The sequence below is a fragment of the Schistocerca piceifrons genome, chromosome 7 (assembly GCF_021461385.2).
Source record: "Schistocerca piceifrons isolate TAMUIC-IGC-003096 chromosome 7, iqSchPice1.1, whole genome shotgun sequence".
NCBI lineage: Eukaryota > Metazoa > Arthropoda > Insecta > Orthoptera > Acrididae > Schistocerca > Schistocerca piceifrons.
The window spans coordinates 441,903,772-442,047,950 of record NC_060144.1 but is presented as its reverse complement, the minus strand read 5'-3'; positions in this window follow the sequence as shown (position 1 = coordinate 442,047,950).

Genomic DNA, 144,179 nt, shown 5'->3' with positions numbered 1-144,179 from the left:
TATTTACAATTTGTACAGAAACAGAAGGCAGTTATAAGAGACGAGGGGCATGAAAGGGAAACAGTATTCGGAAAGGGAGTGAGACAGGGCTGTAGCCTATCCCCGATGTTATTCAATCTGTATATTGAGCAAGGAGTAAAGTAAACAAAAGAAAAATTCGGAGTAGGTATTAAAATCCATGGAGAAGAAATAAAAACTTTGGGGTTCGCCGATGACATTGTAATTCTGGCGAGACAGCAAAGGACTGTGAAGAGTAGTTGAATTGATGATGGTCGAAGTAGAGAGGATATAAAATGTAAATTGGCAACGGCAAGAAAAGCGTTCCTGAAGAAGAGAAATTTGTTATCATCCAGTATAGATTTAAGTGTCAGGAAGGCGTTTCTGAAAGTATTTGTATGGGGTGTAGCCATGTATGGAAGTGAAACATGGACGATAAATAGTTTGGACGAGAAGAGAATAGAATCTTTCGAAATGTGGTGCTACAGAAGAATGCTGAAGATTAGATGGTTAGATCACATAACTAGTGAGGAGGTATTGTTAGAGCTGGGGAGAAGAGAAATTTGTGGCACAACTTGACTAGAAGAAGGGATCGGTTGGTAGGACATGTTCTGAGGCATCAAGGGATCACCAATTTAGTACTGGAGGGCAGCGTGGAGGGTAAAAGTCGTAGAGGGAGACCAAGAGACGAATACACTAAGCAGATTCAGAAGGATGTAGGTTGCAGTAGGTACTGGAAGATGAAGAAGCTTGCACAGGATAGAGTAGCATGGAGATCTGCATCAAACCAGTCTCTGGACTGAAGAGCACAACATCAACAAAGACGAACAATGATTCCTTTCATGGTATGCCGGCCGAAGTGGCCGTGCGGTTAAAGGCGCTGCAGTCTGGAACCGCAAGACCGCTACGGTCGCAGGTTCGAATCCTGCCTCGGGCATGGATGTTTGTGATGTCCTTAGGTTAGCTAGGTTTAAGTAGTTCTAAGTTCTAGGGAACTAATGACCTCAGCAGTTGAGTCCCATAGTGCTCAGAGCCATTTGAACCATTTTTTCATGGTATTTAGCCACGGAAATCTTCAAAGCAATTTTAGCCTATATATCAAATACAGAAATTTTCTGTTAAACAAACAAAACATAAAAGATACAATGCAAAATCTTTAAAAACACTTACGATTACAATTTAACCTGTAAGTTTTTGCCAAAATATTTTTCCGGAATACTACGGCATAAGAAAGCCGACGGTCATATGAATGAGAAAATCTGACATTAAGGTTAAGGACCGAATTTAGTCTTTCATACGGCATATAGCCAACACAAATATACTACAATGAAGCTCTCAGCGGCACACAGAAATCCCAAATAATCTGAAGCAACATACCTTACCTCAGATAATTACACTCAGTCAAATATTTCAGTAAGCCGCTAAGCGCAGGCAACAGATGCAGGATGACAAATACTGACCATAAACATGCGATTTGGCAAGTCTGATGATTCAGGAAATATGAAGTGCGGTTCCCAGCACCCAGTCCCACAGAGTATGGAATATCAAAGCCGGACAGATCAGTGAACGCGGACAGTAGGGCGCTGCACTCACCTCAGTATCGTAGCTCTGACCTCATCAGTCTTTACATAGATAGAGCTAACAGCCGACTGATCCACTATTTCTGGCACTAGGCCCATGATCCCTCTAGTCCGCTGTCACCCACTGTCTCGCTCTTACTGCTCCACCAATGCTGCTCAAGGCCTGCTCTACGACTCGGTGTGCCACAGACAATCAGCTGCAAGCTGTAATCGATTCGTGCTACCAGTAGCACCAACAGTGGATGATGCCCAAAATGAAGGCATGCGAAATCGATTGCGAACACCCTCGTGGTTCATGAGCATCATTAGATAACCATAAGCTGTCAAACTGTATGCAATGTGAAGTAAAACTGTTCAGTTGTAAGTTCAGTAGACCTAATGTAATGATAATGACAATGAAAAGAATTTGAAAGCTAGAGATTATTAAATCTAACACGGCAAGAGCTCTGTGAGGCATTTATCCAAGATTCAAAAATTTTCTGAATATCTGGCGTTGCCCAGGCACGTATTTATTCCAGTTCTATCAGTCCATCCTCTCCTTCAGCCCTCTCTGACTTCTTCTTCATCCTGCTCTGTCCACCTCATGCTCCCCACTTTCTCCGTTTACCTTCTCCATACTCCACTCACTGACCCTTTTCTCCTGTGTCTTCCTCTACCCATCTGCTCCTCCCCACACTCTCTGCTACCTACTCCTTCCCCCTCTGTCCACCTGCTCCTTCCCCTCTGTCTGTCTTATCTTTCTCCCTCTAAGTCCATGTCCTCCAGTGCCATTCATGTCCTACTCCTCTAAAAAAATGGTTCAAATGGCTCTGAGCACTATGGGACTTAACATCTATGGTCATCAGTTCCCTAGAACTAAGAACTACTTAAACCTAACTAACCTAAGGACATCACACACATCCATGCCCGAGGCAGGATTCGAACCTGCAACCGTAGCAGTCGCGCGGCTCCGGACTGAGCGCCTAGAACCGCTAGACCACCACAGCCGGCTCCTACTCCTCTGCTCCACCCTCTTTACCCCTTACCAACATCTCCAACTACCCGCTCTCTCTCTGTCCCTCTTCCGTTTCTCTGTCAATTTCTTTCCTCCCATTTGTCTGTCCATCTCGTCCTCCGACTCTAACATTGTGTCTCCCACTCCAACCTCTCTTTGCTCATATCCTCCTCTTTCCTTTGTCAGTCAGTCTCCTCCTCGCCCATCTCTCTATCCATCTCCACATTTTCCCTTCCTCTGTCCATTTCCGTCTCCTATACCACATCTGCATCTACCTCCTCCTCTTTGCCATCTGTGTGTCCATTACATTCTTCCTGGGTTCTCTCTCCATGTTATCACCCCTACCCCAATCGTAGGTTGCCGGTTTTTACCCCCACAAGATGTCGTCCCATACAGTAATACGTGTATTAAGTTTGGCTGAAATTCGTCCAGGAGTTTAGCAGGAGTTTTTATCCACTGCTTTGCCCCTATACTTACATGTAACTTATATTTCACATGCCTTTAACATGCTCCACACACACACACACACACACACACACACACACACACAGATATATATATATATATATATATATATATATATATATATAAGTACCAGTTGTATCTCTAACACTAACAAATTTCACCCTGCAGTTTAGTAATCTATGCGTCGTACAACGATAAGGGCGTATATGGGTACTGTCTCTGGGCAGTGGTAGTACAGTACTACGGCGGTAACGTCGTGTCCTTACAGCCAAATAACGGTCCACTCTTTCTGAGACGATGCCCAAGATGAAGGCATCCGAAATCGATTGCGAACCCCCTCGTGGTTCATGAGCATCGTTAAATAATCGTAATCTGTCAAACTGTATGCAATGTGAAGTAAAACTACCCCACTGTGTTAGGCATAGAGAGTTAGTGGAAAAGACATAACAAATTCAAATGTCATGGACAATGAGGCAGCTTTACTAAACTACGGCGAAAATGCGGTTAATGAAATCTTTTCTCCTTTCATAAAGGTTTCAAACTTATAGGTAAAGTTTTTTGCTAGTAACTAAGACAGCTAATTCGTAAATAATAGATAAATAGAGTCTGTGAATTCACATGTTGTGTACTTCGTTTTCATCCCGACTCCAGCCCCTTTCACAGATAGGCGGTTTTTGCCGCCACACCCTTTCCTTCACCTGTAGGTAAGATGCGTATCAAGTTCAGTAAAAATTGGTCCAGTGGTTTTGGAGGAGATGTGAAACATACACGGATACATAGATACATACATCCATTTTGTACTGCATATGGATTTCGCCGTGATAAGCTAAGATCTTCTATTGACATTGTAAGTTCTCTGTGCAGAGTGTTGAGTGTATCTGTTGTGTGGCAAGGCGTAGAGTTGTTCATCAACAGTATTTGAACTGTACAAAGGAGTTGTCTGTTCTCTGGTTTCCGCAGTTTTCGAACTTTATACTCGCAATCACAATACAAGAACAGCATTTTAAACCTGGAATGCACAAGCCTTGCTCTATGCTGATTCATCTACACAGCTTCATGAAGAGGTGTTCGAGTGGTCAACATAATCCATGCCCACACCATTAGGGATCCTCCTCGATATCGGTCTCTATCCACAATGTTTGGATTCCGAAATCGTGTTTCACGTGTCATCCAGATGCCAAACCTTTGGAAATCGCTCTACAGACTTAATCGGGACTCATCTGTGAACAGATCACTGGCCCCCTGTTCGATTGTCCTGGTGGCATGTTGACGGATCCACTCTAGATGTTCCCGTCTATCAACACACCCCAGAGGCAAAAAGACAACAGGTCTCGAACGATAATGGCGCATCTGCTGAAGCCTTCTGCAGACCGTTTGCCTCGATGCAACATGTACAGGGGATGCTGCGAGGTCAGATACCAGTGGTAGTGCAATACTAAAGCGGTAACGTCGTGCCCTTATTGTCAAATAACGGTCCACTCTTTCTGATGTCTCGGTCGGTCGGTCCTGTCCTGGTATTCAGGACACAGTTTAGGTCCCTATAAACTGTCGCCTCATCCGAGAAACAACAGAACGAGTGACATTAAGCCATCGGGCCACATTGGTTTGCGACTCTCATGCTTCCACTCTTCCTTTGGCCCTCCACAGCAGAGAGTCTGTAGCCGTCTTCTGTGTCCCATACTGCACCGTCTGTGACTGTTTGCACAGCAGTTGTGATATGGAAGTATCCTGCAAACACTACCCCGCTTGACAGGTGCCCTGATGTCATTACTGGCGTGGTTGTTCGTTGATCGGAATGCCGTCTCCCGTGCAGAACACAGTCCTAACGACATGTGTTGACTGTATGATTATACAGGGTGGTCCACTGATCGTCAAACAAAAAAACTATAAAGAACGAAACTTGTTTGGCTTGAAGGGGGAAACCAGACGGCGCTATGGTTGGCCCGCTAGATGGCGCTGCCATAGGTCAAACGGATATCGACTGCGTTTTTTTAAATAGGAACCCCCATTTTTTATTACATATTCGTGAACTACGTAAAGAAATATGAATGTTTTAGTTGGACCACTTCTTTCGTTTTGTGATAGATGGCGCTGTAATAGTCACAAACATCTGGCTCACAATTTTACATGAACAGTTGGTAACAGGTAGTTTATTTAAAATTAAAATACAGAACGTAGGTACGTTTGAACATTTTATTTCGGTTGTTCCACTGTGATACCTGTACCTTTGTGAAGTTATCATTTCTGAGAACGAATGCTGTTACAGCGTGATTACATGTAAATACCACATTAATCCAATATATGCTCAAAATGATGTCCGTCAACCTCAATGCATTTGGCAATACGTGTAACGACATTCCTGTTACCAGCGAGTAGCTCGCCGTTCGTAACGTTGGCACATGCATTGACAATGCGCTGACGCATGTTATCAGGCGTTGTCGGTGGATCACGATGGCAAATATCCTTTAACCTTCCCCAGAGAAAGAAATTCGGGAAAGTCAGATGTGGTGAACGTGCGGACCAATCCACCTGTCATGAAATATGTTATTTAATACCGCTTCAACCGCACGCGAGCTATGTGCCGGACATCCATCGTGTTGGAAGTACATCGCCGTTCTGTCATGCAGTGAAACATCTTGTAGTAACATCGGTAGAACATTACACAGGAAATCAGCATACATCGCACAATTTAGATTGCCATCGATAAAATGGGGGCCAATTATCCTTCCTCCCATAATGCCGCACCATGCATTAGCCCTCCAAGGTCGCTTATGTTCCACTTGTCGCAGCCATCGTGGGTCTTCCGTTGCCTAGTAGTGTATATTACGCCGGTTTACGTTACCGCTGTTGGTGAATGACGCTTCGTCGCTAAATAGAACGCGTGCAAAAGAACTGTCATCGTCCCGTAATTTCTCCTGTGCCCAGTGGCAGAACTGTACACGAGAACTGTACACGACGTCCAAAGTCGTCGCCATGCAACTCCTGGTGCATAGAAATATGGTACGGGTGCAACCGATGTTGATGTAGCATTCCCAACCCCGACGTTTTTGATTCCCGATTCTCGCGCAATTTGTCTGCTACTGATGTGCGGATTAGCCGCGACAGCAGCTAAAACACCTACTTGGGCATCATCATTTGTTGCAGGTCGTGGTTGACGTTTCACATGTGGCTGAATACTTCCTTAAATAAAGCAACTATCCGGCGAACGGTCCGGACACTTGGATGATGTCGTCCAGGATACCGAGCAGCATACATAGCACACGCCCGTTGGGCATTTTGATCACAATAGCCATACATCAACACGATATCGACCTTTTCCGCAAATGGTAAATGGTCAATTTTAAGACGGGTAATGTATCACGAAGCAAAAACCGTCAGCACTGGCCGAATGTTACATGATACCACGTACTTATACGTTTGTGACTATTACAGCGCCATCTATCACAAAGCGAAAAAAGTGGTCCATCTAAAACATTCATATTTCTTTACGTACTATAGGAATATGTAATAAAAATGAGGGTTCCTATTTTAAAAAACCGAGTTGATATCCGTTTGACCCATGGCAACGCCATCTAGCGGGTCAACCATAGCGCCATCTGGTTTCCCCTTCAAGCTAGACGAGTTTCGTTCTTTGAAGTTTTTTGTTTGATGCTTATTTGGTGACATATTTCTACATCTACATCTACATTTATACTCCGCAAGCCACCTAACGGTGTGTGGGAAGCAATGTATTCGATACCTCATCCAGAAACGCACCCTCTCGAAACCTGGACAGGAAGCTACACCGCGATGCAGAGCGCCTCTCTTCCAGATTCTGCCACTTGAGTGTGCTAAACATCTCCTTAACGCTATCACGCTTGCCAAATAACCCTGTGAGGAAACGCGCCGCTCTTCTTAGGATCTTCTCTATCTCCTCCGTCAACCCGATCTGGTACGGATCCCACACTGATGAGCAATACTCAAGTAAAGGTCGAACGAGTGTTTTGTAAGCCACCTGCTTTGTTGATGGACTAAATTTTCTAAGGACACTCCCAATGAATCTCAACCTGGTACCCGCCTTACCAACTAATAGTTTTGTATGAGCATTCCACTTCAAATCGTTCCGCACGCATACTCCCAGATATTTTACGGAAGTAACTGCTACCAGTGTTTGTTCCGCTATCATGTAATCATACAATAAAGTATTTTTCTTTCTATGTACTCGCATATTCGCAATACATTACATCTGTCTAACAAGGGGAGGCCGCCAATTGTGAAATTCAGATTCGATTCATACTGCGCATAATAAAAGCTCATGGCAAGAGGTGTAATGTGGCAAAGCACCAAGATGCACTTCTCAGCCGTTGTCGAGAAAATCGACATATAAAAGAAACCGTTGCCGTGAAATACTCTCTACGATTAATAGCGTTCTACAGCGTCGTGGTGCAGCGGTAAGCGCTCGGGTTCGTAATCCTAAGGTCGCCGGATCGAATTTCGCGCCATGCAACCTTTTTTTTTTAGTATTTGTTTTTTTTAATTCAAATATATATATATATATATATATATATATATATATATATATATAATTCCTGGCAATCAGTTACAACAATTCTGCAGATAATAAGTTGTTGAAAGTCGTTTGTCGTGGAAAATCTGGCGACTTCGAACGTCATTATGTTTTCCGTAAACAAAGTTGTATTTCACAAATGTTATTAATTGTCTTCATAATGTGAATAGAGACCCCACGAACACAAATTTGCTGTGGCAGGTGTGAAACATAAACTCCGTTACTCGCTCGTTACACTTGAAGAACAGACGTTGAATGGGCCGAAACGAGCCGCCGGATAACCAGCGTAGTTGCCTGCCAACTTCGAAAGAAGGTAGATTCGGTCCCTAGCGCAACTTATAATATCGTCGAAAATCAGTGCGGACGGGAGAGCTTCGGTACACCCTGTTAAACAAACGGAAAAATGGAGGCGGTACAATTGGAGAGCCGTCCGCCTTCACCAACATGCATAAGCAATTCATTAATAGTATATATATATATATATATATATATATATATATATATATATATTTGAATTACAAAAAACTAATTATAAAAAAAATTGCATGGCGCGAGATTCGATCCGGCGACTTTAGGATTACGAACCCGAGCGCTTACCGCTGCACGACGACGCTGTAGGAAGTTATTACTCCTAGAGAGGATTTCACCGCAACGGTTTCATTTAACTGTCGATTTTCTCGACAACGGCTGAGAAGTGCATCTTGGTGTTTTGCCACATTACACCTCTGGCCATGAGCTTTTATTATGCGCAGTATGAATTGAATCTGAATTTCACAATTGGCGGCCTCCCCTTGTAAGTTAAGAGTCAGTTGCCACTCCCTGCAGCAAGTGACTATCCGCTGCAGATCTTCCTGCATTTCGCTACAATTTCCTAATGCTGCAACTTCTCTGTATACTACAGCGTCATCCGCGAAAAGCCGCATGGAACTTCCCACACTATCTACTATCCTGCCCGGTCACTATCAATGGACCATCCTGTATAGTGAATTAGACAGAGCATGGGGAAATAGCAGTCTGTTGTTTTGAATTTGGATACCAGTGAATGCGAGGGCAAAACTGAGCCGTGTAGCGCACCACGCTTCATTGCAGAGTGGAACATGTGTTGCCAGACGAATGAAATGTAACAGAAACACTCAACTACGCCAGGTCATATCGTTAGTTACTCTCGACACGTATTTCGGGGCTGCGAAGCGCTGCGGTGTGGAGCTGTTTGCTCGACGTGTCAGCAGTGCGGAGAGAGGAGGAGGGGTCGCTTCCGCAGGTGCGTTGCGTCGTCCCTAGTTTACATCTCGGGCCCGCAGCCACAGTTCGGCCGGGGCTGCTCTTCCGCCGTCCGGTGGTGGCCACCTGCCCCGCCTGCCGTGTTTGCTCGCTCTCTATTTATACCTGGCGCAGAGCAGCGGCCAGGACGCGGCGCGATCCCCCACCAAGTCTGGAGGTCACGCACACCGCTGCCGCCGCCGCCTCGCCACCGCCTGCGGTTTCTGGCGCTAGTAAATTGGCTTGCCTGCAATGACGGCGCCGCTCAGGGTATTGTTACCGCCGGCAGGAAGGGAGGGGGGCGGGCGTGGTCCTGACAGCGGCCGACCGCGCCACCACCGCAAAATGAAGTCCGTGCGCCGCGCGATACGACCGCCGCATTTTGGGAAGTAACTGCGACCACAGAATTCCCTTTGCGTGCGACCTGGCAACCTAGGTTCCCCTAAAGGGAAACTGTTGCAGTACCAGTGACCACCGCACGAAGCCTTAAGGAAACGGAAAGAACGATGACCTCTGCTCTTGTTTTAACCGTCTTCTGGGCAAATATGTTTGTCAAAAAAAATGGTTAAATGGCTCTGAGCACTTTGGGACTTAACTTCTGACGTCATCAGTACCCTAGAGCTTAGAACTACTTAAACCCAACTAACCTATGGACATCACACACATCCATCCCCGAAGCAAGATTCGAACCTGCGACCGTAGCGGTCACGCGGTTCCAGACTATAGCACCTAGAACCGCTCGGCCACCCTGGCCGGCGATCCTGTGAGGTCAGATACCAGTGGTAGTGCAGTACTAAAGCGGTAACGTTGTGCCCTTACAGTCAAATAACGTCCACTGTTTCTGATGTCACAAGCGGTCGGTCCTTTGTGCTGAAAATGGTGTTTATTTTTAAGTTACAGACAGGAGGATGAGACTGTAGAACAAAAATGTTCTGCAGGTTGCGTGACTTCACTCAAAAGGGGAGGCCACGACGTTTGGAACGCCGATTTACTGCAAACATTGAATATTCATCGTACTCCATGAGGACAACAAAATGTGTAAGCAGTGGCGCGTACTTCTCAAGCGTTGTTGAGAAAATCGCAAGATAATTGCGCTCGTCAAATATATACCTCTACGTGGCCATTTTTACCAGGAAGCGTTCAAGCCCCGTAGTCGCTGGATCGAGTCCTGTTCGTCAGATTTTCTTTTTTTTTTTTTTATTCCCAACACAGTTATTTTCTGTACTATTTATATTGCAGTTGATATAATGGGAAAAATACGTGTAATCGGATTAAATTTTATTAAATTTACAATGTTATTTGGCGGTCTACAAATTTTTATTATCACAAGTAGTATAATATTCATAATTATCGACTAGTAACCGACCAAACGCATAAAGTGATACTGAAAATGTATGCTTGTCCGTGATTTGAGAAATCCCTTATACCTGGAAGGAGGCCGAAACGACTTGTTACCTCAAGGATTTGACCGCCACAGACGGCTTTCGAAAGATGTACAATCAATCGTCGCTTTCGACATTACGAGTACATGTTGCAGGATGGTATTTCTCGTAAATACATGGAAAACATAAATTTAAATGGCACCAGCTGCAGTGAATAAATGCTGTTTCCGCATACGCAAGGTCTTTTGAGGTTTTCCGTGGAAAAAACAAACCTCGTTAACATTTTCAAAAAAAACCCCTTTCAGCTGATAATTTGGAAGCAGACGATGCATAACGCAGCATTTCCTTAAATATCGGAGCTGATAATTGGTCATACAGTTTCGAGTGTATTTTAATAGCGTCTTCACGAGAAGCAATTTCTCGTTCTCTTTCGATTAAATACGAACAATTTTGAATACACGGACAAGCACACATTTTCAGTATCACTTTATGCGTTTGGTCGTTTACTAGTCGATAGTTATTAATATTATGTTATTTGTGCTAATAAAAATTTGTAGACCGCCAAATAACATTGTAAATTTAATAAAATTTGATCCGATTACATGTATTTTTCCCATTATATCAACTGTAATATAAATAGTAAAGAAAATGACTGTGTTAGAAATAAAAAAAACTGACGAACGAGACTCGATCCAGAAATTACTGGGCTTGAACGCTAACCACTTTATTTTTATTTTATTTTATTTTTTTTGAGTGAGGGTTTTTTTATTTATTTATATGAAGGAAGGTAGGAGAAACAGAAACCTTTATTATTCACAAAATAAACATAGTACGTCCTGTCACATGATAACTGTTCTGGAAGGATCCTTGCTGCCGTCCTACCATGCAGCATGAAATAACAACAAAATCGAAGTGGGGCCACCTCCGGCACCCTAAAGAAAAGTATTTTGGATATGAAAACAAAATTTGAAATACATCCATTCGATAACTGTTCAAGCGCGAGTTTTTCGCAAGTCGCATACTCGCATAGTGTTCTTAGTCGATCACTTTAACTTGGTCGGTTTCACAAGACAGCACCGCCGCTCATCTTTGCGCACCCGGCACACCCCAGGTATATGGCGGGTCCGCAAAAACCATTACTAGGAAATTGGCATACCAATCCTTGTACTTTTGTAGCCGTAATAGTTTTGTGTGTCCATCTTGCAAGTATTGCCAGTAATCCAGGACGTTCAGTAAGTTCGTACGTGTGTCTCTATAGATGTAATGGACCGTCATACCTGTGATCCACGCCACCGCGTTCGTCTTATGACGCGGAAAATACGTTTCCTCTGGAAAAAATACTATGTCAGAAGAGACTGCTGTATAGATAGTGCGCCGCATGAACGCTATTATCTTTCTTGCGAGAGTCCAGACAGCCAATGCCTCGCCGCAGACCAGCCGATGGTCGTCCGTATCCAGCACGCCGCATTGCTGACACAAGGGCGAATCCGCCAAATGTATTTCGTTCTTTTTATCATTTGTAGGGTATTTTCGGTTGACGACAAGGTACCATGTTGATCTGACTGATGTAGGTAGATGGGGGTGGTGGACCGTGCGCCACACCACGTGCCAATTAACAGCTGGATGTTTGCGTTCCACCCTATTCCGGGTGATCTGTCGAAGGAGCAGATGGTACACGTCCTTCGATGTCGACTGTCGGGTCGTCGGTAAACGCTCTCGAACGTAACTGTGTTCCACGATGAACGTGCGCACATACGTTAAAGGGGGCGATATATGGCTGACACTGACTGGAGGAAGATGCGATGTTGGTACGAGTTCTTCGATGATCGTCCCCGTAAGCGAGTGGTTCCTGTTGCGCCACCGTTTGATCATAGTATTAATAAACATGGCACGCGCCTTCTCGTGCACGTTCACTAAACCAACGCCCCCCTCTCGCGCTGGGAGGGTAAGCGTGTTGTACTGTACCTTAAAGAGTTGTCCCAGGCACACATAGTACCCAAAAGCCGTCTGAATCCTCATAGCCATCGTACGCGTCAAGGGGAGAAGGTGTGTCAGGTGGCACATCATGGGCGCGAGATAAAGGTTGACGAGTAACACTCGCTGCCGCATATCCATCGACCGTAGGGCGTTTAGTCGTACTGCCGTGCGGACTCTGAGTAACAATCTTCGGTAGTTGTCCGCAGCCGTTCCCGCTGTCTCTTTATGAAAGGTGATACCCAAACAGCGAAGGGTTTCCGCCGCAGGTAAGGGTCGTTCCGTTCCTGGTTCTAGGCCACGCCCCACATGCATGAATTGTGATTTTCGGTAGTTGACCACACTTCCAGCTGCCATCCCATACGTCTGTAGCCAATCCAGTGCTGTTTGAGTCTCCCTCTCATTCCGTACGAGGAACACAATATCATCCGCATATGCTCTGCATTTGAATGATAAATGCCGTAGGGAGATCCCGGTAAGACGGCGGCGAAGGCCTGCGAGGCACGGTTCTAAGGCAATCGCACAAAGGAGGATCGACGAGGGGCAACCCTGTCTCACTGATCTTAAGATCTTAAAATACTCTGTTCTCCCTCCGTTGACCACCATCGCTGATCTGGCGCCGTGCAACAGCCGCATCACAGCATTGGTCAATAATGGCGAGACACCCATCCTGTTCATCACCGCCGCGAGGTACACATGATCCACGCGATCAAAAGCATGATCGAAATCTACAGCAACCATCGCCCCCCGGATGCGGCATGCAGCCGCGAGGGCGACGACGTCACGATAGTCTCCCAAGGCTGTGTGGATATTACTGATGCCGCCAAGACAAGTCTGATCGGCATGTATTCGATGCTCCAGCGACTTTTTGATACGACTTCCCAGGATGCGCATGAAGATCTTGTAGTCACTATTAAGGAGGGTCAAGGGGCGATAATCACAAGGCCGTTTGCCACCACGGGGCTTCGGTATCGGTATCATGAGTCCTTCCGTGAACTGAATGTGAACCGGTACTTCTTGCCGCAGAAGCTCATTAAACATACATAGCCACATCGGTGTCATAATGGTCACGAAGGCACGGTAAAATTCCAACGGGAATCCATCTGGACCTGGGGACTTGTTGCAAGCACCTCGTGTAATCGCTTCTTCCAGCTCTTCACACGTAATTTCGGATAACCCGTCTGCTTCCCCGTTCACAGTCGTCGCGTCAGGGATCTCTTCCAGGACGTTCCCCAGCTCCCTCTGACCCTCCCCGTTGCTCGCATAGAATCTGCTAAAATGATCCGTGAACGCCTGTGCTATGCCCCTTTGGGTGGTATAACGACGTCCATCGCCGAGATCGATCTCATGTATTAAATTCCTGCGTCTTCTTCGTCTTTGCTTTATCACGTAATGCATCGAGGGAACCTCGTTGAGCAGGAAATCCTGCGACCTCGCGCGTATCATCGTACCTGCCATCCTCTGCGTCGCAAGTTGTACCAGCTTCGCCTTAACTCGGTGGACGGCCGTCTGGCGTTCTGGTGTAGGTGGTTGAATTAACAGTTCCCGGAGAGCCGTAAAGTAAAACTCAGGGGTCGTGCGCTGCCATTGAGAAACCTCCTTCCCATAACCTATTAACGTCCTCCGTAAAGCTGGCTTCGCGCACTCGACCCACCACTGCAGCATAGAACCGAAAGAATTTCGTCTACGGAGGCAGCCATGCCACGCGTCCTCCACCATGCGTCGGTATTCTGCATCTCGCAGGTGGGAGACGTTCATCTTCCAATTACCCCTCCGTCTCCAAACCTGCTGTCTATCAAGGTTAACCGTACAAATATATGCCTCGTGGTCTGTAAACGCTGTCGGCCATATTTCTGCGTCCACCGTCGACACTGCTAACGCCCTTGAAACGTAGATTCGATCCAAACGGACCGCGGAGTGGCTAGTAAAAAATGTATATCCTGGTTGGTTGCGATACTTCAGGTCCCATGTATCGACTAATTCCATCCCGTTGACCAGCTCCCTAAGTTCTTGGCTAGTAGTATAGTTAGGTTGTTGGTCCTTTCTGTCAAGCACACAATTAAAATCTCCGCCGAGTATGCAACCATCATATCGTCCCTGGAACAACGGTGCAACCTCATGGGCGTAAAAATCTGCTCTGTCCCTTCTCTTATCCGAACCTGACGGTGCGTATATGTTGATCAAACGTATTCCTCCTATGGTCACGGCCGTACCACGGGCAGAAGGCAAATACTCTACTTCGTCTGCACGTATCCCTTCCTTTAATAGTATAGCTGTACCAACGCCTCTCTCGTCACACGGGGAACAGTAAATGTCGTAACCGTAAAAGTCCGAAGGGGGAAGTACCCGAACTTCTTGTAATAGTGCGATGTCTAAATCCGCAGCCTTTATCATGTCACTGAGCATCTTGATTTTCACCGGCGTCCCAATGCGACTGATGTTAACAGACCCTATCCGATAAGCTTGGTGCATGGCGGTCAACGTAGATAGGGTACCGTACGGTCGCTAATTTTGACGTACATAGGCTGCTGTCGGACTAACGTCCCCCGCCGTCCCCTCATATAGTCTGCCATTATTCCGTGCACCCTGCCGGTCTTACACCGGCTGTTCCCCAAGGGAGTGGCTCTTCTGACCAGTCCCCTAGTGTCCCATTGTTGTCGTGCGATGCAGGCGCCGTAGCCTCCTCAGTATCCTGTTGCCGTCTATCGAGCTCCTTCGCTGTGTCTGGAGCATCGTCAGCAGTAGGTCGTGCCGCCGTCCCGCTGGCCACCGTTGCATCCACGCGAGGTAGTTCTTCTGTATCCATGGTCGTCTGTTCTGTACCCGTAAACTTCTCAGAATTATCTACTAGATCAGAGTGATCGTTCCCCACCGTGAGGCGGCGCTTCTTCCGGCGTTTTGGTGAGCGCTGTTTACGTTGCCGGGCCTCGGAATCAGAGGTCAGCATGGTCTCCAGTTGTTCGTGGGGGACGTCAGAATCGTGCGCCGTCGTATTTTCGACGTCTCCAAGTGCCTTATCTGAAGGGGCCTCAAGCGGAACCGAAGAGAGGGCGTCCTGTGACTGCTGCAGGCGGTCCAGCGCAACGTCGTCTTTCTGTGGCTCGCCACGATCCGCCGCTGTCTGTGTGTTCTGGTACGCGTCTGTCTCGCGGCCCACGTCATCGCGTAATGCGGCGACGTAAGCCATGGGGAGCACAGTCGGATGCGGCGTGAGGGGTGGATCAACCCGTGGCAGCTGTAATAACCTTCGTTGAGCACACTCAGAACGTATGTGTCCCTCCTTCCCACATCCAGAGCACGTCCTTGGTTGTCCGTCGTAAATGACAATCGCCCTACAACCGGCGATGTACAAGTATGACGGGACGTGTTTTCGGAGTTCAATCCGTATTTGTCTGACGCCATTGAGGACAGGATACGTCTTGAAGCTCGCCCATTTTTCAGCCACGTGGGATAGGACCGTTCCGTAAGGAAGCAGGGCGTCTGTCACCAATTCTTCTGGCACTTCGAATGGAAGCTCAAAGACGCGGATCGTTCTGAGTCCCATGCCGGCGTGTTCAACTGTTACCGCTACAACATTCCCGTCCGAATGACAGAAACGAAGTCCTTGTCTGTGTCGAAGTAGTAGTTCGTCACATGCCGCTTCATTTATAAGCTTGACATAAACCACGCTGCTGACTATAGATAAGTGGATTCCAACTAGAACGTCAGGTTCGATTTTCACCTCGTCCCGTAAATAACGTTCGATCTCGTAAGCCTTCGGTCGAGCATATTCGTTAACAAAACTAAATTTCAGTGTCGATTTGCGGAAGGACAAGGCCATGATTCGTTCTATGTATTACCGCGACACACCGCTACACATGTAACGTAAACAACTCTCGCGCAGACGTGCGGCAGGGACGTAAACACCGTCCGAACCGCTGCGCCGCCGAAAGCTGACTGCCACTCGGCTAACGCCGCTTCCTGGTGAAAATGGCCACGCACAGGTGTATGTTTGATGACCGAAATTATCTTGCGATTTTCTCAATAACGCTTGAGAAGTACGCACTACTGCTTACACATTTTGTTGTCCTCATGGAATACTACGAGTGTACGAAATCTGCAGTAGATCTGCGTTCCAAACGTCGTGGCCTCCCCTTTTGAGTGAAGTCACGTAACGTGCAGAAAATTTTTGTTCTACAGTCTTATCCTCTTGTCTGTAACTTAAAAATAAACAGCATTTTCACCAAAATTGAACTTTTCAGTATCTAATTTAGGTTTTGTTGGAAAATCGTTGATTTGTAACATTAAACGGACGGATGTTGCAGTAAAAATAAAGAAACCAACGATACATATTTATCTTACAGCGCTAGAAAACGCGTTTCCCACAACACAAAGGTAAAATTAAAATAAAACAAATGGAAAACATAAATATATCAAGTATTGCTTCAATACTTTGTCGAACTTATATAAAACATGTTTCTGTTATTCACAAACAACTTTCGCATTTGTCAATAATAAAAGGAAACTGTAGCCTCTGATCATGATGAAGAACATTGTGTTACGTCAAAAGTAGTTGCTTTGGTTATATACAAGCGCAGAAGTTATTCGATGAACTAATCTTTATCACTTGCAAAATGCAGCTTGTGTGCTGTAAAGATATAAGGTACACAATTGGCAAACACTGGATGATGTGCAGCTCTAATTATGTGCAAAGAAAAATAGAATAAAACAAAATAAAATAAAAAGAAGAGTCGTCGGCTTCCAGGTTCTCTCTTACACATTGATTTGTGTTTCTTTCCCTATCAATGCTACCGGTTATCCTATCACTTACTACTAGTGCCAGCGCATCTGAAATCACTGCACGTAGCTCACAATGAACTTCATTAGTGCTCCGCCAGAAGGCACATTTTCACAGGCAAGTCTCGATTCTCTAGTGCCTTCTGGCACTCTCTTCAGGTCCGTGTAATTACGTCGTCTGTCCTCTTGTATCTCTTCTTTCCTCTAAAACTCCTCCCTCAAACTAGACCTTCCAAAGTCTCTGTTAGCAAGTACTCCCCCTCAACGAATACCCATCCAGTTCGTCTTTCTTTATCTTGCGTATAATGCGCAGCAGTCTCCTCTTCTCACCAAACCTTTCCAACATTCTTTGTTGCTCACGGTTTCCATCCAGATTATCGATTCTCGTTCATAGCTACATCTCAAATACTAGTCTTTTATAAACCTGCTTCAGTGTCCTATAGTGAACCACACTCCAGACAAAGCACTTGCTAAGCTTTTCCTCAGAGCTTTACCTAATTTCAAATTTTAAGAGCTACAACAATAAGTCGGAAATAAACTACATATACACCTACATAGATACTCTGGCAGCTACCGTATGGTGCTTGGCGGAGGGTATCCTGTACCACTACTGGGCATTTACTTTCCTGTTCCATTCGTAAATACAGCGCTCGAAAAACGACTGTCTGTATGCCACCGTATGAGCTCTGGCTTCTCGCATCTTCGCGATCCTCATGCGCAATCTACAACGGCGACAGTAGAATCGTTTGTCAGTCAGCTTTAAATGCCGGTTCGCAAATTATCTCACAAGGGGAGGCCGCCAATTGTGAAATTCAGATTCGATTCATACTGCGCATAATAAAAGCTCATGGCCAGAGGTGTAATGTGGCAAAACACCAAAATGCACTTCTCAGCCGTTGTCGAGAAAATCGACAGTTAAAAGAAACCGTTGCGGTGAAATACTCTCTACGATTAATGGTTTTCCTACAGCGTCATAGCGCAGCGGTAAGCGCTTGGATTCGTAATCCGCAAGGCGCCGGATCGAATCTCGCGCCATGCAACATTTTTTTATTATTAGTTTTTTGCAGTTTTTATATATATATATATATATATATATATATATATATATATATATATATATAGACTATTAATGAATTGCTTATGCATGTTGGTGAAGGCGGATCGCTCTCCAATTGTACCGCCTCCATTTTTCCGTTTGTTTCACAGGGTGTACCAAAGCTGTCCCATCCGCACTGATTTTCGACGATGTTATAAGTTGCGCTAGGGACCGCATCTACCTTCTTTCGAAGTTAGCAGGCAACTACGCTGTTATGGGGCGGCTCATTTCGGCCCATTCAACATCTGTCCTTCAAGTGTAACGAGCGAGTAACGGAGTTTATATTTCATACCTGCCACAGCAAGTTTGTGTTCGTGGGGTCTCTATTCTAATTCGAACGTTTGACTTACGCCATACGTATTCGTTTCTACGTCTACCGCTAACTATACGTGGTTAACATTATGAAGACAATTAATAACATTTGTGAAATACAACTTTGTTTGCGGAAAACATAATGATGTTCGAAGTCGCCAGTTATTCCACGACAAGCGACTTTCAACAACTTATTATATGCATAATTGTTGCAACTGATTGCCGGGAATTTTATATATATATATGAATTACAAAAAAAATACTAAAAAAAAAAAGTTGCATGGAGCGAGATTCGATCCGGCGACCTTCGGATTACGAACCCGAGCGCTTACCGCTGCACCACCGCGCTGTAGAAAATTACTAATCGTAGAGAGTGTTTCACCGCAACGGTTTCTTTTAACTGTCGATTTTCTCGACTACGGCTGAGAAGTGCATCTTGGTGCTTTGCCACATTACACCTCTGGCCATGAGCTTTTATTATGCGCAGTATCAATCGAATCTGAATTTCACAATTGGCGGCCTCCCCTTGTCAGTAGTGTTCCTCGAAAAGAACGATTTCCCTCCAGGGATTTCCATTTGAGTTCCAGAAGCATCTCCGTAACACTTACGTGTTGTCCGAACCTACCAGAAAAAATTTTGCAGCCCGCGTCTGAATTGCTTCAACGTCTTGTTTTAATGTGACTTGGTGCGGATCCTAACCAATCGAGCAATACTCAAAAATAGGTCACACCGGCGTCCTATATGCGGTCACCTTTACAGGTGAACCACTTTCTCGTAAGATTGTCCCAATAAACCGAATTGGACCATTCGCCTTCCCTACCACAGTTCTCACATGCCTGTTCTGTTTCATATAGTTTTGTAACGTTACGCCCAGATATTTAAATGAGTCGACTGTGTCATTCGAGACACTAGTAACACTATATCAAAAAATTACAGGTTTATTCTTTCTACTCATCCGCATTAACCTATGTTTTTTTCAAAATTTAGAGCTAGCTGCCATTCATCACACCAACCAGAAATTTTGTCTAAGTCGTTTTGTATCTTCCTGCAATCACTCAATTTCGACACCTTACCGTTCACTACAGCATAATCAGGAAACAAACGCGGATTGCTGTTCACCCTGTCCGCCAAATCGTTTATACACTCCTGGAAATTGAAATAAGAACACCGTGAATTCATTGTCCCAGGAAGGGGAAACTTTATTGACACATTCCTGGGGTCAGATACATCACATGATCACACTGACAGAGCCACAGGCACATAGACACAGGCAACAGAGCATGCACAATGTCGGCACTAGTACAGTGTATATCCACCTTTCGCAGCAATGCAGGCTGCTATTCTCCCATGGAGACGATCGTAGAGATGCTGGATGTAGTCCTGTGGAACGGCTTGCCATGCCATTTCCACCTGGCGCTTCAGTTGGACCAGCGTTCGTGCTGGACGTGCAGACCGCGTGAGACGACGCTTCATCCAGTCCCAAACATGCTCAATGGGGGACAGATCCAGAGATCTTGCTGGCCAGGGTAGTTGACTTACACCTTCTAGAGCACGTTGGGTGGCACGAGATACATGCGGACGTGCATTGTCCTGTTGGAACAGCAAGTTCCCTTGCCGGTGTAGGAATGGCAGAACGATGGGTTCGATGACGGTTTGGATGTACCGTGCACTATTCAGTGCCCCTCGACGATACCAGTGGTGTACGGCCAGTGTAGGAGATCGCTCCCCACACCATGATGCCGGGTGTTGGCCCTGTGTGCCTCGGTCGTATGCAGTCCTGATTGTGGCACTCACCTGCACGGCGCCAAACACGCATACGACCATCATTGGCACCAAGGCAGAAGCGACTCTCATCGCTGAAGACGACACGTCTCCATTCGTCCCTCCATTCACGCCTGTCGCGACACCACTGGAGGCGGGCTGCACGATGTTGGGGCGTGAGCGGAAGATGGCCTAACGGTGTGCGGGACCGTAGCCCAGCTTCATGGAGACGGTTGCGAATGGTCCTCGCCGATACCCCAGGAGCAACAGTGTCCCTAATTTGCTGGGAAGTGGCGGTGCGGTCCCCTACGGCACTGCGTAGGATCCTACGGTCTTGGCGTGCATCCGTGCGTCGCTGCGGTCCGGTCCCAGGTCGACGGGCACGTGCACCTTCCGCCGACCACTGGCGACAACATCGATGTACTGTGGAGACCTCACGCCCCACGTGTTGAGCAATTCGGCGGTACGTCCACCCGGTCTCCCGCATGCCCACTATACGCCCTCGCTCAAAGTCCGTCAACTGCACATACGGTTCACGTCCACGCTGTCGCGGCATGCTACCGGTGTTAAAGACTGCGATGGAGCTCCGTATGCCACGGCAAACTGGCTGACACTGACGGCGGCGGTGCACAAATACTGCGCAGCTAGCGCCATTCGACCGCCAACACCGCGGTTTCTGGTGTGTCCGCTGAGCCGTGCGTGTGATCATTGCTTGTACAGCCCTCTCGCAGTGTCCGGAGCAGGTATGGTGGGTCTGACACACCGGTGTCAATGTGTTCTTTTTTCCATTTCCAGGAGTGTATATATAGAGAACAACTGCGGTCTTATCACACTTTCCTGGAACACTCCTGACGATACCCTTGTCACTGACCGACACTCGCCGTCGAGGACAACATGTTAGATTCTATTACTTAAGAAGTCTTCGAGTCACTCACCCTTATGTGAACTTATTCCGTACGCGCGTACCTTCGCGAACAGCCTGCAATGGGGCTTTCCGGAAATTTGTAAATATGGACCTGTTAGATATGGAATCTGCCTGTTGCTCTTCATACATAATTCGCAGTATATTATGTGAGAAAACGGCAAGCTGAGTTCCGAGCGAGCGATGCTTTCTAAACCCATGCTGATTCGTGGACATAAGCTTCTCAGTCTCAGAGGAAGTTAATATATTCCAACTGAGGATATGTTAAAGGATTCTGCAGCAAACCGAAGTTAGGGATATTGGTTTGTAATTTTGCAGTTCCGTTCTTTTACACTTCTTACACACTGGAGCCACCTACGCTTTTTTTCAGTCGCTTGGAACTATGTGCTGAGTGAGAGATTCACAGTAAATGTTGGCTAGTTAAGGAGCCAGTGGCGTAGAGTACTCATTGTAAAACCGAAATGGGGTTTCATCTGGACCTGGTGATTTATTTGCTTATAAATCTTTCGGTTGTTTCTGTACACTAGCGAATTTTATTACTATATCATCCGTACGGGAGGCAGCCGATGGTCAGATGACAGTATGTTTGCACGATTCTCTTGTGTGGACGATTTCTTGAACGTGATATTTAAATCCTCGGGTTTCATTTTGCTATCTTCAACTGCCACACCAGACTGGTCAACAAGGGACTGAATGGAAGCCTTAGACCCGCTTAGCGATAATGTTTATGGCATATCCAGATTTCGGTCAGTATGTGGCCAAGCGCAGTCTGTGTTCAGTGAAAAACATAAAGAGAACCAGCTACAATAAGTTGACAGGTATGTCATATAAAATTACCAGTTTTATAAGCTTTGAACATGAGTCAGTCATAATATACTTGAAGATAGCACTAAAAGTAAGTTAAAACATTACAATCACTTATCCACAAACATAGTCCCAGCTGGACTATTTATGTCGGAGGTTGAGTTCACAATGCCGCTGTCTGCATTTCCAACGCAGCTGGCTTCAGTACACGTCATACCAATCTACGCTGGCCGGGGTGGCCAAGCGGTTCTAGGCGCTACAGTCTGGAACCGCGCGACCGCTGCGGTCGCAGGTTCGAATCCTGCCTCGGGCATGGATGTGTGTGATGTTCTTAGGTTAGTTAGGTTTAAGTACTTCTTAGTTCTAGACGACTGATGACCTCAGAAGTTAAGTCCCATAGTGCTCAGAGCCATTTGATTTTGAAACCAATCTACAGCGTCATGTTTATGTTGACACCTTGTTATAACTTTCTTTTACTGTTCGTATGTTTTATCATTTTATTTGTCATTTTATGCTGTTTTGAGAACTTTTGAACGTAAAAAGATGAACTGGTTCTAACTAAAAATAGTGGCTATTGTTTTATAATTATACATGGCAATAACTGTGTGAATTAACCAGTGACATCGGTTATTGGTGCACGCTATACAACCAAACACCGTTTAAAATAAAAAACAGATGTCTTGTTCAAAGTACTTACGTCAATATTTCTTTTCATGAAAACCGTGTTACATACTAAGCACAGTGGAAGGAATTCGAAGAGTCAAGAGGGGTGTTATAAGTTACTGCACCAGAAGCAGTGTGCCAAGAGTTTGAAATCTTTCTGCTTTAATTAGTTCCTCACATGCTACTCTCATTTTCATTGAACGCCTCCTTCGTTATGACAGTGAGAGATTCTCCTCTTCATGATGCTTCTTGTCTTCGGTTATCGTACTTCCTAGTTATTTAAATATCCTTATTTGGCTAATAGTGAGTTGCCCTATCTTAATATCTGCCAGTCTCCTTCCTGTGCCGCCGTCCTTGCTCATTGTTTTTGCTGTACTGATTCTCTTCCTATGTTCCACTCAAGCTTCAGATATTTCAGCAATTTACTTACAGATCGTTCACTTTCTGCCACTAATAAGGATGTCATCAGCAAACCTTATAAATTCTATTTGTTAGCTTCTCACCTATACATAACTCTCTTTTTCCATCTAGGCCTATCGCAATAATCTCTTCCTGGCATAAATTGGACAACAAAGGGGAGAGAAAACAACTTTGTCTAACGCCTCTTCCAATGCTACTTGTTGCCGACATTTCATTTCCAGTCTTTTTTCTTACCTTCTGTTGTCAACATAAATGCTCTACTAATCGTCTCTCTTTCAAATTTAATTCATTCGTCTTCCAAACACCCATTAGATTCTAATTAGATTGGGATCCATATAATCCCATTGTGCGTAGCGGTCCTTGAAAGAACGGCGGTCAATCGCGAAATCAGTCGTTTCGTTACAGGTGATTTTTATTACAGCAGATCTAGACTTTAACCGTAACGCAGTTGCCTCCTGTGCTAAAAATTACAAAACAGGAGAATCCGGAATAAATGTAAGACTAGTTATTAACAAATAGTAAGTGCAAACATAAGCACTCACACCCACAGTTACATTCAATATAACAAGAGGTGACGTTAGTCCAAAGTGCCATGTAATAAACAATACTGGACAATGTAGAACATACAAGAGTGGAACATGACCTGAGACAGTGGCTTACATGGTTGAACAGGAAGAAAATATGACGTCAAAGGTGTGTGGCATGAAAGCAGATCTGTGTGGCTCTACCCTATGGGTACATCGAGCGACTATTTTTAAAGAGAGCCATCCATAGCCCAAATACCTGAAGTACAAGTAACTGCAGTTAAATACACAATAAGTTTGCTCTTGTCAATAGCATCCCTTGTACTTTTTCCAATCTATCTATAAAACTTTCTGTATAACATTTTATTCAGAACTGTCATTATATAACTCCAGAAATGTGTAAAATGAGATAATACCACTCCCTTATAGGGGGTAGTGGCAACTTTATTTGAGAGAAAGGGTGACACATTATTTCGAATGCTGTAGCCAGGATGCATTTGTGAATATGGGGTTAGCATGCTTAGATGCAAATAACCTTCATGCAGATGGCTGTAAGCGCATTACGCCCCCTCATATATTCGTTTTCAAATGTGGACAGTAGGGCACAGGCCTACATATCCTCTTCTGTAAGATCTGAGATAACAATGTTTCAAAGCGTCTTATGATTATCCCTATCCACAACATTCGGTGTTTCACAGTTTGTTGATGTCATTGTTGACTTCATTGTTGTATTCACCAGCCACAACAATTCAGGGCCCATAGAGCCATGTGGCATTGAATTATTCTTGGGTTACAGAGATGCTTATTGGAAGTAGAGACCTACTGTTAGTGAAATCATCGTGAAGGTGTTCTTGATAGTGGTTTTACTTGAGTAAATCCAGTACATTATTCATCAGTACCGTAAGTGAATTAAAGATGATTATGATTAGTGAAATGGCTCACAGGAGAGTTTCTTTGTTCATAAAGGATGGTGACAACTTGGAAGAGGCAGAAACAAGGAAAGTCGGTTCAAGAGATAAGGTTTAATGGAACTTCTTTTCTCCTCTCTCTCTCTCTCTCTCTCTCTCTCTCTCTCTCTCTCTCTCTGCCCTCCACTCCCAAAACCGTGGACCTTGGCGTTGGAACTGTTGGTGGGGAAGCTTGCACGCCTCAGTGATACAGATAGCCGTACCGTAGGTGCTACCACAAGAGAATGGTCTCTCTTGAGAGGCCAGATAAATGTGTGGTTCCTGAAGAGGGGCAGCAGCCTTTTCAGTAGTTGCAGGGGCAACAGTCTCGATGATTTACTGACCTGGCCTTGTACATCAACCAAAGCGGCCTTGCTGTGTTGGTATTGTGAACAGCTGAAAGGAAGAGAAACGACAGTCATAACTGTTCCCGAGAACTTGCAGCCCTACTATATAGTTAATTGATGATAACATCCTCTTAGGTAAAATATTGCGGAGGTAAAATAGTCCCCCATTCGGATCTCCAGGCAGGGAATACTCAGAAGGACCTTGTTACCAGGAGAAAAAAAAACTGGCTTTCTACTGACCGGGGCGTGGAATGTCAGATCCTTTAATCGGGCAGGTAGGTTAGCAAATTTAAAGACGGAAATGGATAAGTGAAAGTTAGATATAGTACGAATTAGTGAAGTTCTATGGCAGTATGAACAAGACTTCTAGCCAGGTAAATACAGGGCTATAAATACAAAATCAAATAGGGGTAATGCTGGAGTAGGTTTAATAACGAGTAAAAAAATAAGAACATGGATAAGCTGCTATGAACAGCATAGTGAACGCATTATTGCAGTCAAGAATGACACAAAGCCCACATCCACCACAGTAGTACAAGTTTATATGCCAGCTCACCACACAGATGCGATGGAGACAGAGGAAATGTATGACTATACAACAGAAATTATTCGGATGGTTAAGGGAGCCGAAAATTTAGTAGTCATGTGAAACTGGAATTCGATAGTAGGAAAAGAAAGAGAAAAAAACTTGTAGGTGAATACTGACTGGGGCAAAGGAATGAAAGAGGAGGTCACCTCGTAGAACTTTGCACAGAGCATAATTTAATCATAGCTAAAACTTGTTTTAATAATTATGAGAGATAAAATTATAAACAGCCGACCAGTTGCAATGGATAAAGAATTCTTTGCCTAGGTTTCGACAAATATAAATTTGTCTTCTTCAGAAGGTGGCCTAAGGACAATGAACATCATAGCTTACATTAGAAAAGTATGAAACTTATGCCAAGAACAAATTTTAACACAAATTAGAGAGCTCTTGCATTACAGAAATATGAGAACGACGACTGGTACTTACAATTTTACATTAGTAAGGACTAATGTACCATTGCCGTTTTTACAAATGTCGGCTTAGATCCATTTCTCAAAAATGAAATATAGCCCTAGAATTAGGGTTTGTCACGTAAATATAAATTAGTACATGGATCTTGCTGAGCTCACAACCGACTGAGTGTAATCGGCGAGCGTAGTTACTGTGAGACCAGGGCAGGTGGTGCTCGTGGCGAGAACCATGTGCCAATTGGCGTACAAAGGCAACGTGTGAATTATAACGTCCTTAGATAAAGTAAGAATAAAAAAGAAGGAAGGCGTTTAACACTCCCGTTATAACAGTATGGCAGCATTAGTACGAATAATGTTATACATCAAAGAAGCAGGTGGCGCTTACGCCGAGAGAATTACGCATAGTAGCATGTACAGCCAAAATATACAAAATTACATTACTATATTAGTGAAGCCCACAAACGGTATGTATGTCTGAACTTTAAAATTGACAATAATCGCTCTTGTCAAGACACAATTACGAACACTGGTACACAATCCAGTTAATACACATTCGCAGGGAACCAAAGTTTTAGAGCCAGACAAAATCACATAAGGGCCGATGTAGTGGCAAACATACATCGTGAGAAAATCACATTACATAAAGGGTAGTGAGCTTAAAGCATTGAACGTGCATCATAGCTTCCTGAGGAAATAGACCACTAAGGTTACCAGCATTAATGTTATACCATAAACAGTACAGGTTTAAAGCCTTCGAAAAATTGTCTACAAGCAAGGTTCAACCGGTCGTTCAGTATATTACCGTCCTTGAGCTCTAGATGTTTGAAAATTTGTAGCTCTTCCCACAGATCTAATCTACGCCCTTTGACTTCACTGTGTAGGATAACAGTGTCTTCTAAATGTTTAGGCGTATGAACGGCTATCAAGAGGTGTTCAGCAAAAGTAGAGCTGTGTATATTCGCACCTTTTTTACCTAATAGGTGTTCTTTATATCTTGTTTTCACAGCTCTGCCTGTTTGACCAATATAATATGCAGGGCAGTTATTGTAGGTTAGTTTGTAAACCCCTGAATTGGAAAACCAATCGCTGGCAATCTCTACTGAATGTACAAGTTTTCTTTTTAAACTGTTATCTGTAGAGAAGGAGGTTACAGTTATATTTTTTCATTAGAAGACGTTTAATCCTATACGATATATTACCCAAGAAAGGAATAGAAATAAATTTTTTAGCTTCTTTGCTATCAGTGGGGAGGTTGTTGCTCAAAGTCGAGCAGTTTTGGGAAGTTTTCTTACCGAACAAGTAATCAATCATATTCTGATTGTACCCATTAGTAACCGTAATCGCTTTGATGACATTCAATTACTTTTTGTTGATCGGCAGGTGATAAAGGAGTAGTTACCATACGGTGAATGGCAGAATGAAAAAACGCCTGTTTATGAGTTTTTGGATGAGCTGAGTCAGCAGGGATGACATTATCTGAATACGTTTCCTTACGGAAGATATTGAAATTAATGGAACTATTCTGTATAGAAATTGTTAAATCGAGGAAATTAAGTTCACATTTTTCATTCTGAAGTTCTTTTGTGAAGGAAATCTTTTCATGTAAACCATTGAAAGTATTGAAGAGAAGCTCTAACTCATGATCAGTACCGTTAAAAGCAATGATAATGTCGTCAACATAACATGCATAATAGCGGATTTTGTTGCGTAATTCTGAACTTGAATTGAAGAACGTTATTTCCAGGGCGTTGATGAAAACATCTGCCAAATACCAGCGAGGGGGCTACCCATTGCTAAACCATCTGGTTGCACATACATTTTCCCATTGAACGTGAAATAATTGTATTTCAGAACGACGTTAAGCAAACTAATCAGTTCCGCAATCTGAATTTCACTTAGTTTTTTATGTTTTAATAGATTCTTTTTTACAAGGGCTATGGTTTCATCGACCGGGACATTTGTATAAAGGCTGACAATGTCAAAGGAAACCAGTCTAGTGTCAGGTGTACATCTTACAGTTTGAATATTGTTGATTAATTCCTTGCTATTTTTAACCGAAAAACTATTTTCAAATATGAAAGCATCTTTAATTTTGAAATGGAGGCGCCTAGCGAGTGTGTGATGTGGACTACCTATTCCATTCACTACAGGGCGAATCGGGTGATTTTGTTTGTGTAGTTTAAACCGACTTCTAAGCACGGGTGGTTTCGGGTTCATATTTATAAGCCCGTTCTTTTGGAAGTTATTGAACAAGCTGACAGAACTAGCTAAAGTACGCCGGATTTCTTTTTGCAATTCCGTGGTTGGATCTACGGTAACCTCAATGATATTTTCCTCAAAAAACTTTACAGTCTTTTCTATGTATTCATTTTCATTTTTATGAGCCACGACAGCAGTGTTCCCTTTGTCACTCTTAGTGATTAAGGCGTTTTGCAATCAAGTGGATGTTGCAATTGGAATGATGGGAGAAGTGCATTGTTTGGCCAAAGCTAAAACAATTTGCTCACTGCTGAGTGACGGGCCTGTTGCCAGTTATTATTAACACAAAATGCATTACGACGCTCCATCTGATACTCACCGCAAAGTAAGATTCTTCCTTTTAGCAGCATACTTTGGTATAAGACTGGTCAGTGTCGTCGACTCAGTCAGAGCCAACATACCGATATTTTGCCAACTGCTGAGTAGCTTCAGTGTTGCTAATTTATCCGCGTCATCAACCGTAGTAAGGTGATTCCCTATTATCATCATTAAAACTGAGTGTCAGTTTATTGAAAGAAATGCTATTCAATCTAAAAGAGAAATATACTTGCCATTGAAAAATAAAATATAGCTACTTCCAAGGCTGGAGGCAATAGTAATTAAGTGATATTTAGTGTATATTGCAGCACATCTTTTGCTATCAGAGAACCCAGTGCAGAATGAGAAAGTAACTTCCAATTACTGGCAAAGGGTAATTAATCTTAGTATTTAAAAATAGTCATTAAATTCTCTGTAAAGAGTACGTGTATTATGTAATCTCGTCTGTCCTGATTGCGTCATTGTTTACAGTTTTTGATACTATTTGTCCAACCTAGTTGAGAGTAAGTGCTAGGAACTTTATTACGGATTATTAATTAGTATTGCTGACGACAAACAACATTACTAACATTATAGCGCTACTTGTTGCTGGACACGAATCAGTTTGGTTTTGGTGATCATAAGATTCGTGTTACAGCTGTAAAATTTTAGTTTTAATTTTTCCGCAAATTCGAATTGGGTCAACATTTGTAAAACTCTAATTCCTCTCTCTCAGACCCCACCCTATGGGGAGAGAGGGACTGTTTTAGTTTTAGCGAATCAAAATTTACGAAGTAAATAAGTATTTTTCATTTATCCGTAACCATTTTAGATGTAATAATGAGAACATGAATTTTCTTGAATTACAGCACCAACTACCAAGAATCAAAATAAATGTTTAAGACAAAATGTACATAGTGTTTATGTAGAATCTGATTCTGCAATAAAATATGTGGGTTCCCATTTGAAATTTTAAAGTTGCCTCCCACGCCACCTCCAAGGGCCCAGGGTGGAGGGCTAATTTTAACACCAGCAGATGTCCTCCTCGAAAACAATCAACTTCGGATTCTACACATTTTTTCGTGTGAAGCTCATTTTTCGAGTTATTCTGGTTTGTCAACTTAAAATTTACACCCTGTATAAAGCTCCCCGCGAGGATACGGGAAACAGTGCAGTTGTTGTCGTAACGCGGAAACGGACCTATTTATCTGACGTCGAAAAGGGCATGATCATTGGCTTTCGAGCCAAGGATGGAAGCATTTCCTATACGACTAGGTCCATAAAGTGCTCAGATGTCACGTTAGTTAAAGTATACTGTGCATGGAAAAATGGTGCTGCCTAAAACTATCGCTGCGGAAATTGTACTTCACAGGCCATAGAGCACAGGGTTGAACAATGGCTACGGTCGAATAGATGTACAACCGTTGAGCAGCTGGCCATCCATGTGATCCTCCGCTGCAGGTAGCTGGTTCATGCACCCATACTGACTGTTACCCAACGGCGATGTAGGCTGGAATTTGCATGCTGTACCATCACTGCACGTCCACAGAATGCCGACAGGAGGCCTTTCCGGATGTCCACACCTACGTGCTGTTTGTTTTTCGTTGGCACGACGGCATTTTCCAGCAGGACAATGCAATGTGTCAAACTACGTGCGGTGTACGTCCGTGGTTCCAAGAGCATAAAGTTTCCGTACACCCCTGGCCACCAGAGGCTCGGATTTAAAGCCAGTCAAGAATTTGTGGGACTACCTCGATTGGTTTATTTGCGCCGTGGCTCCTCAGCCGAGAAACCTAGCACACAACACTGGAGCCGGGACGGCTCCACAACCCTGTCAGCACCTTCTAGAACCTCATTGATTCTCTTCCTGCACTTCTCGCAGCGGTTTGCGCTGGAAATGTGATTATTAAGGCTTTTGACGAATCGTTAGATTAATGTGATTGCACTGTCTATAATGGAACGAACTCGGATGAATTTTTGCAACGTCTTTTCTCTACAGATGTAGAACACAGATTACTGCACTAAATTAATGGGCTGCACCATTTCATTTTGTATCCTCTAGTAACGTGCTATGGTTGTGTCTCGTGGTGACTTAGATCTGTAACAGGACGGCAGACTGGTACCCGTAAACAAACAAGAAATACTTAATTATTTGGAGCAACAATCTCTATTTTATGAGTTGACCGCGTACATAGTGTTTTTTATATTAAACTTCCTTCACAAAAATCTTTTGACAGTAGTATATTTTTATGAGCAGCAGCGTGCGTAAAGGAGGTAGGAACTGTAAAATACTGGTGAGACGAGACACCCAGCCGGTAGTTAATAACAGACGAGATGGGATTCCGGAAGGTAGTAGGCGCCAGAAGGTCATTTAGAGAGACGAACTGCCACCTCATAACAGAGGGGGCTGTAAGCGCTTGGAACCAGTAATCTACAGGTGGACAATGAAACCCACAGACTGGAAGGCCGAGACGGTCGCCAAGCCAGAGGTGAGCCTCCTAATGACATTGTTCGACAGAAGGCGACAGTTCTGTGCCTGGACCACATTAGGCCATTTGCAAGCACCAAGAAATACAAGGTTTCTAGACTACTTCATTTACACAACTCCATGTCCATAACTCGTCGGAGAACAAGCAAACTGGAGAAAGAATGAATGAATGCCTTCAAGGTAAACTTTCCTTAATAATAAATGAACGCAGCAGCCGCCGTGAGATTTATTGACCTATTGGTTCACAACTAGTTTCTTGACTATAATGACCCATCCTTAAGTGTTCAACAATTAAATTAATGAAGGTGCAAATATAAAAGGAAAAATCTTTTATTATTTGCGAGTGTTAGTTTTTTAATTTTTTAATTTGGCGGTATTTCGTAAAGCTTCGTCTCCACTACACTGTTGTAGTAGTTTTCTGCGGGAACATATACCAATACTGCAGTCGATTGCAAAGCGGCCGTCTTCGATGTTCGTATTAGAGAGCATTCTGTGATAGAATTCTTGAATGCAAAAAGTGGAAGGCGGATTCGGATTCATGAACAACTGAGAAATATGGACGGACATGCAGTAGAGGATATCAGTACTGTTAGACGGTGCGTTTGTACCTGTAACGAAGTTGAAGGGCAAACCCCTTTTTGACGAAACACAGAACTCCAGGTCGTTGGTTGCAGCGATTCCACACAGCATCCAGCGAATCGATGACGTCATTCGTGGTGGTCGCTGGGAGATGGTAAATTGTCTGTGCCGCATTACTTCCCTCAGGAAAGGCAGTATGGCGACGATAACTCAACAACTAGAACACTTAAAAGTTTCTATCACTTCGGTGCCATGTTTGTTAACTGACGAAGAAAGAGACAAGAAAAGCAAATGCCTTCCAAAGCTTGCAGCCCTTCTGTTTGAAGGGAGAGGAGTTTCTGGCAAAAACTGTGATTTTAGAAGAGACTTGGGCTCATTTTTTGAACCAAAATCAAAGAGGCAGTCAGTAGAACAGTACCCCAGAAACACGTTGTGCTATCGGCGGGGAAACCTGTGGCTACAGTGTTCTGGGATACAGAGGGTGTGATTGTAGTTCATTTTTTGGAGCAGGTATGGACAGTAAATTCTGTCAAACACGTCAGAACCCTCAGCTACTTCACCCAACAAAACCTATGGCAGATTTTCTTCTTTTGCATGACCACTGGAAAGATAGTGAAAATTGTATGAGAAATCTTGCCTCATCCCCCATGCGGCTGTGACCTGGCACTACCAGACTCCCATCTCTTCAGGCCGCTAAAAGAAGCTCATCGTGGAATTCATTTTGAAACTTATGGAACAGTATCATCCATTTTGTTGCACTGGAATACGTGACCATACTAAAAGATGGATCAAAACTGTGGAAATGGACGGAAATTATGTTGAAAAGTCATAAATTAATCGTCAATATTGTGATTTTAAGTCTGTGTAGTTTACTTTGAAATTCCTGACAGATAAAAAAAATAGGACCATTACTTTTTTATGTCGTCTCTTTGTCTATATAGAGCTGTACCATGGGAAGCAAAAACAGGATGTTGTTTGCTGGCTGGGATCCTCTTTCTACAGTAAAAACTGCATTTATATATTAACTGGCTTCTTTATTCAAAAGAATGGAAAGGTCACTTAATATAATCGTTGGGGTACAAGCTCTTCTGTATAGTCCACATAAGTATCACTGCTGCTGAAGTAAAGTCCGCTATGCTCACAATTATGGTTGCTATGTCTGTCTCTGAGTTAATGATGGAACTATTGCTACTGCGATTCCCACTGGGCTGCGACTGATGACACTGGAACTTATTCGGCGTGACAGTCTGTGACAGACTCGAATTAACTAGCCCTTCAGTCAGTGGCGGCTATCTAAATAACGACGGCGTTGGCGGCGCGTTTCCTGCGAGTCTGTTTTTGGCCTCTTTCAATCTTCACACAACCTCTGTGCCGAATGGTGTGCTGGCATCAGCTTCCACCATACCATTGATGTTTAGTGAGGCTGTGACTGACAACATGGAGGGAGGCAAGACACTGGACATAGAGATGGGCCAATTAGCCATGGCTATGGAGGACGGTGTACTCCTGACCGTGCCTTGAGAGGCAACAGGAACATCCTCTGGTAAACTGTTACCAGGGCGTGGATGCCCACATTAAACAGATGATATCATAGTGTCGTGCATATGTGGAAAACTAATCTGCTCTGCCACAGACATTCTCAGCTTGGCCTAAGACTTAATCGTTGTGGCAACGAGTGCACACTGACTTTCCAGGACCATTTTGGAACACTCGTTGGCTCATAGTGGATTCAATTACATAGACTGAAAACCACAACATTAACGATTAATTTATGACCTCCATTGGACTGGAAGTGAAACAGAACTCTTGTTAGATGACGAATCCCATTGCATTCACAAAAGTGTTCAAAGTCACGTGAAGTGAAGTGTGGTCTGTTGTCCGACACGAGGACTTCTTGTAAACCTTCGATGAAAAATATAGAGGACAACACTTTCATGGTGTTATGTGATGTAGTAGAGTTCATCACTTGCTTAAAGGGTCTACCACTACGAGCCAACATGTGTTCCAAAATGGTCCTGCCAAGTCATTTTGCACTCGTTGCCATGGCGATTGAGCCTTAGTCCAAGCTGAGAATGTCTGGGGTGGAGCGGATTTGGTTTTCCGCGCATGCGTGACACTGTGACGTCATCTGTTGAAAGTTGGTGTCTATGCTCTGCCAAATACAATGCCGTCTCGCTAACTGTTTAGTTCGAAGATATCTGCAATATCCTTCGTGGAGCAATCGCCACACATCCTTTTGCAACCATTTGGGAAGAAGCACACGTGATTGTCCCCTGTCATTCTGACCTGGAATCATAGACTGTTGAACTGAAAGGCTATATTGACGTGCATAATATAGGAGCACAACTGAGTTCTGGATACTGTTCCATGAACGAAGCCAAGCTGTGCGAATGTAATGAAATAAAATCTTGAGGTCTAGGTCTGCTTCCGTGCCCTGTGCAATTTTTCTGTAGTGCAAGGGAAAAGTTTTTCAGCAATTCAGAGTCCTGCACATCGAATTGGCAACAAAATGGAACAGAAGCATCAAAATCAGAGTCTTCGCCACTCGGAAGGCGAGATACGGCGTCTGCATTGCCATACTCTGCTGTAGGCCCGTACACAATTTCGTACTCATACTGCGAAAGCAACAAATCCCAGCGTTGCAGTTCGTGAGGAGTGTTTGTAGGAACCGGCTTTGACGGCTGAAGCAAGAACTGCAAAGGTTTATGATCTGTCACTAAATAGAGTTCACGACCATATAAATAGTGATGAAATTTTGTCACATCATATACAGTTGCGAGAACCTATTTTACGATTTGCGAACAATTGCGCCGAGTTGCAGTCAACAACTTTGAGGTAAAAGGAATAGTTCTGTCTCGTACACCAATTCGGTGCGAAAGCGATTCCGTAAGAAGAAGCGTCGACTTGCAAAAACACTCGTTTGGCAGGATCAAAATGCACTAAACATCTGTCACTAAGCAAAGCATTTTCGGGTTTCTGAAATGAGTCTCGACAATCTTTAGTCCACGTAAAGGGTACATTTTTGCGATGCAAAGCGATGCAATGGAGCCGCGATCTATGCGGCCTTCGATATGAACCGAATGTAGTATGACATCTTGCCTAGCACTGACTGCAGTTCATACACATTGCGAGGAACAGGCAGGTCACGGATTGCAAGCAAATGAGATTGGAGGGGGTGTACATCCTGACCGTTTATCGCATGACCTAAGTACTGTAGCTCATTTGAAAAAAAGTCATACTTTGGGAGACGACACTTGGGCCCTGCTTCTGACAACACTCGAAAAAGAGTACGCACAATTGGCAATATGTTCCCCTTGTGTACGACCGGAGACAACAGTATCGTCAAGATTGTTTGAATAAACTGGCACTTTTGCAGTCAGCTGTTCCAAGTAACGTTGAAAAATGGCGGGTGCGGTAGTACTGCTGATGGGCAAACTCTAATACTTGAAGAGTCCTTACAACAGAATCATTCTGCGATTCTTCATCCATTGAAATTTGCAAACAGGCATCACGAAAGTCTGTCTTAGAAAAGAACCGTCCTGCACCAAACCATGAGTTCTTCAGGGCGAGGTAACGCATAAGTGGCGACTACTATCTGTGGATTGACTGTAGACTTGAAGTCAACACAAGTCCGAATGCGACCAGAAGGCTTAGGCAACAAAACTAATGGACTTGCCCATTGACTAGCTTGAATGGGAACAATTACACCATTATCTTGCAAATCTTTCAATTCACTGGTTACTTTCTCTTTAAAGCAATTGGAATAGGGCGGTCCTGGAGAAACTTAGGCTGTTCATTGTCTTTCAATGTAACATGCACTACAAAGTTATTAGCTTTCCCCATTCCTTCTGAAAATAGTTTCGGAAATTCTTTAAGCAAGGTATCTACACTGTCTTGTAGTAAAAATGTACAGACCGAGAGTACATTGTCGTAGATGCGTAGATGCTAAGGCCAAACAGATGAAAGGCATCTAAATGGAAGAAACTGTCTCTTGACTTTAATACAGTAAAATTTACTGTCCTAGTATGGGATTTGTGAGTGGCAGGCAAATTATACTGGCCGAGCCCTGATATTTCCTGTCCGTTGTAAGCAATGAGGTGCTTGCTAGGTTTAGAAAGGTTTGGTTAGACTAATTGTTTTTACGTCGCACGATTAAGCAAAGTGACTGATGCACCTGCGTCTAACTGAAAATTCACAAAACGGCCAGCTATTCGTAATGACACAAGTAGTTTGTTAGAACGTCGTTGCACAGCACTAGTGCGGGAAGGAGGCACAACTTCAATCTTACTTTCGTCAAACCCTGTTGTAGGTTTGGAAAACACAATGTTCACTGTATGTGTACGAGCCTGTTTTTGTTCTGGGAGCGGAAAAATTGGTGTTTTTGTGCCGTTGCAAACAAACTGCTTGGACATGGCCTTTTCTTCCGCACCTGTAACACGTTGCTTTACGTGAGGGGCGATCTTGTCTTTTATGGCGAGCAAAAAATCTAGGGCAGGACTTCACTAAATTCATACGTCTGTTTACATGTTTATTTGGCTGTTCGTGCGGCTGTGTACGCGCTCGCTGTTGTGGCTGCTTGGGGCGGTCGTCAGCAAGGGGCGACTGGTCCAACTTATCGGCCGCTACGGCATACAAACCTAATTGGTAAGATTTGCAACACTTGAGTTAGTGAAGAATCAGAGTACTATAGTATCTGTTCTCATATTTTACTTTCGGGGACATTGAAAATTACAGCATGCATAATTATTAAGTCACTATAAAACAGCCGCAACCACAGTTAAATATACACTTCCTAGCCACGCCCAATAATTCTGTATACCAATGACAGTACATCTGTTCCGGCGTTTTCTGCAAACGAAAAAACTTGATATCTGGCTGCAGCTACTTGAACTTGCTGATCATAGTACTGAGTTAATATAGCGATTGCTTCATCATAACTGAGTTGTGACACACAGTTGAGAAGAGTTTTTGTATCAACCTTTAGCAATCGAAAGAAATTATTGTATCTTGTACGCTATGAACTGCACAATGAGCTTGGAACTGTGTCTGGTTCCTGCTGGAACTTACTCTGCGCGACAGACTGCGACGGACTCGAACTAACTGGCCCTCTGGTCCATGGCGTCTGTCTAAATACCGGCGGCCGAGAGGGTGTTGGCGGCGTGTTTCCTGCGAGTCTTTTTTTGGCCTCTGTCGATCTTCATGCAACCTCTACGCCACATTGTATGCTGCCGGCAGCTTACGCCAGCACAACTTTCTGACTGATCATCGCACATGAGCTAAGTATATGACAATATTTTAGTTGTTTTGTAAATAAAAAAAGAAATATGCATCTTTTTTAAGACATGGAAGATGTACCTCAATAATTCATAGAGGTCCCCTACCCTCATGCTAATCATAGCATGAAAACGCAGTTGTCAACAACCTTACAGTGGACTATGGACAGTGGATATGTAAACTGGACAAATGGGGTTAAGAACCCAATAGTGATTGCTCTAGGGAAGATGAGAATCCAGTTTAAAAACTCCACTTATAAACAGTGCTTACACAAGTGGCAGTGAGAGGACATGTGTGGAGCAACCCAGCTCAAAGCACAGCATGTTGTGACAGTTCATGAGTAATTTACGGAAATACCGTCTGTCGCACATGTGCAGAAAGGTGCACCAGGCTCAGCCAAGTCTTAGCCACGACAGTCATCGGATGCAGTGGAGAGCCAATCTAATCCAAATTAAAATTAGAAGTGTCTGTCAGCAAAGAAGGTAGGCGAACATCTGTACAATAAAACACTGAAACACAAAACATTAGTAAAATCCATGTACTGTATCTTCCCCTAACAGAGATGGTCCAATGTGTGGAGAGACAAATATTTACAGTGATGTATCTCCTGGTGGAAAAGTAAATACGTTTTACCAGTGAAGACGTATAATAACAAAGAGTTATCTCGTAATAAAATGAAAACAAATATAAAATAATGAGATTGTGTCCTGCCCAAGTGTTCATAAATGACAAAATTCCAGTGGAGTTAACCAGAGGTATTATTGCAATATATACAGGAACCAAATGACAATAGTTTAAATGTGGCTGTGACACACAAAAAATCAGTTACATAAATTTCAAAAATTACTGATTAACAATGGTTAGCAAAATACCAGTGCAGTAAAATTTATAAAAGTCGGGAGAAAAGTTTTTGGTAGTCAGTTAGCAACAAGATCGGGGACAGTCATCGCTAAGATGGAAAATCAAGCTACAGGTACCTGGGCACAAATAGTAATTGTGTTTAGAGAAAGAAACACAGTTAAAATGGATATATTGTCTAACATGAGAATCATGACCATGGGTCTTAATATCCCTATTTGTTCTAAGCTACAGCTCTCTCGTAGTCCACCGGCAAGTTGTTCACGATTGAATTTAATCGGTATGATCAGCATCAGGAGAAGGGTCCATCTATGTCTAAAAACTGGTCCGTAGTCTTTCAATAATTATTTATAAGGTAATGAAAACTTTTTCATATACAGGGTGTTACAAAAAGGTACGGCCAAACTTTCAGGAAACATTCCTCACACACAAATAAAGAAAAGATGTTATGTGGACATGCGTCCGGAAACGCTTAATTTCCATGTTAGAGCTCATTTTAGTTTCGTCAGTATGTACTGTAAATTTTCACAATCAACATGTGTGGGCTGACGAGAATCCGCACGCAATTGTGCAATCACGTCATCAACACAGATTCTCTGTGAACGTTTGGGCAGGCATTGTTCGTGATGTCTTGATTTGGCCCCATGTTCTTCCACCAACGCTCAATGGAGCACGTTATCATGATTTAATACGGGATATTCTACCTGTGCTGCTAGAACATGTGCCTTTACAAGTGCGACACAACATGTGGTTCATGCACGATGGAGCTCCTGCACATTTCAGTCGAAGTGTTCGTACGCTTCTCAACAACAGATTCTGTGAGCGATGGAATGGTAGAGGCGGACCAGTTCCATGGCCTCCACGCTCTCCTGACCTCAACCCTCTTGACTTTCATTTATGGAGGCATTTGAAAGCTCTTGTCTACGCAACCCCGGTACCAAATGTAGAGACTCTTCGTGCTCGTATTGTGGACGGCTGTGATACAATACGCCATTCTCCAGGGCTGCATCAGCGCATCAGGGATTCCATGCGACGGAGGGTGGATGCATGTATCCTCGCTAACGGAGGACATTTTGAACATTTCCTGTAACAAAGTGTTTGAAGTCACACTGGTATGTTCTGTTGCTGTGTGTTTCCATTCCATGATTAATGTGATTTGAAGACAAGTAATAAAATGAGCTCTAACATGGAAAGTAAGCATTTCCGGACACATCTCCACATAACATACTTTCTTTCTTTGTGTGTGAGGAATGTTTCCTGAAAGTTTGGCCGTACCTTTTTGTAATACCCTGTATAGTTGATCTGTGTAGGTCAACAAAGGATTTGTACATGTCTTCTTTAGGTCAATTGTTTGGCATATGTGGACATGATTTCGTAGTCAGACTATTTGTGAACCGATAGGAGATTATTAATTCTTTTCGCGGCCGCTGTTGCGATTATTTATTATTCAAATGGATGTCCACAGCCGTAGCTGCCCCACTCACCAACTGAACTGTTCCATGTGTGTTTATGATCTTTTTACTACGGGAATGAGAACTCAAGGTAGCAACTATGAAGGTAATATTAAAATAATTTTAATACCGAGAAAAATAACTTATGTAAACCAAACAGATGCACGGTCACTCCCAGACGGGTCTCGTGTTTTTCCTTACCAAGGAAGCCCATGGTCTGCTCCCAATGCAGTCTAATTCTCGACGCTATTTCATTAGTCTTTAGACTACTTTGATGTGGCTTCGCTAAGAATTACTCTCCTCCGCCAGCAGCTTCGTCTCAGCATAGTATTTCCACTGAAGTTCTTCATTTATCTGTTAGATATATTCCAATTTCTGGCTTCACATACAGTTTATTTCCTACTACTCTGCCTCAGCTACAATGGAGGTTACTCCTTGACTTCTCAAAAGATTTCATGCATTCTTATCGCTTCTTGTTATCACTGTATTCCACATGTTCCTCATCTCGCCAATTCTGCGGACGCCTTACTAATTTATTATCTGTCTACCTAATCTTCAACACGCTACTAAATCACGGCATTGCAAATGCCTTCTCTTCTTTCTATGATTTTTTATACCGCAGGAATCCCTTCCATATAAAGATGTACTCCAAACGTGCATTCTAAAAATTTTCTCTTGAAATTAAGGCCGATGTGTCATGATACGAGGGTGACTCTGAAAATTTTTTATGTAAAAACTCTTAAACCTTTTTAAATAAAATAAGATTTATTAACATTCTACATGTTTATTCATCATGTCCGCGCATTTATTTCTTTACATAGCCATCCTGGCGACGAACACATTTCTCTCAACGGGAGACCAGTTTGTTGATACCGTCACAGTTTTATGTTTGACTTTGTTGACGGAGCCGCAAACTCCCTCTGCGTCCACTGCTTCATCACTATTAAAGTGAGTTCCCCGAAGGGTACTTTAAGTATTTTCTGGAACATTGTTCGAGGCAAACAGTGATCTCAGGTAAATCGATAGAATTTGCTAAAAACAGTCCTGATCGCATCAATATTTTATTTAAACAGATGACAGGTTTCGATCTATCTGCTTAGATCATCTTCAAGACCTTGTACTCCATGATGGTGACAGCAGCTAGGCTAGCTGAGCAAGGCCCGCTAGAGAGATGTAATCGAGTGCATCTCTCTAGAGCAGCTAGCCTAACTGCTGTCACCATCATGGAGTACAAGCTCTGAAGATGATGTAAGTACAATAAATCGAAACCCATTTCAATAAAATATTTCTGCGATCAAGGCTGTTTTTAATAATTTTTACTGTGCCTTAAGTTTTGAAAGAGATGAAAATCGAATGGGACCAGGTCGGGTCTATTTGCAGGATAGTGAACCCATGGCGTCGGATTATTACATGTGTCTCAGCGCTCGTGTGTGGTGTGGCATTGTTGTAGTGAGGTCACCGTCTTAACACATCAAGAACACCTCACTATAATTTCTGGAAACAAATTGAACGTATCGTAAAACTATAAAACTCTAACCACATACGTTTGAATGAAACTCAAAGTAGTGGGCAGAATTGTCAGCAAATATGCCGCTACCCTCTGGTCTGAAGATAAAGCACATCCTAGCAAAATGTGTGCTCTACATTTTACTAGACAGTGTTTTATTTTCAGACCAAAGATCAGTGGCAGATTTTCTGACGGATCAGTCCACTATTTTGAGTGTCATTCAATCGAATGGAGCTACAATTTTAAGGTTTTATGTTATGCCCAAATTTTTTCCTAACATTTTATGGAGATGGTTTCTAACGTGTTTTATAAGTGGTCAATCAGTAACATTCCCTTAGATTGCTATTTTCGCACTTCTCTCGTATTTCTACCTTTACTTTCAGTTCTAAAACTTTAATGTATTTTACAGACTTGCTCTCCCCTGTTCTTGTGCGTGCTCACTCAGTCACATTTCCCTGTGCTGTTATTTTAGACCGTCTGTCGCTTATGTTTTAATATCGGGTATACCACCTTTCACATTTCTCGGTTGTATTATGACATGTGACATAGAGTGATCCTGTGGGTCAGCGCGTGTGAGTTGGGAATGAGCGAGTAACCGTCAGTCTGTAGGTTTATTCATCATAGTGTAACAACGTTTTTAGCTCTTACACAAATTCGTTTCTTTTAATATTTGTAAGAGAGCTGATAACATCGCCGTTGAGCGCCCTCCAAACACTAACACACACACACACACACAAACGGACACGAACACACACACATTTGCACTTTGAAGGGGAGGGTGCTCCATACGTCGACGATCTCTTAGAATTTGAAACTCGATTACAGCACACTGTTTCTCATTTACCAACATAGTTACCTTACACACTGCCATGTTATATGCTACAATTCAGAGCTCTCTACCGGCAGAGAGTTGCAAATATGGACATGAATTACAAAGTGGAATATTAATAACGTTTCTTTTGTTTAAAAAGCTTTAAGAGTTTTCAGATAATGAATTCGGCGGCATTACTTTTTAGCAAGCCTTCGTAATAACTTCTGTTGCTTAGGAACCTTTGTGTGTGCTAGTCTGCATTTTAATCCTACTTCTTTTTCTTACCACATTGGTTATTGTTATTGCTTTAGTTCGCGTTATTCATGCTCGTCGCTTATTATGTTAACTTTATTGGTAATCTCAATTATACTACTTCTCATTACTTTCGTGATTCTTAGGTTTACACCCAGTCGATAGTGTATGCTCATTACACCACTCCATTGAAGAGGTCTCTCTCTTCTTCCTCACTTTCCCTGAAAATTGCTATGTCTAGCGAAACTTGCCACTGACATAATATCATTCTCAATTTTATTCCCTCTACAGCTTCTTTCTTTTATTTCCATATTTTATCATCGGCGTACAGATTTAATAATAGGAGACAAAGACTGCTTCCCTGTCTTACACTTACTCTGATTGGAGCTTTTGTCACTTAGTCTTCCAGTCTCGTTGTATTGATTTCTGTATGTATTGCACATTACCCGTCCTTCCCTATAGCTTTCCTGTCTTACACTTATTCTAATTGGCGTTCTTCTCTTTTGGTTTTCAGTCTTATTATTCTCTCTAGGTTCTTGTACATATTGTTTATTACCCATCTTTCCCTGCAACTTATTTATGCTTATTTTCCTGAGAGTTGAGAACGACTTCTAACGTTTTATATTGCCCAACGATTTTTCTAAATCGACAAATCTTATGAACGTTTGACGTTTCGATAGGCACATTTGTTTCGCCTGTGGCCAGAATTACGCTTTGTAGACGTGTCGTGCTAGTGCCACAAGGGGGCGGGCTGCCCATGCACGTGATCGAGGCAGGGACCGCTCGGGCGGAGGCGGAAGGACCTGTGAAGTAAAGCCGTCAATTGGTGGAGAGCCAAGAACAGGAAGCCTGGTACGCCAAGGAGCTGTCTACGGGACGTCTCTTATCATCAGCGTGCGGTGTGACCACTGTGTGGACACAAATCACCAAGTTGCGCGATTGGTATTTTTGTCGGGCGAGAGGAAAGCGATTCTACTGAAGACACAGAGAGAAGCCCTCAGATTACAAGCACATACTGGGTGCTTTAGTGACCGACAGCAGTATTTTTATCGGTCTGGTGATACATACTGAGTGTATTACATGATCAGTAATATTACACACGGAAGGCCAGTAGGTACAGAGCGGCGGTTATGGTTATATGTGGTGGCACAGTGGGCGTATGGATGTTTTCAATAAGGGACACTAAGTTTGCTTTTGCTATTTGTATCGTGTGAATGTGATTGATTTTAAATGTGTCATTGTACAGGATAAAATCTTGTTACCATTACGCTGTGAGCATGAATGAATGCCTTTGCTTAAGGAAGCGTTAATAGGTCTACATTTAGTTAAGTGCTAATGTATATACCATTAATTAAATGAGAGAGCTGTTGTCCCGGGGTCAATTGATGACGGCGTAGCCTTTGCCCGTGCACAGTAACCAGATACAGTGAGCTCTTATTGTGAAATATTATTCATCCGATTCTATGTTCTGGTGCGAGGCCTATTTGAATTTTGTATGCATTGTGTTAAACGGATTTTATCTTGTTATTCTCTTGTTGAACCCTGCCTTCAAGAACTATACTTAGCTGTATATTAAGTTTTCTTTTGTTGTCATTCATCTGCTATCAAGAAGAATATTATATGTTTAGAAAATCGTTAGTAAAATTTAGCCCATACCTGCACAACCGCCTAGCTTCAACTATGTTTCAAGTACTGTTATCAGTACAGTCTAATGTACCCACTGGGAAAACACTCAAAATGCATCTCAAGTAAAAGGAAAACGGTATTTGCAATTAACCAAGCAAAGGTAGTTAGGTCACAAGGTACGTTGTTGTTGTTGTTCTTTTCAGTCCTGCGACTGGTTTGATGCAGCTATCCATGCTACTCTATCCTGTGCAAACTGCTTCATCTTCCAGTACGTACTGCAGCCTACATCCTTCTGAATCTACTTAGTGTATTCGTCTCTTGGTCTCCCTCTACGATTTTTACCCTCCACGCTGTCCTCCAGTGCTAAATTGGTGATCCATTGATGCCTCAGAACATGTCCTACCAACCGATCTCCTTCTTCTAGTCAAGCTGTGCCACAAACTTCTCTTATTCCCAGTTCTGTTCAATACCTCCTCATTCGTTTTGTGATCTACCCATGTAATCTTCAGCAATCTTCTGTAGCACCACATTTCGAAAGCTTTTATTCTCTTCTTGTCCGAACTATTTATCGTCCATGTTTCACTTCAAAATGGTTCAAATGGCTCTGAGCACTATGGGACTTAACATCTGTGGTCATCAGTCCCCTAGGACTTAGAACTACTTAAACCTAACTAACCTAAGGACATCACACACATCCATGCCCGAGGCAGGATTCGAACCTGCGACCGCAGCAGTCGCGCGGTTCCGGACTAAGCGCCTAGAACCGCTAGACCACCGCGGCCGGCGTTTCACTTCTATACATGGCTACACACCATACAAATACTCTCAGAAACGACTTCCTGACATTTAAATCTATACTCGATGTTAACAAATTTCTCTTCTTCAGAAACGCTTTCCTTCCCATTGTCACTCTATATTTTATATCCTCTCTACTTCGACCATCATCAGTTATTTTGCTCCCCAAATAGCAAAACTCCTTTACTACCATAAGTGTCTCATTCCCTAATCTAATTCCCTCAGCATCACCCGAGTTAACAAGGAACGTATTTACAACTAAAAGTGACGACACAGTAACATAACGATGTTTCGCCCGCTACCTTAGTCTAATCGCTGATGAAATTCTCGCTAGGTAGTGCAGCTTACGTCACAATATCTAGGTGCACTTTAGCGAGACATTTATAAACTTGCCAAGCATTTACTACCGTGTGAGGTTATCCATTGCTAGGAACACCAAAACATCTACGACGGCCCTGAAAAGTCATGCCCAGAATTTTTTGTGTGAAAACTCAAAATTTTTTAAATCAACATCTACATCTGTATGGATACTCAGCAAATCACATTTAAGTGCCTGGCAGAGCGTTCATCGAACCACCTACACAATTCTCTATTATTCGAAACTCGTGTAGCGCTCGGAAAGAACGAACGCCTATATCTTTCCGTAGAAGCTCTGACTTTCCTTATTTTATCATTTTTATCAAGGCGATCGTTTCTTCCTATGTAGGCCTGCATCAAAAAAATATTTTCGCATTCGGAGGAGAAAACTGGTGACTGGAATTTCGCGAGAAGATTCCGCCGTAACGAAAAACGCCTTTGTTTTAATGATGTCCACGCCAAATCCTGTATCATTTCAACGACATTCTCTCCCCTAATTCGCGATAATACGAAACGTGCTGCCCTTCATTGAACTTTATCGATGTATTCCGTCGATCCAACCTGGTAGAGATCCCACACAGCACAGCAGTATTCTAAAAGAGGAAGGACGAGAGTAGTATAGACAGTCTCTTTAGTAGATCTGTTACATTTTCTAAGTGTGTAAGGTGGCTGTAATTTCGCACCTTACAAGCACTCATCTACCAACTTTGCTGTGATTTACAATTGGATAGGTTGTACATCGTATACATGAATAGTGCCATGTAAACCTTGTAAATAGTTGTTAATGCTTATTGCATGAAAGGTGATGTAGTGTCTTTATTATCAAAATGGGAACGATTGCCCATACTAGTAGAGGTTGAAACTCCAGTGGAAATGAAAGGGCAGGCGTAACTCAGGCCCTGGATGGAAAAGCCTACACATGTGTGTTGGTCCTGCTTAACACAGGAAGTAGCAAAGACGAACGGTTGGGGCACCAGAGCGCTGAAACACAATACAGCGGTAGCTGGCTGCTATTGTAGTGGGGCAGGAAGGATAACTGGATAATATTTCGGAAACTCTGAAAATCTTGTACGCAGCAGAAAGGAACGAGGAAGCGTTACCTCGTAAATCACGCAGGATGGGTTATTTCCGAGGATTTTTACTCTGTGAAGCGTACCATTGTATGTATTCCTAATTTCCTCGCAAACTTTCTGCACTGGACGACAAAAGACTAAAATTTGGTTGGTCGGCGTTCGGAAGAATCTGTAGAAAGGGAGAATATTCCATGGCTTCGAGAATATGATTCGCCTTCTGCAATTACGAGGGAGGGGAGCCGAGCTTTGCTAGGAGCCCAGCAGTGAAGAGAAAGAGGTCTTCCGTTTTGAGGGCCCACGTTTGACGGTCGCTTAGTATCAGCTTTTGTTGGTACAGACGGACTTGCTGTCTTTGCTCTCAGGAGATTTTATTGTTAGAACAGTTAGGGACTGTACTGTTGCGAACTTATACGATTCCGGACTTGGCCTCCAGGTAGGGAGTCGTCGTTGAGCACGCAGCATTCACTGATTGAGAGCACGTAGAGACGTTACCTGAATTTCGTCCTTGTGGCTAGGGGTTTGGGTTTCTTGTCCGCAGAACACAGAGAGGAGAAGACAGTATTAGATTACACTAGTCAGAGGACTGCCTTCTGGCGTCCTAGTGTTTGAAAGACTTTATTTTGTGGCTGGAGTTATTCCATCGTCACAGAAATGCACATGAACCATCACTCCGACGCACGGGATGCAGAAGATACAGTGATATTGCTAATTGCTTTGCCTTATTAGGGCTATAAAGCTAAACAGCTGTGTTCACGTAAGTTTTATTTCCACTGAGGTTGCACACCAGTGTAGTTCATCTTTGAAAGTATTCTAGTGTTTGGTACGTAGATGATATCAGTAATCTGGAGTTATTTATTTTAGATCGCGTAGCTATAAAAAAGGGGCAGATTTGGGCAATTTATCAGTAATATTAGTGGAGAAATTCATTTGTGTCTGTTTATGTCCACTTGACATTGATATATAAACATATGTAACGTATAAAATAAGTTTTATTCTACAATAAACGTATAAGGGTAATCAACATTTTTCATTTTGTAGTTACTAGTTCCCTTAATCATTCATTTATGTAATTTGTGTGTTAAAGAGGAACAAGGAGGAAATAATATCACCATTAAGAGATCCTAAGATCTGCTTCAGAAGTTAGTCAAAGTCAAATCTTCATTTTCGCATTTAGTATTTTCCACATTCATTTTACAACTGCTTGGAGCAGCATCTTGGATATGGCTTACTCTACCAGGATTCTTCTTAGAGCCTTCTGATAACAGCCATATAGTTTGGTTTGAAACCTCGGAAATTTTCAATTTTTTTTCCATTTAGAATCTTTAGGTGTTATTGACAGTGATCACCAGCTTGTGTGTATAGTTTGCAGTGGTGAAGTCACGCGATAACATTAAAAATAATATTTGTGTATTTTATTGTATTTCTTTTCAGAGGCGTTGCGCTTCAGTCCGCTGGCTGCAATTTATTGACACATAATAAATGTGGGTACTGTCAATTGTGTGTACTTTTAAGAGAGAACTGTTGTCAGGGATCAGTCCATGATAACTAGGGCGAAAGCGCGATTAGTGTCACAACAGATCACTAGAAATGGCAGATACACGGGGTAGTCAAGAAAGTGTGTGGAATAAGAAAGAGTTAGCTTTGTTAGCAGGACAAGGCACAGGTGAGGAGAATACCGATCCAAGGCAACTTTTTGAGGATGATAGACAAAGTCAAGCACGTGGCTGGCAATCGTATAGCGAAGATGAGGAACAGAGACACATCGAGGCAATCGTAAAGATACGAGACTATAATGTAGGGAGTCCAAGTGAGCGCGGAACAACTAAGAATCGTGATAGATCGCCGTCAGTGACTTCGTCACGAGTCAGCACATCCGGGGAGCGCGGTGATAACTTTCTTGAATACCAAGAAATGGAAAGGGGAAAGGGGAGAAAATCACCTAAGAGTAGTGGAAGAGAAAGTCACAACAGGAGATAAGATTTAGATAACACAGGTGTGTTGGACATCCTTGCGTACCTGAAATAAATGGAAGTGGAATGGGAAGTAAAATTCAGAAGCTGAGCTCAGAAATGGGAAATAAATTCAAAAGGTCACCACTGAATTGGGAGATTTAGTAAAAAAGGGGAATGGTGAAGTACGCTCTGAAATGGGAAGTAAAATTCAAGACGTTAGTGCTGAAATGCGATGTAAAATTCAAAATGTTAGTGTCGATAAAACATGAAACGAGGAAAGTGAAAAATGAGATAGTGATGCTCCGAACGAAACTAGAACGAGACATTGCAGAGGTCAGAAGAACCGCGAACGAGGCGCTATTACTAGCGAGGAGGGCAAATCGGATTGTTCTTGAGAAATTGAGGAAGACAGAAATCACGACAAAGATAGGTAGAGGTGCATTAACGAAGTTGCAGGGGCGCGTGAAACAAGTAGAAATAACGCAGGTGCAAAAGACAGAAATTTGCGCAAAATAAGGCATTGACCGCGGAGCTCTCACAGTTTAAACAAATCTTAGAAAGCGAAATTAAGTCATTATCTCAGAAAGTCAGGTCCCACCCTAGTCAAAAATTACATCTCAGAAAAGAAACAGTCGGTGATTTGAAAATAACAGAAACCGAAAGAGCCAGTTCAAACTCAGCACGATCATGTCCAAGCCCAGACGATACTAGAATGTGTTCGAATGTAAGAGTTGCTCCACTACAGACTGAAAGCATATATGCAAAGCCACGGCTTCACAAGGCACGTCTGGGTCGCAAACTGCGAATACGGAGAACGGCAATGAGATATTTCAAATGCATAATTGTTACCCGAGAGTGCGCACCGTAGGACATTTTTCCAGTGATGAAAATGTAACAGGGAGTAGAAGAGAAGATGCCCAAAGTAGCAGTAGACCGGAAACATTAGCACCAAGTGAGAATGTGGCAGGCCGAGTGGGGAGAAATGCTAATGAAATTTTCGATTTTAAGCATTTTATCTCTGTACGAAAATTCCAGCATTACAAAGACGAGGGCAATGTCTGCACCCAAGAACTTTTATTGGACAATTTGATTTATCATTACCTCCTCACTGGCCTCTGATGTACAAACTGGACTTCGTATGTTCACATATCTAGGGAACATCGGCCGAATGCATGCGGAACATTGCAAAAACGTGCACGTCATACAAAGAGTTTCGTGACACATTTTTAAACAAATACTGGTCCAAGGAGACACAGAACAGGATCAAACAGGAAATAATGATGAGCAGAGACTTGGAGAGCTCAGGGTTCCATAGTCCGGTGAAGTATTTCGAACACTTGACGAAGAAAAATTACTGTTTGGACGACCCATGCACACCGGCTGAGCTCATAAGATTGTGTTGCATGAAGTTGCCAATTTCCTACCATCAAACGTTCCTCAGCCGATGTGGAAATGATGTAGGAGGATTCAAGGGTACCCTAAGACAGTTGGAGTTCGCTTTCAACGAGCAGCATGCGCGAGAAAACGTAGACGGAGAAACATGCAAAGTCAAAGATGGGAGAACAACGGAGGGAATAATAGAGGCCTTAATAGGCAGAACAATGTAAATCGGCTGCCTCACCAAAACATGGACCATAGATATCAAGGTGGGAAAGCGTACAGTGGAAGAACTATGACAGAGAATATACGCAACAAAAGGAACGCAGATGGGTGCCATAAAATTATGGCGCATCATAGGGCGACAATAGAGAAACTCGTCAACGGTCTGACTAAGGATGGGGTGGAAAGAGTAACAACAAGAATCAGGAACAACCAATTGAAATTAGACCACATAACCCTGGGAGACCACGCCAAAATGACATAGAAACTGAACAATGAGTAGGCCAGACGACTGGCACTAGTGAAAATACGCCCGTAAGCCTTCTCGGAAATAATAACATAAATATTATAGAATATGAGGACATGAGGGAGATATTACTCGAAGAAAAGGAAACGTTACCGAAACAGGAAGTCTATCCGGTGGTATAAGTACAAATTGGAGAAATTATGGGTACTGCTGAAACAGATAGTGGAAGCGAAATCTCAGTTATTTCAGATGGGCTGTTCGCTAAATGCAAGGATTTAGTTAATCCACCTATGCTCACAGTACAAAAAAACATGGGTGCGAGGTGCGTTAGTTGGAAAGGGTATAGAAATATCGCAACAAACACGTCTAGATTTTGAATTCCAAGGACACCATATGACTGCAAATCGGTTCATAATACCGAAACTAACACCCGATATAATAAAGTAAAAATCAGTTTTGTTGAGAAGGCAATAAATGCTCAAATTCCGGCGAGCTGTTTAAAAATACAATTCATGGACCAACATGTAGTTCAGAGGGAAGGGTGTAGAAAAAATAATGAGAAAAGAGCAGAGTTCAAGTCAGAACCTGAGCAGATTAATGAAATTAACAGTAAGATTGATTCGAAACAAGAGAATCTGGAAAACGTAGATAATATGGACAGGCAATGGTCGGGGCATGTACTCAAAAATAAAGCAGAGATCTTGTTACCTAAAACCGGATGCATTAAGGGGTATCAATATCAATCTGAGGTAAAGAAACGTAGACCATTTGGGGTACCTCCATATGCCATCTCGTGGTCATACCGGGAAAGAACTCTTGGTGAACTACGGAGAATGGAGGACGAAGGTGTAATTGAGCCCGAGAGATCTGACAAAGGGAGGCCACAACGTTTGGAACGCGGATTTACTGTAAACTTCGTACACTCGTAGTACTCCATGAGGACAACAAAATGTGTTAGCATTAGCGCGTACTTCTCAAGCGTTATTGAGAAAATCGCAAGATAATTTCGGTCGTCAAATATATATCTGTGCTTGGCCATTTTTACCACGAAGCGGCGACAGCCGAGTGGCGCCGCACGGTAGCTCAGCGTGTTCGGTCAGAGCGTTAGCTAACCTTTGTAATAAAAAAACTGAGCGAACGGATCAACGAACAAACTGAACGGATGTCATCGGACGTCCGCCCTGAACAAATTCCACGGACAATATAGAACAAATTGAATAAAAAAAAGTGGTTGGCGTTCAAGCCCCGCAATCGCAGGATCGAGTCCCGTTCGCCAGTTTTTTTCAACACTATTTTCTTTACTAATTATATTACAATTGATATAATGATATAATGGGAAAATACGTGTAATCGGATGAACTTTCATTAAATTTACAATGTTATTTGGCAGTCTACAAATTTTTATTGTCAAAAATAATATAATATTCATAATTGACGACTAGTAAACGACCAAACGCATGAAGTGATACTGAAAATGTATGCTTGTCCGTGTCTTCAAAATTGTTCGTATTTAATCGAAAGAGAATGAGAAACAGCTTCTCGGAAGACGCTATAAAAATACACTCGATACTGCATAACCAATTATCAGCACCGATTTTTAAGGAAATACTGCGTTATGCATGGTTTGCTTCCAAATTGTCGTCTGAAAGAGAGGTTTTTGAAAATGTTAACGAGGTTCGTTTTTCCACGGAAAACCGCAAAAGACGTTGCGTATGCGGAAAAATAGCATTTATTCAACGCAGCTGGTGCCGTTTAATTTTATGTTCTCCATTTTTTTCCGAAAAATACCATTCTGCAACTTGTAGTCGTAATGTCGAAAGCGACGATTAATTGTACATCTTTCTAAAGCCGTCTGTGCCGGTCAAAACTTGCAGCTAACTAGTGGTTTCGTGCTCCTTCCAGGTATAAGGGATTTCTCAAATCACGGACAAGCATAGATTTTCAGCATCACTTTGTGCGTTTGGTTGTTTACTAGTCGATAGTTATGAAAATTATATTACTTGTGATAATAAAAATTACACGTATTTTTCCCATTATATCAGTTGTAATATTAATAGTAAAGAAAATGACTGTGTTGAAAATAAAATTAAAAAAAAAAAAAAACAGACGAACGGGCTCGATCCAGTGTTTACGGGGCTTGAACGCTAACCTTTTTTTTAAATCTAATTTTGTTCGTTATAGTTTATTCCTTGTGTTCGGGGCAGACGTCCTACGACGTCCGTTTAAGTTCTTCGTTCATCCATACACTCAGTTTTTTTTATTGCAGAGGGCAGCTAACCCTCTGACTGAGCACGCTGAGCTACCGTGCCGGTGGCCACTGGACTGCCGCCGCTTCCTGGTAAAAACGGTCACGCACAGGTGTATATTTGACGATCGAAATTATCTTGCGATTTTCTCAATAACGCTTGAGAAGTACGCGCTACTGCTTACGAATTTTGTTGTCCTCATGGAGAACTACGAGTGTACGAAGTTTGCAGTAAATCCGCCTTCCAAACGTCGTGGCCTCCCCTTGTGAGTATAATAGGCCACTACTCATAGTAGACAAAAATGACTGTGGAATTCGATTAGTGTGCGGGGTCGGTGTGTCAAACCCGGGACTCCAGATGGCAGAGCTGAAGCCGGGACCCAACGAATCGGCCACCACTCTCCCGGTCGCCGCCTGCCGATGCGTTGCGACTTACGCCTCACTGCTGCCTGCAATTCCGGAGACAGCTACAGTCCCCGTTACTCGCCGCCCTCCACCCCATTTGGCCTGCTCTGCCTGACCTTGGGACGAAGGTGGACGTACTAGTCACCCGTGGCCCTCGGGCCGCCACTGCTCCCAGGACGGGCCCGGACTAGAACCCGAGCCCTCCTGGACGCTGTGCCGCAACTTGCCGCTAGTGGTGCTTGCCAGATGGCAACACCCACCACCGTCTCTGGCGCTGCCACAGTGCTGCTGCACCTTCCTCAGCATATGCCTCACCCAGACCCCACTACGCCAGGTGGGAAGCGAACGTGGCCCGTAGACTGGAGTGGAATCAAGCCTCTCCCACTGCAGACCTCGGTCACTGCCCTCTTTCAGGCAGAGCGTGCAAACTCCAAATTCCATGATGCTGTTCCGCCCCATCCCGGTGTTGTGTCCCTGGATGCAGAATATAGCCCGAAGAAGTACATAGAAACACAGTACAATTTTAGGTATAATACTTATAACCTCGCTGCCAGACTGGCCCCTATAAGTGTAGACCAGTACATGTCCGTCCCAACGCTCGACTGACCTTGCACACTCTGTCAAGCTAAAATTGCAAGTCTGTTTATATTGGTTTCTCCCTCGCTTCTTACTTACAAGGGAACCTCCCCATCGCACCCCCCTCAGATTTAGTTATAAGTTGGCACAGTGGATAGGCCTTGAAAAACTGAACACAGATCAATCGAGAAAACAGGAAGAAGTTGTGTGGAACTATGAAAAAAATAAGCAAAATATACAAACCGAGTAGTCCATGCGCAACATAGGCAACAACAAGGATTGTCTACGTTGAGGATCGCCGTGGTCCCGTGGTTAGCGCGAGGAGCTGCGGAATCAGAGGTCCTTGGTTCAAGTCATCCTCGACTGAAAAGTTTAATGTTTTATTTTCAGACAATTATTATCTGTCCGTCCGTCCGATGCGAGGTAACTGCACCGTAGTATGGGGACGTTGTATGAAAACGTTAAAAAAATATGTTTTGACAGAGCACAGGGAAAACCGTGTGACTATGAAACTGTTGCATTCATTTGTTGCAGTTTATGTGGCAAACTCTTATGTTTTCATCACTTTTTTGGGAGTGATTATCACATCCACAAGAAAACCTAAATCGGGCAAGGTAGAAGAATCTTTTTACCCATTCGCCAAGTGTGCAAGTTAGGTGAGTCGACAACATATTCCTGTCATGTGACGCACATGTCGTCACCATTGTAGTATAGAATATATTAGACGTGTTTTCCTGTGGAGGAATGGGTTGACCTATGACCTTGCGATCAAATGTTTTATGTTCCCATTGGAGAGGCACGTCCTTTCGTCGACTAATCGCACGGTTTCGCGGTACGGTCGCAAAACACAGATACAAAACTTATTACAGTGAACAGAGACGTCAATGAACGGACGGACAGATCATAACTTTGCGAAAATAAAGAAACTAAAATTTTCACTCGACGGAAGGTTTTAACCGAGGCCCTGTCTATCCGCAGCTCCTCACGCTAACCACGGGACCACGGTGCTCCTGATCTCACATACACCTTAATGTTGCCTATGTAGCGCATGGACTACTCGGTTTGTATATTTTGCTTATCATTTCAAAGTTCCACACAACTTCTTCCTGTTTTCTCGATTGATCTGTGTTCAGTTTTTCAAGGCCTATCCACTGTGCCAACTTATAACTAAATCTGAGGGGGGTGCGATGGGGAGGTTCCCTTGTTAGTGTCAAAGAGAGACAGAAACTACGGCAGGGATAAATTTCCACACGTGAGCCATTTACAAATCGCCACTCTTGGCTCTGACCTAATGCTCCGCCTCATACATCGCAATAACTTAAAGCAACGCTGCAGTTTCCTGCCTCGTTGTTGCTCAACTCAAAACAAATCGTGCGTGCAATGCCGCCGTCGCTGCTCCGCGCCCGTGACTGCCATGTTTACCTTGCCTGGCCTGCTGGCTGTCGTCTTTTACCACACTCTGCCAACGGCCCCAGATTTCATCGCCCAACCGCACCTTCATTGAATTTTGATAAAATTTCCCTTTCCCTCGACTTGGACTGACACTAGCGCAGCATGTGTTAGACTCACGCCAAATAAATACCATTATCGTGCCGAAGACCAATCGTCCTGAAAGGCTTGAGGAGTTCCTTCAAAAATTTCATGGGGTTTCGGTGTTTTCCTAGCTTGATTTGCGATCGAGCTTTTGGCAGCTAGAGCTTGATCCTGACTGCCGAAAATACACGGCCTTTATTGCCTTCAAACAGGGTTTTCAATTGGAAAGGCTCCCTTTCAGATCGAATATATCTTCAACTGCATTTATCAGGGGTTTTAGCAAAATACTGAGTGAAGAGTTAAAAGAGAAGATCACCTGTTACGTAGACAATATACTGATAGCAGAAAATACCTGGGAGAGACATAACAAACTCTTAGAGGAGGTGTTAAGCAGTTTAAAAAGGTATGTGGTGACTGCAAATATTGATAAGTCTTGTTTTGGGAGCAGAAGGGTTAGCTTTCTGGGACATGTGATAACAGGAGAAGGGATTAGTCCCAACCCAGACAGAATGGTAGAAATTGCATAGTTTAGCACTCTTACAACCAGAAAACAACTGAGAGGGTTTCTAGAGAAAATAAATTTTTATAAAAAGATTATCTATGTAGAAACGTTGATTAGTCCCCGACTATGCCCACTGATAGGAAAACCATCACTTAATGAACTATTTTGAACTAGCGTTGGGTAATTCTTATTGTATTATCTCGTCCAGTACAAACTAATATTACCTTCAATTGTCTGTATAAGGGCAGAGGAACAATTGAATCATGATATGTTCTCCTACAGTCATTCTGCGTTCATTCATGGGCTTACTGTCATAAATTTATTTACTACATTTTTATTATTTAATCAGTCTGCTCCTTATGTTTGGAACAATTTCCTTTTAGACATGACAATTGGAATATATAATAACACGCAAAATAACCCATGTTATCAATATAAATTTAGCTAACATTACAAAAAATTTTCAAGCTCTTTAAAAAATGGCAGTTCCCATCTTTCTTTAGACTTAAGGCCCATGCTCTCTGTCATTCATCCACCCTTAAGACAAAGACTGAGACAATAAACATGAAGGTATCCTAATCTTTTCAAGGTTGTCGTCCAATAAATTACATGTGCTTCGTTTATCCATTAATTTGCAAAACAAGTAGTTACATCAAGAATTTCAGGTAGCCGCATCTGAATAGGCCTGCGGTTTGCCCACGTCCACAACGTAGCTTCGGCTTACCGATGTTGTCCCTTGCGTCCGGTTTTCTCTGGAGTTGTGCCATTAGCCTCCAGATCCATCCACACATCACATTGTTGCTTCCAATGTGCTCGCAACAGTTTCTTTCTGCGAAACCTGTATCCACTATTACATACAATTAGTTTCCAGTCTACACAAATACTGTACAATATATAACACAAAATCATTGACTTGTTTCTGTTATGAAACATAATTTTTTTGTAAGATGCACTCACCAGTGAGGTCATTTATCTTTACATTTATTATTGTTCTAGTTGTACAATCATCCTAGATGCTCACTTATTTACTCTTATCATTCTGATCATGTACAAGGTTAATGTTAATTATAAATGAAAATATTTCTCAACCTATGTAATTTAATTATTAAATATGTGGTGGCACCTATATACCTATGAAAAAATACAGATCCCAATGTTAATAATTGTAAATACTACTTGTTAAACTACTGGAAAGTAGGGTGTTTATACTAGCCTAACTACAACCCTGTTCAGAGTACTATACTGTCGTCGGGTATAACAAGATCGTTCGATCTCATGGCTCTTGGTTTCGTCGTGGATGTCATCGTGAACATCTGTGAACAATAAAGTGCATGTCTGCACTTAACATACATGAATGAATGATTATGCAGGCCTCTTCCTCACTTCATGCTTCGACGTGCTTGCTGTGGACAATCATAAACTACATAGCAAGTTTAGTACAAAATTACTGATACTTTGTTTAATCATACTGTCATGTATTTCTTTCAGGTTTTACTCAGTAACACCTTCTCTGTCACTGTCCTTTTTCCAGACCTGCTGCTATTACCTTTATCTGTCATTAACTCTTCCTTTTATGTTGATAAAGTTACATCTTATTTTATTAGTGGTTTTGCAAATATAAATATTTTAGTGCACTTTATAAAATCACTGCTCAGCAACACAACTGCCATGCCCTTATGTATTACCAACAATGTCATGTGCTTAGAACGTATACCATTTCTTACTTTCTTTTCTTAATTTTTACGTGTCAGTATCCCCTTATTACTTCTATTTCATGTCGCTATAACACTCAAACAATATTTTGGTGCACCCATATGGTGCCCCTCAGAACTGGCCACCATGTACACAATTCTTCCACCTCTCTTGACAGCATAAATACAACACTTATATACGTAACTAACGGTTGACCCTCGCATAGCCACGTGGAGCAGGCCAGCAAGTGAACTCTCGTTTCTCTGAATGAAGAGACATCATATTTGGATGACACATCTGCGTGTCACTGCAAACCACTACTAGTAAGTCACTCATTTGTGACCCCATTGCTAAATGTGGAAAACAGATACTCATTTCATGGAGTAGTTCCAAAATCTTTTGAAGATGCAGACACTCCTTGCAAATACATTTCACATAAATTAGGTAATAAATTTATCTATTCACCCATCTTTACAACATTTTTCCAGTACCAAACATTTCTCATTTTTAGTTTATTCCTTCATGGACAGATAGCACATCTTAAACTCCAGACACCTTTTAAATTGTATGCTCAGCTTGCTGTGCACATACTTATAGCCTACACAAAGAAACATACCCTAATTTTCTCACTCTCATAATCCTGCCCTTTTATGCACTATAGGACCCTTTTTAACATTATAATAGCACAGAAGATATTGATAAATCGACATGTTCCTTCACTGCAATAACTTAACTTAATTGCTAACTATGTACGATAGACTTTAATTTCGCCATAAAAGCTCACATTAATTCATCCTCCTTATTCTATAAATGGCTTGAGATGGCTCTTATGTTGGAGTCCCAAAGATTTTCCTGAAGTCACAGACTAAGGGCCCTAAAATGGAACATGTAATTAGTTCCTAGGTGTCATCCAACTGGGAACTAATTACATGTGAGGTCCGACAAGGTTCCATTACCAGATACCAAGTTCGTTTTGTTTGCTGATGCTACAAACATTGTAAGAAATAGCAAATCAAGTGTAGTCCTAGAAAGATCGGCTAGTAAAATATATGTGGATGTTAATCACTGATTCCTAGCCAATGCCTTGTCACTAAACTTTGAAAAAGCACTCTACATGCATTTCAGAACTTGTAAGAAGTGTCCCAGGAATATATGTCTAACATACGATGACAAGCAGATAGAAGAAGTGGACAGTGTTGAATTCTTGGGATTACAGCTTGATAATAAATTCAACTGGGAGAAGCACAGCACAAAACTGCTGAAGCATCTTAACAAATCTCTATTTGCAATGCGAATTGTGTCACACATAGGGCATATAAAAATGAAAAAGCTGGCATACTAAGCTTAATTTCATTCTATAATGTCATGTGGGATTATTTTTTGGGGTAATTCATCAAGCCAAGCTAAAGTTTTCCGCACACAAAAACGTGCAGTAAGAGGTATATGTGGTGTGAACTCAAGAACATCCAATTTCTCATGAAGTTAGATTAGCTTTGATTTTATTATCTTTAATTATTTTGATGGGTAATTTTAACACGTTTGATTCTATAAATTGTCAGGTTTATTGTTGATTTATTATTATTTCTTTCCCCTTAGCTTTAGCTTGTTTTGCTTCTTGTTTAGCTGAAATTAATCGTACCCCTTTTGATTTTGCTGAAGGTGAGTCTGAGTTAGTTTCAAGTTTTAATATTGAATATGGTGCGGGTTTTAAGAGTTGTCATTTAAAAAAATCTGAGGCATTGCTCTTCAGCACGCATTTCCATATTACAACACGGCAGAAGGTAGCACGTATGGATTTCCTATTTAACGGCTTTCTGGGAGAACAAAAATTTAATTTTAGTCCACCCTAACATTACAGATGTGAAGGTAACTCTGTGGGCTACACTTTTGCCGACGAAACAGTTTAACTGATTTTAATGGAACATTCTTTAAAGTCAGTGAATATAAACTAAGTTAAAAATAATTAATTTTTTTCTATAATGTACATGTCGTATAATGCTCAGCTACTTCAATAGCACGATTCATTGATGCCCGCTCTTGTCCATGTCCCTCTGCGCGCTCCGCTGGGTAGTGACATTGCGGTTGGCGCGACATAGCTTGTTGAGGCAGTTTTGACAGGGGAGAGGAGGCACTCGTCACGTATTATGCTTAACCGAAAGCAGAAACATGTAAGGGTAGTTGTCGTTATTGCACACACAAATATTACAAAATTAGCGCCTCATCGAACTGCAAATTATTTATTTCCTTTCTTCCTCAGTTTAGCACTATTTATAAATTTTCGAAATTCCTCACTTTATTTTAATGTCCATCTTGGTTCCTTATAAGAGGCATCCATTTTGTAGTAGGTAATAAATATTTTGTAATTAACAGTAATTTATCTAATTTATTTTTGATAATATGATTGTAAATTAAGCAGTTTATTATCTTTTTCTTCGTTATCCGTTTCTCTTTGAATATTTTTCCTGAGTTTTCTAAGTAACTATTGATGAAGGAAGTAAGCAAAGTTGCTCTTCTTATCATTTCACAAAAATAATATTAAATTGAGTAGTGATGCAGCTTTAATTGTTCCTTTGGTTCTTTAACAACCTTTTCCTATTTTTTAGCTTCTAAAATGTTTTCAGTCTTTCTAAAACCACCTTTCAATCTATTTTTTAAGTTGGATAGTTGTACTATGTTTTCGAGTATTACTTTTCTTAAAGGTGGTATATTTCAATGGAATGCTGACAATGCTTGTACGCATGTGGGGGACTGGGAGTGCTTGTAGATTACTACCCATTGTGACAAAATTACTGATATGCAAGTGCAGATGCAGGAATCTACTAAAAACTAAACTGAACTCCTCCCGACTGGCCTCCGCGTCATCCTCAGCCCACAGACGTCACTGGATTCGGATATGGAGCGGCATGTGGTCAGCACACCGCTCTCCTGCCCGTCTGTCAGTTTACAATATCGTAGCCGCTACTTCTCAGTCACGAGCTAAGGGCACCCCACTTACCAACAGCGCTGGGCAGACCGGATGGTCACCCATCCAAGTGTTAACGCAGCCCGGCAGCGCTTAGCTTCGCTAATCTGACGGGATCCGGTGTTACCTCTGCGTCAAGGCCGTTGGCCAGGAAACTACTAGCATTTCATGCAATTATTGTCCGAATTTAAAATTTAAAATACTGTCGTATTCTATTCATGAATAAATATAATCTTACGTTCATGCAGTAAGTCAAGTGTTCAAGTTAGAAAATGTAGTGAAGCTGTTTAATTCACAGCTCCCAAATTACACAGTCTACATCCATGCAGTATTTGAGAATGACATCACTTAATTTTGCAGTTATTTCAACGCTTTTAAACCTTTTTCTCGTGGATGCACCCCACAAAATAACTAAGAGAAGAATACTTTACGTTGTTCATGCACTAAGACTTTAGTATAAGGCAGGACGTATTCGTTTTTTACTTCTTTACTACTATCTCTATACGCAACAAACTTTGAAGACACTATCTCTTTTGTGGCGGTGTTCGTAGCGACAAACACTTGGCTGTAGAAATGGCTTACGAAGTCACCGCCACACTTTTAATAGCGGGCCGACCGGTCCGCTGGAACAGTGAACAGAAAGATGAAAACCCAAACACTCTGATTAAATAAAAGTCGGTACTTATCTTTATTGATGAAGATACAGAAACACAATAGTGAACTCCGTGTCTACAGAAATCTGTCTAGTTCGAGTCGGAGCCGATAGGTCAGCGTCGGCTGACTACAAACAACAACTCTGCGGCGATGAACACACAACTGACTAGCAAGTACACAATTCGGTGGCGAGTATACAACTGAGAGGCGAATACAGAACTGTCCTAGCGCTCGCGACTCCAGCGCTTAAGAAGCCAGAAGCCAGCGGTGGCGCGCGCAGACTTGCGGCGATTTGCTGTCTCGCTGGCGCTGCTTATGCGGACGGCGTCCGGACTTTGATGCTGCCAACCTTTTGGCAGCGGGCTCGGGTGGCATTACTGGCTAGGATATAACACTCCTCCCCCCCAAATCGCCGCACCGTCGTTGAGTAATGACGTGGCGAGCGTCGACGGCGGGGGAGGGGTCTGGCCACAGGCGTAGCAGAAGAGACCGGGGCGGAGACTGTTGTCGGTGGCAGTCCCCGGTCCGCACCCCAGCATTGGCTGCGCGGGGCCTCGGGAAACACCGACTGAAAACCGAGGTCAGGGTGCACGCCTGTGACCACGGGCGCAGCTTCTGGTACTGGACGCGACGGGGCGTTTGACCCACGAAGAGAGGCAGCGTCTCCTGACGCGGCGTCGACGGCTGCTGAGTGGGCGCCGGACAAGGCGCTGCGGTGTCAGACTCCTTGGGGGTGCCCAAGGAAAGCGGCTGCAGTACAGGCTGCACAGCCACCGCTTGGGAAGGCGGCCCGGCTGAGGGGTCGACGTCCATCAGCTCCGAAGGCGGTGGCGACTGAAGAGGGACCGCAGGCGCCGGAGCGACCACCGGGGGCGCTCCCGGATGAAGCTGCGCGGGAGGCATCAACGGGACGGGCTGTCGGCGTGGTAGCGGCGACGGCTGCTGCTGCTGCCCTGGGGGCGGCAGCGAAGTCGGAAGGCGCGGCTGGAACCCGCCGCGGACCAAATCTGTGGACAAAGAACGAGCGGCAGAATCCGGGCGGCCAGCGCGGCGCAACTGGTTCTGCTGTGCACCCCAGTAGCACCTGGAACAGTATAAAAACCGCGACCCTGGACACTTATCACGGTACCACGTTCCCAACGACGGTGACCGTGATAAACTCTGAAAAAAACGGCGTCGTCGCGCTGAAAACGCGTGCGATGCTCAGAAGCGGCGGGTCGATCCGGGGGGTGCAACAACCGTAGTAGGGTGCGATGACGACGGCCGTGGAGATTCTCCGCAGGCGAAGGGCCGTCGCGTGGTGTGGTCCGGTACGACGACAGGAACGTGATGAGGGCCTGCTGACGAGAGTGCGTAGCACGAAGGCGGTCCATATGATCCTTGAATGTGCGTACAAAACGTTCCGCTGCACCATTCGATTGAGGGTGGAACGGCGGAGTAAGAACATGGCGAATGCCATTGGCAGAACAAAAACTTTCAAATTCAGCAGAGGTAAATTGTGGACCATTGTCAGACACTAAAACTGCTGGAAGACCCTCAATACAAAAAATTGAAGTCAACGCCTGTATAGTTTGTGCAGACGTTGTAGACTGCATGGGCACAACAAACGGAAAATTACTAAATGCATCTATCACGATGAGCCAACGTGAATTCCAATATGGACCAGCGAAATCAATATGTACTCGCTGCCAGGGACCGGTAGGGCGTGCCCACTCAAAATAGCGTTGAGGCGGAGCAGCTTGGTGTTCGGCACACGTCGAACAATCTGTAGACATCTGCGTAATCTGCTTATCAATGCCGATCCATGTACAATGACGGCGGGCAAGCTGCTTGGTGCGGACCACTCCCCAATGACCTTGATGCAAAAGCCGAGGACCTTGGATTGGAGCACTTGGGGAACCACTACACGAAGCTGGTCATTCTCGGTGCGTAACAGCAAAACTCCGTGCGAAACAGACAACAGATGACGTTGCGGATAATAGCGACGAACCACAGGATCCGATATGTCCTTTGCCTTGGACGGCCAACCACGTTGAACAAAACGTAATAGTAAACTCAGATGAGGATCCGTAGCTGTCTCACATGCCACCTGACGATAATCAATCGGAAAATCCCGGAGGGATTGATGCTCATCGGCGTCAATCTGATGGCAAGAGTCGTCAGAGGAATCGAAGACATCATCCGCAGCAATCGGCAATCTAGAAAGCGCGTCAGCGTTTGCATGCTGAGCTGTAGGGCGATACAGTATCTCATACTGGTATTGTGATAACAAAAGAGCCCAACGTTGTAGTCTGTGAGCTGTCCGCTGAGGAACTGGTTTAGACGGATGAAACAGTGACGTCAGGGGCTTGTGATCTGTTACTAAATAGAATGGCCTACCATAGAGGTAGTGATGGAATTTTGTGACACCGAACACAATAGCCAACGCTTCCTTGTCCAATTGGCTATAATTACTCTGAGCTTTGTTTAGCAATTTAGATGCGAACGCAATAGGACGTTCGGTGTTACCGACTCGGTGAGACAACACAGCACCGAGGCCGAAAGAAGAGGCATCACAAGCTAACACCAGAGGCTTGTTAGGGTCTTAATGGACCAGACAACGATCATTCAATAAAGCCTCTTTAAGCTGCTGAAAGGCTGATTGGCAATCAGCTGACCACACAAACGGAACATTCTTACGGCGGAGACGATGCAACGGTGCAGCAATCTGTGATGCATTAGGTATAAACCTAATATAATACGTCAATTTGCCAAGAACTGCTTGCAATTCATGCAGATTGCGAGGGGCGGGCAAATCACGAATAGCTGCTAAATGTGACTGGGAGGGATGAATGCCTTGAGCATTAATAACATGTCCCAGATACTCCAGCTCCGTAAGGAAAAATGAACATTTATCGATGTTGCAACGTAGGCCTGCCTGAGACAACACTTTAAACAAACACTCCAAATTACGGAAATGTTCAGCAGGCGTCCGACCGGACACAACAATATCGTCTAAATAGTTGCAACACGATGGCACATTAGCCAGAAGTTGTGACAAAAAACGCTGAAAAACAGCTGGAGCTGACGCACAACCAAAAGGCAAACGCAGAAAACAGAACAACCCCAACGACGTGTTTATGACAAAATACTGTTGTGATTGCTCGTCGAGGGGCAATTGCAAATATGCTTCACGGAGATCAATTTTGGAAAAGAAACGAGCTTCCCCTAACTTATCCATCAGCTCGTCCGGTCTAGGCGAAGGAAAAGAATCAATGACAGTCTGAGGATTAACTGTCGACTTAAAATCAGCACACAAACGTAACTTGCCAGACGGTTTCTTCATAATAACTAAGGGAGAAGCCCACTGGCTCGCTGAAACGGGTTGAATAACACCGTTGTTTTGCCAACGACGAAGTTCATCTTCTACAGGTGCCCGGAGGGCGTGAGGCACTGGACGAGCACGACAAAATCGAGGCTGAGCATTATCTTTTAACGTAATATGAGCGGCAAAGTTCGCAGCACAACCTAGTTCGTCTTTAAATATGTCACTGTATCGTGTACACAACTCGGTTATGCTGTCTTGAGGAACAACAACAGAATTAATTTGCAACACATTGTCTTGGATAGACAGGCCAAACAAGTCAAAACAGTCTAATCCGAAAATGTTTACACTGTCTGTAGCGCGGAGCACTATGAATGAAACTGTTTTTGTATTGCCACGGAATGTGGCTGGCACGCTACATACACCTAACACAGGAATTTGTTCTCCACTATAAGTAGCCAAAGAATGTTTTGCCGCTGAAAGTTTAGGGCGGCCGATAGCCGCATACGTAGCACTATTTATGAGAGTCACAGACGCACCAGTGTCTAATTGAAAATTGAAGGTCATATCCTGGATGCGTAGCTTCACAAATAGTTTATTACACTGTCTCTGGATCGTTGCAGTGGAGGCAGAAGACACAAAATCAGCGCGTTTAGCGCGTGTTCGCTGCTTACGACAACACGTGGGTTGGGCGGGTGGAACAACTCCCGCTTCACTTGCAGTCTGTACATTACTTTTTACAGCGTTTGAATTACGCTTGGGTCGCATAGCAGAGGGCTGGGTGGGTGGCTTATTGCGAACAAGTTTATTACCCACACGAACCGTGGAAGAGTCTTTAAACGCGACCTTCTGGGCGGGCTGGCTTTGAAGAACATGAATATCCATGGGCTGGGCAGCACTAGAATTGTACTTGCGTTTACGCAAACAAACAGTCTGGATGTGTCCTTTCCTTTGACAAAAGTGACAAACCGCGTTTCTTAACGGGCAACGTTCACGAAGATGAGCAAGAACACACTTAGGGCAAGACTTAACTCTATCATTTTGCACACGCGGCTGACGAATGTGTTTAACAGGACGCGGCCGGCTAGTGTTTACAGTCTGACTCTGCTGGTGGGGCCGCGGGCGTGACAGAACTTGCTTAGCACAGGCAATTTGAGAAATACATGGCTGATCTAACTCACACTCAGCATAATCAAAAGTATCTTGGGCTTCAATGATGTTCATCACAGTCTCTAATGACGGGTCAGGCAACTTTAAGATAGCAGCACGAATACGAGAATCTGCAATGTTTTGAGTAATAGCGTCTCGTAACATGACATCACTGTAGGAAGCTCCACACACACAATTAAATCGGCACTGACGGGTGAGGCCCCGTAAATCTGTTAACCACTGTTTATTAGATTGATGTGGCAGTTTCTTTAATCTGAAGAACTTGAATCTGGCTGCTGCCACATGAACTCGCGACTCGAAATACTCAGCAAGCTTGTTAACAACAACGTCATAGTCTAAAGCTTCTGGCTGGGATTCCGGGAACAACTTACAAAGTAGTCGATAGATTTCCACGCCTGCAGTGGAAATTAAATAAAGCTGCCGCTCAGTACCTGTGATTTTGTGGACTGTCATGTGCGCCTGCAACTGCGCGAAATATTCTCGCCATTCTTCTCTGGATGCATCAAAAGCACGGAAATGTGGTGCTGCCTGTGCTTGTTCCTTTTGTGTTGGAGGATTAGCCGCTTGTTTGGCGATTGCTTCCACCAGACTTTGTATTTGCTGACTCTGCAACAAGATCAACTGTTGTAATTCGGCAGACATAGTGAACACAAATTAAACCAGCCCCCAAAAGTTTATCGCTATAATTAGTATAACCAGAAACAAGTTGAACCAGCCCTGCACACGAGTTCGGAAGTCCTCGTCGCCAGTTTTGTGGCGGTGTTCGTAGTGACAAACACTTGGCTGTAGAAATGGCTTACGAAGTCACTGCCACACTTTTAATAGCGGGCCGACCGGTCCGCTGGAACAGTGAACAGAAAGATGAAAACCCAAACACTCTGATTAAATAAAAGTCGGTACTTATCTTTATTGATGAAGATACAGAAACACAATAGTGAACTCCGTGTCTACAGAAATCTGTCTAGTTCGAGTCGGAGCCGATAGGTCAGCGTCGGCTGACTACAAACAACAACTCTGCGGCGATGAACACACAACTGACTAGCAAGTACACAATTCGGTGGCGAGTATACAACTGAGCGGCGAATACAGAACTGTCCTAGCGCTCGCGACTCTAGCGCTTAAGAAGCCAGAAGCCAGCGGTGGCGCGCGCAGACTTGCGGCGATTTGCTGTCTCGCTGGCGCTGCTTATGCGGACGGCGTCCGGACTTTGATGCTGCCAACCTTTTGGCAGCGGGCTCGGGTGGCATTACTGGCTAGGATATAACAATCTCCACATACCACTGAATGACTGCAGACTTACAATGTCGTACGACACAGAGATCATGTGATGTGACGTATTTTCTTAAAACGAAGCACAAACAACTAGTTCACAGTCTTTCAGCGTTTGATAATGAGAGCACTAAGCGATTTCTGACAGGCTTTAAACATGTTGTTTTAAAAGTCGCAGTTCGATTCTTTACAGAATCGGGGTGGAGGGGGTGGCTTGATTAATACTAAATATCAATTAATGATGCATCAAAGCAAGAAACAGAGGGACTCGAGAATGAAGGTTCAGCCGCTCTGCTGGTTCTTCTATATTGAGAGAAACAGGTCATTAAAACTGGCTACATTTCCTTAAGAGCTGTGGTCAGTGGAAGGCAAGCCGTCGAACCTGTGGTATCTGGAACTAACCAGACTTTCAAGGCACAACATTAAGGGCCGCTACTACAGCCGACTAATGGTGTTAGGAATCTCTGTGAAACGAATATGTCGACAAGTCCGGTCCCTTGACAAAAATTCGACAAATTGATAAAATTAAATGTGTTTTGGCACACTCGACAAATTGTAGCTACGCAATCACTGTAATTCGAGTGTCGTGGCTATCTGCCAGTCGGTAGTTCGAATTTGTCGTCGACATTTCCGTACTTCTTTCGTCGTTCAACTGTCCGCGATAATTTCATTTCTTAATCAATTGTTAATCCAATACAGCACGTCAATGAGTTATAAAAACGGCTTCAAAGAAGTACATGACTTTCCCTCTTGCAGAAAATAGCAGATTATTGGGCCGTGTAATATCGAATTAAATCAAGGATTTAGATAAAATTCACTGGATTCCGTCATCAAAGCAGCCGATAAACCTGAAGCAGAATGGTGGGGTTGTAGAATTAGTGCTTGCAAGGTGAGTTGCCAGGTGCTGAAGAATGATCACTAAAACGACTTAGTCTGTGAACATCGGAAAACATACCTGTATGGCGTTAACAGCCATTTGCTGTTAGTCTCGACGTTGGAGTGTTTACCACTAACGAGGAGATAAAAAGATATAATATCATTTAAGGTGATTGTGGTGAACAGTATTGATGGCGCAGTTTGTTCAGCGCGGAAAAATGATTTAAAAAGCCTACTTCAAAATACAATTCCGTCGATTTTGTTCAATACTGAGGAAACGGGAATTTTTCGAAATTTCTCTCGTGACTGCAAATTGGCTGTTAGTGATGAAAAACGTTTTAGTGGAAACATAGCAAAGAAACAATATCTCTGACGTTTAGAGAGAACATGGATGATTCTCAGAAACTAAAACTTATTTTGGTAGCTAAAGCTGATAACTTTCAAGGGTATCAGAGCATTTCCTGTATCTTGGCGCTACAACAAAAAGGTATGGATATCGACAGACTAGTCCAATGGATCGCTTTTGAGGTTGGAGAAATACCTGAAAAACAGAAACCAGATTCGTTCCGTTTCTTTACATTTGCGTAATTCACCTCTGGATAATGTGAGACTTCATTTGCTTCTTCCAAGCACCTCTTAGAAACTGCAGCCGTTTGGCCACGTAATATTTCATGATGATATAACTTTGTACGGCAAAGAATTTGTGATGACGGTGTTGGATAATACTGCAGATGGTCACAGGCCCTACATAATGGTTTTGATAGCGATAACCATGGCTGATAAAGTAACGAAGAATGTCACACCGGCGACAGTATCGAACAGTTTCAAGAAATGCAGTTTCATGGAGCTACAGAATCAACTGAAACGGCAGGAGAAGGAGAAATACAGTCAGGTTTCCACGATACATGAGCACTTCTTCCTGACTGAGAAAATAATGTCGCATTAGATGATTTCGTACATTTCGATAGTCATGTCGAAGTGTGCTGTCCCTTTACTGACGGCGAAATTTTGCCTGTCCCTGGTCATAAGAACGATGTCGCAGTGAAAGGAGAGGCAGAGTCGACTCCACTTGCGAATACAAAAGAGGCAAAGTTGTCACTTTTAATTCAGTTTCTGAGGTGAATTCTCAACTTAGACTCTTTCTTGATTAGTCCTTGATCACTGAAACTTTCGTTAAATCGAGCTCTCAACTATCCTTTATTTGGGGTGCCATGTACTTCGAATTTTTTATATTCGATTTGGCAAATAGTCCTCGATACTACCTCTGAGACAGTTGATGGACATTAAAACCTTAAATCAGTGACGGAAGTGGTCGAAATACTTCCTGAAATTATGTAACCACACTGATTGAAAGAAAACAACACCAAAAATTATTAATTGATTGGTTGAATGATTTGGGGGAGGGGACCAAACGGCGACGTCATCGGTCTCGTCGGATTAGGGAAGGATGGGGAAGGAAGTCGACCGCAACCTTTCAAAGGACCCATCCCGGCATTCGCCTGAAGTGATTTTGGGAAATCACGGAAAACCGAAATCAAAATGGCCGCACGCGGGTCTAAACCGTCGTCCTCCAGAATGCGAGTCAGTATGCTAACCACTGCGCCGCCTCACTCGATCAAAATTAATTAATCCAGAGTAATAACATTTCGGAGTCCAACGGCCTTGCCGCAGTGGTAACACCGGTTCCCGTCAGATAACCGAAGTTGAGCGCTATTGGGCTGGGCTAGCACTTGGATGGGTTACCATGCGGTCTGCCGAGAGCTGTTGGCAAGCGGCGTGCACTCAGCCCTTGTGAGGCAAACTAAGGAGCTACTTGTTTGAAAAGTAGCGGCTCCGGTCTCTGAAAGTGACATACGGCCGGGAGAGCAGTGTGCTGACGACATGCCCCTCCATAACCGCATCCAGTGACCTTATGTGCTGAGGATGACAAGGCGGCCGGTCGGTACCTTTGGGCCTTCATGGCCTGTGCGGGAGAAGCTTTTTGATAATATTTCGGGAAACACTTGTCTGGGTAACATATTTAACTAATTAACATTGCAAGATCACAGGTTAATGTAAGAGCGAAATAAACCATTGCAAATGTTAATGCTGGCACATTAATAACCGTTGTGAGCGCCAGACATTTAAATGTCAGCATGAACACTTGCATGCATTGTGTTGTACAGGTCCCGGATTCAGTGTGTGGGATGGCGTTCCATGCCTGTTGTACATGATCCGTCAATACAAGGCGGTTAATGCCGTTCGTGGATGACTCTGGAGTTGTCGTCCGATGATGTCCCATATGTGCTCGATTGGAGGCAGTTCTGGTGACCGATCAGACGCTTTGTAGACCATGTTGGATCACAACAGAAGTAAGTGGGCGATCGTTATCCTATTGGAAAACACCCAGTGACATGTTATTCATGAACAGTAGCACAACAAGGTGAATCACCAGACTGGCATCAAACTTGTATTCAGATTGCATGGGATAACCATGAGAGAGCTCCTGCTGTCACACGAAATCGCACCCAGACCGTAACTCCAGGTATAGGTCCAGTGTGTCTAGCACCTAGATAGGTTCGTTGCAGGTACTCAACTCGCATTCTGGAGGACGACAGTTCAATCCCGCGTCCAGCCATCGTGATTTAGGTTTTCCGTGATTTCCCTAAATCGCTCCAGGCAAATGCCGGGATGGTTCCTTTGAAAGGGCAACCGGCTTCCTTACCCGTCCTTCCCCAATCCGATGAGACCGATGACCTCGCTGTCTGGTCTCCTCCCCCAAACAATCCAAAAAAATCCTCAACTGGCCACCTTGTAACCAACACACGGCCATCGTTGGCACCGAGACAGATCCACCTTTCACCAGAAATCACAACAGACCTCCATCCTACCCTCCAGGGACATCTCACTTGACACCAATGAAGTCGCAAATGGCTGTGGTTTGAGCCACTGGAATATATGCTACAGGGCGTCGGGCTCCGAGTGTCCTTGAAGAAACCGGTTTGAAACAGTTCGTTGTGTCACTGTGGTACCAACTCCTGCTCAAATTGTTGCTGCAGATGAAGTAAGATGCGGCAGAGCCATACAGGATGGTCGTTCCTCTTTTTACGAGAGAACGTTCTCGTGACCACTACTGCCAGCAACCGGGTGTAGTGTCTAAATTCCTGCTAAATTTTTCTGCAGTATCTCAGAAGGAACATCCAGTTTCTCGTAGCCCTATTACATGACCTCGTTAAAAGTCAGTGAGTTGTTGATGATGGCGTCTTTGTCGCCTCAAAGCCATTCATGACTAAAATCAAATCAAGACGTCAAATCTCAAAGGTAACCAGATATCATGACCGTTACAGCGTGTGTATAAAGCAAACCCATTAGCGCCACTCTTATGCTACTGGCATGAAATTTGAATATACGAGGGTGAGTCAAACGAAAACCTTAAATTAGTAATAACAAATCGAAATTTCGCTTCGTTATCCTGTAAGTTGGTAAGCGTGCTGCAAACAGCGTGCAGAATGGCCTGTAGATGGCAGCTTAATGCAGATGCACACATACCGTCGCAGTATCAGTATAAAGATGGCCGCCCCACTTGCGACTTGCACCATGGAAGAACAGCGTCCTGTTATTCGGTTTTTGCGTAGTGAAGGTGTGAAACCTATTGTAATTCATCGGCGAATGAAGGTTCAGTACGGTGATGCATGTTTGTCACAGCAGCGAGTCTACGAATGGAGTAGGAAGTTCGCAAATGCTGTGACTTCGGTGTAAGATGCTCATCGTCCAGGTCGGGCACAACGAGTTGTGACTCCACAGAACATTGCAGGAGTTGAAGCCATAGTGAAGGAAAACTGCCGAGTGACACTGAATGACATTGCAGCATGCTTATAGATTGGTCATGGGTCAGTACACCACATTGTACATGATGTGCTCCAGTTTCACAAAGTGTCTGCAAGATGGGTGCCACGGCAGCTGACTCCTGAAATGTGAGAACGAGGTGATGATGCTTGTGAAGAACTTCTTCGGTGCTTTGAACGAGAAGGTGATGGCTTACTTGCAAGAATCGTTAGTGGGGACGGAATCTGGGTTCACTTCCACCAAATGGAAACGAAGACAGCGCAAGGAATGGCGCCATTCCTCATGACCAAAACCATAGAAGTTTCGAACAGAACCATCAGCAGGATAGGTTACGCTGACTCTCTTTTGGGACGCAAAAGGAGTAATTTTGGAGCATTACAAGCCTAGAGCGACCATTGTCACCAGTGCATCATAAACAGATCTCCTAAAAAGTCATTTGCGGCCGGCAATCAAATCAAAGCGACGTGGATTGCTGTCAGCAGGTGTGTTTTTGCAACATGAGAATGCAATGTCCACACTGCCCATACAACAGTTGCAACAATCACAGATGTGCATTTTGAGTGTCTTATTCATCCAACATACTCACCAGATCTTGCCCCCAGTGATTTCCATATGTCTGGACCACTCAAAGACGCAATGGGAGGAAAGAAGTTCCGTTCTGAGGAAGAGGTACGTCACACGATGCATGAGTGGTTGTGCCTACTAACAAAAGAATTTTTTTCTAACGGAATTTATGCACTTTGTAAGCGCTGTAGGACTTGCAGAGAGCGTGGGGGAGATTATGTTGAAAAGTGATACAGATTTTTACCATTTCTGCACAATATATAATATTTAAAAAAAAACTTTAAGATTTTCATTTGACTCACCATCGTACATCATCTTTGAGATGTAGAAAAACGCCTACCACCTTACGTTTATGTCGCACAACTCTTTCTTGGTGCTGAGATTTCTTTTCCGTTAGTGTAATTATCTAAAATTTGTGGAGGCTCGGCTTTAGATCAGCGCTCGAACAAAGGCGTAGAGAATGCAGAGCATGGGCGCAACAGAAAGGTTCCAGAAAGTACACCGGTTTTCGTCTTGAGAGTGGAGACGTGAGGACTCTCACTTCTGAGCTTCACTGGGCTAACATCGGACGTTTATCTCTGGTCGCAGGCACGACACGCAACGCTCGCCGCAGCCACTCAGCCGCCCTAGGGAACCGCTAGTCGACTCACGCACGCGCTTTAGCTGCCGCGCCAGCAGCGCTTTAATCGCCCGGTAAACTACTGAGGCTGCAGCACCCCTATCAAAGTCTGGCTGTAAATGTCCCGTTTATCCCTTAGAAACGACAAGTAAAGGTCATGGTAACAGCTCTGAGAGGTTCTTATTGATAATGGGTACATTACAGTGGTCGTCACACACTATGGTGCCAAGAATAGCTTTAGTTTTGGAGCTATTTTGTTCGTGCAGCCAAAAGAAAGAAAACATGCAGATGAATCTGAACATAAAAATTATCTACTCGTATGCAGCATGAAAGCAGCACTGAATCATTATAAAGTAAACACATAAAACACACACTGACACTGACACTAGTTTACATCTACATCTACATGGATACTCTGCAAATCACATTTAAGTGCCTGGCACAGGGTTAATCGAAACCACCTTCACCATTCTCTATTATTCCAATCTCGTACAGCGCACTGAAAGAATGAACACCTGTATCTTTCTGTACGAAGATTTCCCTTATTTTATCATGGTGATCGTTCCTCCCTATGTAGTTCGGTGTCAACAAAATATTTTCGCATTCGGAGGAGAAAGTTCGTGATTGGAATTTCGTGACAAGATTCCGTCGCAACGAAAAACGCCTTTCTTTTAATGATGTCCAGCCCAAATCCTGTATCATTTCTGTGACACTCTCTCCCATATTTCGCGATAATACAAAACGTGCTGCCTTTCTTTGGACTTTTTCGATGTACTCCGTCAGTCCTATCTGGTAAGGATCCCACACCGCGCAGCTGCATTCTAAAAGAGGACGGGCAAGCGTAGCGTAGGCAGTCTCCTCTGTAGGACTGTTACATTTTGTAAGTGTGCTGCCAATAAAACGTAGTCTTTGGTTAGCCTTCCCCACAACATTTTCTACTGGTTGCTTCCAATTTAAGTTGTTCGTAATTGTAATACCTAGGTATGTAATTGAATTTACGGCTTATAGATAAGACTGATTTATCGTGTAACCGAAGTATAACGAGTTCCTTTTAGCACTCATGTGGATGACCTCACACCTCTCGTTATTTAGGGTCAACTGCCACTTTTTGCACCATTCAGATATATTTTCTAAATCGTTTTGCAGATTGTTTTGTATTTCTGATGACTCTATTAGACGATAAACGAGTCATCTGCAAATAACCGAAGGCGGCAGCACGGATTGTCTCCCAAATCGTTTATATGGATAAGGAACAGCAAAGAGCCTGTAACACTATCTTTGGGAACGCCGGAAATCACTTCTGTTTTTCTCGATGACTTTCTGTCAATTACTACGAACTTCTGACAGGAAAACACAAATCCAGTCACATAACTGAGACAATATTCCATAAGCACGTAATTTCACTACGAGCTGCTTGTGTTGTACAGTGTCAAAAGCCTTCCGGAAATCCAGAAATACGGAATCGATCTGAAATCCCTTGTCAATAGCAATCAATACTTCATGTGAATAAAGAGCTAGTTGTGTTTCACAGGGACGATGTTTCCTAAACCCATGTTTACTGTGTGTCAATAGACCGTTTTCTTCTAGGTAATTCATGATGTTCGAACACAATATATGTTCTAAAATCCTGCTGCACATCGACGTTAACGATATGGGCCTGTAATTTAGTGGATTACTCCTACTACCTTTCTCCTATCGTCGAGCGAACGGCTGTATATGATTGTTAAGTATGGAGCTAAGGCATCAGCATACTCCGAAAGGAACCTAATTGGTATACACTCTGGTCCAGAAGACTTGCTTTTATGAAGTGATTTAAGTTGCTTCACTACTCCGAGGATATTTACTTCTACGTTACTCATGTTGGCAGCTGTTCTCGATTCGAATTCTGGAATATTTACTTCATTCGTCTTTTGTGAAGGCATTTCGGAAGGCTGTGTTTAGTAACTCTGCTTTGGCAGCACTGTCTTCAATAGTATCTCCATTGCTATCACGCAGAAAAGGCATTGATTGTTTCTTGCCGCTAGTATACTTCACATACGACCAGAATCTCTTTGGATTTCCTGCCAGGTTTCGAGACAAAGTTTCGTTGTGAAAACTGTTGTAAGCATCTCGCATTGAAGTCCGCGGGAAATTTAGAACAACCTCAGCTCCGTTTATGTGATTGACTACTTTGTGACTGACGCTGTCGCGTGAGTGGAAGACAGGCTAGAGGTATGCACACGCGCAGTCCTGCTGCTAGTAATCAGTTCGCAACAGTTCGGAATGACACGTCTGGACTCACAAGCTGTGTTATCTATGCCGTGGTAGCTGTACGATCTGCCGTTGCTGCCTTTACAATGCGACGATACTTGCGGGCGTCTGTGTTGTGTGAACGTCCAGAAACTGTTCTACGAGTGTGAGGACGTTCACAAGGCCACTGTTACCAGCATCGTTGCACAACTGACTCAGCACGTCCAACTTACGCAGCAGTTCTCCGAAAGTACCATCCCGCTGCTCGGAAAGCCACGATCTGACCCCTTCGATCTCGCTGATTTGGCTACAGGACGCACAAGTGAATTTCTGCGGCATGGTTGCCTGCTTGCTTCCGACGTCCGAACCATACTGACCCTTCTGACTGTGAGCATGCCCTATTAAAGGGTAGACACAGGTGATACTATGGTAGCTGTGCCTCTACGTTACCTGTTGGCGGACGTCGACGCTGGAACCACTACCAGCTCAGCTGCTATAAGGCGGCATATGCCGTCATCGGAACAAATCGACATCGTCTTTGCAGGTGGACAAATTTTTTTTCCGGCACTGTATTTTGGAAGACGAATGGCTACTTCTAAGTAGCCATAAAAAGTTCCAGTTCCGACCCTGTCAGAAACCTACATTTCGTAGAATGAAAAGTATTTTATTAGAATGTATTTTTGTCCTCTCCCTAAGCTAAAAGTTATGGGGGGCCCCCACTCCCCCCTCCCTCCCCCCAACCGTGGATGCTGGGTATGGTTATTTCCATGTTTACTCAAAAGTTTGATATCTGAATGGTGCGAAAAGTGGCAGTTGACCCTAAATAACGAGAAGTGTGAGGTCATCCATATGAGTGCTAAAAGGAACTCGTTAAACTTCGGTTACACGATAAATCAGTCTAATTTAAAAGCCGTAAATTCAACTAAATACCTAGGTATTACAATTACGAACAACTGAAGTTGCAAGGAAGACACAGAAAATGTTGTGGGGAAGGCAAAGCAAAGACTGCGTTTTATTGACAGCACACTTACAAAATGTAACAGACCTACTAAGGAGACTGCCAACACTACGCTTGTCCGTCCTCTTTTAGAATACTGCTGGGGGGGTGTGGGATCCTTACCAGATAGGACTGACGGGGTACATCGAAAAAATTCAAAGAAAGGCAGCACGTTTTGTATTATCACGAAATATGGGAGAGAGTGTCACAGAAATGATACAGGATTTAGGCTGGACACCATTAAAAGAAAGTCATTTTTCGTTGGGACGGAATCTTCTCACGAAATTGCAATCACCAACTTTCTCCTCCGAATGCGAAAATATTTTGTTGATACCGACTTATATAGGGAGGAACTATCACGACGATAAAATAAGGGAAAGATATAGGTGTTCATTCTTTCCGCGCGATGTACGAGATTGGAATAATAGAGAAATGTGAAGGTGGTTCGATTAACACTCTGTCAGGCACTTAAATGTGCTTTGCAGAGCATACATGTGGAAGTAGTTTAAATTTATCTTTGTCGCTTTCCTTCACTTTCGAAGACCCTCCACCCAAGCTTTACAAACGTTATGGGGAGCCCCGGCCTTATATTAGTCCCCAAGATGAATATCGGAGTAAGCCAAACATGTTTGTTTCGCTACGATAATGATGTTCTAACTATTTTCCAATGAAGTGTATTCACAACACACACAGCAGAACTCACCAAGGAACGTAAGCCAACCTCCTCACGAAGAGGTGATGCTCCATATTTCACGGCAACAATGGTAGAAAATGTGAACTTTGATATTTAATTTAACACTGTGCAATGTTATATTACAATAAGCAAGGAAACATAAAATTAAAATAATGAAAGATTGTCCTACATAAGTTAGCGGAGATAAGTTAAGTCAGGCTATAAGTTCTTTTGAAAAAACATACTGTATCTTAAAAAAAATAGAGCAAATACAGAAAAAGCAGAGACAGATTCGGATTCAGTGACACAACAATACCCAATATTCGTTGCAACTTCCGCAGCACTTCGATTTTCTTTTTTTACGTGTAATATTATTTTTTCATTAGCGAAGATAAGAAAATAAAATTTTTCGATCTAATCTATAGGGTTGTTGGTAATTTTAGAAGCGGACTCTGCTTGAACTACAGGACATCATAAAATACACACATACCAATGGACAGAGTAATCTTCCAAGATTTTACTCACATTAACGGTGGTCAATGTGAGTATCGTCTGTTACGCATCAAACATCAATATGTGCGAGCAGGTTGTTGAAGCAAATTGCCTGGGAAATAATGACAGCAGCCCGCTTTGGAAATCTACTGGATTGGCTGTATGTAGGTGCGAACTAATTCGCCACGGTGATACAGAGCAGATACAGGGGTTGGAAAAAATTACGGAAACACCGCAAGGAATCCATGCTTGAACATAACTACGGATGTAAGCCAAGCCTGCAGGTTGTGCTGTTGTATTACACCACGAATGGCACCTGTGCAACGTCCTCAACACTTTTCAAGTGTCAGTCATCGTCAGAACAGCGTCCTGTGAAGTTGTGAGTGCACTTTCTTAGAGCTAAATCACTTCGAACAAGTGCATATTTTCGATGTTCGTATGGTATGTGCTTCCGTAACCAAGGTAGCCCCAGTGTTTCAGGACCCAATGTATCGAAGACTTGTACCGTGTGCAGGGAATGAGGAAAAATATTATCCGCTGTGTCACAACGTGGACGAAAGTGTGTGTTCAGTGATCGTAGACAATCATTGACGAGGATTGTGACGAAAAATGGCTACAAAAGTCAACGCAGAGCTGAGTGCTGGACTCGCGATCCGTTTTAGCATCAAGATAACACGAAGAAAACTCCACAAACAGGGAACTGCAGAGCGAACTGGAATGCCAAAACTACCCATCTGTGATGCTGACGCCCGAAACAGGAGAATGTCGAGCCTAAGCCATAAAATCTGAACTATGGTGCTGTGCCGTGGCTAGCTCTAGTCATGCTTGTCTTGGGTTAAACCTCGGTTGCAGTCCTGTGGTTTTATTTCTCCTGCGGTTATCGCGATAATGTTACTGTCCTCTCCGTGAGTGTCAGCAGCAGCGTGTATCGATACTAGTACTGCTGTAGTATCTTTGGTGTGCGGATATGGTTTCCGGCTGGGCGGTGTGTGAACGGTCGGTCGGTTGGCGTGGAGCAGCAAGGAAGTCTCCATCACGCATACTCTGGCTGGGGCCGCTGGCGGTGTGAGGTGCTGCTTGGGGTGCTACGAAATTAGTCGCCCACTGATCTCGAACATGAAAGTTGAATCCTCACTTAATCCTACTATCGAGCTTGAACTGTTTACTTTTCTTCGTTTGATCCTGGTTGTCGCTTTTGGGACATTCCCGCGAGCAACAACGTGCGTGTATTCAAGTCGGCTAGGATTCCAGCCGTCATCCTGTGGAGGTTAACTTAATTTATTCCCTGTTATTGAAGTTGACCAGCGGTGTCTTCTGCCTTGTGGCCGTTGACGTTCCGGTTACCTGCCCTGGTCGTTGACGTAATTTTCGGCAGTGTATTTTCCTCGTCATGTTGTTCCTGTCCAGAGCGGCGTGTAGTTCGACAGCTGAGGTGTTGCTGGTCGTTGTGGTCGCCAATATTCTGTGTGTCGTTGTATTCAAATCTTGTCGTCGTTTTACTGGTTGCGTGGAGCGGATCTGTCTGTCGGTTGGGTTGCCTACAGAGTAAGAAGTCGTTGGACTGGCTGCCTATCTCACCTAAACGGGCGTTAGTGTTACGATCTCAGGCCAATCCTTGGAAACTTCTGAGCGCCGTTCCCTGTGTGTTACACAATAATTTTCCTGTTTGGGTTTTAGTTATTTGGTTGATGTGTGGCCTTTAGCCGAGTACCAACATCTCTTAAACTAATGTTCTTATCTTGCCCTTAAGGCATGAGATGTTTCTTTGGCCCCATAGTTACTTTACAGGGTCGCGTTACAGTCAAGGATTATGGGACCATTTTGGCTGATCAGGTTCATCCCATAGTACAATATTTATTCATCAATGGTGATGCTGTGTTCGAGGAGGACAGAGCTCCTCTTCGCGTCATACACGTCTCGTTTTGTGAGCAAGAGGGTCAATTGTAGGATCTTCCGTAGCCACCACTCTCATTAGATCTCCATTTTACTGAGCCTTTGTTGTCTAGTCAGAAGAGAAGGGTGCGTCATCGTTGTCCACCTTCATGATCATTGCCTGAACTTGCCACTATTTCGAAGGAATAGTGACACACTTATATGTAAATTGAAGGTGGAAGGGAGGAGTAGGAGAAAGGAAAGAAAAGGCATTACTGATGTTGAAAATGTGTACTGCACCGGGATTCAGACTCGAGAACTTCTTACTATTCTGGTGCGTTAACCACTGCGCCATTCGAGGCATAGTGTTGTCGCAACTGCAAGGATTATCTCCGCACGGTTCACGGTCGACCCACATTTTCACCCAGCCCCACCTATCTGAAGTTACTGTCCGTATCGTCCATCCTCGCAACTCTGAGATTCCCGCAGGGGGTCAGATGTACTTGGGCATCTACACTGAAGAATGTGGATCCATTGCCCATCTAGGCGAATCAATTATATGAATGAGTGGTGCCTCTTACTTCGGACATTTATAAGATTGCCTTGAAAATCGTGCAGGACCTGTATTTATCCATTCTGAGTGTACTGGATGTTGTTTTGAATGCCAACGGTTTTCCTACGTCGTATTAGGCATGGTTAAATGCTGTGTTTGTGGTGTTTCCATGTTTTCGTCCGTTCCCTGCATTTTTTACATGATCTGTCACACCCGCCTCCTATCATAATCACGTGACGGCGTATATCACGGATTGAAATGTGGAGAGATGCTGTATCTACTGATGTTTGTCAATATTTGCTATCTCTTCATGTTCTGAAGCCCTAGAGATATGAACAACAATACATCTAACCCTACATCTACTATTAGCAGTTGGCACAGCTAATATCTTTCCTGATTATTAACATACATCTGCCACACTCGACGGTAAGTAATTTATAATTCATAAACCAGCAAACTTTAACCTGAAAGAATCTATCCCTACACAGCTGGCACCCGTTTTGGGGCTTTCGCTGAATCTTTCATTACATAAGTACAGCCCAAAGTAGGATCTGGTAAAAATTGGAGCAACATACATAGAGGTTACAAGGAATTCCCCTATAGTGGTATTTCTTGAAGAAGGCTAACAGCCCTATGAATGGAGAGGAAGTCCTTAAGAAATGTAAATTGGGTTTTAAAACGTAATACATAAATAAATGGAAGAATTCAAAAAGTATAGGGTAATATGTTTAACGTCCTCTGTGAGTGCGCTGTACGGAAGAATCATAAAAATGAATACATCAGCAAAAAATCTGGGAGACCTGATGGGACTTACACAGGTAGATCATGGACGGATAGTACAGGGTAATTATAATGTCTATGAAACATTTGAAAATTAGGTACAGATAAACAACCAACAACAACACAACGAACGATACAGTACGGGAAAGGTAAACTCAAAATTCCTTTCCAATGTTTACAAATTTTTCGTGTGTGCGTACGTCTAATCGGTAGTCAGATTCAGCCCTACCCGATCCAACATATCAGTAGTGACGGTAAAAATAGCTGCTTCCTTGTAGTGTCGCAAATGTTCGAGATTTTTCAGTAGAGATGGAACATAAACGCTATCCTTGAAGCAACTACACAATCTCAGTACTTCATTTCTAGTGACTGTGGCGACTATTCGAGTCGCACCAGGTAAGTCGTCGCAACACACCTCTCCAGTTACCTGGCAACGTCTCATTCAAGTAAACAACTGTGGAAATATGAATGGGCGCCTTCTTGTTGAAAGATTAAATCCCTGTTATTGATATATAGTTGTGGCATGAGTAACAGTTGCTGCATGGCGAGATAGTTGACGCTGCTGACACTTCTCACAACGAAGAAGAAAGGTTCAGGGACAATGTTTTCAGACACGACAGAACACGTTGACTTTCCATGAACTCTGGCAGTGTTTGGAAGTTGTACGGTGATTCTCTGTCATCTATGTTCTTGTGTAGTGTCGATTGGTCTTTCCCGAAAGATAAAAAGTGATTTTGCTATTAAAGATTAATTTACTTGAAAAGTAATAATTTTCAAGGTGGTTGTGCATAACAGTGTTGAACTGCAGACGGTGTAGATCGTCACCATGTTTTACAGCTTGTTGAAGATGCAATTGTTACAGCTTTTCTCTTAATCGCTTACGAAGAGTTTTCCTCAACGTCGGCTGAGATATGTTCATCTCAATAGGTAGACGATGTGGGACTTTGTAATGCCATGTCCTTCAAATGGTTCACTGTCTGTTCTGACGCGCCCAGTCGGCCTCAAAGTTCTGCATCGCACAAACCAACACCCTCCTCGAATTTCTTGTACAGCTCCACTACGTTGCTGTAAACTGGTAATGTCTTGTGAAAGTTGCCACGAAACGTTCTGTGTACGGGTGCTACTGATTGACAACGAGCAAATTCTAGCACACAAAATGCTTTCTCTGCTTGTAAAGGACATAATATTTACACCAGTGACTGTAACTGTATAAAATGTTCTCTGCTTGGTTCGCCGGCATTTTCAGCAGCTACGGCCGCTGGAGCGTATGGCTGTTCCAAATTAACTTGCTGGCACTACGATCAAAAAGAAAATTGAGAATCTATCTTCCACATAAAGTTTAATTTATGTTTAGCCATTTACCTACAGCGATTTTTTAGTGTTTCACGGACTTTATAATTACCCTGTGAGTTCTGCCTCAAACGGGTAACAGAGAACGTAACAGCAAGGTGTTGCATATAACTTTAGTATTCAAAAGATTACAGACTTTCCCAGACTCCATGTGGTGTCACCGCCAGACACCAACCACACTTGCTAGGTGATAGCCTTAAATCGGCCGCGGTCCGTTAGTATACCTCGGACGCGCGTGTCGCCACTATCAGTGATTGCAGACCGAGCGCCCCCACACGGCAGGTCTAGTCTAGAGAGACTCCCTAGCACTCGCCCCAGCTGTACAGCCGACTTTGCTAGCGATTAGCGATGGTTCACTGACTACATACGCTCTCATTTGCAGAGACGACAGTTTAGCATAGCCTTCAACTACGTCATTTGCTACGACCTAGCAAGGCGCCATATTCAGTTACTATAATTACTTCAAGAATGTATTCTGAACAGATAATATTGTGAATCATGTGCCGTCAAGAGCGACGTTCGTCATTAATGGATTAAAGTTAAGTATCAAACTAATTACGTCCGCTTTCTGAATTCTCATTCCTTGTCATGTTCCAGACCTCACGTCAGTATAGTTCTTCCCTCCTCACGCCAGCCTGCATGAGCTAAAACGCGTGCACGTCGGCCTCCACTCGTAACACTGTGTTGGCTCTTCTGCTAACACAAAACTCCACTTCACTGAAGTCGACTATTCGCACAACACACATGCCGACTTTGGAATACTTATTCGATCATCAGATGTATCTAGGAAACAGTCAGTTGTGATCGGTAGGGTTCACGGTCAGTTTAGTGTTTCATAAATATCAAAAAATTAAATAACAATTTTCGAGTAAATTCACGTGATTGAAACTGTGCTGTAAAATGTATTTGCAGGATACAGATGGTAATCGGCTGTCCGTGCATGGACGTATTTCATTGAAACGATAGAAATGTATTTGGTTTCCGAGAGGCATCTGAAGACGGAATGAGAATCCGGAAAACGATCACATATGTTGTATGAAAAATCAACACCAATATCGTACAGCCTCAGGAACTGTGAAATCTGCGGCTACAAGACTCTGAGATGCTATCAGCAACGACGACGGTAGAGAGATTAAAATCGGATGCGTATTATGTTCATTACTGTTAAGAAATTCCTGGAAGCATGTTCCGTCCTTGCAAACTAAATGAAAGGCAGTTTTGCTTCTTTTATTTACGAAGCTTCTTCAATGGCCTCTAATTAATGTTTATTCATATATGTATATGGAAATTTGTGGTAAGGTGTGATGGGACCAAACAAGCTAGGTCGTCGGTTCCTGAGCATACACACTACTTAAGCTAACTCAAACTAACTTACGATAAGGACGAAACACACACCCATGCCCGAGGGAGCGACGCGGGGAGCCGCACGGCAGACCGTGGCAAGGTGCCTTAGACACACGCGCGGCATATATATATATATATATATGCATTATGTAGTATGTAGTAGTTACGAGTATGTTACTATGTTACGCTTTCCATTGCTGTTGCCTTTTTTCTTATGTTAGAAACAACTTTCACAGATTCATGATGTTAATTTATCTTTTGGTGTTATGATTCTCAACGTTGCTAGTCCATGTGTGTTGTCCTGTAAATGTATTTTCTCGGTCCCCATGTTCCACACGTCCCAATTTCGGCGTTTTTCATTCACATTTATTACACCACTTCACTTGCACTTTTCCCTGTGTGTTGAATATGTGTGTGTTTGCTGTTTGTAGACTTGCCAACTGTTGCTATGTGTTATCTTTCCTCTTATGTTGGTGTTGAGTATTGAAATTTGTCTTGTGTGTGTGTGTGTGTGTGTGACAAAAGAAAGGATACAAAATTGTTTCCTGGTACAATACGTTGATGATGTAATCTGTATAATAGATGAACTAACAGAGGAAATAGATACGCTTCACACAGACATATATAGTATACATAACAGTGATTAGTTCACATTTCTTGGGTACAACAATAAAAAGAGACAGCAACTAGCACACAAGTAACGTCTTCAGAAAGCCAGCATCCACAGACACAATTATACATGCCTTATCCAACCACCAAAAAAAAAATTAGCAGCCCTATGACACACATTAAAGAGACTAAAAATATTCCATTGAAGAAAGAAAACTATGGAAAAGAATTACTAACAACTCTTGACCACAGACAATCGTTACAACGCCGATCACCGACGGGAGGCCCTAGCCACACGACATTTCCATTTCCATTGGGCCTTAAGGCGTTTGTGGAGTCGCTAAGTGAAGCTGTTGCTTTGAGCAATTGATGTTCTTGATATGTAATTGTTAACGAGTAACGCTATAAGCCAATTGATAAATCTTTCCTAATGATGCTAAGTAATTTAAAATATTTTGATAATTTTGGGTTGGACCCACCAACATGTGGCGATTTTGTCTTTTATTTTTTTTAAATTGACAACTTGCGTTCAAGAAGTGTATTTATTGATGATGATGGCCTTATCTTCAACTGTTATTCAATAGTCACTCGTGCTTGCACTCTTATGTTGTGTATCTTTTAATTTTAAGTAATTTAATTGTTTTGATAGTAAACTGCTGATGAAGTGTACATAATTTTGTAACCATAATACATTACCACCCGCAGCCCCACCAGCTCCCTACCGCTTCAGTGGTACCAGAGCATTGTTACACTTCAGTGGCATTGACGGAATAAAAGTCTCTGCTGCTCTTGTGTGTACTGATTTTGGTTTATCAGTGTATGATCAAGAGATGAAGAGCCATGGATTGGGGAGGGGGCCATGGGAATATCCTGTCTCAACCAAGACACTGAGTGCAAAGAAACAGAGGACGGCATTTCGGAGATGGGATGATGGTTGCGGGCTTCACTGAACTGTGGTCTTATCATTACTCCTAAAGCTGTGGGTCAGGTAATTTATGCCCGTTCAGTTTCTGGCAGCCTGGTCTGTAAGCCAACACTGAATTGTGGCAGGGCAGTGTCCCCATCAGCACTCGCGTGGTGAGAATCCAGGTTCAACTAATTATTGATGTTATGGATTCGAAACCCAGGAAGTGAAGACTGCCAATCGGTCAACTGATAGAACGTGGGTGATGTTTCTGAGCTAGGCGAATAGCAACCAATCGCGAAGTCCAGTGGGCAGGGCCAAGGATAAGTGTGGAAGTGGGATAGCTAATTAGCCAAACCTCTCTGGCTTATGGTGCAGGGAATCGTGAACTTCTCTATCGACGCTAATTAACAAGTGGTAGGTGTGCTATGGTCCACAAAGTGCTTGCAAGACAAATCGGCCATCTTGCACATTGCCGATTTGGTAAGTTTTCGGATTACCTAGCCTTTGACTCGTGGGAAGATTTCGGAAGCTCTTGGTGTGGAGAAAACATTGAGTGCGTTCCAACGGATGCTGTTAGACAAAATTCTTTCGGTCGGTGTCGCAAAGACTTAAAAAGACAATATTTTTTCCGGTTCAATGGCATGATAAAATTTGGTATGGTATACTGAAGATGTCCGCATCGCGATAATGGCTTCATGCCTTGATGTTTCTGAACCAGTAGTTGTTACTAACATTTGGAAGGATTGCGTCCAGAGGACAGGTCGCCGGTTTTATTATCTAGTAAGTCCAAAACAGCCTCTGAGTTAGATGAGCTGGTGTCCATTATCGAAAATGCCCACTTCAGTGACGGTGAGCGTCCTCCAGTACTATATATTTCTAGAGCGTGAGAGCGAAGATCAGCTGCCTGCTATGGTCAACCTAAAGTCAAATTTAAAAATGAGTGGCCGCATTTTCGGTGCAACCAAGTGAGGCACTTACACACAAAAAGGGTGAGCAGTATTGACGCCATTCGGGCGCTGACTGTTGCGTGGGTCTGCTTGGGTTAATACACCAATGACCATTAAAACAGCTACACAACAAAGATGACGTGCTACAGACGCGAAATTTAACCGACAGAAAAAAGATGCTGTGCCATGCAAATGATAAGCTTTTCAGAGCATTCACACAAGGTTGGCGCCGGTGGCGACACCTACAACGTGCAGACATGAGGAAAGTTTCCAACCGATTTCTCATACACAAACAGCAGATGACCGGCGTTGCCTGGTGAAACGTTGTTGTGATGCCTCGTGTAAGGAGGAGAAATGCGTACCATCGCGCTTCCGACTTTAATAAAGGTCGTATTGTAGCCTATCGCGATTGCGGTTTATCGTAACGCGACATTGCTGCACGCGTTGGCAGAGATCCAATGACTGTTAGCAGAATATGGAATGGGTGGGTTCAGGAGAGTAATACAGAACGCCGTGCTGGATCCCAACGGCCTCGTATCACTAGCAGTCCAGATGACAGGCATCTTATTCGCATGGCTCTAACGGATCGTGCAGCCACGTCTCGATCCCTGAGTCAAGAGATTGGGACGTTTGCAAGACAATAACCATCTGCACGAACAGTTCGACGGCGTTTGCAGCAGCATGGACTATCAGATCGCAGACCATGGGTGCGGTTACCCTTGACTCTGCATCACAGACAAGAGCGCCTGCGATGCTGTACTCAACGACGAACCTGGGTGCACGAATGCCAAAACGTAATTTTTTCGGATGAATCCAGGTTCTGTTTACAGCATCATGATGGTCGCATCCGTGTTTGGCAACATCGTGGTGAACGCAAGTTGGAAGCATGTATTCGTCATCGCCGTACTGGTGTATCACCCGGCGTGATGGTATGGGGTGCCATTGGTTATGCGTTTCGGTCACCTCTTGTTCACATTGACGGCACTTAGAACAGTGGACGTTACATTTCAGCAGAATAATGCACGACCGCATGTTGCAGGTCCTGTAGGGGCCTTTCTGGATACAGAAAATGTTCGGCTGCTGCCCTGGCCAGCACGTTCTCCCGATCTCTCACCAACTGAAAACGTCTGGTCAATGGTGGCCGAGCAACTGGCTCGTCACAATGCGCCAGTCACTACTCTTGATGACCTATGGTATCGTGTTGAAGCTGCATGGGCAGCTGTACCTGTACACGCCATCCAAGCTCTGTTTGACTCAATGCCCAGGCGTATGAAGGCCGTTATTACGGACAGAGGTGGTTGTTCTGGGTACAGATTTCTCAGGATCTATGCACCCAAATCGCGTGAAAATGTAATCACATGGCAGTTCTAGTATAACATATTTGTCCAATGAATACCCGTTTATCATCTGCATTTCTTCTTGGTGTATCAATTTTAATGGCCGCTAGTGCAAAATGTTGCGATAAGGTCAAGATTCTCGTAAGAGCTGACATACCATTAGTTGTTCTACCGTTAATCATGACCCGGTTTACACACTTAGATTTTTGTGGTAATGTGTCACTGGCAAATTGGCAACGCTACAGCAAAGTTTGTCGCATATGTAAGTTACCTGGTATACAGAAATCAAATATCGTATGTCTCACTGTGAATGGGAATCCGTTATCTGTGGTGGGCTAAGTGCGACTGCACCTTGGAGTTAAAGGGCACTCTTAACCTACTGCATTCACCATTATTAAAGGAGGAACAGTGACGGCTCGTAGAGTGCGTTTCCTTGAGTACACTGGGTACTTATTACGTGAAAAGGTCATTATGCTGAAATGTATGACAAGGGAGAGGTATTTTTTGGGCTTGCACTAGCACTAAACTGGTGAGTGTTCTGCGGAGGCAGAGCAGTTGTTGGCTGATGTATCCCATTTGAGTAAGGAGCAATGATGTGGCTTGATTGCTGTCTTGGGATTGTATCCAGAAGTCCTCAACAATAGGCTGTGACTTACTAACCAAATACAGTATGAGATGTATACGTAGGCATCTGCGGCCGTTGTCACAGTTAATAAAATTCTTCTGGGTTTGAGGCCGCGTAGTTGACAATGAGGCCTCAAAACCAGAAGAATTTTATTTATTTTTGACAGGATGAGTTCTTGCTGACGGATCAAGTGTCAGTTCGGCAGTGATCTTACCGGTTATCGCCTCTGAAGATGACAGAAATAAGAAAAATTGATCAGCTTTTGATTGATGGTATAATTCGATCGTCGATCTAGCGCTACTCATCACTTATCTTTTTTGGTGCCAAAACTATTGGGGAAGGGTACAAACCGGTTTTGGATTATAGAGCACTGAATAAAAAGGTGATTCAGAAAACGGCACAATTGCCCGACCTTCATAATTGTCTTACTTCGTTGTCAGGTGAACAATATTTTACTGTTCTTCAGCTGAATCTGTCTTACCACCTGGTGGCCCTCATGGAGGAGTCAAGCCTCTTACTGCTTTTTGTATTGATTGGAAACTCTTGCAATATAACCCAGTTCCGTTTGGGTTAGCTACCGGAGAAGCCGTATTGTTGTCCTTAATAGATTCTGTTTTGGATCGTTTAATTTAAGACATAACCGTGTGTACATCTATTTGGGCGACGCGTTTATTTACAGCAAAATTTTCAGTAGGCACCTAGATCATATAGGTAAAGTCCTTCACCATCTATGGGGAGCCGTGCTGACTGTAAACAAGCAAAATTCAACCTGGCCTCGAAAGAGATCTAGTTCTTTGGTCATCTTATGTCCGGTGAAGGCTTGAAGGTGGACCATGATCGAACTAATGGTACTCATCTGCTTTCCTGGCTAAGAATAAAAACGGTATAGCTAGATTTCTAGGGATGGTGAATTTTTTCCACAAATTCATTTCCAACTTTGCACCTGCTTAACCAACGGTGAAGGAAAGGTGAACATATCTGTGGCGTGATATTCGATGGACATTCTTCGATGTTCTGAAGTCAGCACTAGCTTAGTGTGCTCGTCATAGCTGTACCGGATTTCGACAGAGAGTCTGTCTATCTTGCAGATAGACACCTCCAATTCAGGTGCTATGGCCATAGTCCTCCAAGAGGAGACGGGGAGGAGGGAGGTAAGACTATCAGGTACCTCTTCAGATCATTGTCCTTGATAGAGAATAAGTACTCGGTATACAAACTAGAAGCACTAGCAGAATTATTTGGATTGAAATGGTTCGAGTTTTTACCGTGAATATAAGCCATTCAGCTTAGAGATTGATAACCAGGTCTTCACGTGGATGCTAGCTATGTCAGGGAATACAGGTAGAACAGCCTGTTGGATTGTCTTTGCCACATAATGGGTTCGTATAACTGGTGGCTGAAGTCCTTAGCCAGATGTTTCATCACGAATATGAGGCAGTGGACCTCCAACAAGGTGAGGAGGAGTTGCTTGTGTAGGGACAGTCCTTCGAAAGATTCCGGAACTTCTCAGAGGTTTAGACCGAAAACAGGACGCAGATCCTCGATTACTGAAAATAAAACAACAGCACAAAGGAAGGGAAGAGGTGTCAGAGTATACTTTCAGCAATGAATTACTCTGCTACCAATACGTGCTACGACAGGAATGATAAGGCATGCCTGCTACAAGAGCTGATCCCTGCATTATGAGTACCTACATCATTCCTTGTGTCCAGGGCACCTGAGGCTATTAAGACCATTATGGGGATTAAAGAGCACCTCACTTGCTCTACATTACACCGCGACGTAAATTAGTGGGTCAATGTGGGGAATGTATGCATGCACAAAAGTGGGAAAACTCACGTGCTAAATAATCGTTGAAATTTATGGTGAAAACCTTCAGCTGTCATTTATTTTGCATAGTACTACTAGTTTTGTTCAAGACCATTTTCCAGCTTAACAGGCGCAGATGTTAGGACTGTTATACCATGACGTAAACATGTAACCGTTTACATAATGGTACACCATTCCTGCCATTTATGTCTGCTAAGCTTGAAAATGATCTGGTAGCACTGTCTAAAATAAAAGACAGCTGCAGATTGTCGCCACGATAAGGAATGCTTGGCAACGAAACCTAAGCCCAACGCCAAGATGAGGAAGCTTATCTCTAACAGGGCAGAGCACCCTTTTGACAAGGTGTTCGTCGGTTACCTACGTCCCCTACCCCAGTATATGTTGGAGGTGGGGGTTTATTCCATTTCGTTTGGCTATTGCTTAGTAGGGCATGTCAGCGACAATGTACCAGCCTTTGTGTTTGGTGAATTTAAAAAGTTCTGTTTTACCAGCGCTATTTCTCATGTGACCATCACCCCCTACTACACACACTTCTCCTTCATGGAGTTTGTGATTTGCAGTCTTATTTCGCCCATGATTATTTACCAAGTGAAGTCACAGACGAAGTAAAGGGGGCCATTTTGCCTTTAACACAGCTGTGCAAAAGGTTGGTAGGACCATTCCCTCCAAACGTACGTCCACATTCCCTGTTAAGTGGCCACGTTCCAACCTTTGATCAATTGATGACCTTCACCATGGAAATAGCGATACTCATATCATTACACAGAATTGCGAATCTGCAAGAATTAATGTTATGCTTGCACATTGTACCCGACAGTTGAATTAGCAACAAGGGCCGGACGACAGAACTTGTCTCCCATAACCCGCACGTACACACGATCTGACGCCATACGACTTTTACCTTTGCGAGTTCATAAAAGATTACGTTTGTGTACCTGAGCTACCTGCTTATCCACCCGCAACGATTACTCCACACACACTGATGACAGTTTGAGAAGAAGTCACCCATCGACTCGATATATGTCGAAGGGCGCTCACGTTCAACACTTCTAAGAATAAACTGTTCGAGTTGCTCTTTCATTTGATGTATTATTTGTAATTGTAAGTTGAATTTACCAAAAGCTAGAAAGCTTAAAAGCCCCTACATTCATTTTGAAACACCTCCTATTGGGACAGCCATAGCCGGCCGAGGTGGCCGAGCGGTTCTAGGCGCTACAGTCTGGAACCACGCGACTGCTACCGTCGCAGGTTCGAATTCTGCCTCGGGCATGGATGTGTGTGATGTCCTTAGGTTAGTTAGGTTTAAGTAGTTCTAAGTTCTGGGGGACTGATGACCTCAGAAGTTAAGTCCCATAGTTCTCAGAGCCATTTGAACCATTTTTTTGGACAGCCATATGTAATGCGGAACTGACCGATAGATACGAGACGTGGACCCTCCAGTGTAAAATGAGGCGGAGATATAATGTCTGTAGAGAAGCAGTCACAGCAGAATGGATCAGGCGGGCTCAGTCACGTCGAACGGCGATTAGTCATTGAATGTCACCTGAAAAACGAATGCATCAAGGACATTTCACCATTCCAGATCTGCCCAAGTCGTGTAAAGTGCAAACACGAACTAACAATTAAAGCTAAACCAAATCTAGGCGACATCACATAAAACATCTCAGGGAATCAACGGAAGGAAACACGGACGAGTTCCAAAGTGTTACCAGCAGCCCATCTAACATAACGACTGTGTAGGGAGTTAGGCAGAATAGGGTAAAATGGACGAGCAGCTCCTCATAAATCACACGTATCTTTAGTCACTTGTAAGGTGCCAGGACATGGGCACTTACACCTTAGCTTACCAACATTAATATTAATAATAAAGGGACTGTCAAGGGCATCAGATCATGACTCTATTGAATTATGATAAATATAAGGCACTCTCGAGCAGTATTCCCTGCATGTCTGCATGTTTAAGTCACTAACTTAAAGCTTTGTTGAAAAGTGTCGGAAGTTGAGAATTGTTGAATATAACGTCTGCAACTGGCCGTAGCTCGCCGGGCCGCCGTGGGCGGCAGGTACCGGTCACCGGAAGCGCGGGACAATGCGGCGCTCTTGGGGATAGCACACCTGTGCTGGGCAACACGTGGCGATGGCGGGAATTTCGTTTGCCTAGGTGCGTTATGACCTACTCGATCATTGGGTAGATCTCAAAAATTCCGTTGGGGGGATTTCGGCGAGAATAGAGCGTTCGGCATTGGTCGCAAATGAGCATTCTTCCGCCGCGTTTTCGTACGCGTGGGAGACGGGAGAATTGTGGAGAGAGTGGACTTCGCCTTCAGCCATCGAGCGGTACGGACTTGGAGACGGCGTCTTGGCCATCGTCTTCGAAGGGAGATATACAGTCTGCACCGCAGCACTGCATCAACGCGTGTTCCGTGCAGAGTTCTGCGGTTAGAGCTCTTTGTGTGCCGAGAAGCGAGATTTTTACCAACGCGTAACCATTTCTACCAACTTACCTAATATTCTTGATTTGGTAGTTATCCTTGCGAGATGCTGAGTATTTGTCAACGTAGCTGTCGGTAACAGGGGCGCGTAATTGCAAATTGTTACTGTCCCATTCTCAGGAGTATGTGGGTGGACAAAGAAATTCACATTTTTTTGTAAATTTTGTCAGCTATGGGGGATATCAAATTAAAATGCCAGTATTACAATCGAATTATCGACACCATTGTCTGGGTGTTGTGTGCTGTCCTTAGGTTAGTTAGGTTTAAGTAGTTCTAAGTTCTAGGGGACTGATGACCATAGATGTTAAGTCCCATAGTGCTCAGAGCCATTTTAACCATTTTTGACATCATTTACCCTGTCCCAGTAAGCCTTACATGTACTCTACCCACTACACAGCTTGCCCAGACGGGAAGGAAAGAAGGTTTGCGGTCTTCTATGTCAGCGACACACACATAAGTTTACACAATGTTAACCGACGCAGTACGTAGGGTAAACAGAGACGCCACAGGACGGTAGATGACTCGAAGCGAATCTTCTGGCGTGGCGGAATCGCACTACGACCTGTGCCAGTCTGATGGAAGAGTTTAGGTTTTGCGAACGCGCGGAGAAGGGTAGCTGCGATCATGTGTATTGCCAACAGTGAAGTACGGAGGAGATGGATTTCCCCCTTCTACGCTTCGGTAACGCTAAATACGGCAGTATATGCACACTTGTACTGCGTACACCAGCAATACAGTTAAGAGGCGACACTTATTTCTATCTGCAAGACATCCAACCCGTCATAAAGTAGCATTTGTGACGTAATGTTTCGTGGACCAGAAGATTCCTTAAATGATTGACGGCCTCAGCGTCCCGATCCGAACCAAATAGAGCACGTTTGGTTGTGATAGAACATTGAGATCCAAGCGTCCGACAATATTATTTTCTCTGGTTTTAGCCTCTAACTTGAATTAGCTTCCATTCCTCCACAAAGAGACACCTGGTTGAAGGTATCCTCAGCAGGAGTCCACATAAGTTGAAATGTTCAAATGTGTGTGGATTCCTATGGGACCAAACTGCTGATGTCGTTGGTCCCTAGACGACTTACACACTACTTAAACTAACTTCAACCTATGCGAAGAACAACACACACACCCATGCACGAGGGAGGACTCGAATCTCCGGCAGGAGAGGCCGCGCAGTCCGTGATGCGGCGCCTCAAACCGCGGGGCCATTCCACGCGGCTGTCCGCCTACTACTCATTATATATGAAGCACCAAAGAAACTGGTATGAGCATGCGTGTTCAAATACAGGGATGTGTAAACAGGCAGAATATGGCGCTGCGGACGGCAACGCCTATATAAGGCAATAAGTGCCAGGCGCAATTGTTAAGTCCGTCATTGCTGCTGGGATGGCAGGTTATCAAGATTAAAGTGAGTTAAACGTCGTGATATAGTTGGCGTACGAGCGATGGGACACAGCATCTCAGAGGTGGCCATGAACAGCAGATTTTGCCGTACGACCTTTTCAAGAGTGTACTCTCAATATCAGGAAGCCGGTAAAACATCAAATCTCCGACATGGCTGCGACCGGAAAAAGATCCCACAAGAACAGGACCAACGACGACTGAAGAGAATCGTTCAGCGTGACAGAAGTTTAACCCTTCCTCATATTTCTGCGAATTTTAATGCTGAGCCATCAACAAGTGTCAGCGTGTCAATCATTCAACGAAACATCATCGATATGGGCTTTCAGAGTAGAAAGCCCACTCGTTGATGAGTGTACAACACAAAGCTTTACGCCTCACCTGGGCTCGTCAGCACTGGCATTGCCTGGTCGGAAGGGTCTCGTTTCAAATTCTATCGAGCAGATGAATGTGTACGGATATTGAAACCACCTCACGAATCCATGGAGCCTGCATGTCAGCAGAGGAGCTTTCAAGCTCGTGGAAGCTCTGTAATGGTGTGGGGCGTGTGCAGCTGGAGTGATATGGAACCCTCGATACGTCTAGATACGACTCTGATAGGGGACACGTACGTAATCATCCTGTGTGATCACATGCATCCATTCATTTCCATTGTGCTTTCCGATGAACTTGGCCAATTCCAGCAGGACTCTGCTCTGAGTTTATACACTTCCGCTGGTCACCAAACTCCCCAGACGTGGACATTATTGAGTGTATTTAGGATGCTTTGCAACGTGGTGTTCCGAAGAGATATTCACCCCCCCGTACTCTTACGGTTTTATTGACAGCCCTGCAGGATTCATGGTGTCAGTTCCCTCCAGCACTACTTCAGAAATTAGTCGAGTCCACGCCACGTCGTGTCGCGGCACTTCTCCTTGTTCGCGGGGGCCCTACACGATATTAGGCAAGTGTATCAGTTTCTTTGGCTTTTAGGTGTTTATGCTAGTGTCTGTCCTAAAAAAATGGTGCAAATGGCTCTGAGCACTATGGGACTTAACATCTGAGGTCATCAGTCCCCTAGAACTTAGAATTACTTAAAACTAACTAACCTGAGGACATCACACACATCCATGCCCGAGGCAGGATTCGAACCTGCGACCATAGCTGTTGCGCGGTTCCAGACTGAAGCGCCTTGAATCGCTCGGCCACTGCGGCCGGCTGCACAGACAAAGCAATAGCCTACCCCCTGCTTGATGGAACACAGCGCTCTGAGGGCACATACGCCCGCTAGACTCGGACACGTGGGCAGACGCAGAGGGATGCGACACGTGGTCGCCAGCTGACGCGGCGCCGCCCGCGGGAGCTTCCGATGTGGGGAAGAAGCGGCCGATGGGGTCCCACCGGCAGGCAACGTGTCACTCGGCGCGTGCCGAAGTCACTGTATGTAAATTTAATTAAAGTTCACGATTTGTCAGCGAACGCGCGACACAATACCAATTTGGCCGGCGAGGTTCGGCGCCGCGCCGCGCTGGGTCGCTAGCGCAATTTCCTGGCAGTTCTGAAGTTGGCAAATTTTAATTAAAGCCTCCGCTGGTAGGGTCCCGCGGGCAGATAGCCGGACAGGTCCACGCGTCACGGCGGCGCAAGTCGAACAGCGGCAGCGGCCCGCCCCTCCAAATGACCCAGCAGGTGATTCGCCGCCTGAGACTCAGTCTCAAGTTCGCCGTACTAAACCCATCTGACATTATTACTGCTAAGGATTGTAGCACAGAAATGTGAACTCTGAATAAACCTTCAGCTTCGAAGATCGCTAACATCATTTGTTTAGGTTGGCAGGAGAGCCAACACCGTGTTACTAGAGGAGGCCGAAAGGCACGCATTTTAGCTCACGCGGGCTGGCGTGAGATCTGGAACAGGACAAGGAAATTAGAATTTAGAAAAACTGACTTAGCTGGTGGAATACGTAAATTTAATCCATTAATGAAGAACGTCGCTCTTGACGGTACATGAATCAATATCAATAGTAACTGATAATGGCGCCTTGCTAGGTCGTAGCAAATGACGTAGCTGACGGCCATGTTAAACTATCGTCTCGGCAAATGAGAGCGTATTTTGTCAGTGAACCATCGCTACCAAAGTCGGTTGTACAACTGGGGCGAGTGCTAGGAAGTCTCTCTAGACCTGCCGTGTGGCGGCGCTCGGTCTGCAATCACTGATAGTGGCGACACGCGGGTCCGACGTATACTAACGGACCGCGGCCGATTTAAAGGCTACCACCTAGCAAGTGTGGTGTCTGGCGGTGACACCACATCATTTATTCATATAGATTACCGGTTCGGCGATTCTCTGTTCCCATCTTCCGATATTTGTTTACGTCATTACACTGCCTCCTTGAGATTGAGGGCAACAGACGACTGCCGAGACCGGTAATCTGTATGAGTAAATAGTTTTAGCGATCTTGGCATTATTCATTGTTCACAATACTACAGATTACCCCCAGGTTGACGATGTTAGAAGTGCACAGAAATATGATGGACCCGTTTCAAAAAATATCTTAGCTACGAAAGTGTAAAATATTACTTTATTCCTTTCAACTGATATTAATGCCAGAAAACTAGCCACCGGCAAAAATAAAAATGGCCCTCAAAAATAGGAAAAAATGTAAGTAGCCAGATGAAAAACCGACTGAATGTCTAAAGACGTGCAAAAATTCAAACGTATTATTGCTCAACAAACTACACTGCTCAAAAGAATTAGGGTAATAATGATCTCGAGTGTCTGCCCTACTCCACTGAACAACGTCTGAGGCCTGCTTGTTCCAACTTTTTCATCTCTAGCACTTGCAACCTACGTCCTCAATTATTTGCTGGACGTATTTAGATATACTTTTACCCTTTACAGCTTCCTCCAGTGCCATGGAAGTTACTCCCTGATGTCTCAGCAGGTGTCCTAATATCCCATCCCTTCTTTTTGTCGGTGTTTTCAATATATTCACTCCCCCGCCGATTCTGTGGAGAACCTCCACATTTCTTAACTAAACAGTCCACCTAATTTCCACTATTCTTCTGTAGCACCACAAACGCTTCGATTCTCTTCTATGTGTCACTACCAACAATGCTATACTCCAAAACGTCCAATCTCAGAAATTTCTTATTCAAAAAAATGATTCAAATGGCTCTAAGCACTATGGGACTTAACATCTGAGGTCATCAGTCCCCTAGACTTAGAACAACCTAAACCTAACTAACCTAAGAACATCACATATATCCATGCCCGAGGCAGGATTCGAACCTGCGACCGTAGCAGCAGCGCGGTTCCGGACTGAATCCCCTAGAACCACTCGGCCACAGCGACCGGCAATTTCTTCTTCAAACTAAGAACTATGTTTGATAATGATACACTTTCATTGGGCAGGAATGCCCTTTTTGCCACTACTAGTATGCTATTTATGGCCTCCTTGCTCTTTCCATCATGGGCTATTTTACTGCCTAGGTACCAGATTTCTTTAACTTCGTCTACTTAGTGATCCACAATTCTGATGTTGAATTCCTCGCCTTACTTTCATCTTTCATCAGTTTGCTCTAAATTCACATTCTGCACTCTTTGGGATGTTCATTCCATTATACAAATCCTTTGGTTTGTCTTTACTTTCACTGAGGAGCGCAATATCAGTAGCGAAAATTATCTTCAAATCCCTTAACTCTACATTTCAACTCATCTTTCAGTTCAGACATTTCTTCTTCGATTTGTAGATTGAATAGTAGAGACAAAAGACTGCATGCCTACCTTTTATTGTTCCCTCTAGGCTCTTGTCCATACTGTACATTACCTGTCTTTCCATATAGCTTATCCCTATGTTTCTCAAAACGTCGATCATCTCGCACCATTTTCTATCGTCGAAAGTTTTTCACACATCGAAATATTCTATGAACATAGCTTAACCTTTCTTCAGTCTTGTTTTCGTTATCAACCATACTGTACGAACAGCCTCTCTGATGCCGTTACCTCTCCTAGAGCAAAACTGATTCCCATCTAACTGATCTTCACTCTTCTTTTCCATTCTTCTGTATATTAATCTTGTCATCTACTTGGATGCACTATCTTAAAAACTGTGTGGTAATTCTCACACTTATCGGTTCTTTCTACACACCAATGTGAGTAATCGTTTTGTTGCCACATTCCCTAATGATTTTTAGAAATTCTGGTGAAACTTAGTCTATCCCTTCTGCCTTATTTGATCTAATCTTCCAAAGCACTTTTAGGTTTTGGTTTTAGTGGTGGATTTCCTGTCTCTTCCTTGTGTACTCATGCCACTATTATCACGTTATCAGACATGTCCTCCTTCTCATTGAAGCCTTCAATGAGTTTTTTCCAACTAGCCGCTCCCTACTTTGCATTCAGCAGTGGAATTTCCGTCGCACTTTTAATGTTACTACCTTAGCGCTTAATTTCATCGAAGGTTGTTTCACTTTTCTCTGTGCTGAGTCAGTCCTTCCGACAATCACTTCTTTTTCCATTTCTTCACATTTTTCATGCATCTGTTTAGCCTTAGCATCCCTCACTTCCTTTCTATTTCATTCCTAATTGACTTGTATATCTGTATTCCTTAATTTTCCCGAACACTTTTGTACTTGCTCCTTTCGTCGATGAACTGAAGCATTTATTCGCAGTTACTTATTCATAGTTTTTTTTTTTTCTTTTCAACTTCTGTGATTGCCTTTTTTATAAATGTACATCACACTTCAACTATTCTGCTTATTGAACTATGAATTACCGTGTTGTCTATAGCCTCAGGGAACCTAGAGCATATCTTTTCATTCATTAGACGTCATTATCTTAATCTTCAGCCTAGTTTTCGTCATTAAATTGTGATCGAGTCTGCATCTGATCCTGCCACGCCTTGCAATCCAACAATTAACTTTGGAATTCCTGCCTGACTATGACGTAATCTAAGTGACACCTTCACGTATCTTCCGGCCTTTTCATCGTATCCCTCCGCCTCTTGCGGTACTGGAGCACAATATACGCTGAAATTGATTGCAAAACTTAATTAGCCTTTCTTCTCTCACACTCCTATTGCCGTGCCCATATTTTCCTGTAACCGTTTCTTCTACTCCTTTCTCTGCAACCACATTCCCATCCAAGACATCATACCAATGGACAGATCGTCATGACACTTTTTAGATTACAGACCCCACGTGCTGTAAATGCACGTTATGTATCTTTAATACAGCGGTTTCCGTTGTCTTCTGTAGCCTCATGCCGTTGTTCGTTGTTGATTTTTCCTCTTTTTAGGGGCAGTTTCCAACCCCGAAGACGAGGGAGTGCCATTAACCACTTCCCGCTCCTTTGCCCTCTTTGATAAGACAGTTGGCAGAACGAGGGTGGCTTCTTATGTCAGAAGTCTTCGGCCGAGAATGCTGGTGACTTTTATTTAAAATTTAAGAATTTGCAAACTTCGAACGCTGGAGATAGGAAGTTCTGGTTACTATTAAAAAAAACACTACCCCATTGTTATTGTTATTATTATTATTATTATTATTATTATTACCAGAATGACTGGGTATTTTTATGAACATTCAGATAACCATAGAAATTATCATGCAATGTGTGCCGCAAAGTGAAAAGCAAATTGCATCAGTGTCAAAACAGGAGAAAAAGATTCGGCTTCAGAAGGAAACTAGCTCACAACCGAATGTCCTTCTCTTTCTAATTTTTGTACAAGGAAAAAAAGTGAACAAAACAAGGTTTCGTGCGATTGAGCGTTAAAAAGGACTTAACCAATGCCCTGTCAACTAAAGACAAGAAAAGCATATTTTCAGAAAGCGATCTACAACTTGGCAACCACATCCACTTTCAACGCACGGTCTCCAGACACTGGTGAAAGAGTCGGGTATCAGAGTGGTTCCCTCCAGCATCATAGCGAACGTACGGATCCAGGAGCCAGACAATCGCTTTCGTTTTCGTCCTAGGAAAAAGTGATAGGTCCAGATGACTAAGAAATTTATCCGAATAAGCAGATTTGGGCCCTCGGGAAAGAAAAGGCAACTGTCGACGAATACAGAGCCAATGAACCTGTCAACGAGAGACCAGCCTGTGAAGTAAGCTATCAGTTTCATGACATTCGTCACACTGATCAGCAGGGCGAAGGCCTATGCGAAAAAGACGGTCCCCAGTCGCTGTCAAATGATGAATGTCCACATACCACGACGAAGCGAACTCCATCGGTAATATAGGAATACTAAGATGCTACCAGACTGTTTTCCAGGATGTTAACCCAGGCAGTTTTCCAGGATATTAACGAGAAAGTTGGTTCAACAGAGAAGAGCCAAGACTGTTTACACCAACGGGATACTAAGACTCTGGTAGCGATGGGCGTCTTTGAAAGGATATGAGCAACTAAGAAACTGACAGTTAAAAAATATTCCCGGATGTACCGCAATTAAGGGTACATCCATCCAGCATCAACGGGAGGAGTCAGACTAACTGGTTGACACAGGAAAATAAACGAGATAGTGGAATAGGGCGTCTGTGTACATGTTAATACACTGCGTAGTAAAAACAGGACTGATATCTTTACTTTACTATTGTCAAGACAGTCCTTCGAGCTTGTGGGGCCTGGTCACCACCTCATACTAAACTCGAAAGATGTGTCGCCGTCACAAGAATCGCCCGAATGATTGTTTGAGTCTGCGGGCCATCATCGTGGGAAGTGGGAATATCTGTGCAGCGTAACACACTAGTGAAAATATAGGTGCCTAAGACCCGCGCTTGGTGAAGGAGGCTAAGGCAACGGGGTTCGTGTTCAAGAATCTCTCCCTGAACACGAACCGTAACCCCTCACCAGTTAAGTGCCACCACATTCGTTGGGTTGCGATCCACTATGATCCCTGAAGCCTTGTGGCGATCAGCCACTGTCGCCCAAGGAATTGCCACTTGGCAAAGCCCCACAACGCCGTTTGCGATAGTTAATGTCGTCAATATTAAGGCGATGAAGGTAATCGAAGGTATCCTTGAGCTCGGAATGTCGTCGGCATTTCGTACTAAAACCACGACGTCATCGGCGGACGAGTGGACGGAAAATCGTTCTCTCAGTGTAGGCCAGCCACGTAGTTGCATGTCAGTACGGCGAAGCAAGGGTTTCAAGAGCCCGACCAGCTAGCCGCGCGGTCCAACGCGCTGTTTCCCGAGCTTGAAGGCTACGTCACAATGATCAGCAACTTTCAAAAGCTGGCAGTACAAGGAAACAGAGTATCACATTATCTTCCAAAAGTTGTCCGCACAAGGAATTAGAAAGGTAAAAGCAATAACTCAGCTGGTAGAGGTAGCACTAAAATAAGTGTATCGGACAAGTGTAGGGTACCGACATATCAATGCATCACGTAGGTGTAAAGAGCGCAAACTAAAATTAGTGACTGATCCACCTGCCGGAAATCACCACTAAAGTCATTCTCCCCCCCCCCCCCCCCAATAGAATCTATGTAGGGCATTTACGAAGTAGATAAATGGGTCAATGATTCCCTCTTTGTAGAAACGTGAACGTTCCATAGAACGATCAGACCCAGAGTGCGGAGAGAGAAGAAGTAAAGTGAGATCACTTCATCGAGAACCTCAAAATCTCTCAATGGAATTCTTTCTTTGTAAATCGAGGCAGTAACTGAAGAAGGTTCGGAAAATACACCGAAAAAGGCCGAGAATCCAGGAAGTGAAAACTGGTGAAATAAAACTACCTGTAAAAATTGACAACTGCACCAGAGTCGTATATAAACTGTCGCAAAGCGGCGAAACAAGGTTGAGAACCAATACTCTGTTCAAAACGAGAAAAGTATATGCTTGCATAGATAATTCAACTGGATCTAAAACTACCAAACACAAAACCATCATCATACGGAGCCATGTACCAGTGTCCATCGCAGAATCAGTGGAAGAAACGGAGGAAGAAGTGTGAACATCTCCCTCATCTTCCAACTGTTTTTTCTACTTCCGTGATGCGACTCTGTCGGACTGAATACGTTTTTTTTGCTTCTGCACCTCAGTAATGTCGCTACCTCTTGCGGTTGTATGGGTGGATCATACGGAAAGCCCGTTTCAAACTGACAAGGAAACACTTGAGTGCGAAGTCGCAAGTTCAATCTTTAGTGAGTCTCATTTGAAATTGTTGTATTAACAACTACGACAGGAAAAGTATTAGCCTCTAATGACTCACCATGTGCATCAGGAAGGCGACAGAAATTGAATGTCCGGAAAGTGCAGAGATCAACACTCTAAAAATGTATGTATTATGATCCACAAAATCGACATCGTCGACATTCAACAAATGTTCAAACCTAACCACTAACCTGCACCATGAACGTCAAATGAAAATTTTTCCGTAGTGATCACAATGGTTCGCACCATCAAGACCGAAGGCGAACTCCTCGGTAGTTACAAACCGTGTAAGATCTTCAGCTAGGTATCCGCTGTTAAAGGATGGAGCTGAACATATTGGTATAACGTGGTGACGAGAACTCAGGCAATGTGATGGCATGCAAGCGAATGTGAAACAGTCTCTCATGAAGCTTATCGTGAAACTGACTATCGTTTACGGCATAGCTGCAGATAGTGCGATAATATGTTTTATAAGCATGTAAAAAACAAACACCCAGAGCTTGAATTTGTACAGGGGTTTCAATTGTTATGAATGCAGTATGACAGGTTTTTGAAGAGCGACAATTTGATCTGAAGGAGAATGATTTTTGTACGCAGACCAGAAATCAAGCAAAAGCAAATTATTTTGACCAGGTATTGGCCAAAAGCAGTGCTCATGCCGTAGTAGTACATCTACATCTACGTGATTACTCTGAAAATCATAATAAAGTGCCTGGCAGTTCACTCGTGCCCATTTTTCCAGTCTTGCTTGTTACCTCGTAAATATTTCCTGCTACCTTTGCAAGGTCAAGCACAGAGACAGAGCTCCTCCAACTTCACGCAGCACAGTAAATAACTTTCCAGCCAATTTATCATCTAGATTAATAGTTGGTATAATTACATAAGAATGCATTAAGGCATTGATGTTAGTTGATCTTGATACAGCTCTTTTGGTACCTCCAATTTCTGTGGTTCCTTTCACATGCATTTCCTCTTCAAATTCCGATTGTGTGGAGTTGAAAACAAATTCCTTACTGAACGATGGGATAAGTACGTTTACCTTATCTACAACTTTTCGGACCGGTTCTGCAGTTTTCAGTGCGTTGTCAAGCTGACATTTTGCTTGAAATTTCGCTGCCTTTCGTCTTCCAGAGCACTATTTGAATTTATGGAACCATCCACTGCTTCCCTAGAAATCACTGTAATCTTTGTTCCACGCAGTTTGATGTGCATAACGTAGTAGCTAACTCTCATAAGATCCTGTAAATTGTAGTGGGCATCCTTGAAACGCGTATAAACCAGTTTTCGAAACAGCGGCGCTTTATCCTCCCTTGAACATCCGTAGTATGCACTACACGGTGCTGCGGACGTACTCGCAATCTGTTCATAACTGCCGTTTTACTACGCTGCGGATGGTCTTCGATGTACATAATTATGTTTAGTACCCGCTACTTGGACAACGATTATCCTTTACTACGTTTCACTGGAGACGGAATTTGCGGCTCTCCATCCAACAAGGATGATATAATACATGGCCCAACACCTGTATCAATATCACTTTCACCTGTTAAGCACGTGTCGTCGTCATCGTATTCCTGTTGCACCATGTCCGTGCAATCGAGCTTATACGACACCACACATTCTACTAACTCATCTTGCAGAAACGTAAATATTTCATCTACCACTCTTTTCTCACTTTTGGAAATACCTTGCATTCTTTTCTGACGACTTGTCAACTTGCTCAATTGTTGTTGTATATACTGTATAATGCACTGCTGAGTTTGTTTATCGGTGCCATTGCTCTGCTTTGTATCAACACCATTAACACTGTAGCACATATGTGAGTTACTCGCCAACTAAGCAGGTTAACTACGCTCCGTAGCCTCATGCTATTCTCACCATTGTCCCGCCTCCTGTAGCCGTTGTCAGACGGTATTGTGGTTGCGTGGTAGAGAATATGTGGGACTTCGAATTCGGTAAACGTCGTTAGCCTTTTGCGATCTCGCACTCAAGGGGTTTCTTGTGGGAGGCAGAAACCTCCGCACCCAACTCATCGGCGGACAGGGGTTCCCGCATGGAGATTTGCTTAGTAACGACGGGATCTTCCTGCTCTTGAGAATCAGTCAAGTTATGCCCATCAAGAACCTGTGACATAGAGGCCGCGACAGAAGGCGCGGAAGTGGTTTGTTAAGCTGAGGCAAGAAGAGAGGAATTCGATAAAGCCGAGGGAGACAAGTGGGCTTCTGAAAGAGATTCCTTAACAGGTGGTACCGACGGGGCGGCGTCGATGACGGAAGAATCGCCAAGTAATGTATCAGTAACGACCTGGTTTGGTGCAGAAGTACGCATGGCGTCCTCGTACACCAACTCATGTCCTTCAATGGAGGACTATGCGAAGGGCGAGAAAAGGGAAAGGCTCGTCAACTGCGTGTTCTGCAACGTTTGCTTTGAATAACCTGACCTGGCATCGCGGAAGTGACGGCGTTAATGTCCCTAAGCATGGAGAGCGGGGGAAAATCAAGAGCGTTATCCATCAAAGGTCCATTTTGACCCTCAATAACTACGGGAAAGATTCCCCACATACCGTTTTTTATGCTGTTCGTAAGCGGTTTTAGTACCACCACACGACGTGAACAACTGGTACAGAGGTGGCCGCTCTGATTACAAATAAAGCAGGTTCCTTCCTGGCTGTATGCGGCTCGCGTTGGTGCCGTTGCTGGGTTGGCATCGTGTAATAGGTATAGTGGCGTTTCGTTTTCTTCTTCTGTTTACTGTGGCCACTACGTTTGCTAGCGTTGTCTGTCTGTGAGTGGCAGCAGCAGCGTTTGTCGAAATCTAGTATCCGTACTATATTTGGAAGAACGTGAAGTGTTTTCTGGGTCGGGTGTGTCGGTAGTTCGCTTGGGACGGAGCAGCAGAGAGATCCGGCAGCACAAGGACTTGCCGGTATCGCTGTCTACCTTGGTTGTAGTGGTTCCTTCTGCCTTTCGATGTTTTAATGACCGGATTCTGAAGACTCAGTGCTGTCTGTCACTTCGCCCTCTCTTGAATTATTCCATTGTTGTACTGGTTATCACACGTTAGGTGCAGTTGGTAAGACGACTGATCGGCGTTTAAACTGTCCCTAGTTTGAGTTGGCATTCTATTAGGTGAACATCACTCTTGGCTGCCTGTCTCAGTGCTTACGCAGCTGTAGAGACTTGGTCGATACTTGGAGCACTGTCTGTGGGTTACTTCCTTCTTATTTGGTCTGACAGTCTCAATTTTTAAAAAATAATATTTTGTTTAAATTATTCCTATTGCTTGTGGCCTTCAGCCAACAAATGGTTTGAACTCTTCTCAATAAGGCCTTCAGCAGTCAGTATAGCTTGTGTTACTGTCAACTTTTTTAGTGATTGTTTTAAAAATTATTTTGGTATTTTCAACTTGCAGTTGTCTTCCTCACTTGTAATTCAGGCCTTCAGCCGCTAATGGTTCTGAAGTATTACTTGTGGCCTTCAGCCGACGAATAATTTTGAATTCTTTCTTAATAAGGCCTTCAGCCGACAGTGTAGCTTGTATTACAGTCAATTTAAAAAAAACTGTTTTTATTAAAATTATTTCCTTAAATAAACTGTATGTGTTTACTGTGCAACAAACGGTAACTGATTAGGCCCCATCCACACCTTTCCCTGCTATCCGTAAGTACCATGTCTCAATAAACCCGACAACCACAAACCTGCAAGTGAGAGTGAATAATTCTTTTTTCATTCACCATTTCTGTTGACCAAACACCGCTATAGACCTGTAAGTGGTACTCAGTGGACCAGCGTTCTCTTCGGAAGTGTTGTATATCACCATAACGGAGCTGGAAGGATCTCAGGAAATTGTCACCTACGCCGGACAGGAGATTAAAAGCCGAACATTTGTACAGAGCATTTCTGCCTTCGGCAAAAGAAGCGTGCTAGTGAGACCATGTACTCGTTTCATTCTGAGGTGTGATCTGATACTGTAATGCATAACACAGCCGATAGATTGCAAATGACTCTGGTTGCTGCGCACATTGAACGCGAAGATCTCAGGCTTTACAGTAAGACCACAGGCACTGCCTGTATCAAAAGGTATTTTACGTATCGGGCGTTGACACACGTGTTCTGCTAATTCTTCTGAGCAGTATATTTAGATCGCTTCCGCAACCGAATGCTTGCCGGCGCAGTAGCTGAGCGTGTTCGCCCAGGGAACTGGTCATCAGTTCTCATAAAAAAGCAAGTTTCTCATCGACTGTATCTGAAAGATGTCATGCGACATCCGTAGAGAACCACTGACAAAAAATTGACCATGAAACAGACGGAACACAAATAAAAAATGGGGCAGAAGGACAGCGTTTCGAATACGGTACCTCCTAACAATTTTCCTCAGGGGTATGGGGTCGGCCTAGTCATTATGAGGCCAAATGAAGAGCTGCTTCAGTACAGAAGCAGCGGCATCATCAGGAGCCATCCACTGGCAGTAACGGCTGGAGGGACTGGCGACACGCTGGCCACAAGCCGCATGATAATGGATCACTCCTACTACTGCCTTCTTTGCAGCAGTCGGAACTACCTAAAGCCTAATCAATGAGTGGTGTTTATGTTTACGAAACTAAATACCTTTACGTTAACAAAAGGGAGAATTTCTGATATCTGGATGCGAACCAATCTGTCACACTGTACAACGACAAGTGTGGTGTGGCTGACTGTGGAAACTACATTGCAATAAAGGTAACGTTACAAATAATGAAGAAATTGATAAGAGTATTTTTGAACAGATCAGAGAAAGAAACAGAAATTACGTCCTTCCAATGTAGTTTTACCAACAGGATAGGCGTTATTGACGGTATGCACACCCTTAAAATCCTAATGGAGAAACTGAAAGACCTCAGGATATACTGCCAGCTAGTGTTCATCGACTTCAGATAAGCTTTCGACCGACGCCAAGGAAGTCTTATACGGTAAGTGCTTTGAACTCAGTGTGTCCAAGACTACTACAACTATACACTGAGGTGGCAGAGGTCATGGCACACCTCCTAATCTCATGTCGGACCTCCTTTTTCCCGATGTAATGCAGCTACGCTACGTGACATGGACTCAAAAAGTCGTTGGAAGTCCCCTGCAGAAATACTGGACAATGCTGCCTCTACAGACCTCCATAATTGCGAAGGTGTTGCTGGTGTAGGATTGGGGACTGGTTTAGTGGCGTCTGTGCCACACTCGGAACATACCATCAGCTGTTGCCAACTGAAATCGTGACTTATCTGGCCAGGCTATGGTTTTACAATCGCCTAGGGTTCAACAGATATGGTCACGAGCCCATGACAGGCGCTACAGGCAATGTCCTACAAAGGCACTCCTGTCGGTGGACTGCTTCCATTGCCCAGTCGCCGATTAACAAGAAATTTTGCCACACTGTGCTAACGATAAGTTCGTCGTACGTCTCTCGCAGATTTCTGCGTTTATTTCAGGTAGTGTTGCTTGTCTGTTAATACTAACAACGCTACGCAAAAGCGTCTGTTCCTGGTTGTTAAGTAAGGGCGTCTACCAATGAGTTGTCCGTTCTGAGAGGTAATTCCTGAAATTTGGTATTCTCGGAACGCTCTTGACATTGTGGATCGCGGAATATTGAATTCCCTAACGATTTCCGAAATGGAACGTCCAATGCGTGTAGAATCCAACTACCATTCCACGTTCAGTGCTTGTTAATTCCCGCTGTTCGGCCAAAATCATGTCGGAAACGTTTTCACAGGACTCAATCTCAGTCCAAATGACAGATCAACCATTGCACTGCACTTTTATATCTTGCGTGCGCGATACTACCGCCATCTGTACGTACCGCTATCCCATGGCTTTTCTCACCTCACTGTATTCTTAAGACCATGTATTCGAGCAAGCAAGACAAAAGTTCGCCGGCCGGGGTGGCTCTGCGGTTCTAGGCGCTACAGTCTGGAACCGCGCGACCGCTACGGTCGCAGGTTCGAATCCTGCCTCGGGCATGGATGTGTGTGATGTCCTTAGGTTAGTTCTGTTTAAGTAGTTCTAAGTTCTAGGGGATTGATGACCTCAGTATTTAAGTCCCATAGTGCTCAGAGCCATTTGAAGACAAAAGTTCTTAAGCCCTGCAGCTGTTAGCGAAGATTTAGAGCCAAAAGTTGAGGCCCATGAAGGATCTGCTTCGAGTCTACTGTTATACAGTCGAGTCATGAACTATGTCACGAAACGTCACAGAGACGAACTTCATTAACACTTGGTTTACACTTGCTACAGAGTTATAATACCAAAATCTCTACAGCAAGGACAGAGGACTTAATATCTTATGCTTGAAGTTCCCTTCTTGTCCACGTTGGTTTCCTAATACATAACGTTGTTCTGTATGAGTACACTGAATTCTTCTAATTTTACTAAAGAAATATGTTTCGGAGAAGTTTACCTCTCATCGATGAGTTAATTGATTCTCTGTTAAATAACGTTCACTGATGCGCCCAAGAAACTGGTATAGGTATGCGTATTCAAATACAGAGATATGTAAACAGGCAGAATGCGGTGCTGCGTTCGGCAACGCCTTTATAAGACAACAAGTGTATGGCGCAGATCGGTTACTGCTGCTACAGTGGCAGGTTATCAAGATTTAAGTGAGTTTCATTGTGGTGTTGCAGTCGGCTCACGAGCGATGGGACAAGGCATCTCCGAGGTAACGATGAAGTGCGGGTTTTCCGTGCGTCCATTTCACGACTGTAGTGTAATTACCAGGAATCCGGTGAAACATCAAATCTCTGACAGAGCTGCAGTTGGATCCTGCAAGAACGCGACTCACGACGACTGAAGAGAATCGTTCACCGTGACAGAAGTGTAATCTTTCCGCAAACTGTTGCAGATTTCAATTCAGGGCCATTAACAAGAGTCAACGCTCGAACCATTCTCCGAAACATCATCGATAGTTTTTTGGAGCCGAATGCTTACTCATGTACCCAAGATGACTGAACGCCACAAAGCTTTACGCCTTGCCTAGACCCGTCAACACCGACATTGGATTGTTGATGACTGAAAAAATGTTGCCTGGTCGGGACGTGTATGGGTATGTGCCTATGCGATGGTAGGGTACGGGTATGGCGAATGCCCGGTGAACGTCGTCTGCCTCCGTGTGCAGTGCCAACAATAAAATTGGGAGGCGTTGGTGTTACTGTGTGGTCGTGTTTTTCATAGAGGGGGCTTGCACCCCTTGTTGTTTCGCGTGGCACTATCACAACACAGGCCAACACTGATGTTTTAAGCACCTTTTTGCTTCCCACTGTTGATGAGCAATTCGGGGACTGCAATTGCATGTTTCAACACGATCGAGCACTTGTTGATAATGGACGGCCTGTGCCGAAGACGTTACACGACAATGACATCCCTGTAATGGACTGGCCTTCATGGACTCCTGACCTGAATGCTATAGAACACCTTTAGGATATTTTGAGACGTCGACTTCGTGCCACGCCTCACCGACCGACATCGGTACCTCTCTTCAGTGCAGCACTCCGTGAAGAATGGACTGCCATTCCCCAAGAAACCTTCCAGCACCTGACTGAACATGTGCCTGCGAGAGTGGAAGCCGTCATCAAGGCTAAGTGTGGTCCAACACCATATTGAAATTATAATGAAATCTGGACCTTTAGTTGCTTACAGGCGTTGATAATTATCAACGGGGCAGTTGAAAAATGTGTGCCCCGACCGGGACCCGAACCCGGGACTTCCTGCCCACATGGCAGACGATCTATCCACCTCAGCCACCGAAGACACAGACGATAGAGTGACTGCAGGGACTTATCTCTGGTACACTCCCCGCAAGATCCACACTTATAACTTACTGTCCACACACTACATTCGCAGTGCCCCTGCCCACTATACTCATTACTCGCCACAGTCAGTCTACCGACTCCCGGAAGAGTTTGAGCAATGTGACTGCATTCGCACTGAAGAAGACCATTAGCCGGTAAGTCTTATCTATATGATGATGGTATCTGTTCTGCCGCGAGTAATGAGTATACTGGGCAGGGGCACCACAAATGTAGTGTGTGGACAGTAAGTTGGAAATGAGGGTCTCACGGGGAGCATGCCAGAGATAATATCCTGCAGTCGCACTATCCACTGTGTCCTCGATTGCTCGTGGCTATCTGATGATAAGTGCAAGAACATGTTTTAGTCACAATTATTTTAGAACACTTACAATATTGCGCGTGGAAAGTTTATAAGCTAGATAAGATCCGATTATGTAAATTGTTGTCATTTGCCGTTTGGTAGCGTATTGTTTGAAACAACTGTTAATAGCGATATTGCTCGATATTTCAAGAAGCAGTATATACATGAATTTCGTGAGTGCTTCTATCTGTTCGCACGAAGTGGACAGATTCGTAGTTTGGATGAGTTTTTTAATGAGATCGCTGGGTATGAGCCCAACGAATCAGGAACTTAAAAAGTGTACGAAAGAGAGAGAGGTGGAAAGATGTCATTTGCAGAGTTCCTTGAAGTGATGGATACCCACAGCTAGGCAGAAGTTTTACCAGATGAAGTAGTGGCAACATTTCAAGCAGCTGATTCTGGAAAGAAAGGTGTGTTACCAGCTACATAGTTGAAGCATATGCTGCTTAACTGGGGTGAAAGACTTAGTGGGAAGGAAGTGGAACAGATTTTTAGAGAAGCAAATGTTTCACACAATGGACAGGACTTTGTGAAGATTGCGTGTGCCCCTATGCCAGATTACTATTGATGCCTCATAGATCACATGTGCCTGAATTACAAGAGTATTTTATACGGTTTGCATTTATAATCCATTTGTTGAAGACAGTGGAAACTTGTCTATTTTTTGAAACTCCATGAGTTGCTTAGAGATCCGCTCATGTTATATTATTGGTATTATATTTTGTATATGAAATGTGTGTATCTGTAATAATTTTTTATCCGATGAAAAGTATGTGATAAAATTGTTTTTCTTTTGCTTGGAAAAAATCCATAATTACTTCTCAAAGGTTACATAATCTGACTGTACAATAGTATGATACTGAATTTTAAGGAATTGCTGTGGTATCGAATATAAGTACTTAATTGAAACATTTGATTTATGGACATTGCCGATAAACTATTTGCTTTAATGCACTTTTATATATTGTATTCTTGATGTGCATGGAAAACACATTGTAAAGAGAGAGAGAGATAAAGTTTATTATGTCGAAAAAAAAAGTTGCTGAGTCAGATAGAGCGTCTGCATTTAGGTAGGAGATCCCGGGTTGCAGTCCCGGTCGGGGCACACATTTTTCAACTGCCCCCGTTGATATTTATCAACGTCTGTAAGCAGCCAAAGGTCTAGATTTCATTGTAATTTCATTCTTCTAGAGCTGCAAGATTACTAGTGATATCTGCACAGGTACCAGCTCCACAACACCATATTATATTCCAGCATTACCGATGGAGGGCGCCACGAACTTGTAAGTCAATTTCAGCCAGGTGTCCGGATACTTTTGATCACATAGGGTTTATTCAAAACACAATGACTGAAAATCACAGACAGAACACACAACTCCATAGAAAAGGAAGTGAGGGCGCCTAATAATAAAATCCACGAACACGTCTGGAATCTACAAACTAACTCACATGGCAACACTGCAGCATTCTTCTCAAAGTGTGCTTTCTTTTTCTCTACAATAGTGGCACAGGTTTCTGCAAAATGTTTGAAGAGCATCAAGCTGTTCATGACTAACATTTCACGTTTATAATAAGCAAATCCAATTAATCCTCGATTAAAGTCATGAACTAATTATTAATTTTAGTTAGGAGATTAACAACAGACTGTAAAGGTCAATCCACCTTTTAATTTTCTTCCCAACACTGTAATTGGGTATCCGTGCACAAAACGGTTGATTTTTGGCCTGTGGGTTTGGAAAGGCAGCAGGAGATGTGAACTGAGACGCCCCGGTGTCTTACTCTCTAAGAACCAGCGGCGCCTTGTGAAGAACTCACCGAGCGGAGGAATGAGTTGTTGACCCCATACAGGCGTGGCGGGTACGCTGACGGTCCATGTTGCTTTTAGTCGACGTCGCTCTGGCGCCCGTACTAAACTTTTTCTTCGTGCTTTAGACAACAGTGCACAATACGAGAGTCCAGCAGAACACCAAAAATGGCGACCCATCATGGAGACTCGCTCCGACAAATAACTATCAACCGTCAAAGCTTTTTAGAGAGAGCACCGTACCTTGCCCAATGAGCTCTCTGAAGGCAAGTGAAAGTGGGACCCATTTGAACAGATTGCTTTCTGCCTATCTTGCTGAAAAGTAGCCAAACCTTTCAGACTCATTGCTTGTGTTTCCCACTGGTGATGAAATCACACAGTAACGAACAGATGCCAAGAGCTGGTGGGATGGAGATTCTTTTCTCACACTCTGACAAGAAAGACACTTGTTGAGTGTTATTAAAACAGCTAGAGCGGGAGGGCAGGAGATCTTTTCTGAAGTTTTGTACATGAAAAGACCTTGCCGTCGTGGAACAAACAAGTGAGATGATGACGTAGGCTCGCTAGTCAGAAATTTATTGGACACTGAAAGCGGAAAGGCGCCCGATCGGATAATGACTTTTTATACAGTTATTGATCGGAGGAAACTGAAATTATAACAATTACAACACTGGTTAGACTTGGGCAAAGCTCTTCTCATTCGTGAGCGTTTTTTAGACATGAACTGAACCGAGCAGGAAAGGCAGTTGCTTTCTAGTTACTCTTAGCGCCAGGGAGATGAAGAAGACAAGCTTCTCGGCAGAGATTTGAAGATTCCTTGCTGCTGGTGATGCAGCCTGCATTGGCCGACGAGTTTCGTTCACATCCATCTACATTCGCAGCTGAGTGAAAAATCTCATTCCATTTACAGTGTTTGCAGTCTATCGATTCACTCCTAACAATTGTGGTGAGAATATCTAGCGGTATCAGCGGGTTAGAATGAAACGAATTTAGGGATTTTCCATATTTCAGCAGATTCTCATGGGGTTATTCATGATAGGGCAGATAGGCATAGGTCTGTGTAATTTCACTTTCCTTTCCGGTGTGATAGGAAAATCACTGTTATTAACCCACGGATATGTCGTACTGGGTGTTGGGTGTTGATTACCTCCCCATTTCCTTTTCAGATCAATTTGTCAAACTTATCAGTGTTAATTATAGTTTAATTTCAATTTTCACTCAGACATTCTTTGTCAAGGGCTCAACTAAATTCTATGTAACGTCCTGATTCATTTGTGCACACTGAACATTTTGTTACAAATATTAAGTTTACTTGGGGTGATTTCTTGATTTCATAGTTAGATAATCACTTTATTAATTCTGTTCTATCGGAGTGTCAATATCCAAGACTCAATCCTGGGGCCACTTCTTTTACAATAGCGTCAAATAAAATCGATCACATAACATCCGAATTGAGTATCTGCATGTCAGTGGTCTAGAAGTAGCGTCTTTGACTAGTAATCAAAACGTCTTCGTCCACGCCACTCCCTAAATTTTTAATAAAAATCATCAGCAATGTCGGCCAAAGACTTCCAGCAAAAGAAATCAGCCTCCTTCTGCTAGTGACCTTGTGAAAGGAAGAGAAGCGGACGGAGGTTCAGGGTACTCTCTTGCTCCTTGGGGAGGGAAACTGCCCTTAAAAGGCGGAATAATCAGCAACGATCAAATGCATGAGGATGCAGAAATCAATGGAAGCCACTGCGTGAAAGACACTTAAAACATCATGATGACCTCTCCATGAACAAAAGAATCGCATGAAGTGGAGGTATACTTGGAAAAGACCGGCAGATGCCGAAAGATTTCAGTTAGATTACATGATGCCCAGGCAGAGATTCCAAAATCAGATATTGGGCTGTAAGGCGTATCCAGTAGCAGATACAGGCTCAGATTACTATTTAGTATTGATGAAGATTAAGCTGAAGTTTAAAAGACTGGTCATAAATAATTTGTGAACACAAAGATGGGATACAGATGTACTGAGGAATGGTGAGTTCAGTGAGGCTACAGATACTGCAATAAGGAATAGCTCAATAAGCATTTCAGTTGAAGAGGAACGGACGTCTCTAAAAAGAGCAATCACTTAAGTTGGAAGGGAAAACATAGGTACAAGGAAGGAAGTACAAAAATGTCCATGGAAGTTCAGGAATTCAGAAAGGCAAGTCAGTTACGAATGAAATAAGTACGAATTGCAGAGAAGCTAGGGCGAAATAGCTGTAGGGAGAAGCTAATGCAAAATAGTTGTAGGAAAAATGTGCGGAAATTGTAATAGAAACAATTTTCTGAAATACCGACCCAGCACACACAAAGGTCGCAGCTTGTGTAAGTCAAAACTACCTTAGGTGAAATTAAAAGCGAGTGTGATAACATAAAGAATGCAATGGGAATTCCACTGTTGAATGCAGAGTAGGCAGCGGCTACGTTTAGAAAGTACATTTAAGGCCTCTATGAGAGGGAGGACCTGTCTGATGCCATGGAAGAAGAAAAAACAGAAATAGATAGGGAAGAGGCAAGGGATCCAGTGTTAGTATCAGAACTTAAAAAGAGTTTTGGAGGACTTAAGATCAAATGTGTTAGAAGGGGTAGAGAACACTCAATCGGAATTTTGAAAGTCATTAGAGAAAGTGGCAAAAAAGGAGTATTCCCGTTGATGTGTAGAATGAATGAAACTAGCGAAATACCGTTAAACTTTCGCAAAAACTTAATCCACAGACATGCCGAAAATAGGAAGACCCGACAACTGCTAGCCTTATAGCACATATAGCTCAACAGCTTATGCATCCAGATTCCTGACAAGGATGATATACAGAAAAGAAAGGATATATTAGATTACGATCAGTCTGGTTTTAAAGAAAGGTAACAGCACAGGAGAGGCAGTGCTCACGTTGTGGTCGATAATGGAAACAAGACTGAAGAAAAGATACGTTCATAGGATTTGTTGACCTATAAAAAGCTTTCGACAATGTTAAATGTGGCAAGATTTTCGAGATTTTGAGACAAATAAAGGTAAGATGTAGGAAAGACGGCTAATACACTTTATGTACAAGAGCCAAAAGGAAACAATAAGACCTGAAAACTAAGAATGAATTGTTCGGATTAACAAGGATGTAAAGACACTGATGCAGTCTTTCGTCCGTACAGTTCAACCTGTGCATCGAAGAATTAATGACGGAAGTAAAAGAGAGGTTCAACAGTGGGATTAAAATTCAAAGTGAAAGGATATCAATGATAAGAATTGCTGATGACACTGTTATCCTCACTGAAAGTGAAGAAGAATTACCGGATGTGTTGAACGGCATAAACACTCTGACGAGTACAGAATATGCTTTGAGAGTAAATCGAAGAAGGATGAGGGTAATGATATGTAGCAGAGCTGAGAATACCGAAAAACTTAACATCAGAAAAGATGGTCAAGAAGTAGAGAAAGTGAAGGAATTCTGCTACCTAGGCATCAACATAATCCATGGTCGACGGAGCAGGGAGGATATACTCTCCTGGAAATGGAAAAAAGAACACATTGACACCGGTGTGTCAGACCCACCATACTTGCTCCGGACACTGCGAGAGGGCTGTACAAGCAATGATCACACGCACGGCACAGCGGACACACCAGGAACCGCGGTGTTGGCCGTCGAATGGCGCTAGCTGCGCAGCATTTGTGCACCGCCGCCGTCAGTGTCAGCCAGTTTGCCGTGGCATACGGAGCTCCATCGCAGTCTTTAACACTGGTAGCATGCCGCGACAGCGTGGACGTGAACCGTATGTGCAGTTGACGGACTTTGAGCGAGGGCGTATAGTGGGCATGCGGGAGGCCGGGTGGACGTACCGCCGAATTGCTCAACACGTGGGGCGTGAGGTCTCCACAGTACATCGATGTTGTCGCCAGTGGTCGGCGGAAGGTGCACGTGCCCGTCGACCTGGGACCGGACCGCAGCGACGCACGGATGCACGCCAAGACCGTAGGATCCTACGCAGTGCCGTAGGGGACCGCACCGCCACTTCCCAGCAAATTAGGGACACTGTTGCTCCTGGGGTATCGGCGAGGACCATTCGCAACCGTCTCCGTGAAGCTGGGCTACGGTCCCGCACACCGTTAGGCCGTCTTCCGCTCACGCCCCAACATCGTGCAGCCCGCCTCCAGTGGTGTCGCGACAGGCGTGAATGAAGGGACGAATGGAGACGTGTCGTCTTTACCAATGAGAGTCGCTTCTGCCTTGGTGCCAATGATGGTCGTATGCGTGTTTGGCGCCGTGCAGGTGAGCGCCACAATCAGGACTGCATACGACCGAGGCACACAGGGCCAACACCCGGCATCATGGTGTGGGGAGCGATCTTCTACACTGGCCGTACACCACTGGTGATCGTCGAGGGGACACTGAATAGTGCACGGTACATCCAAACCGTCATCGAACCCATCGTTCTACCATTCCTAGACCGGCAAGGGAACTTGCTGTTCCAACAGGACAATGCACGTCCGCATGTATCCCGTGCCACCCAACGTGCTCTAGAAGGTGTAAGTCAACTACCCTGGCCAGCAAGATCTCCGGATCTGTCCCCCATTGAGCATGTTTGGGACTGGATGAAGCGTCGTCTCACGCGGTCTGCACGTCCAGCACGAACGCTGGTCCAACTGAGGCGCCAGGTGGAAATGGCATGGCAAGCCGTTCCACAGGACTACATCCAGCATCTCTACGATCGTCTCCATGGGAGAATAGCAGCCTGCATTGCTGCGAAAGGTGGATATACACTGTACTAGTGCCGACATTGTGCATGCTCTGTTGCCTGTGTCTATGTGCCTGTGGTTCTGTCAGTGTGATCATGTGATGTATCTGACCCCAGGAATGTGTCAATAAGGTTTCCCCTTCCTGGGACAATGAATTCACGGTGTTCTTATTTCAATTTCCAGGAGTGTAAATAGCAAACTAGCACAGACGAAATGTTGTTCTTGGTCAAGAGAAGTCCTCTAGTGTGAAACGTATACCTTAATGTCTAAGATTGTAGGTATGTGGTGCAGCGTTGTATGGTAGTGAAACATGGACTGTACGAAAACCGTAACAAAGAAGAAAACATGCATTTGGGATGTGGTGCTACAGAACAATCCTGAAAATTAGGTAAACGAATAAGTTAAGGTAAGGAATGAGCAGGTTTTGCGTAAAATCGGCGAGGAATGGAATATATGGAAAAAACTGAAAAGAAGATGGGGTCAGAATGACACGTCTGTTAAGACATCAGGGAATATCTTCCATGGTCTAGAGGGAACTATGGGGGGTAAAAACTGCAGAATAAGACAGAGATTGGAAGACATCCTGCATATAATTGAGTGCTACTCTGAGGTGAAAAGAAAATAATTCGTGGTAGATCGCAGCAAATTAAAAACAAAATTGAGATCTTTGGGTAGCGACCTGCATCTCAACAGCTGAACAGATGCACGTCATTGTACTGTTCCAGAAGGAAAGTTCAACTTGACTGGCACTTCACCTACATTGCCTGCCAGGGTATAAATTAAGTAGGTGGTTATTTTGTGAACTGGTTATTTTGTGAATCAATCAGATAATTTTCGCTTTTCTTATTGATTTTTGTTTTAGTCAGAAATTTAGCGTCAAGGACTAGACAAATTCAAGAAACTTAATCGAAGTTGCTGGCACTAATAATTTATACTTTCAGCTTGAAAACATGTTCTGTGGCTTCTGCTTCACTATTTCTGTCAGTGAGAGTTGCGACAAGTATTGCAAAAGATTTGGAATTGTTGTATATATGAAAAGTGATAATATTCTGTAGCTAGTGTCCTAACTAAAATAGGTATGACCAAATTATTATTTGTTCAGTTTAAATAAGAGAATGCAAACTATGAGCCAAACCATGTTATAGAGGGAATTAGCAATAAATAATCAGTTAGGAATCATGGAGGTTGATTATTGTAGGGAGGAGACTGCAGTAGGAGGAGACCAGTTAGCTCCATGTAATAGATAGTTACGGACAGATTTAGCAGTTAGTGTGCAAATATATTTGAGAGCCAATATTAATGAAGAAGAGGACGAGTTAGCAACACAGTACTTAGACATAATCATTACGAATCGGCACGAAAAAGTGGAGGACAAAGGATGAAAACCGCATCTGCAGGAAATACTCAATTTAGCGCGCCCACCACATCCTTGAATAGACATCTGAACGAAAGAAGGGAACATTGTGATCACTGAACATCTAGAAGAACGGATGAATAAACAAGAAAGTAGGAGTAACTGGCAAACAAAACTTTGAAATAAATGGAAAAGACAAAGGAAGAAACAAGGAGTAATAAAGGTAACATAGGTAGGTGAAATGGCAACAAAATTAGAAAAGATTCCGACCTTCCAGCAACATCTCACCAGTGTACACGTAAGCGGAAGACAGGGTCGAGAGACCACCAGCAGTTGTTCATAAAATAGTTATAGTCATGAATGTTCTCTTGACATATGAGACATCAAAGAAAGAAGAGGTCCGCCAATGGGAGCTAGAATGAAATGACGAGAGGAAAAGTCGTTTGAGCAAACATTCTTTCTTGGTGCTCAAATTGCAAGAGTTCAGGGATAATGACAATACCTTACACCCCAAAGCATGAATTGTACAATTCAGCTCATCAGTACTACCGCTATGGTCATTAAGGCATGATATGGAATTTCTTTGTGATTACTGAGGTGCATAGCTTTAAGATGCACAAAATACGTAGAATTTCGGAAAGCATTCTTGGCAAACTATTGGTCGAAGGCAATGCAGGAGAGGATTAAACAACGGATTATAATGAGCAGGAACTGTCTTGAGAGTCCTTGTATCCTCTGAGGCAATGCTCAAGAACATTCAATTTCTTAATCTTCCATATAGTCCGTGAGAAATAATTAGATTTTGCTTCATGAAATAGTTTGCTGATATCAGTACAGCTTTTTGGAGAATACAGAGAAGAATTCAAAAGTTTCCTATAGGGACTGGATTTTTTACCTGGCGAGAACAATGTACGAGAAGAACGAAGTGAGACATAGAACAATTTTTTCAGACAGCAACGCAAGTAGAGTGAATACAGGAACAAGTACTTTAGACCACAAGGACAACAATTTCACATGATTAGGTTGGAATCGTTAGCAAAATTACAGCGAACAGTAATTTAGACAGAACTGAAATGAAAGAGAGAGTAGCAGTCATCAAGCTAAGACTTCCTAATCTGGTGGATAGTAACAACGCAGGAACTCTTCATCAGAACGACTAGTAACAGACATGGAAATGGCTGCAGTAGGATACACGAACTATAACAGATCCAGATAAGTAAATACGGCAGGATATGAGTATATAGCCAAAGCATTACTGAAAGATGAAGAGGATCCCACAATGCAAAATCTGAACACTCCAATCAGAGTAACAATAGGAGGAAGATGGTAGAATCTCCACCACAGGCAGAACAGTGGCATGAGGAGGTGGTAAATCTTCAAAATTTTGGATTTGTGTAGATTAATTGTGTGTGATTATGAATTGTACGTTGTGCTTGAACCATTATGTGTTCATATTAGATTAGATAGAGAATAGATATTGTGTGGTTGTGATTGTAACATGTTTACAGTGGCATTGTTTTTCTCCTGTAGATAGGTTTCTCATGCCTTAGAAAAAATTAGAGATCTTGAAGTGAGTTCTCCATGGATATTTCTGTGAAAGAGTTTAATAGGAGCAATAACAAGATGAATAAAGCATTTCTGTAATGTTGTTCTGACTAAGTGACTGTCAAACGGTTGTATTACATGAGGTACTTCACAAGTGAATTGGAGAACCATGAATAATTGTGGCAAATAAAGAGTTAATGGGAATGTAAGTTGTACTCTGAGCCGTGGTGCACCTTTTCTGGCACACCAGCTCTTTGGCACGTAACTATCTATTACCCGGCTGTACTACGATCTTTGCACCTGTTGTGATCTGGCGGCTGTTTTGGCTGTCGGAGAGTTGGGGCCGGACTCGCTACGAGGCGGAAGGACGTGCTCACGGGGACGAAGGAAGTGAACACGCGGGCTCGGTCACCAGAGGCGCGGCCGGTCTGCCTTGCAAGACGGGCGCGAGTTTGGAGGGGGACCTGCCTGAGGTCAACTACCGGCGTTGCTCGTTGCATTGCTTCGGTGCCTGTTTTCTAGGAGAGACCCATCCATCGAGACCATCTCGAACCACGCTCTCTATCGAAGGTGTAAGTGGTTTTGGTGCCTTCGTTTCGTTGAACAATTTGCGTTCCAGCGAGTGTACTTGTTTGTTCGCTGTCGTAATGTACGTGTTGCTGAAGTAAGAGCAGCCGGCAACGTGTGTCACCACATGGAGACCAGCAGTCTCTACCTCCTTTAAAATGTCAGTGTTCCCTAAAGATGTATGTGAAGTATTCAAGTTAGTAGGTCATAATCTAGTTGTAATTTTCTGCACGCCAAGCTTACAAAATTCGCAGCTACATCGCAGACCTATGCAACGATATTAGAGTGCACAACCTAGTATCCTTGTGAAGTTGTTCATTTGAATAACGTGATATTATCTTGAACTCATTTACATTTCATCTTTGTACACACTGTCGGCCTTAATCATATGTGTAAATTTTGTTTGACAAACTATGAGAGTGTAAAGGTCTGATACTATATTTTCAGCATTGGAGTTGTGTAAAGTTCTTAGTTTAAATATTTTACAGCATTGATAATGCTGAAAAATTTCACACACTTTACTGAAAGCATTTATGGGTTCTTCATTTACATTGTTCATTGATCTCTTAATTTATATTAATTGATGTTTGCTTAGTGTTTGTCGTGCTTTCTGCGGTCTGTTCGTGTTCCAGTTTCCTGCGAGTTGGGGTGTGTGGGAGTGGCGCCACGTTCTGCTTCGGTGCACAGAAGCTGTGACGTGTCGTCGAATGGGAAGCGACTCCCGGCTGGGCTCCGGCATTTAGGTGTTGTTTTGGATGGCTGGTGTGCTGCTACCGGCATTTTAAGTTAAGTCACCTTTTCCCCAGGACAGCCTGGCGTCACTGCCCGTCTGGTAGTTATTGAACCCATTTTATGTATATGTAAAAACGACTTTTTTTAATTTGCTGTTCTCCTAGTGTTATTTGGGTTCGTAATAAACTGGTGCGTGTTTTAAATCACTTCCATATTGTACATTACTGCCTTAAAAAAAACGAAACTACCTGAGCCACCCTTAAAATCATCTTCAGATTGTAATTTGGCTATTAAGTCTTGGAATCTCCGTGGCTCTTATTTTAAGTAAGTTGTTTTAACTGTACACTTTGATATCGTCTTAAGAACGGCCACGTGTTCATTGCCTCTAATCTGTTTTATAAAATTTGTTTTGATTAAATTGTTAATTAATTATTGGCTAGTTGTTGCGTTAGGGAGTGACGTAGGAGGAGCCTTGTACGTCCATACTAAGTGTATCCCTCATCCCGGCTTCCTAAACCACACACTGTTTTGACTGAGTTGTTCGAAAAAATGGGGAAGACTTTCCTGAGTTCAGTATAGTGACAGTCATATGAATTTTCTTCGTTGCTTGGTTGTCCTTAGCTGGAGGAAAGTGTTATAGTGAATTAATGTGTATTTATGTCCACACCAGAGGAGCATCAGGACCATGTAGTCAAGAGAGAGTTATGTGATTAATGTCCATGTCAAAGCAGCATTTCGTCCAAGTTAAGAAGAGAGAGTACAAGTACTGCGGGTATCAGTCCAAAATCAAGTTTATGTGTTGGTCCAGACAGGAGCGCCTGCGATGGTGTACTCAACGACGAACCTGGGTGCACGAGTGGGAAAACGTAATTTTTTCGGATGAATCCAGGTTCTGTTTACAGCATCATAATGGTCGCATCCGTGTTTGGCGACATCGCGGTGAACGCACATTGGAAGCGTGTATTCGTCTTCGCCATACTGGCGTATCACCCGGCGTGATGGTATGTGGTGCCACTGGTTACACGTACGCATTTCTCCTCCTTACACGAGGCATCACAACAACGTTTCACCAGCCAACGCCGGTCAACTGCTGTTTGTGACTGAGAAATCGGTTGGAAACTTTCCTCATGTCAGCACGTTGTAGGTGTCGCCACCGGCGCCAACCTTGCGTGAATGCTCTCAAAAGCTTATCATTTGCGTATTACAGCATCTTCTTACTGCCGGTTAAATTTCGCATCTGTAGCACGTCATCTTCGTGGTGTAGCGATTTTAATGGCCAGTAGTGTAGTTTTTGTAAGAAAGTTTCTTATACATTTTAGAGAGGACTATTAGAAATTTAAATCTGTAATACCAATAACTAGAATTACGACAAATAAAAGTCAGTGAATGAACTTCATTTGCAACACCGAAACAATGAATTGAGTCGATGGCCATCTGATAATATTTGTTTTGTTTAGGTAGTAGAAATTAATACAATGGAAATTAGTAAAGCAAAGGAAAGGAACACACGTCAGGAGAAAATACTGATAGTGAAATATAGTTTCTGAAAACGATATAAGAACAAAAATTTACTATTAACGTTGTCAAATGTGAACATATATAAAGAATAGGAGTAAGCAACTCAGCAAGGATATGAATATATAATTATTTTTATTTGGTTTGTTATCCCTTATATCGGTGCAGAAAGAGGATGTGGTGTTGTATGTTTTTTATGAAATTATTGTTCACAGATTTGGTGTATTCTATACGTTACATGTCGAAAATGAGAAGCCAAATAGTAATTATGATTACTTGTGGTACTATGGGGAGACAAGGTAGAAGGTTGAAACGATGCACTGAGGAAAAGAGGGGAAAGTCTGACCAATGGCCACAGAATAGGTGACGGTTTTTTTTCTCTTTCTTTATAGTGTTTATATGTATTAACTTCAGTAACAACTATGATAATATAACAATTCAGGGCATGTGCACAAACTAACTTACTGCACAGATAGAGAAGTGATATTATAATTTTAATTGATCTAACAAACTAACTGAACAATGTATGTTGAGACAGTCAAGCTAATTATCTGGAGATAATTATGTGATAAGACCTGAATATAATGTTGTAAGATGAGAAGTTTTTCAGTTAGTGAAGATGTATGGCAAATGAGAATAATTATTCATAGCTAATGAGGATCAATGTAAATTTATTCAATTAAACTGCTAGTTTGCAAGCCGTGGAAAGATTTGATGATGTAATGAAATGACTAATTAACACAGTAATTTCTAAGGATGCAGCTTCATTTTCAGTGACTGATTCAGTAAATGAAAATTTAATAAAAAATGGCTCTGAGCACTATGCGACTTAACTTCTGAGGTCATCAGTCTCCTAGAACTTAGAACTAATTAAACCTAACGAACCTAAGGACATCACACACATCCATGCCCGAGGCAGGATTCGAACCTGCGACCGTAGCGGTTGCTCGGTTCCAGACTGTAGCGCCTAGAACCGCACGGCCGCTCCGGCCGGCTTTAATAAAATATCATGTTCTGTAAATACTGTATCATAAGTTATGGTAAGATAGTAATTTGAGGACTATTTAAACGGGTTGCACATGTAAGTGGCCGACACTGTTTGAATGACAGACAGTCGTCCGTCTGATGATGTGGGCTTGTGGCAAGCATGCTGCCAGGCCAAAGACAAGCAAAGCAGGAGGAAAGGGGCAGAAAGGAGAACAATTGGCTGGTGGCGTCAACGTTACCTGTCACTTTGGAGACGCAGCGGTGCTGACTCGGAGTCAGGAAGCCTGGAGGGACGACTCTGGGGGAAGGCAACCAGTTCAGCACGCAAGTGCGTACGAGCCACTTGCCACATATGGGGGGGGGGGGGGGGGGGGGAGGATCAAGAACAATAGCAGGCATCACGCCTGTGATGTCAACGTTAGTAAATACACGATGAAAGGTGTAGTGATGACTTGTAATCTGGATTTCATTTGCTCTCCATAACAGCAGAGAGCAGACATTTAATACTGCTCTGAATCCCAACCACAGGTGGAAACACAAGCGGCCAAAGACACTGCTAGCTAGGGCATAACCACCTATGGTAAACTAACATACGCAAACAGCGACAAACGCCGGTAAGCCCCTGCATATCAGCAACACTGACTGGCAACTACCAGCTGCTATCAGAGCCAACCAACAGGCCACAGCAGGGACACCGACGAGCTCGCCCACAGACGCACGAACAATCTGCCAACACTCCCTCACACTGTGCCTCCGGTATATGACCTATCGGACACAAGACCGATAACAAACCTAACTGTTGCAGGCTGCAGGACGCTGAACGAGGACTCTGTACCAGCACCCAGCGCCAGCCGCCGAGCAGCACAAACGCACAACGTCAAGGTATCGACATGCATGATACCCACTACTAACAAAGCCTATCCTTACACAACCTATCGCAGGCAGCAAGACAACCGCTACTGCTCTTGCCGCCCGACCTAACTTTCGCAGAGGTTTTTTTCCCTTGGCTCTTGCCTTGGCACTTTTTTTCCTCTGCCCTTCAAACCGCTACCCTTTGTCAGATTTCGACCAATCTATCTACAGATGAGCGCGTATTAATGGTTAATCCTAACCAGACGTACGCAGACATCGCAGTACCCACATCCTGCGACACCTCACTTTAGTGAATACTAACCCTTATGCAGAGATGGCAGTAGACCTTTTGTGTTGGCCATCATGCCGGTGTGGGCGTGGAGGGGCTCCACCTCTATTTTAAAAAAAAAAAAAGTTGCCATGTTATCCAACGTAGAATCTTTTTTGTCTGGTGACAATTATTTCGGGCTCTCTGTCACCCCCATCAGTGCAGTGCTGGAAAAAGAGTTTCCTGCCTTTTCTTTTACTCTTCGAGAGAAATTGCTCGTTGTATCACCTGTGCACAAGCGGTGTTGAACAAAGTTCCTAACTTAACCGTTACCCACGGATAGCAATACGACTTTTTCTCCGCTGAACGTTTTTACCATCTCGCTGTTGTCAGTATAGCTGAGAGGCATACCTTGACATGGGGCGTCCGGACACAATGGAATTAAGTCCATTTTTGGTCGTTTTGGACTATTCCACTTTTTAGTACTATTATTCAGATTTGTAAATAACTGCTATAGGATTGACAACCCTGTTGAGCATGGAGGGCAGCAGCCTTTTCTTCAGAGCACAATGGGAACTTATACATTGTCACAGATGGCATGGTTCGTTCTGTCGGTGTGTGAGCTCTATTTATAGTGGACATGATTATGAATGATTTCTCTCAAGATAAGGAAAATACCGCATCGGAATATTAACATTGTATCTCAGGTACGCTAATAATTCTTTTGCAAATTTGATACGGAATAATTAAATAACGAGTTAACAACGAGACTAGGCTGTTGAGTTTAAATGTGTAATAACAATATTTTATTGTACTGACATCATATACTATATTAGCACATTTTTCTTTCACTGTACGAAGAGGTAAGGAAGATATATGACAATAATGTCTGCGACAAGGATGAAGTAAGGAAATCCGAAAGGAGATTTTCTCGACATCCAGAGAAAAGGGTGAGGAGTATTAGGCAGAGGCAGCGGAGCTGTTGGCAGGAATACACTACAAGCAACGGAATAAGTGTTCCAGCTAAAAGTCTTACAGCTTCTTCCTCCTCCAACCCCCCCCCCCCCCTTCTCCCTCTGCTGTAAGTTTCAACGCCACATTCACCTTGAAGGAGAAGAGAGAGAATCATATTTCGTTCCTTCTGCAAACTTAGTGATTACAGACGGTACAATATGAAGTAGCTCCAGGGACTTGTTAGTCAGGTCCGATTATGAGGTCTTGGTTCAAGAAATCCTAAATACGTTACCTTTAAATATTTCTTAAGGTTGGTGAGAGATCTTTAAGGGTGTGTAACCTTTACACATAATGAAATAACCTTATGCTTAGACTCCTGTGTACGCAAAAACAGGAACATTGAAATGGCATTGCAACTCACGAAGTCAAGATTCGAGCGTGAAGTCTCATCCATTTATCACGAATTTTTGGTATCAGGATATCGTTACTTAACTGAAGATAGTAATTTCGATTTGGTGGAGAAGGCCAGTAGAAAAATTTCGCACATTCACACCAAATGATTCGATGGATGTTGTTTGACAAGCAAATAAAATGTCCCATAGATTTGATATTACTGAAATGAAATTCTTGAATTCTTTCCTTCAGGAAAATGAATGATTCAGTAACGAATGGAAAAAATGGTCGATGGTTTGAGATCAACTGGCTGACTGTGATATGCTTATGCTATAAAACAGAATCTCGTTTTGCCATGAAAACTTTTACGCAGACTGTGAAATCTGATGTGCAATTTGACGAAGCTGACTGAAGAAAGATGCCCGGCTGTCCCATGACATACTTCTGTAACATCCAGCACAGCCCTCTTTATATCGAGGGTCGACCAGCACCAAAAGCAAAGAAAAAGGACATGAAAGATTTATTGCTATACATTCCATGCGACCATCACCTTTTTTTTTTTTTCAAGAACCTGCCGTGTGCCACCTCAACAAGAGCTTCCTCATCTTTGCTAGAGAACATAGACGAAAGTGAATACGTTATTATTTGAATCTGAATTACACAACATGCTGTTCGGAAATATTTGTTATAAGCATACACAATGAATGAAATTATAATTATGCAAATAAGAAATGTATTTGTCTTACTGTTTTCTTAATCAAGCCTGAGTACTAGAACAAAGTGGAAGATAAATATACAATACGTTCAGTGCGCACAAGAATCAAGTCCATAATTTTAGTTTGCTATTCAAGGTAACCTACTTCGCTTTGAGAAAGTGTTATACGAAATATCCTCTATCATGCAGACATTTTAGGATGGTGTAAACTTCATCCTGCAATTAATTACTCAGAATAAACTTTGCCTATTTTTCTCAAACCTCGCTTTTTGTGACTTAATGTCCTTCTTCACCGTACGATGTAAATGTCAATTTCTGTATGTGGGCTGCTTCACTTTGTAGTGATGATATAAATGAACATTTCCTCTTTTCTTGAGTAATGATGAGACTGAGATAGAACGCAGATATACTGGGAAAAGAAAATGTATTTTGTCATCGCCTTTGCATTCGCCACCACATCTCATCAAACTACGTGAATAACAACCTTATCTGAACAACTCGTACGTTGAAAGAAGGAGGCCTGCCAGATGAAAGAACCCACTGACAAGCTTCCGCATTGCTATGCATGCAACCGTCACTAAGCAGTGACTACTGTCAGCTTCTACTGAACTTAACAATGTCTTTCTCCGATTCTCGTGTGCCAGGACTGTCTACTTTCCTCAGGTACTGAACTGAGACATGACACAGTTCTCAAAAGAAATTTGGCTTTTTTCCCTCTTTGTGTAAAGTGTACTGTTACTTAAAATTCTTATCAGGGGCTTCGTCCACAAAAGTACGGAAAAGGTCATATTATCTATGATGATATTTGTTAAATATTTGTATGTACATTTGTAACTGCACCATTTTATGTCGTACTAATGTAAGCTGACACTTTAAGTAACACAACCGTTCTACCCTCATGGTATTACTTCATTGTAACCCATAAAAAGATCTTAGTGTCTGTACACTTTCCATTGTTAAAAATATTTTACTGTATACTAGAGACAGTTTTAGGTACATGCACAGATAATATGCATGGAACTATATATTTCCTAATATCATGTTCGGTCACTGAATGTGTTTTTATAATTTCGTTTTAGTAGAGAGGTTGACATCCAGTCAAATGTCAATGACGCATCGCATTATGTTGTTTGCTAATCAATTTCTTTTTCTGTAAATTACCACCATTTGTTTTTAAATTGAATAAATATTTTCTTTCACACTATTGCTACTACAACTGAGAAAACCAAAAGTGTATTTTTGTGTTTTTCGATAGGAATTAATTTATGCTTTCACCCTAAGTGAATATACATATGGTTTCTTGCGAGCAACAAGCGGTCAACATTATATATGTAGTAAGCATGAGTGGATTTAAGTTTTATTACTGTTTGAATCTAGGGAACTTTCAATTGGTTTAAGTGGTTACGTGAGAGTGGAACATAGATTAAAAGAACTGTTAGTACTTGAGAATGAATGAACGAAGATTAAACTAACCTATATTATAAAGATTTTGAATTTGGAGTGGATAAGTTTTGAAAGCTTAATACATTCTAAATATAAATTTGTATGTCAATAAATCGTAAACATAACAAAACATTGAATAAAAGTCTTAAGTGACATTTACCAATAGAGAGAAGTATTTAGTTTCGGTTGTTACAAAAAATGTAAGTGAAATACTTTTAATAAAAGTAAAAGTTTAGTAAAATTATCCCATTTCCATATCTTACTTCACGCTATTTCAAGTGATTGTATGGTACGACCACCTGTCAAGCAAAGTACACTCCTGGAAATGGAAAAAAGAACACATTGACACCGGTGTGTCAGACCCACCATACTTGCTCCGGACACTGCGAGAGGGCTGTACAAGCAATGATCACACGCACGGCACAGCGGACACACCAGGAACCGCGGTGTTGGCCGTCGAATGGCGCTAGCTGCGCAGCATTTGTGCACCGCCGCCGTCAGTGTCAGCCAGTTTGCCGTGGCATACGGAGCTCCATCGCAGTCTTTAACACTGGTAGCATGCCGCGACAGCGTGGACGTGAACCGTATGTGCAGTTGACGGACTTTGAGCGAGGGCGTATAGTGGGCATGCGGGAGGCCGGGTGGACGTACCGCCGAATTGCTCAACACGTGGGGCGTGAGGTCTCCACAGTACATCGCTGTTGTCGCCAGTGATCGGCGGAAGGTGCACGTGCCCGTCGACCTGGGACCGGATCGCAGCGACGCACGGATGCACGCCAAGACCGTAGGATCCTACGCAGTGCCGTAGGGGACCGCACCGCCACTTCCCAGCAAATTAGGGACACTGTTGCTCCTGGGGTATCGGCGAGGACCATTCGCAACCGTCTCCATGAAGCTGGGCTAAGGTCCCGCACACCGTTAGGCCGTCTTCCGCTCACGCCCCAACATCGTGCAGCCCGCCTCCAGTGGTGTCGCGACAGGCGTGAATGGAGGGACGAATGGAGACGTGTCGTCTTCAGCGATGAGAGTCGCTTCTGCCTTGGTGCCAATGATGGTCGTATGCGTGTTTGGCACCGTGCAGGTGAGCGCCACAATCAGGACTGCATACGACCGAGGCACACAGGGCCAACACCCGGCATCATGGTGTGGAGAGCGATCTCCTACACTGGCCGTACACCACTGGTGATCGTCGAGGGGACACTGAATAGTGCACGGCACATCCAAACCGTCATCGAACCCATCGTTCTACCATTCCTAGACCGGCAAGGGAACTTGCTGTTCCAACAGGACAATGCACGTCCGCATGTATCCCGTGCCACACAACGTGCTCTAGAAGGTGTAAGTCAACTACCCTGGCCAGCAAGATCTCCGGATATGTCCCCCATTGAGCATGTTTGGGACTGGATGAAGCGTCGTCTCACGCGGTCTGCTCGTCCAGCACGAACGCTGGTCCAACTGAGGCGCCAGGTGGAAATGGCATGGCAAGCCGTTCCACAGGACTACAACCAGCATCTCTACGATCGTCTCCATGGGCGAATAGCAGCCTGCATTGCTGCGAAAGGTGGATATACACTGTACTAGTGCCGACATTGTGCATGCTCTGTTGCCTGTGTCTATGTGCCTGTGGTTCTGTCAGTGTGATCATGTGATGTATCTGACCCCAGGAATGTGTCAATAAAGTTTCCCCTTCCTGGGACAATGAATTCACGGTGTTCTTATTTCAATTTCCAGGAGTGTAAAAATAAGGGGACAGCGAAAATTTGCTTCTTGGTGTCGCACTGTAAGCCTTAGTGTAATACCACGCACATATAGTTTCATTCCGTGTTGGTGTGATGAAAAGCGCCAAGTCATTCTTGACCTGATACCCTCATTTTTAATAAACAAATCCAGTTAACAATCGATTAAAGTCATTTTTAAACTGCTCAAGATATTTTCAATTACAGTTACGAGATTTGATTGTAAACCTTTGAATCTTCTTCTCTATATCGTAATTCTGTTTCTGTATTTGTAGTCGTAGACTTTTCGCCTTTATAAGCCGAGGTTTCTGGAAGCCTGCAGATGGGTACCAGGGGACCCGAGCCCAGATGCCCTGCAGTATCACTCTCTGAGGACGTAGGGCCACTTGTGAGGAACTTGTTCACCGAGAGGATGAGGCTCAGCTTGGCAAACTTTTACCTCGTGCCTTAGGAAACAGTGCGCTATGCGAGACTAAAAACGGTGACCCATGGAAACACCAAATAAATAGCCATTTACACCTGGGTCCTTCCATCAAAGCACTTTTTGCTGAGGGCATTACACCTTGCCAAGTGAGTTCTCACGCAGCGAAAATTTTCAGTCATTTCCTGTGATTTTGCCGTTTGAAGAAAGCACATTGTAACAGATACCAAGAACCAATGATATGGGACTTTCTTTGACGCGTGGACAAGAAACAGACAGCTAGAGTTGGCGGCCACGAACACTTTATTGAATATTTGGGTACGAAATGACAGTAGTTGACGGAACATAGAAACGACACATTGGAATCGGCTTGTGAGTTTAAATTTCTTGAAAGAGTGCAGGCGAAAAGCCACTCAATTGGAGAACGATTTTTCCACAGTTTCTGGTGGGAGAAAAACGATAAGATAAAAATTGTGCCATTGGTCAGAGCTGGGTGAACTTTTTATTTTTGGTGGGCGATTTTTACATGCAGACTCTGAGTAGACACAGCAGACGCGCTGTAATTTAGCTTAGCATGAGAGAGACGAAGAAGACACACTTTTGGACAGTGATTCGAGGGCGACTGTTGAACTCGATTCCTCGCGGTGAGGCAGCCTGATTAGGCGGATGAATTCCTTTGGCATCTGTTTGAATCATTTACTGTCTACCCATTCACACACAACAGTAATGTTGGAAATGTCTAATAGCATCGGTTGGTTACTACGTAACGAAGTTAGGGATTTTCCGTATATCAGTAAATTCACGTAGGGTCATCCACGATCAGGCAGACAGGCATCGTTCCATATATTTCATTTCCCTCTCCAGTAAGTCTTATTCACTGATGTTAACGGCACGGGTATACCATGCTGAATTAATATGTTAGTAATCTGATACCAGTGACCGAATTTCCCCGTCAGATAACCTTGCCAAATGTATCAGTGTTTATTAGAAGGTAATTTCATGTTTCTATTAGATGCACTTTGGCGTGTGCTGAAGCAAATTCTATGTAATGTCCGTATTCATTTGTACACACTGAACATTTTGCAATTAAAACTGGATTCCTTTGGACTATACTTTTTATTTCATAGTTAATTTTTAATGCAGTTTATTAATATTGAATTTGTGGAGTGTTAATATCCAAGACTCTGCTGAGGCCAACTTTTTAACAGTTTTCAGTGATATTAGTTGCATAATGTTTTAATTGAGTATCTGAATTTTTCGTGCACATAACTCCATCTGACGATGGATGGTTCGAAGTTTCGAAACGTGTTATTGTAACATATAAAGAGTGACTGCCAACAGTAAACTTGTTGTTCCATTCGATATCCGTAACGGTTACGCAAACCCTAGTCGAATAATGATCGCTTTTATAATGGATAACTATTCATCACAGAAACTAGGTTATGAAAATCGAAAAAGGGGTGTTACGATGAAGCAGGGTTACGCGAGGGTAGTGCCTTGCTAATCATTGCAACATGGAAAGAAATGAAAGGGAATCTGCTTTGTAGGAAACCAGATTACACGTAAACACAGAATAATGATTCAGACAGCTGACGGCCAAGAAAGATTCATCAAAAGCCGTCTACTAGTGTCATATATATAGACTTAGGGCAGCACTCAAAGTTGTAGAAACTGTTTTTCTCGATGAAATGCTTTTGATTTCATAGTTAGTTTTTCATGAAGTTTATATTAACTGCACAATACTTTAATTGAGTATCTGAGTTTTTCGTGCACATAAAGCCATCTGATGCTGTAGGGTTTGAACCCTCTAAACGTGTTGTTGTCACATGTAAACAGTGTCTACCAACAGTAAACTTATTGTTTCACTCGATACCAGTAACGGCTACCAAACCCTAGCCAAAAATGGCAGCACTCGAAGTTGTAGAAACTGTACTTCGCGATGAAATCAGTCTGGACATAAAATGTTCATCGTGGGTGCAACGCAGTGGACGAAAATTGAAACATTTCAATCATGGTAGTGTAACGAATAGAGCAAGTGCTGCATCAGGAGGATCTACTACAAAGCCTGAGTGATGAAAGACGACTATAACAGATAAGAGGGCGGTAATTTTCCTAACGCATTCGGGAACGGGACGTTGTGTGCGAGTGCTGCACTGAAATGCTGAGGTTTGGCGCACGAGTGGCAGCCGTGGTAGGACGCATCAGACAAGTCAGAGGAAAAAAATCTGATGGGTTTGTAGTTACATTTTATGCCTTTAATATGGTGGACTGTAATGAAAACTTGTAAACCTCAATAACTGTGTACTATTTCGAATATGGATTTCTGTTTGAAGATAACTGTTATTAAAAAACTCGTAATACCAGTTATCAACTAAATTACATTATTAAAATATGTATTTACAGAGAACTGAGCATTTCTGTAACTATTGGGTATATAAAATATACAAATTACTCACTTTCTACGGCCGTGGTGATATATAGGATAGACCTCTACACTCCGGCCCTAGAGCTTTGGAATTCAGTCTCAGATAGGGTTAGAGCGATTCAACAATCGTCCTGATACACGAATTATTCCCAATGCTTCAGTTTACAGTAACGGAACACTAGCTGCTAGACTGAATGTGTTTCTAACACTTTAAAGAAAAGAGGACAGATTTGAGAAAGTTTTCCCTTTCTGCATTCAGAATGGTTTAGAGGGCTTTACTGGTACGTTAAAATTTGTTAACCGATTGAGGAGTGGGACACAACTGGTTGACTTATCTATTTCGCAATAAATAACAAATTTCGAGTCAGTTAAATGACTTGGGTAATGTGCCACCGAAACGGAGCAAAGTCGTTGCGTCATTAAGGGATTTTATCAAATTGTGGGCTCAAGTAGGTGTCACTGATATGGAAAATATCACGAAAAGGGTAGACGGAGAACCAGTGAAACGAGACTTCTTTGTTATTACCCAGTAGCACAACGCTTCCACAACATATCAAGCCAGGTTTAATTCGCCTAATAATGAGGCCCTATATTAACAACACAGTGAGTTTTGTACACATATCTTTGGGCATACCGCTCTATCATGTAAGGAAGAACTCACATGCGGCGTATGTGAGAAGTTCGCCGCCGAATGAGTCGTTTTTTTTCATCTTCTCCAAGGTGTGTAACCATACCTGTCTGGAATGAGACTGTAGTGTCCATCTAGAAGAATGAAAGATTCAGGAGCCCAAAACAACCTGAGCGTGTGGTGAGCCCAAAAAAAGACCTACGAGCCATGCCACCTCCTACTTTCACTACTTCGTTTGCTTCCTCTCTTAAGAACCCTATTCAGAAAGCCAGTGCCTCTACCCAAACAGATGTTGCTAGTGTCAACAGAATTACCTGCGTTTGACAGTGCAGTTTGTGAAGGTTCCATCATTAAGAAGCCTATGGCTCCGCGCAGTACATTAGAAAAGGCCACGTTTGCCACATTTCCACCTTGCAGCGCTTCCAGCTGATTCCAGCGAACAGGCCACCCTGTTTGCTGGAATCAGCACTGCCACGACCACAGCCACAGTCACTCCTCCGAAGCTCTCTTCACAAATAAACCCAAAGGAAAGCGTCAACGTAAGAAGATGATTGGTCATAAACCTTCGGACTATGTAGCCTTATTCTGTCTGACGATTCTAATGATTCCGCTTCGGAGTTAATGCAATATGAATTCCACCTGAAGCAACACCCGTCCCAATGGCGAAGCCTCCGACATCTGCTGTATCGCCAATCTGGTGGAGGGACAGAGTGAAAGAAAACGTGACCTATAAAATGATTACCATGCTACAGTGGAACTCCAATGGGTTCAAGACGCTTGTGGAGAAACTGAAACTCCTCGTGCGCTACTACCCAGAAGAAAGACACCTCCTCCAACAGCCTGTTTTAACAAAGAATCAAAAGTCTTGTGACATGTCAGATTTGTTCCCCAAAATTTTAGAGATGTATTGGTGGAGACATCAAATGTAGTGGCTGGGTGCCAGGGGGTACCGTATTAAAACTCGGCGAGAACTTTCCAAGTGATTTATTGTTTTTTAGCTACAGTGCCCTCGTTCCTCTTGGTTTTGCATCACAGGGCCCCTCAGTGCTGAGGAAGCACCCCAGCGGCCCATGTAATGCAACGCTGTGTCGAGCCGGCCTTGTATACCAGCAAAGTTGCGTCTTCGTCAGGATGCCGCAATTGACACAGCGGTCTGCACCCGTGCCAACTCAGCTATCCCCATCCTTGTTTCCTCTGCGCCACTCCAAGGAGCCACCATGTAGCCCTCTGACAACTTCAAGATGGTCTCCACCGTGCTCCTTTGCCGGCGTGGCTTAGGATGTGGCGATAACAAGCAGACATGACCCCGAGTCTGCGACCCTCGCCCCGGTTGTCACCGGCGTGTGTTGGAAGATGGAGCTGTGGAGTGGTCCACCGCTGGCTGGCTGGCTACGGACCCCACGTCGACCTCAGGGGGTCGAACCAACGACCCGCCATGGAATGCGACCCTGGCGCACCATCTGTAGCTGTGTGTAGCTGGTGGTGTTCAAAATGACTCTAAGCAGTATGGGACTTAACATCTGAGGTCATCAATCTCCTGGACTTAAAAGTACTTAAACCTAACTAACCTAAGGACATCACACACATCCATGCCCAAGGCAGGATTCGAAAATGCGACTGCACCATTCCAGCCCCTCCAGGATGACCTTAGGTCCACTCTCGACGCTTTCCAATTCTCGGGTATAAGGGCTGGCCGGGAAGCTGGGGCATGTCACCCGCCCCCTCTTAGTGCCACAGTAAGGAGGGACTGTACGTACGGTCACGTGTTTGCACTACAGATCTTACTTTATCTCACTTTATAATGTGTGCAGACACATAGACTTGCAGTCCAGTCATTTCAAGCTTTTTATTTTTGCGTATCTACTCTGTTTCATGACCAAGCTTGTTTTATTGATATATTGAAACGCTGTAGCATTCCATTTTATATTTACTAAGTTTCATAGAAGGAAGATTATAATAAATCTCCTCTCCATATCAAATATCCCTTTAACTAACACTGAGATAGAAAATGTTTGTTTTATCGTGCAGTGAAAAATCTACAGGGTGTTTCAAAATGAACATACCGGTTTTAAGGCATTGTAGCACTTATTATGTTCAACTTTAAATTGTAAATAATACATCAAATGAAAGAGCAACTCAAACAGTTTTGTTTATATATCTGTGCACAACAGGAAGAATATTGAATGACAATGAGTGACTGAAAAACATGTTGAACGAGCGAGAGTCTTTCACGCTTCTCCCCGAGAAATATCCCTGCGGAAAGTTTATGGGCCTTTCTCTTTTGGTGAATCAACTGTAGCTCATGTTTCTTATCCTGATGTGCTACAGCTATGGGCTGTGCCTCAAAGGGAAGAAGCTGAACAACACATCTTCATTTGGGAGCAAGATGGTGTGCCGCCTCACTGACATAACAAACTGGTTAGACGACGTTGTATGTGACCGGTGGATTGGGCGCAAGGGGCCGGTTGACACAGCATTTTATGCATAACCTCCATGTTCATACACGATCTGATGCGATCCTGTGTATGTACCTCCGAAACCAGCTGATCTATCCGACTTTAGAAACAGTGCTATTGCAACAGTTACTCCTGACACATTGATCAAGATTTCGGAACACTTCACCTATGGGCTCGATGTGTGATTGGTGTTAACAATGAATAATTGTGCAAAAAAATGTTTGTGTTTCTCTTTCATTTGGTGTATTATTTATGATTGTAAGGTGAATGTAATATGAGATACAAAGTCTTAAAACCTGTATATTCATTTTGAAACACCCTGTATATCGGCATCTAATCTGGCCGTACACGTACAGGTAACGACGAAACAGTGAACAGTAATCAAACACAAATCCCGCGGTACACGAGGCCGAAGCCTTGAAGCAGTGTAAAATCGCTGCTATCTGCGGAATTTCCAATTCTGCTTTCGCTAATGATTGTGCACACTCGATACTGTACGTACCCTTTACCGATTCTGCAGCCGTGTTTAATTAACTTCGTTTTCGGCTTTAACAGACTGCTGATATCATTTATTCCTACACAGTCTTTTTCACCTCTGTTTGCTTATTACGTTCTCTTTTTCGAACGGAAACTGGAATCAAATTCTCACTGGATAACCATCTTGTTTGCAAGCAGTACTGTTATGCGCGTTTGTTTACTTCAGTAGAGGGTAATATCTGGAAACGATTTACGAAGAAATGTTCGCTGTAAGTTTCTTAAATTCGAAACAGACCGACCTGATACAGGCGGCTGTAATATAAATACGTATCTGTCGTCAAATGAAGCCCTTTTTTACCATTCTCAAGCATAACGTATACTTAAGAATAAATAGCGTAGAAAAGCGAAGGTGCAGTGCTAACATCAAGGAGTGAGCCTAAATTTCCAGTTCGTTATTCTCTTGGTGTCACCAGAATGCCGCCATTGTCCTGGCAATGCGCATAGAACAGCGGCTCATCGGATGACGGAGGAGAGAGCTTAATTTTTTTTACTTCTGCACTTGATTTTCGATAGCATTGTTGCAAAGTATGGTGCATTTTGTTTCTGACAAAGTGGTCTTCTTGAGATGGTTGTTAATCCTCAAACGAAACCGTTAACGGAATGACACAGAAAGAAGTCTCCACAAAAAATATCCGTGGAACTGAATCAATACGTTCGGTGTTCCAGTAAGACACTAATCCTACTGCTCTTGTCACGCAGACGTTTCAGTACAGAATGTGTACAAAATACCACCAGCAGCAGAAAACGATAGCTTTGCTAACGTATCGAAAGGCCGCTTAGGTATATTACAAATGTCTCACAAGTCATCAGTTTTACTGTGCACAAATAGCACAGTACACAGAGCATGGTAAAAAGGGCAGATTTCCTAGTCTGCGATATATTGTCACACAATTTAATTCGGACTAGATCGGTTCCTCAGTTCTGATCAAGATAATAGGAGGAATCCATTGATTGTAAGCCACGGCTGGAACTGGTAATTCCGTCACCAGATATTCCCAAATCGGAAGATGCAGATGGTAAACGGGTATTCACTGGACAAATATATTGTACTAGAACTAACGTGGGATTTCATTTTCACGCAATTTGTGTGCATAGATCCTGAGATATCAGTAACCAGAACAACCACCTCTGGCCGTAATAACGGCCTTCATACACGTGGGCTATGAGTCAAACAGAGCTTGGATGGTGTGTACAGGTACAGCTGCCCATGCAGCTTCAACACGATACCACAGTTCATCAAGAATAGTGACTGGCGTATTGTGACGAGCGAGTTACTCGGCCACCATTGACCAGACGTTTTCAGTTGGTGAGAGATCTGGAGAATGAGCTGGCAAGGGCAGCAATCGAGCATTTTCTGTATCCAGAAAGGCCCGTACCGGACCTGCAACATGTGGTCGTGCATTATCGTGCTGAAATGTAGGGTTTCGCAGGGATCGAATGAAGGGTAGAGCCACAGGTCGTAACACATCTGAAATGTAACGTCCACTGTTGAAAGTGCCGTCAATGCGAACAAGAGGCGACCGAGACGTGTAACCAATGCCACCCCATACCATCACGCCGGGTGATACGCCAGTATGGCGATGACGAATACACGCTTCCAATGTGCGTTCACAGCAATGTCGCCAAACACGGATGCGACCATCATGATACTGTAAACAAAACCTGGATTGATCCGAAAAAAATGACGTTTTGCCATTCGGGCACCCAGGATCGTTGTTGAGTACACCATCGCAGTCGCTCCTGTCTGTGATGCAGCGTCAAGGGTAGCCGCAGCCATGGTCTCCGAGCTGATAGTCCATGCTGCTGCAAACGTCGTCGGACTGTTCGTGCAGATGGTTGTTGTCTTGCAAATGTCCCCATCTGTTCACTCAGGGATCGAGACATGGCTGCACGATCCGTTACAGCTAGGCGGATAAGATGCCTGTCATCTGGACTGCTAGTGATACGAGGCCGTTGGGATCCAGAACGGCGTTCCGTATTACCCTCCTGAACCCACCGGTTCAATATTATGCTAACAGTTATTGGATCTCAACTAACGCAAGAAGCAATGTCAGGATACGATAAACCGCAACTACGATAGGCTACAACCCTATCTTTATCAAAGTCGGAAACGTGATGGTACACATTTCTCCTTGTTACACGTGGCATCACAACATTTCAACAGGCAACGCCGGTCAACTGCTGTTTGTTTATGAGAAATCGGTTGGAAACTTCCCTCATGTCAGCAGGTTGTAGGTGTCACCACTGGCGTCAACCTTGTGTGAATGTTCTGAAAAGCTAATCGTTTGCATATCACAGCATCTTCTTCCTGTCGGTTAAATTTCGCGTCTGCAGCACGTCATCTTCGTGGTGTAACAGTTTTAATGGCCAGTAGTGTAAGTTTTAAATCACTTTGGACGCGGTGGAGAAGAAATCTCCAGCAATGGTGATAGAAGTATAATTTACCGTATAGACTTATAATCTATCACACAGTTTCATTTATCATGAACGGTTATTGTTATGCACATTACGAATAACATTCCAGAGAATAAAATTCTGATGCTGAAATGCAGTAATACTTTGATAATGACGAATTCTGTGGTCTCATTAATGGTTTCTTCATATCCGCCAATACTTACGCGCGGCCAGAGAGCAGAAACCCCAAGCTACGTGAAGATCAGTGCTACGTGGATGGCATATTCCTGCCAGTACAGCAAGAAAAACAATTCATCGGGCGCGCGTATGCGTGTTGACTCGCGAAGAGTTATGTACTCGACTGCAGGTTTCCATCAGGAGGAAACTGAATTTTTCGCCGACATTTGTGTGTGTTTGTGTGTCCTGGGATTCCCCGCGGGAGGACCGCCGGCCGGCCAATCGGCCGTCCAAATATTTGCGCTCGGCGCTGCCGCCCCAACGCCGCCCCTCCGCCGCTGAAGCCGCCGCCACCGACAAATCGCAGCTTGGCAGAGCCGGCCCTACACCACTGTCAAAGTGGTGCCACATTGTCGGAACGCCAGCTGCAAAACCAAGGACCACTCTCTGCCGCATGTTAACACGAGCATCTACAGAGTCTGTCACGGGTACGGTACCGGTCAAAAGTTTTCGAATACCCACGATAAAAAGTATGTAGAGTGTACGATAGAGTAACAAGATAAATATTTTCTATCATTAAGTAGAGTATAGTACGGTGTAGATTTTAACCACTTCAAAATACCCTTCCTTTACTCTCAGAACAGCTGCACAAACTCTTGGGATTCTGGAGATATTGCCGATATTGAGTCCAAACCTCTGTAAATTAGTTCAAATGTGTGTGAAATCTTATGGGACTTAACTGCTAAGCTCATCAGTCCCTAAGCTTACACACTACTTAACCTAAATTATCCTAAGGACAAACACGCACACTCATGCCCGAGGGAGGACTCGAACCTCCGCCGGGACCAGCCGCGCAGTCCACGACTGCAGCGCCCAGACCGCTCGGCTAATCCCGCGCGGCTCTGTAAATTACTCCATAGATCTTCAAAATTGGATGACCTCTGTTTTATGACCCCTCTATCAGGTTCAGTGGGATTTAGGCCAGGTGACCAACAAGGCCAAATTACGTTTTCAAGTTCGACACATTTATCTTTTCCATTGACTTACGCTGTGCACAATTCAGGAGCATGTCCTCGATCATTGTCGTGTTGCAGAACAAATCCACGAGCAATAAGCCTCTTGGCAGGTGGAACTGCATTGTTCATCAGTAGTCCCTTCTTTAATGTCCCGTTAATTTTCCGTGCAGAGAAATTTATTTCTGTTTAATAGCTTGCGGTCTCAGAGTGCAGTGAGAAATCTGCTCGTCAACTTTTTGTATTACTTTATTCTCCTTTGGTATATTTTCAGATTCAGTAGAATCATTTGATACCTTACATCTATTTCATACACAGTACAATATGGCTAGGGACGTGCTTGTTGTGAGCGGGTTGGCTGCTGTCCGTAAACACCTGGAAGCTGCGGTGGCGACCATCGACAAGCTTCTAGCTAATGCTCGACGTTGCGGTGACGCCGGGGCGCCAGTGACGAATCCCCTGGTGACCCGGACGTCACTGCGGCTTCCAATACGCAACATCTGACCGGTTCGTCCTCACTCCAGAGTGATTGGAGACAGTGGTGGGTCCGCGTGTCACTAGGCGGAAGGCGAAAGACGGAGCAGGCCGTAAGGCTGGCTCCCTACGTCTTATCAACAAGTACGAGGTGCTTCCCAATGGTGAAGATAACTCTGAGGCAGCACGGCATGCCTTTCCTGTTGGGCCAGCGGTCGATTATCCTGCCCACTGCGGAAAAGTACAGAGGATGGGTACGCTAGTCTTTGGGAGATCCAATGTTAGGCGGGTGATGGAGCCCCTCAGGGAGGTACAAGCAAGGCGGGAAAGAATTCCAGTGTGCATTCGGTATGTTTGCCGGGAGATCTCATCCGTGATGTGAAGGAGGCCCTGCCGGAGGCTATCGAGCGCACTGGGTGCAACCGGCTGCATGTAGCGGAACATGTCGGCATAAATGACGCCTGCCGCTTGAGTTCTAGCTGGGTTCTGGCTGATTTGGTGAAGGCAACTAGCAACGCACGCGGGATGCAGGCTAAACTGTCTATTTGCAGCATCGTATCCAGTGTTGATCGGGGCCCTCTGGTTTGGAGCAGAGTAGAAGGTCTAAACCAGAGGCTCAGACGGGTCTTCGACGGTATCGGATGCGAATTTATCGACCTCTGCTATCGGGTGCAGAATTGTAGTGTTCCCCTTAATAGGTCAGTCGTGCACCAGACGAAGGTAGCCGCTACTAGGCTAGCGGAGTATGTGTGGCATGCATATGGGGCTTTTTTAGGTTAGAGGACCCCTCCCTAACGAAGATTTGCCTGTCAAATCAACCACAGCAACCTCAGAGAATTTTGGACCTTGCAGATCAGAGATAGAAAAGAGATAGTGAAGAGATAGAGAAGAGATAGTAAAATGCAGGAGCATCCAAGGAAAGGTTCCAGAATTAGTATCGCTTACTGAAGGTTATAATGCACATCTAGTATTGGGAACAGAAAGCCGGCTGAAGCGGGCGTCAATGACCACGAAGCCTAAGTTGAGACTGGAATGTTTATTGTAAGGATAGGATAGTCGCTAACAGCGTCGGCGTGCTTATTGCAGTACAAAATTCGATAAAATATAGCGAGGTTATCACGGATTCAGAATGTAAATTAATCTGTGTGAACCTGAGTATCAAGGAACGGGCAAAAATGGTGATCGGATGCTTTTATGGACCACCTGGTTCAGGATCTGTAGTTGTAGAGCGCTTCAGGCAGAACTTGCAGAATATCATTAGTAATTTTCCTGATCATGCCGCTGTAATAGGGTGCAGGTATAGGTTGGGAGTGTTATGACATCAAAACTGGGGCCAGAAACAGGTAATCGTGTGGCTTTGTTCTGATGTCTTGTCCGAAAACTACCTTGAGCAGATAGAGAACCAACTCGTGCGGGAAACATCTTAGACCTCCTGACAATAACGCCTGGACGCCTGAACTTATCGAATCAGTTAACGTAGAGGACGATATCAGTGATCATAAGGCTGTGACAGCTTCAATGACGAAGGGACCTACAAGGTTCAAATGGCTCTGAGCACTATGGGACTCAACTGCTGAGGTCATCAGTCCCCTAGAACTTAGAACTAGTTAAACCTAACTAACCTAAGGACATCACAAACATCCATGCCCGAGGCAGGATTCGAACCTGCGACCGTAGCGGTCTTGCGGTTTCAGACTGCAGCGCCTTTAACCGCACGGCCAACCTACAAGGAATGTTAAGAAAGGTAGGAAGACATATTTGCTCAGCAAGGGTGCCTCGATACAAATTTCAGAATATCTCAGCAGTTAGCGTCAAATATCGGTGATGAACACTTAGATGTGGAGAACAAATAGAAAAAATTCGAAGGCATCGTTCAATATGCCGCAGACAAGTATGTTCCGAGTAAGGTTTTAAGGGTTAGGAGAGATCCACCATGGCTTAACATCAATGCTAGAAAAGAGCTACGTAAACAAAGAGCACTTCATCTCAGATTCAAGGGAAGTAAGAACCAGTGATTCTTCAATTCCTCCAGGCGTATTTCATGACGAAATAAATCTCGAGTGAACAGCCTGGTGTGTGTGTACAAAGGACACAATACTTCGGTAATTGACCTTTTTGCCATTATCAGGTGTGCTGATGTGATATCAGCACATCTGATGATAGCAACAAGGTCGATTGCCGACGTATTGTGTCCTTTGTACACTCACACCAGGCTGTTCACCCGAGATTTATTTCGTCAAGTAGAAACCTAGCTAACAAACAAAAGCTGAACGAAGCGAAAATGAGCGTAAGGTGAGCAATGAGAGAAGCGTTTAATGATTTTGAAAGTAAGACGTTGTCAACCGACCTGAGTAAAAACACAAAGAGCTTTTGGTCATATCTAAAATTAGTAAGTGAGTCAAAATCATCTATTCATTCTCTCAGCGACCACACCGGCATCGAAACGGAAGATAACAGAGAGAAGGCCGAAATACTGAATTCGGTCTTCCGAAGTTGTTTCACCGCGGAAGATCGTAACACTGTCCCTCATTTCAATCATCGTGCGAAAGTCTAAATGACAGATATTGAGATAACAGATCGCGGAACTGGAATGCAGCTACAATCGCCTATGTAGTGGAAAGGCTTTAGGACAACATGAGATACCTATAAGATTCTATAACGTTTATGCGAAAGAACTTGCTACCCTTCTAGCAGTAATTTATCGTAGATCGCTTGGGCAACGAAAGGTACCTAAAGACTGGAAAAAAGCGCAGGTCTTCCCCGTTTTAAAATAAGGCCATAAGAAAGACCCACACAATTACAGACCTATATCGTTGACGTCAATCAGTTGTAGAATTATGGAACATGTTTTATGCTCAAGAATTATGACATTCTCGTAAAATGAACATATCCTCCATAAAAATCAACATGGATTCCGCAAACAGAGATCCTGAGAAACTCATCTCACTCTGTTACTCCATGAGATCCACAGCGCAGTGGACAACGGCGCTCAGGCTGATGCCGTGTTCCTTTACTTCAGTAACGCATTTGACACCGTCCCGCATTGCCGTTTAATGAAAAAAATACGTGCTTACGGAGTCTACATCTGCAGACCTGCAATTGGATTCAAGACTTTTTTGTAGACAGAACTCAACACGTCACTCTTGACGGAACTAAATCGTCAGATGTAAAGGTAATATCCGGAGAACCACAGGGAAGTGTGAAAGGACAGTTGCTGTTCACAATATACACTCCTGGAAATGGAAAAAAGAATACATTGACACCGGTGTGTCAGACCCACCACACTTGCTCCGGACACTGCGAGAGGGCTGTACAAGCAATGATCACACGCACGGCACAGCGGACACACCAGGAACCGCGGTGTTGGCCGTCGAATGGCGCTAGCTGCGCAGCATTTGTGCACCGCCGCCGTCAGTGTCAGCCAGTTTGCCGTGGCATACGGAGCTCCATCGCAGTCTTTAACACCGGTAGCATGCCGCGACAGCGTGGACGTGAACCGTATGTGCAGTTGACGGACTTTGAGCGAGGGCGTATAGTGGGCATGCGGGAGGCCGGGTGGACGTACCGCCGAATTGCTCAACACGTGGGGCGTGAGGTCTCCACAGTACATCGATGTTGTCGCCAGTGGTCGGCGGAAGGTGCACGTGCCCGTCGACCTGGGACCGGACCGCAGCGACGCACGGATGCACGCCAAGACCGTAGGATCCTACGCAGTGCCGTAGGGGACCGCACCGCCACTTCCCAGCAAATTAGGGACACTGTTGCTCCTGGGGTATCGGCGAGGACCATTCGCAACCGTCTCCATGAAGCTGGGCTACGGTCCCGCACACCGTTAGGCCTTCGTCCGCTCACGCCCCAACATCGTGCAGCCCGCCTCCAGTGGTGTCGCGACAGGTGTGAATGGAGGGACGAATGGAGACGTGTCGTCTTCAGCGATGAGAGTCGCTTCTGCCTTGGTGCCAATGATGGTCGTATGCATGTTTGGCGCCGTGCAGGTGAGCGCCACAGTCAGGACTGCATACGACCGAGGCACACAGGGCCAACACCCGGCATCATGGTGTGGGGAGCGATCTCCTACACTGGCCGTACACCACTGGTGATCGTCGAGGGGACACTGAATAGTGCACGGTACATCCAAACCGTCATCGAACCCATCGTTCTACCATTCCTAGACCGGCAAGGGAACTTGCTGTTCCAACAGGACAATGCACGTCCGCATGTATCCCGTGCCACCCAACGTGCTCTAGAAGGTGTAAGTCAACTACCCTGGCCAGCAAGATCTCCGGATCTGTCCCCCATTGAGCATGTTTGGGACTGGATGAAGCGTCGTCTCACGCGGTCTGCACGTCCAGCACGAACGCTGGTCCAACTGAGGCGCCAGGTGGAAATGGCATGGCAAGCCGTTCCACAGGACTACATCCAGCATCTCTACGATCGTCTCCATGGGAGAATAGCAGCCTGCATTGCTGCAAAGTTGGATATACACTGTACTAGTGCCGACATTGTGCATGCTCTGTTGCCTGTGTCTATGTGCCTGTGGTTCTGTCAGTGTGATCATGTGATGTATCTGACCCCAGGAATGTGTCAATAAAGTTTCCCCTTCCTGGGACAATGAATTCACGGTGTTCTTATTTCAATTTCCAGGAGTGTATATAAATGATCTAGTAGAAAGCGTCGGCTGCTCTTTGAGGTTATTCGCAGATGATGCAATTGTTTATACCAAAGTAGCAACGCCAAAAGATAGTAAGAATTTGCAGAACGTCCTGCAGAGAACTGATGAATGGTGCAGACTCTGGCAGCTGACCCTGAACGTAAATCAATGTAACATGTTGGGCATACATAGGAAAAGAAATCCACTTCTGTACAGCTACACTATTGATGACAACAGCTGGAGACAGCGTCTGCCGTAAAATATCTAGGCGTAGCTATCCAGAGCGACCTTAAGTGGAATGATCATATAAAACAGATAGTGTGAAAAGCAGTCACCAGACTTAGATTCATCGGAAGAATCTTACGGAAATGTAACTCATCCACGAAAGAAGTGGCTTATAAGGCGCTTGTTCGCCCGATTCTTGAGTACTGGGATCCCTATCAGGTAGGACTGATAGATGAGATAGAGAAGATCCAACGAAGAGTGGCGCGTTTCTTCACAGGATCGTGGCGAGAGAGAGTTACAGAGATGCTAAACGAACTCCACTGGCAGGTGTTACGAGACAGGCGTTGTGCATCACGGAGAAATTTTCTATTGAAATATCGGGACAGCACATTTCAGGAGGGGTCAGACAACATATTACTTGCCCCCCCCCCTCCCCCCCCCCCCACATACATCTCGCGTATTGACCACGCGGAGAAAATTCGAAAAATTAGAACCAATACAAAGGCTTACCGACAGTCATTCTTCGCCGCGCACTATTCGCGAGTGGAATAGGGTTAAAGGGATAAGTACCCTCCGCCACACACCATTAGGTAGGTGGCTTGTAGAGTATAATGTAAATGTAGATGAAGGAAAGTGCAATTGAGGTGGGCAAGCCATGTATCAGGTGAATTGATGATAGAAGCACTATGGAAGCTTATTTTTTCTTTAATGTCATGAAATCTGAAAAGATGTGTACATAGAAAGACTGCATTGATGGCATCGAAGTGTAGGAGGACATATTAGAATCAGGGGTACAGAGCTACGGATAGCTTCCGATTTAACTAGGCACAGGGAATAGACATTATGCCCCTAGAACGTCTGATTATTGAAGCTAGATTATTGAAGCTAGTACGTTGAGTCCATGAGACTATGAGCGTACTATTCGACTTTAAAAGAAAATAAATCATTGAACAGCAAAGATAGAAAATGCAGACAGATGTGAGGATTATCGAATAATCATAATAACAGCTCCATCATCCACA